The sequence below is a fragment of the Enhydra lutris genome, unplaced genomic scaffold (genome assembly GCF_002288905.1).
Source record: "Enhydra lutris kenyoni isolate GAN:26980312 unplaced genomic scaffold, ASM228890v2 scaffoldscaffold54, whole genome shotgun sequence".
Classification (NCBI taxonomy): domain Eukaryota; kingdom Metazoa; phylum Chordata; class Mammalia; order Carnivora; family Mustelidae; genus Enhydra; species Enhydra lutris.
The window spans coordinates 4,867,739-5,011,917 of NW_019154138.1; positions in this window are offsets into that span (position 1 = coordinate 4,867,739).

Below are 144,179 nucleotides of genomic sequence, written 5' to 3' on the forward strand. Positions count from 1 at the left end.
CCACTTGCATCTCAGGAAATGGAAGGCTGCACCGGGGAGATGGACTGCTACCCCACACTGGGTAGCTTGGACAGGAGTTATCCCTGGTCCTTGCTGGTGACTGTAAAGACAAGCATCTGAAAAGACCTGTCGGGGTATCACGTGTGGGGACGGTAGGAGTACATGTACCACTGGCCCTTCTCCCCTTGGGACAAGACCCCCACATGGGGCAGGTGGCCTCAGAGGCTCCCCCGGATTTATCGGGCAAGTAGCCAGGGTGTCACACTGGTTGGTTTCACTTTTTGTGGCGCCCGAGCTGAGTGAGCTCCGGCGAGGCTCTGTGCCCGGCAATGGAGACTGTGGGCTGCCCGCGTGCCGGGCACAGCAGTGTGCAGAGACCCCGTGGCAGGTCCTGGAACGTTCCTGGGCACGGACATGGGTGTACCAGATTTTGTTTTGTTTTGGCACATGTGAAAGAGTTTCTACAAATCTGATTTCACAGAGCAATAAGTCATCTAAGAGGGTGTTGCCGGCCATTTAAAGTGCACTGCAGAGGTTTCTTAATGTAATAAATACATTGGAAAGGTAGTGTGTAATGGCCCAGAGCCTGAACTATAGCTCCATTTAGCTCTGACTGCCTTGTTTTTACTGCCCCTTAGTGCCTCACTTTTAAAGTGACAGGAAACCAATTTCTGATTGCAAATCAATGGGTTAGGATGTCAACTCTGGACAGTGAATTTAGCTGTAAATCCAAGGAGTCACCCGCGAGGCTAGGAAATGGGGGCTCAGGGGGCGAAGGCGACCGCTTTATACAATGCCAACGGAAATACATTTGTTAATGGGGCACGTTAGAACTCTGTTTCTGGGGGGAGCGCCCAGATATGCCCAGCCTGTCATTCACCTCTCCTTACTGGCCCAGGGGCGGGCAGGGTGGGTTGGCCACAGGCCCCGGAATGTGGCAATGACATTTCCATTTTACCGTGGAGGCTGCAGACCTTCCCCGGGGGCTGATGCACGAGCAGGATCCCTTTCTCCCTGGACTTCCGGTGCTCTCCCTCATCATGTTAACCAAAACTGTATATGTTCCTGTCATGCCAGATACCTTTTGATGAGGCCCCTTTTTTCTTTAAGCTTTTAAGATAATCTTAGAGAAATCATCAAGCTATAAAAAGAAATCAATAAAAACAGAAAAGGTTCCCATCACCCCGAAAAAAATCCATAACTTTTGCATTTTAATAGAGACGCTACAAGACCAGACCCTTCATTTTCTTTCTGATGTGTTCCTTTGATTTCCTTCGTATCTCTCAGGCCTCTTGACTTTCTTGAGAAAGGGATTATTGAATTGTGTGTCTGCCTTAGATGTACTTGATCACTCAAGTATCTGTACTTAAGAATGTTAGAGTCTGTTCAGCTGTTCCCTCTTTGGAGCTCATCGGGGCTTGTCATCTTAATATTAATTGGGTTTTGTGCAGGAATCTCAAGTCCCACATTGAGTGGCTTTCAAGAGAGAAGATTATGCCCAAAGCCAGATACAAAGACAAACATATTTAGCACAACAATTATGATAATTACAGAAACATTCTGTCACAAAATAAGCAAGTCTGATTAAGGGCCCTTCTATATTATCAAATATTAATCTGATGTCTTCGGTCTAACCTGGTTCGAACATAAGAAGCTTCTGATGGTTTTATGTATTAACAGATTTGTAGAAGCCGAACATATACAGCCTAATAGTATGAGACAGCCAAGCCGGGGTAGTAAAAGGATTTTTGCTGAATGTAATCCATTTAAATTGAAAATAGATACAGATAGGATCATAAACCTGAAATCAAAATTAAAACATACCCTGCCAGTGAGACATTTTGTGTAATTCTAACCACATTGTAATCCAGAAACATATTGGGGAAAAGAATTATTAGGGCTCATTTCTGTTTAAAAAAAATGAGTAATCATCACAATAAATGTACAGTCACTTGAAACTTTCCAGACTTTCTTGATACCCACATAAAGTGGCTGGTAATAGAAGCAGTAATATTCTTGCTAAACTAGAGAGTTAATTTTATTTGTAATTTTCAACTGCTTTCAGTGTAATTGCACAATTTCCTCAATTATTAAAGTTCATTCTGCATACTTAAGTTCATTAGCCATTGTCAAATGGGCAAATTACTTTGCAATTTTAATATTTGTTGGACAAAGCTGCATTAATAGATTCACTCTCCAAACACAGTTTCTCAGATCTCGCTACAGTATCCACAGATAATTGTAACCATCCAAATCAGAAGCCAGGGACTGGGTTATTATTATTATTATTTTCTCTCTCTCTCTCTCTCTTTTGCTGAACATCTCTTAAATATTGGTGATTTTCACCATACAGGTGGGCATTTTTTGTTTGTTTACTTTGGGGGGGGCAGCGGGAAGGCTGGTAGTAAGGACAACAGTGTCGGAGTCTTGCATAATACACAGGAAAAAGTACACTGGAGATTTGCCTATGCAATTTGCATAAATATGGTCCAGCCATATGCAGGAGAGGGGCCTATAACAACACAGTGTGAGTCTCTGAATAATCAATAAATCAGACTTTCAATCGGATTCTATTCTATAGCAGTTGAGTCATTATGTCACATACAGTATGATTCTGTATGTTACACTGTATCTGTAATCCACCTGCATTGAGGGATTCTTTCCGTGCTGTCGCTGCTGTAATCAGAGAGGCGTTCTCAGTATCTCCCTCTCCATCTCTCACACTCTCACCCCCTCCCACGCCCCATGAGTTGTTTAGTGCCTGCTTACGTAGACTATCTTTAAATATACATACATGTCCTTGGGACAAAAATGCCACTCTCTATTTGTTTTGCTCCTTGCAGTTATGAAGCACCTTTGTCCCCCATTATCTCTTTTGATTAATGAATACACACTTGCTTCCCCCTATAGATGCACATTGACCACACGATCCCCCTAACGAAGGCAGTCACTGAAATTTATCAGCATTGCTCTATGAAAACAAATGTGCTCCAACTGGCTTGGTCTCTGTGTGTTCTTGGTGCCCAGGGTCTCACTCCAAAACGTCTGGGTGCAGATAGCTCCAGACCCTGCCAGCCTGGTTTATCTCACCAGTAATTAGGCTTGGATTTCTGCTTTATTAACTCAGATACAACAACGCCCTGCCCTTTGTCACCAGGGGAACTAATAGAGGATAGTCACTCTGATTTGGAAACCTTACAAATTAAATGACAAAGTGAGAGGAAGTGGAGTTAAGGTAGCTGGTTTCACACTAAGTTTTTCAAATGGGAGGCAGCGGCCTTTTGCCTTTCTATCCACAGATGCAAAACTACCAAAATAAATAAGCCCAGTTTTCTTGATGGGTTTGTTAAACCTCAGTGATAGGCGAATTCTGGACCCATGTGAGGAGTAATTGATGGTGTCTGTTTAAAACCAGGGGATCTTTTTTCTTCTCTGGAAGTCCTAGGGTTCCCTGCCTTCCTTGAGAATGATTTTCTTCTATTCTGTGTGCCTGTGAATCCGAGTGTTTATTTTCTCAGGACCATTTCAACAGGTCTCTCTTCATCACCTATAGAGCAGATCTGCTTTTACATTTTTTTGAATTCCTGTCCTGCCTTTCTAGGAAAAAAACATCCACACACCTTATGTAAGATTAAAATTACCCAGGGAAACAAAATAACATTGAATGATGGGGGTGGGGGGGGTAGGGTGTGTGGAGAGGCCGTCCGACGAAGCTGATTTCCATCTGTCTGCTGCAGAAGCTGTAGCCATTCGTTTAGCAATATGATTTAACAAGCATTAGCCCTGGGTATGGAGCTGCCGGGTTTTGAGAAGGCTGATGAGATGTGATTATCTCTATGCAGAAATATCAGGGTGGTTAAAAGATAATTTGAAATGAGGTTAAAAATGAAGCGACACTAAGCTTCTCTCACTCGTGTCAAAACAATCACATCTTTTCTTGTCTTTCCTTTTTTTTCCCTTTCACTTTGATGACATTCACTCATATTGGAGGTGGAGACATTCTTCATAGCAAACTGTAATCCTTGACTAATTTTAAATTTAATGTGGCTCTGTTTGAAACACAGCTCTAAATTGGATCCAAAATCAGCTTCTGGATATTATGGATAGAATCTGCAATGTTTGTAATATTTGGTAAGCCTTAAATATTGCTATTAGTCACAAAACTACAGTTTCATATCACTCCATTGACAATATTCACGGGATAAACAGCATACGTCAACATAATAAATGACATTTGGCTAGAAAAATGCCTTTGAACTTCAGCTTTAAAAATGAAAACAGGTTGAAAAAAGACCCAGCATCAAATGTTAAAAGCCATATGTTAGTAAATGAATTTACCTGGTCATAGTATTCGATCACCTTAAACATATTTATTGTTTTGAATGATTAAGTTTCAAGGTCTGGGAACAGTTCTTACTTTAAAGGGATGTATTTCAGTACTGGATATATTTATAAATTACCCAAGAAAAATAAATCCACACAGCCATAGCTCTTGATTTATCAACAAAATAAAACCATAAAGTGGCTTAAGAAAGTTAAACATTATCTCTAAAGGAAATAAAGAGAAATGACTGGGCCACTGGCTGAAAACTTTTTAAAAAGTCCAAGAGAAGATTGGAAAGCCTGTCCATTTTGTGTAAAAGATGACCAGGATGTCCTGCCAATTTCCAAAGTTTAATCAACATTAAGAAAGAGAAGTCAAAAGTAATCGTGCCCAGGGCAGATGGCTGCAGGCGCACTCTGCCGGACACAGTACCACCTGAGTAATAAAATGCTCGGAAATTGGAAAACAGCGATGTTCACATCCACATCCCTGCTTTATCAATCAGTTACCGATCAATTAAAAGTCTCCCCCAACCCCCTTCCTCCCCCAACCCCCTTCCTCCAACATGTCCTCCTAGCCTGCGGTGCTGGCCCTGTTTATTCTGATGCAGGGAGATGACAATTAGTCATATTTATCCTTGCTGGGCCCATCTAATCCCCACTGCTTTTGCTCATGTCAAATCCATTATCCCAAACAAAGCTTCATATGTCTTGCTGGAGATGCACACAGCCTTGCCTTGTTTACTTTAAGAAGATGGATTTTATGGCGATGTGAAATACATACTGAGCCCTAACTAATGGGGCCACTTGGCATGGGGGAGCAAACGCCCTGGCGATTCATTCCACTCTAATCCAAGGTTGTTAACTTTGTCCTGGAAACCCATGGCCTCTGGCTGTGCCTTCGAGACCAACAGCCTTGGGTCTCCAGCACATCTCCTAAATTTTGTCCACAGTGAAATACCTGTGATTGTTGCACTCAAGTGTCTTCAGCAGTGATATAACCCAACCCCCTACCTAGCAACCCCCAGTAGCCACGGACTCTTTCCACCCAAGACCTGAGCTGCTTTCCTGCTCACTGTGGTGCTTTTTTATTTCTGAGACTGGTAAAAGAAATTCCCTCCCTCTCTTATTTATTTAGAAATAAGAATCTGAGGCACTCTGGTTACTTACATTTCTCAGCATTTCTTTGTCTTCCAAACCATTCTAGCTCTTAATATGGAAGTTTTATGGGTTATTTTTATCAGAAAATGCAGAACTTTCGCTCGCTGACCTGAGCAGATTAGGATGGGTTAGAATGTGCTTGGAAACCCCCGATTTCACCCCAAAAGCCAATATATGGCATGTGTTAACATCTAGAGCCTGAAAACACGGCTCGTAAGAGCGGCACAGACTAAAGGAAGTCACTACTTAATTCCACAAACATTTGTTTCGGTCCAGGAATGGCACTAGAAAAACTTGGAGCCGTCGGGCTCCGGGCTCGCACACGAGGGGCCATAACGTGCGGCACAGCGCCATCTGCCGGCGGGTCCGGCTGCCCAAACCGTCGTCCGCAGAGGGGGAGGCTCTGAAATCCACCCGGAGTTGCTTTCCTGACCTTCGTCCCCTGGGGCTTCCTGCTGCTGGGGAGTTCTGACTGTACTAAAAAGGGAAGAGAGAGGGAGACTGTACTGGAGAGAAAAAGCAGTGCTAGAGAAACAGTTTCCAAAGACCTATTTAACATGTAAGCCGAGGAAGATTAATACTTTGGAAAGAGTCTCCAGACATCTTGCCAAGGGTGCAGGCTTTCGGCATTAAAGGTGGAGCTGAGTTTATTTGCATCCAAAGCAAAGAGTTGTTTTTCCTCCTTTCTTTCTGTCTATAAAACATGGTGTCCTAACTGTATTGTGTTCACACCCGGGCTCTGGCTCGGAGCACTTCTGGGTGCAGGTAGAATTTCAGAGAAGCCGGGCGGTTGTGTGTCTGCATGGGTGTGTGGGTGTGTGAGTGGGGGTCGCTGAAGTGCTTTTGGAGACACTGGGGCTCTGTTTGCCCATCCATTCCAGAAATCAGCAGAGGGACGGCTCCTCTCAAGGGCGGAATGCTAGGACTGTGGAAATGTAATCAACACGCTTGTGCATGTTTCTACACTGCCTTGAATGGGATCCCAGACTCCAGGAAACTCATCTCTGATAAATTACAAAAGACCCAGACTAAATGGTCCAGAGAGGTGGTCATTATTCTTAAGGGAGGGACCTTACACCGTAACACAGGATAAAGCGTTATCTGCAATTATTTTTTAAGGCTCTGTTGGAAAGCTTATTTTCATCCCACCTCCTGCTACCAGGCCTTTTGCTAACTACAATTTCCATCCTGGAACACTGACTTCCAGCATCTCCCTCCCTTGCCTCTGCCTTGCTCTATACCCGTCCCTGCACCCTTCCCCATACCCACGGAGGTACTGCTGGGCGCCATCTCCACTTCATACAGGGAAAAAGAGGACGCCCAGAATCATCCTTGGCTTCCACTAAAGGATGATTTGCTCGGGCCCCTGTAGGGGGAATTCTCTGGTTCTCCGTGTGTAGTGGCATGGTAGCACGGGGCGAGGATTCAGTCCAATTGCCTCTGTGCTCTGAAAGGACTAGAGTTGATTTTTCTTCACCCCAATCCCCAGCACAACACTGCCCATGCATGAGACAGCTGCAGGGGGGCAGAGGGACCAAGCTCCCTGCGCCTTCAAGGGATCTAGTCTCAGGGCCATTAGGAAAGGCTGCTGTTTTCTCAGGGGGCTGCCTCTGGAAATGAGAGTTCTATAACACAGCGTTCCTCTAGATGCTGTCAACTGTCCTTTTGTGGACTGGAAATCTGCTGGTATTCTCAGGGAATTGTCTCTCTGTCTCCCCCTCTCCCCCCTGCCCCCCATCCTCCTCCTCTCCTTGCTTCCCTCTCTCCCTCCCTCCCTCCCTCAGGATCACTCACACTCTTTTAGAAACAAATACAAGTCAGATACATTCATTACAGAATTCAAATTTAAGATCCCAAGGATTTTAGAGACTGGGGCTGCCAGATAAAATAACACAATACCCAGCTCAATTTGAATTACAGAAAAACAATGAATAGTTTGAGAAGAGTAGAAGAATGTCCCAAATATTTCTCAGGACATACTTCTATGAAGATATATCTGATATTGAAAAGTATCTAGATGCCTGTGTGTTTCACTTTTGTTTTTCCTAAATCTGGCAGCTGATGAGAGGCCCTTTAGTGCAAGTCTTTAGACAGTAAACTTAGATCAAAAGAAACAAAGTAATATGCCCAGTTCCACAAGCTGGTTAGAGGCAGAACTAGAGTCAGAAATCAGGTCTAGAAAGTCAGTTACCGTCCTCTTCGTCAACTACACCACCCTTTCCTCTCCCAGAATAGTCGACTGGGGGTGTAGATCCCAAGTGAGCTCATGTAATAAAACCAGTCCCTTATATAATCCTTTCATAGAGACTGTGCATGACTCAAAGGACCATAATGTAAAAAAATGCCACTCATTTGGAAATGCCACTAGTTTATAATTTGTGAAGTTTCCTGCCCAAGTGAATCTTGACACGGCCAACGTTTTCTTGCCGGAGAGTCTGGCTCTTTATCTCTGACCTTTGTTCACGATGACCTTGAAGACTCTGTCCTACCAAGTGCTTGCAAAGACAGAAGCACTCACTTACAGGGAAGCAAATAGTACGCTAATTACAGTTGACCCTTAGACAACGTGGGCTTGAAGCGTACAGGTCTGCTTATGTGGGGATGTTTCCCAGCACAGGACTGAAATGTATTTTCTTTTCCTTATGATTTTCTTAGTCATGTTTTCTTTTCGCTCGTTCGCCTTAAGAACACAGTATATAAAACCCGTAACATACAGCATACGGTTTAATTGGCTGTCTATGTTATCCGTAAGGTTTCCGGTTAAAAGTAGTTTATTAGTAGTTAAGTTTGGGGGGGGGAAATCAAAAGTTAAACGCAGGTTTTCCATCATGCAGGGGGTCAGTGCCCCTACCCCCCACATTGTTCAAAGGTCAACTGTATTCCTCTCTCTGCACTTCTGTTAAAACAATAGCTCTAAAGCCATGATTGTGGACAGAGTACTGTTTGAACTAGAAGGCTACACAGAGCCTCTTAAAATGTTCTAATATTTATCATAGATTTTAAATTAGTGATGTATCGAGGCTGTGCTCCAGATTCCTGGCAATACAGTGATTGGGGATCGTGAAAACCCTCGGGGCAGCCAGGCGAGCGGCTTTATTTTGGAAGGCTGGGTGGGAAGTTAGCTTAGCCATGCCCAGTGTTGCCTCTGAGCGCCCCCCTTCCCTTATTTTTGAACTGAGGGCTTAATTCTTTATAATCCCTCAGATCCATTATGGTTCTAAAACACTAGATGTCTGAAAACCAGTGATCCACTCACTCTGTTGATGTTTTTTAAGTCCCAGCTGGCGAGCAGAAGCAGGAATGGTATCTGAGTCTTTGAGAAGTGCCCTGTGCCCTGGCCTGGCGCCCCCCTCCCCAAGCAATCTGGCTAACCCAAACCAAATGACAATAGCTCACACTGAGGAAGGAAAAAGAAAAAAAGGTGTTAATGAAACTAGTTGTAATGCAAAGAAAGGTCAGCTTTAGCTGCCAGCCCTGAAATGAAAGCATGTAATTGCAAACGCAGAAAGGGCTGTAGGTGAGACAGGGGTCTGTGTCCAAGAGGCATCTTCCCAGCCCAGCCCAGTCCCTACCTGAGCAACTGCTCCCAGAGGGGCTCTTACTGGGCCACAGCAGAGAGGAGTAACAGTTTGAAGGATGTGGACCTTTTACAGTTCGATCCAAATACTCAGCGGAACGACGGAGCTCTGTGAGTGCCACACATGCTTATTACGGTTGGCGGGGAGAGCTGGAAGTGAGCACAGCCCCAAAGAAGAAGTGATCTGGCAAAAGATGGCAAAATCCTCTTCGGTCTGGGAACTCTCGTTTCACGCTTGGAGCTTGCGTTTCTCTAAGGCACGTAAAAGAAGACTAAATGAGGCCAGGTGGGGAGAGAAGAGCGAGGTTCTCCCTCCCTCTCTCCCTCCCTTCCTCTTCGGGCTTTTTTTTTTTTTTTTTTTTTAAACTTACAATTGCTTCTGCAGAGAGCCCATTCAGGGAGGCTGAGATGGACCTTGGATCCCGGAGCTGCTGGGGGGCCTCACTCTGCCTTCAACCTGCAGTCTCGAGCCTTCCCTGCCTGCTGGGTCTGACTCCACACAGAGGAGTCCTGACTGCTGGTCACAGTAGTGACAGGGCTGTGATTCCCAAAGATGGATGGGTCAGTTCTTTGGAAAATCGAAAACCCTCAAGTATTCCGTCCATTTCTTGAATGGGGCCAATTCAGGGACCATGCCCGGATATGCGGAAATGCTACATGGATTATTGCCACTGAAATGTTTTCCTGTGGCTCAACGTCATCTTCAGAACATCCTCGGGGCTTTCCCTCTCAAGTACGTGCTACGGTTTTGCAAACTTCTTTTTTTGCAGATGGAGGGTGTGCCTCTGGGACTCCATTAGACAAGTCTAGATTTAACCAGGAACCCAGGCATGACCCTCTGGGAATAACGTTAACTGTGTAATGAGTAAAGAATTTAGTACCTCTGGGAGAAGAAAGAAGGGACTTTAAAAACTTGACCAGGCACTTAGGACCATGTCTCTTCGTAAAGATTAGAGGACACCCACATTTGCTGCTAGTAGTTATCACTACTCTAGTTTTTACTGGCAACAAGTTTGGGTATGCTGCCTTCAGAAACCCTCCTTGAAAAGTATTGTACCCCCCCTGTTATAAATGAGTAAAGGCTGAGGTTGGGAGAGGTTTAGCAACTTAGATAACGTCACAGCTACTACCTAGTAGAGACAGGACTAGAAACTAAGTTTCGTCGACTCCACAAGTCCACGTTTGCAATGACTTCTGATAATAAGAGAGAGCTTTAATTGAGCACCTACTACATTCAGGGCACTGCTATGAGCACTCTCTGCGTATTATCTCAACAAGCCCCCACAGCAACCTTGTGAGGCAGGTGCTACGATTCGGCCCATGTTGTGGATGAGGAATGGGAAGGACGGAGAGTAAGCGAAGGGCTGGAAACTCAGCCAATAGCCTGAGTTCCCTCCTCCTCAGTGGAGGCTGCTGGCCTCGCTTCTAATCAGATTTACGGTAAACCCTTATGCAAAATGTAAAAGATGACATAAAATAAGACAACCCCCAATAACAGACAACAAAACGCAGCCCTCTTCCAAGCCCAAACTGGACGACTGTGTGTATCTTCTTCACTTCGAGGCAGAGGGTCTGTCCTCCTCCTCCTCGTGTGTAAAAGCAACACTTGGTAGACCAAGGGGTTCCCTTAGGTTACCTGGGTTCCTCCTGCTCCCTACGGCCACAGGCAATGGAAATTTGGTTCTTTAAACAACTGCACCATCTCTTTTCCCACGTGTGTGTGCACGCACGCACACACAGACACACACAAAAAACACACTTTCTCCTCCGATCTAAAAAATCCTGAATCCAATTTTGGGACTTTCCTTTGGTTTTTTAGTTCAGCAAGGCACTCCAGCTTAGGATGGAGGTTCTCCGGGCCTCTTGGCTGCTGGGAGGTGGGGTCTCGGCTCCAAGCCCCCTGTGTTAACCCAGAGGCCCGCCGGCCCCCTTACTGCCTGATGAGAGTACAACCCTAAGGAAGCCGGCGGTTTTATTTCCCTCAGTAAATCTATTCTGATTAATGTAAACACTGTATAATACTCCACCTGTAGGTACTGTAATTAAGGCACATCTGAACCACAATCAGCACAGTGACAGGCAGAGGGAAAATTGTTGACCTCCCACAGATTTTTTAAGTCAGCACAGTTACTACTGTGAAAATCACCAAGTCATTAGCAGAGGGGTTTTTAGAAAAATTTTAAATGAAGGAAGTCTACTCACATTACAGCTGTTTGTCTGTTAACCTCCTTGTCCCCTCTCTTTCTGACTTTAGGTGAAATTCCCCTGCACCTCATCGGAGCCTCTGCAGCGGGCGGGGGGGGGGGGTTTCACCCGTTTTGGAAGGAGGGGAAGTTTTCCATCCAGTCGGGAAGAAGCACCCACCTTCTCTGCGGGAGATGGAGGGCTTGGCCCGCACAGAGGGTCCTGGGACGCTGCCACCAAGCACCCTTCCCTCGTGTTTGCAGAACTCTCAGGTGACTGCTGACATGCCTTGCTGGGCTCCCAGGCTGTCTGAGAGCTCACACTTTGGCACAAAATTAATCTTCATGGACGCCCACTTGGGACGTGGAGAGCTGTAAGTCGGGGGGTTCTGCTCACTGTCTTCTAGATGCCAGGCTGTCAGCTGAGGGCCTGAGAGGTACACAGGCCCCCCTCTCTGCCCCGCCTGCCCAGCAACAGTGCTTTCAATCACTCCCAGCTGTGCCTCTCCCACCATGGAATCGGAGGCCCTGCTTGGGATGAGTTAGAGGGGGAGAGGGGCACCCTGACGTCAATTTCCAGTGAGGGACTGAATGCTTCCTACCTCCAAAGTCAAGGCTATCTCTTCCCTCACCGGGCGGGAGGCCACGAGGGCAGTGGTGAAACACATGGACATTTGAGTCCTACCTCACTGGGTTCTGCTTCTTGCTCCATCACTCCCTGACTGAGTCCCTTTGTGCCTCAGTGTCCTTATCTGTAAAATGGGGCTAAGCACAGTACACATCACTTAGGATGATTGTGAAATCCCGGAAGGGATGCCCCACGACATGTGCCCACAATGCACAGCACCTCACAAATCAGGAGTCTATGAACTTTTGTCTGTAAAAGGCCAGATGGAAACTAGTTTAGGCTTGGTGGATTGTCAGGTCTCTGTCACAACTGCTTCAATCTGCTAGTGTAGCCTAGAAGCAGCCACAGGCCATGTGTCAATGAATGAGTGTGGCCCTGTTCCAATAAAACTTTATTTACAAGAACAGGTAATGGGCCAGATATGACCCTTAGATCATAGTATGCTGATCACTGTTAATTTAAAATCTGAATAAATTTCAGCAGCTATTACTATATATAACAGTCCCTCCTAGATCAGTTATTGTACACAAGGATTTGCTGGTGAATTAAGAGGACGCGGTCCAGTCCACCTTAAAACCTATGATTGGTATTAGTGGAAGGGAGTGGAGGCACAAATGCACACACAGTAACTGAGGGCCGACTGTGTCCCAGAAGGAGTCTGTGTAAACTACAAGCTATTACCCAAAGCTTAAAGCAGAACGTGCCATTGAAGTGTTCATATTTATTTTGTAAAACACCATTCCCACCCCATGAAAACAAATCAGAAAAATTTTGCGTTAACCTCAAAATCGATGTCACCTTTGGAGAGGAAGTTTTTCCCCAAGAAAAGTAAAGAAAACTAAAGGTGCACGAATACTATTGCATTGGGCTCTAGACGTTCCGTGTGTGGCTTTAGGTAACCATCAGCAGGGAGAAGCCGGTGGCGGGGTGGGGTGGGGGTGTGTGTGTCAGTCGTTCTGTTTAAACTGCCAGCCAGTTTGCCCAAGTCAATACTCACACAGTCAAAACAGCCAGCTTAATCTATTTTTGGATTGAATAGGCCAGTTAATTTAACCAGGAACTTCAGTGTGGAGAAGTCAAGGTCTCAGCTGCCAAAAGTGTTAAGAAAGAAGTGAGGAGAATCTCTCCACCTCCAAGGTACAAACCCAAAGACATTGTTTAAAAACATCTTTGGTTTAAAAGTGATATCAAAGAGTATTTGAAATATGTGTATATCTGTATCTATCTCTATACCTATTATCTATCTGCCTGCCTACCTACCTCTCCAGGCTGGTCTCTCAGGTCAGTTATATATAGAGAGAGACAGGCAGACGCTTAACATAGTTGCTCATAACTGAAGGGAAGGGAACCTGCGTGGGTGATAGACCAGATGGGCATTTTCCACATTATAGACCATGTACGTGTTCATTCATTCACTTTGTCTATAGACACCCTTGACAATGCACTATATGCGTGGAGGTAGGCACTAGGGAATACAAAAATAAGGGAGTCGTGGAATTTAAGCCCCTACAAGATGCTCACACTACGTGTGATGGAGAAAAGAACACAGCTGACTAGGAGGAGGTCAGGAAAGGATCCACATGCCACTTCCTTCCTCTGAAACACGTGGGTCAAAACTCAGTTTTAGCAAAGGCGAGATTTCTCTTCTGATAGAGGATCCCGTTAGAATGGGAAGAAAGAGCCTGTGTCACATACATGGGTCTGATGGCACTCTCTAGAACGGCTGTATCAACGGACTCTTAGGTCTTGCACTGAAAGAGACTCACCTGGTCCTACAGCCTTTCTCCTCTGTGGGTTATTGCCATTCCCCTCCGCATTCTAGTTTTTGGGATGGGTGCTTCTTGCTTGCCTTGCCTATTCATCTCTTTGTCTGGTTTTCTCACATCTAAGTGATTTGCTTTCTTTCACTCCCTCCTCCCAGCACAATCTTTAGGTCCAATCATTCCCCACTCACTTCTCTTTACCCCCGAAATCTCCTGGAGCGTAACACGTTTCACAAACATAACTTTGGTTTCATGCCCTCTTGAACCTCCCTCCCCTTCTGCTGTTCCACTTTGTCCCAGATCTCAGGATCACATGGTAATTCAGCAAAATTCTACCAAGATGCTGGCTCCCCGGTGTGAAGGGCTTGGGGGTCCTGAGTTCTAAGCCCCGGCCCAAAGTTGGCGCTCATTTTCAAAGGCAAATCACAAGATGCATATCAAAGAATTTACAGAATCCACATTGGGAAACCTGTCAGAAAATTGTTGGGAAAATAAAGTGAATCAATAGAATGTCAAGAGACTCAAATGGAAAAAATATTGAATATTCATTTTCTCAGTTTCACAGGGGTAGGGATTTACGAGGACCAAGGCAGCTAGTGGGATTTTCGGCTTTCCTTGGAATGGTTCAAATAATTTTTGTGCTGTGCAGTGGATTAGTATTCAATTAACTCCTTTAAAATTATAATGCGCAACTTCAACAAACTTGTGAACGAGTCTGTGGCACAATTAGAGCAGTGAATAGTCACCAGGTACAACAAACGAATGCTGTATTGCTATAAACAGAGAATGTCTAAAACAAATTCAGTGATTGTGTTTCCCATTCACATCGCTGTTCCACTTGCCTGTTAACACCACGGAAAAAATTACAGAGGGGTCCTTTTCGCTCATCAATTTATCCAAAATAAATCGATATAGAATCCACGTAGAAACTGTTTCTTTCTGATGTGGTTACATTCCCCCTAAACCCAACATACGAATACACGCATCTCCTAGTGGGAAAACTTCATATGTTACTTGGGCCACAAATGCCAAAATGTTTTAAACATGATCTCTCCATTACTCTCACACAGGCCATTTCAAGGTTGAAGAAAACAAAAGATGATCGTATGAATACTGTGTAGACATCGGTATTCGACTGAAAAATAAAAATCACTTGGAGTTTTCACTTTTCAGACACCCACCGTCACCCAGAGAAACAGCATGAGCAGGAACAGCCATTGTAAGGCCTCGGAATTTCAGAGGAAAGCCACGGGGCCATCTTGGTTTTTGGGTCCTTCTGTTGTTGGTGTGTAAAAAATACGTCAGATTTTACTTATTCTGTTACAGTCCAGACTGCAACTTCCTGTGCGTTTCTTAGTTTCAATAGAATGAATCAAGACAAATCAAATTCATTTTAAGGACTTTGAGCCTTTGATTCAATGCGAAATCAGAGACTAACTCCCCCTGGTTGAGCGATTTGGCACCTTCCGCTGATCTACTCTAAAATAACGATGGAAAATCGATTTTAAATCTGAAGCTTATAATCCTAATACTTTTATTTCCAGGAAAATACTACCTGAGACTGTTTGTGATTTTTAACAATCAATTTTGGCCATAGGATATAATGACATCTCCTGTCCCACGTCTTTATCTACGTCTTTGAAGGTTTCTCCCTGCTTTTTCCAACCCAAAGCTACCTTACCCACTCTCCACACACATCCACACAATTATGAAAGTATCACGTAACGATTTAAATAGATTAACTACTTCTGATAGTTTGTGGAAAAAATGCTACATCTCTTTTCCATGAGACTGTAAAACTTTCTCACCATTCTTAAGTAACAGCAGAAATAATAAAAACTAAAAAAAAAAAAAAAAGCCAATTTAATTTGGTTTTTTAGAATGAGTTCTTCTCTGGCCTTAGAAGATTAGTTTTCAAAGCAATGGTAAAATCATTGATGTACGTCTTTTCAAGTCAAAAGAAAAAAAGACTCCTAAATACCAAACATTTGCTCTTTGGAGCATAGCAAGAAGAAAGAAAGAGGGCCAGACAGCCACATCCTAAGAACAAAGTATTGTCCAGGTAGCTGTTGGCTAAAATGGGATCTCTTTCCAGGTCTTTTTATTAGTTCAAGTTTTTCTTTCCTAAATAAAACTTCATTTTCTTTCACTAATCTTTCTAGTGGGTACCTGCCAGTTCTTTTGCATGACTTGCTACGTGAAAGCTTGTAAAAAGGGAGGAATCTAAAACTGGTGCAATTTTATATTCACAGTCTTTCTGCTATTAAAATGTATTTACCAGAAAGATAGTTCTTTTCTGTATTTAAAGAAACCATCCAACACGTGTGATTTTTGAAGAAAAACACTGCTTTTTTTCCCATTAATATAGAGAGATGATTTAATTATAAAATAATTACAAATTTTCCCCAAATTAGATTATAAATGAATATCAATTAAATCCCACCCTCCTTTTTTTACTTCATAAAAGAATCCAAAATTGGGACGCCTGGGTGGCTCAGTTGGTTAAGCAGCTGCCTTCGGCTCAGGTCATGATCCCAGCATCCTGGGATCGAGTCCCACATTGGGCTCCTTGCTCATCAGGGAGCCTGCTTCTCCCTCTGCCTCTGCCTGCCATTCTGTCTGCCTGTGCTTGCTCTCTCTCCCTCTCTCTCTCTCTCTGACAAATAAATAAATAAATCTTTAAAAAAAAAAAGAATCCAAAATTAATGAAGAAAAATAGAAGCATAAGAATAATTGAGACTATTTGAAAAGAAAAGCAGTAAGGGAGAATCTCTCCTACCACCAATTAGAATATATTATAAAGTTATAATATCAGTATGGTGCTGGTATAGGATTATTGGAAAAATAAAACTCTTCAGAACATTCCCAGTTAATATAAGAATTCAGTGTATGATAAAAGTAACATTTAAATTCAAAATGTGGTATAGTATTCAATAATTTTGTTATTGTGGCAACTGGCTATTCATTTGTGGAGAGGGCAGAAGCAAAGTCCCTGACTCACATGACTATGACTGAAAGAATACGTTTTTTTTTTTAAGATTTTATTTATTTATTTGACAGACAGAGATCACAAGTAGGCAGAGAGGCAGGCAGAGAGAGAGGGAGAAGCAGGCTCCCCACTAAGCAGAGAGCTCGATGCAGGGCTCGATCCCAGGACCCTGAGATCATGACCTGAGCCGAAGGCAGAGGCTTAACCCACTGAGCCACCCAGGTGCCCTGAAAGAATACATTTTAGATGAAAGACATTTGTAAGTGTAAACAAAGGAAATAAGTTTCTCCAAGAATATGGAGGTAGATATTTACATGATATTGAAACTAATAATCATAAAGGAAACTAATAATATTTACTAAATAAATGCAAAAAATGCATGCACATCAAAACATCAAAAATTATGCCTAAGAAGAAAGGCCAACTGAATTACATGTTTAAATAAATATTATAACAAACAGTTAAAATACTCAATATATAAATGGTCTTAATTCAATAAGAAAAAGATAAAGACTTATATGTTAATTAAAAAAAAGGAAAAAGATAAAGACAGACAATTCACCTCAGAAAAAAATGAAATGATGAACAACTTACCTACCCAGGGGCATTCACAAAAAATAATAGTTAATGTTAGCAACTTGCCAAAAAAAAAATGATGTGGGGGAAAATGGGAATTCTTGCATACTGGTGATCAGAATATAAATGGATATGACTTCTTACAGGCAATAGTTTAAATATGGACATGCTTGCTAGTCCAACAATACCATTGCTAGAAACTTATCTGAGGAAATAGTCATGGATATAAGTAAATAAGTAAAATTTAACTATAAGGATGTTTGTTTAACTGTTCTTTGGAATATTAAATACAATAAAAATACTTTTACATATATGAGAATGATGAATTGAGGAATTATTTAAAATGTCCTGCAGGGGGGATCCTGGGTGCCTCAGTCATTAAGTGTCTGCCTTCGGCTCAGGTCATGATCCCAGGGTCCTGGGATCGAACCGCGCATTGGGCTTCCTGTTCAGTGGGAAGCCTGCTTCTCCCTCTCCCACTCTCCCTGCTTGTGTTCCCTCTCTCGCTGTCTCTCTCTCTGTCAAATAAATAAAATAAAGTAAAAAAGTTCCTGTAGAAAGTAATATTTAATAACTTCTCATGATATTTTGCCAACTGAGAAAAAAAAGCTTTCAAAATAGTGTATGTGCTATGACACCATTTTGTTAAAAATTTAAAATAAAATATATGAATATGTAAATTATGAAAGCAACATTAAAATGTTACCATTATTTAAAGATGGTAATTTTATGAATACTTTTACGTTTATTTTTTGCTTCTCTTTCCAACAGTTTCCTTATATGACAAATATTACTCTGTGTGTGTGTGTATGCGTGTGTGTGTGTTTGCGTCCTATTCTGGCCAACACTGGATTCTCTTTATTCCATACCATGTCTACACCTCTGAAACCTGGATTCTCTTTATTCCACACCTTCTCCTTCCAGTACTTGTGGCCCCTCTCCCGAGTTGTAGTTTTTAGAGACATGGAGATTTTTTTTCTTGTTCTCTTTCCGTTTGTTCTTTGTTAATTTTAGAGACCACATAGGAGCTAGATATTTCTCCTCTGCCCTCATTAACAGGAAGTCTTTTAAAAGTTTTTATAACTTTTGGAGTGCTTGGGTGGTGCAGTTGGCACCTCAGGTCCTGATCTCAGGGTAGTGATCTCCAGGTTGTGAGATCGAGCCGCACGTCAGGCTCTGAGCTCAGCACTCTGCGTGGAGTCTGCTTAAGACTCTTTTCTCCCTCTGCCCCTCCTTCCTCTCCAATAAATAAATAAATCTTAAAAAACAAAAACAAAACCTTTTTCATAGCTTTTAAGAAATTGATGAAGTTCTTTGAAATACACTCAGATAATACAGAACTGCTCCGAGCAGAAACTTTCCCCTCTTTTCCATACCAAGTAACATCTTTTAGGGATGACCTAAGTTAACACAGAAGTGTGGTGTGTGCTTATTTTCTGGCCTTTTCTCTGTGCCTTTATAAATATTTTAGCTCTTCAATCCATCATAATTTATTTTGGTATAAATCTTGCAAAGAGAAATATAATTGCTTACTTTTAACTTCATGCGTGCTCAGAACAGAATTTATACCATTTCTCTTCTTTACACTCTTCTAGTGGAAATGAGAGAGGAAAAATCGGGGATGGAAAGGATAAAATAACGTCTTTTTGGGTTTTTTTTCTACATATACTTGAACTTGCTGGAGTGTCCCTTCTTCCTGATGAAGTAACTTCAATTTTTTTTCTTTTTTCTTTTTTTCATAAGATAAGGCTAAGTGTCAGGCACCATATATTCAGATTTTTAGAGTGTCCAGGAGACACTACAAAGGAAAGGTGTAGACTGAATCCAAGAGAGTGTAGGGAGTGATGAGTGTTACAGAGAAATACGTGTTGGCAACTACAGTTCACCCAAGATGGCTTTGAATTTCATGGGTCCACTTACACACACATTTTTTCCAATAAAGACAGTATCGTACTGTAAATGCAGCTTCTCTTTCTCAGCATTTGCTTAATAGCATTTTGTTTTCTCTAGGTTATTTTATTATAAGAATACAACATGTAATATATGTAACACACCAAGTACGTGTTAATTGACTATATTACCGATAAGGCTTCTGGTCAACAGTAGGCTAATAGCAGTTACGTTTTTAGGGAATCAAAAGTTACATGCAGATTTTTGTGTAGGGGCTTGGCATCCCTACCTGCATGTTGTTCAAGGGTCAACTGAAATTTCAATTCATTTTTTTAAAAAAATATTTTATGTACTTATTTGTCAGAGAGAGAGAGAGAGCACAAACAGGAGGAGGGAGGCAGAAAGAGGAGGGAGGCAGAGGGAGAAGCAGACTTCCTGCTGAGCAAGGAGCCCAATGTGGGACTCAATCCCAGTACACTTAATCGACTGAGCCACCCAGGCATCCCAAGGGTCAACCGAAATTCAAAAATTGAGCAAATATTACTTTTATAGTAAGAGGAAATTATTTTTAAAATACATGTTGAAGGTGTACATGTTAAGGTGTAGCTTTTAAAAATATGGAAAGTCCCTAACTCCTAAACTTACAGATAATGTTAGAACAGGTTAGCTGGGGAAAACTTTTGAGTTGAATCTACATGGCCAATGGACTTCAGGTCCGACCCAGGGCAGAGCTCAGTAAGATCAACCATTGCCACTTCCTCAACTTCAAGACTACAGTGCATCCTGATTAAGTAACTTTGCCAGTGGAAGCTTCTATATGCAATAAAAAAAAAAAAAAAACACCTGATAATCAATATTTGAATCCTTGCTATGAGCCAGGCATAGTGCTAGGAACATTTTTTTCTATAATACATTATTTTCTATGATCCCTTTGAAAATGCTACACCTACGTATTATCACAATACCATGTTATAGTTGGGGTCATGGAGGCTCAAAGATGGTAAATAACGTATGTCAGTGAGAACCTCCTTTTGTTGGATATCAAAGGTTGTGTTCTAACCACCACTGTTAGGACAGGTTTCTAACACAATAACTCTCTGCCCACTCTTTGTCTCTGACCTGAAAGGATGTCTGTAGTCTGTTCTGGGAAGGCTGCTTCCCCCTTGAAAGTGCCCTTCCATTCTGATGCCTCATCTTCTGGAGAGAATGTGGTGTAACCACACACAAAAATAGGATGGAGACAGATCTTGATTCAAATCCCACCCCTTCCACCTATGAATCAGGTGAGCCAGGATGAGTTGCTTAACTTTTCAGAAGCCCATTTCTTTATCTATAAAATGGGGACAATGCAACCTACTTCTTAGGTTGTGATGGGGATGAAGTGAGATGCTGCACATACCTGGTGCAAGGTAGAGGCTTAGTCAATGCCCACCCCATCCCTTTCTCTTGAGAAAACTTTGATACATGTGGCTTATGTCACGCTACCAGTCAATATCCTAAGAGAGGTATGAAAATAATGCAGTTCAACTGAACATTCTTTATCCCCTCAATTTGCCTACAGAAGGAAAAGGCAAATTGTGGCAGAGGAGGTGGGAGGTGGGGGACAGCAGACACAAATAAAAAGGAGGTGGGAGGTGGGGGACAGCAGACACAAATAAAAAGAGTTGGTCCCCACAGCTCTTCTAGGTTCTGTCCACCTGCCTCAGTTTGTCTAAGGCCCAAATGTGTACACATCTACTGTCCTTCAGAAGGTTGGCAACCATTCCCTGATTAATTTTCCTAGTAATGCCTTAAGAGTCTGAGTCCTTCATCTAAGAAATAACACTGTATGTAACGTAGGAATGTAATCCCAGAACAAGGTGCAAGCAATTCATGAGAAAATAAAATTATTCCCAAACCCCACTGGTCCAACAACTACACATCTGCATGGTATCCTTCCTTTGAGACAATGGCTCTCTACATAAAGTTCTTCAACGAGTTCCAGAAGGTCCATAAACCTCATGAAATCACCAGCTTCTTCACGATTGTATGCATGTGCCTTTTGCAAGGACAGGGTTGATTTTATGAAATTCTGAAGAAAGTCTATGACCCCAAACACCTATGACTTATTGGTTTAGAAGCTTACAATCCAGGTCAGCCATGTTGACATCAAGAAAGGCACAATTCATAGTAGTGTACTGATATGTAGTTAGGGAGGAAATGGTCACAGATAGAGATACATGTATGATTTGGGGGTGTGAGTGGGACTTGTACATCTGAACAGAAGAATAATTCTTTCCAGAGGAGGGTTCATTTTGACGTTCTAATCTTAAAGAAAATAAAGAGCAGACATCTTGAAAGACTTTTCATCTTGCATTGTAAGCCTTTCCTCCACTTTCTTTGCAACCCCAAACCACCAAACATTTACACCTAAGTGGAGGGAATGACTTACCAGCTAATTGACCCTGTTTCATTGATGCATCTATTTTTCTATTTAACAGTTTTTTTCTCCTACTCTCACTTTTCATTTCTTGCCTGAGTTCACATGGTCCATTCCTTGTCTTTTTTAATAACTGGCCAAATTATTACTATTAGTAATTTGAAGACGGGGAAAAGAAACATAAATAAGGGAAATGAGTTTCCATGGCAACCACAGCCAGGTGAGATCATTTTGAACATCCTTTCTGTGACTGTTTCATTAGCGCTCTCCAGAGAGCCTGAATCCCTGTTAACCCCTTAATGGACTGAGTGTTCTTGAACAGATGCTCTCAGATTGCTCCCTCACTATTGGGGGTGCTGGTTTATCATTTTTAGAGTGTACTTGGATTTTGTAACCAGAAGCAAGTGGTATTGATCTAACTGGTATCGATCTCTCAGTGGATCTGCCTCCTGGTTGGCCTATGATTCTCCAGCACCTTCCCAGGGTTCCGCAGACAAGAACAAATGGCAGTCACTTTTTTTTTTTAAAGGAATGCTAAACTAACAATTTAAAAAGTAGAATCTTCATAATGGCAATGTTTATTGAATCTAAACTCCATTCCTGTTAGAAAGGATGAGGCATGAGAGTAATTATCAGTCAGGAGGGATTGAGTAGTGCTGTAGTAACAAACAGCCCTCGTGATGGTTAATTTTATGTGTCAACTTGGTTGGGTTAAGCTGTTCAGCTGTTTGGTCAAACACCAGTCTAGATGTTGCTGTCAAGGTAATTTTTTTTTTTTTTTTTTTTTTTTTTTTTAGTTATTAACATTAGATCAATAGACTGTGAGCACAGCAAAATACCCTCCATAATGCGGGCAGGCCTATCAGCTGAAGGTCTTAAGAGAAAAGACTGAGGTATCCCAAAAATGAAAGAAGGAATTCTGCCTCCAAAATGCCTTCAGACTCAAGACTACAATACTGACTCCTCCCAGAATTTCCAGCCTATGGGCCTGCCCTACAGATTTCAGACTTGCCAGCCCCCTGTAATCATGAGCCAATTCCTTAAAATAAATCTCTCTCTCATTCTCTCTCTCTCTCTCTCTCAGTAGATGGATAGGTAGATACAGATATGTACATATCCTTTCTCCCTCTCTCCCTCTGCCCCTGGCCCCATTCATGCACGCTCTCTCCACCTCTCTCTAAAACAAATAAAATCTTTTTTTTTTTTTTTTTTTTTTTTTTAAAGAAAGAAAAGAACTGGATCTGAACACACACCACCTGGGATTGATTTCTTGCTCTCCTACTTGTTAGGTGTATGATCTTGCAAAATTACATAACATTCCTGTGCCTCTATTATCTTCCTATGTAAATTTATAAATGATAATGGTACTTGCCTCACAGGCTTGTTATAAGGATTAAGTAGTTGATACAATGTGCATATGGCGTTTCCTGGCACATACAAAGCACGGTATATATGTGTTATTTCTATTATCAAAAATTTCTATAATATTATTTGTTTCTTCACCAGTATATCTCCAGTTCCAAATATACAGCCTGATTATCAATAATTATCAGCAGTAGCTTATCAATAATTATTCACTGATAAAATAAACATGCCTATATAACAAATAAATGAATTTGTGGTTGTGGTAGGTAGCTTCTAATATGACTCCCAGTGATCTCTGCTTCCAGGAATTTTATATCCTTGAGTGTGGCCTGGGCCTAGTGACTGGCTTCTAACAGAATATAGCAAAAGTGATAGGATGGCACTTCTGAGATGAGGTTACAAAAGACTGACTTTCATCTTACTTGTTCTCTCTCTCGCTTTCTCTGCTTGCTGACTCATTCTGATAAAGCAAGCTGCCATGTTGTGAACCACCCTATAGAGGGATCCATGTGACTAGGAACCAAGGGTACTCAGTCCATAAAGAACTGAACCCTTCCAACAACCACTGGGTGACCTTGGAAGTGGATCTTCTCAGGAGCCTTGAGATCACAGCAGCCTTGGCTGATAACTTGACTGAAGCCTTGTGGGAGGTTTTGAGCCAGGGGACCCCAACTAAGGTGCACCTAGATTCCTGACTCATGGAAGCTGTGAGCTAATACATGTTTTGAGGCCATTAAGTTTTGGGCTAATTTGTTACACAGCAAATCATAAATCATAGCAAATCAAGATAGCAGTATATGATAGAATGATTTGGATATTCAGGTAGAGATGTTTTAAACCCAAGCTTCTAATAGAGGATCCATTTCCCTGGGCTCATAGACAATCACTAGCACCTCCAAAATCATCCTTTTCCTTTTGTGTCTGCATTCCTATTTCCTGCCTGACTACTGGAGGTCCATAACAAGGAATTCAAAACCCAACTCTCTTATTTTATGAACTGTGTGGACTTGGCTAAGTGACTACTGCTCTCAGCAACTTTCTTCACTAATAAAATGGAAATAAGGGTAGCTCTCTCACAAAATTACTCTGAGAGTTACAGTGGTCAGAACCCAGATAAAATACCTGGAGAATCTAGAACACAACAGTCATTCAACAAACGTTGCATCTTGAGCCTGACGTCTACTAGTTTAATATTTGCTATGTTTTTGAAACTTCATTTATACCTAACATCCTCTTCACAGTTATTCTTTAGAAATCAATAGAATTCAGGTATCTTCCATATGGAAATGAGTTCTAGTGTGGTTTCTTACCAGAGAACCAAAATAATAATAATAATTATTATTATTATTTTTTTGCTTTGGAGTTGGGCAAGTGGTTTATAGCATTCAAAAGGAAGCATAATTTAATGAGTATGAGGATTTCAAAAAGAAGGAGGAGGACAAGGAGGAGGGGGAGGAGAAGAAGAAGGGGAAGAAGAAGAAGAAAAGCTTCGGTCTACCTACCGGTTCACCAGAAAGCAGGCTTATTGTAAGGTCTGATACACAGCTGCCCTGCCTCCCAACCCCCAACACATGAGTCGTTGGCCATCGTGGAGACACAGAATGAAACAATGCTTTGGGGACAAACCCACTGCGCGCCCATCTAGTGGGGGCTGGAGAGAAGACCACAGTACACACGCTGCTGCCCCAAGAAGACGGCATCAGAGAATGCAGCCGTTCCAACAGCAAAACTCAGGTCATTCAGAAAAGCAAGGAAAGGCAAACGTTTTCATTTACATTCTACCTTCCCTTGACATCAAATACCACAATTAAGAATTTGTTTTTTAATAAACATGGTCTTGAGTTGGTAAGAGCCAAAGCATCGTTCACATATCATTTCCTGCACCCCTCAGCTCATATTAGCAGACTTAGGAAAGCATCAACCACAAACATGTTGCTGATAGAAATTTCCTAATGCAAGCAGTCTTTATAGATTTCTGCTATTTCAGTGTAGGTCTCCGAGGACCATTTGAATCCATATTAATTTCCTTTCTGGCAGTTATGCGGCTGAATATGAACTGCACTATTTCACTTTTAATCTGTCAGTAATTTAGTAATGTGTAAACTAATTATGCACAGATATTAATGTAATCGGTTTGGGGAGCTATAAAATCAATGTGTTTTTACAGACTGCATTAAAGAGAATTGCGGTATTATAATCACATGTCAGTTACAGATAATGTTATGGAATTAAAAAACGGATGTCACCCACGTTTCAGGGAGCACCCACTAACTTCATCAAATAATATGAGCATGGCCTTCACATTTTCTGGCACGGCAGGAAGAAAATGTCACTATCACAGCCGAACAACCTTGCTTTGTGCTGATTCTGAGAACATCATCGCTGTGACCCTCCTCCTCCCTTTCCTCTAGGTTAAATAAAAACTTGCCATTCAGAGCCTCAAAAAGTGGGGCTGCAGATTATCCTTCTGGGAGTCATGCCTGTGTCCCACGATAATGGTCCCCTTAAGTGCAGTCTACGCTACACAATAAGCCAGATCGTTATGCACCTGCAAATAGGTTGGCATGAACCCAATGGTTAAGAGGGGTTACCACAGCTTTTGTTGGATGTTTTCACGAGGCCTGTGACCCCACCCTGTGTGGCTATTTCTACAGGCAGTCCGAGATATGGTCAAATCCTTCCATGAGACTAGAGGCATCTCACTACCTTGACCCATGGTTTTCCACCCCAAAGAGAAGGAAACTCGTATCACTATATGACAGGCCTTGAGATCCTGGAACACTACTTGTTTAATCAAGGGTTTGGACCAGTTCTAGAAATTTACCCTCATATACCTGTATTGAATGGATTCCCCTAACTCCCTGCAAGTTAGTCTCTGACTCTTTGCCCCCCTCTAGAAACTTTGGCCATTCTCTTGTGTAGCTCTAAACATCAGGGGTATCTCTGGCAGAATGTCTGCTATATCCCTACATGACAATACTGGAGAGCCTCAGGCCCAGCCTTATAGTTTAAGGAGGCATCAGTATAGAAGGGAAGGAGGTCTCAGATGGGAGGCAGAGTTCCAACTCTGGAACCAGAGCTTTGGGCTATGCTGAAAGACAGGTCTGGGAAACCATGATTCTAATATTCCCCAGATGTGTGGTTCCCTCATCCTTTTGAGCCTTATTTTCCTTGTCTGCAAAACAGGAATGATAACAGCCCTTCCTCCACAGGGAGTGAAGTGAAGTTTGCACAATGTCTGGATCATAGGAAGTGTTCAGTAGTAACAGTCTTAGTAATGCTAATGAGCAAGCCTGTTGCTTTCCTACTGTAAAATGAAAGTTACCAAGATAATCTCCAAAGTCCCTTCCAGCTTTGGATTCCCAGAGGTGGTTCAACTAGCAGCAGAAATGCCCCATCAACCATTCTATGTGCCAAGAGGATCCTCAGAAGGAAGAAAGTGGGTCAGCCTGAACTGAGGCTCCTCCTCTAATAAAATCTGCCCACCTTCCCCCTTCAGGCTCATCAGTACATCCTTCCCTTCTTCATCGCTAGTCCCTGCCCATTGCTCTACATGGTCCTATGGTCTGGCTTCTATTTGACTACATCCTTGTCTTTGCCCTCGAATATATTCTGCATGACTCACATTCAACAAATGCACTCACTCATTCACTCATTGCTCAATTATCTCTTGACACCTACTGGGGGTGGAGAAAATTCTGCAGGGAATACTGGTATCCATCAAAAATGTCTCCTGCTTTCTTACAAACAATTGCCTGCTGCAAAGATCCAGGTCCACAATAAATATAATTTATTGTATCAACCTTTTCCAAAACCCTCTTTGCATTAACTGGAACCTGGACTCCCTCCAGGATGCCATGCACTCTCATATCCTTGCCAATGGTAGTCATGGATCCCTTCACTGGCCCACATACCACATGACCACATTTATACCACGTGGATGGCATATCTCTTTCAAGTCTACACATTCCACTTTTCCTCATTCAACAGATGTGTGCCAATTCTAAGACTCACATCCACACTGACAATTTTTTTAATCTGATACCAATTTTTTTCTCACCCATTCTCTCTCATCATTCCCCACCATTTCAACACCTATTTGCTGTCTTACTTATGTGATTGGTTTCACCGTGACTCAAATCCAATGAAGGTCAACCATAAGCCACGAGGGCCGACTACTGGCCCAACAGTCATCATTAAATGAGATAATATATGTAAGTTACAAAGAACAGTACCCGACACATAGTGACGTTCAGTGCTTTCAGTTTCCTACCCTCTGCCTCCAGCTTTTTGTCATTCAGCAGAATAGCTACCGTGTTCTCCTGGAACTCATGCACTAACCACTTCTGGCAGATGTTTTGGAGGGAGTGTTTGTTTCCTGTCCTCAACACGGAGGGCTGATCTTCAGAAGGATGGCATTGGTGGTCACTGTCCACGATCAGTAACATCCTGTTATAGAAACGGAACACCGCTCACAAAGTCAAGAAAACAGATTAGAGTTCCATCGTTCGCACATTTAACTTTTCTGAAATCAAGGTGAGGTACCTGGTTGAACATCCAAGAAAAGGAAGGGGGAAGAAAAAAAGAAAAAGAGTATTCAAAACATGTAAAAATATATCTTATATGAGAAATCTTCTTTAGCATATATATTATTTGTATACATGTGACATTACACAGGGCTATGAACACAGAAGCACAAAAGCTGTTCCTTGTGGGTCATTTAGGGGATCTTCTAGGGTAATTTTATCACGCCCTATCACTACTTTACAATATGATTCATGCGAAAGATAACTGTCCCATCATAATTTATTTTATAATGACTTTGGAGCATGTTAGTGAAAGGCAAAGAAGGAGTTCAGGGCAGGCCCCAGTCTACCAAAGGTGGGCATTGCCCATAACCAGCCTTCTCTCATTCCCCAAGGATTCCAGTAAATCAAGGTTCTATTTTTTTTTAAGATTTTATTTATTCATTTGACAGACAGAGATCACAAGTAGGCAGAGAGGCAGGCAGAGAAAGAGGAAGGGAAGCAGCTCCCTGCTGAGCAGAGAGTCCAATTTGGGGCTCAATCCCAGAACCCTGCGATCATGACCTGAGCCGAAGGCAGAGGTTTTAACCCATTGAGCCACCCAGGCGCCCCTAAATCAAGGTTCTTAATTGGTCTCCTCTCTTCCTCCATACCCTGGCTTCCTCAGGGGAAACTGAGGGTCCATCATACCCACTCATATCCACTCAAACTTGAGTCCTTGACCCCCTTCTCTAGTCATCCTCCTGGCTGCCGAAAGGCAGCTGATATCAAAACTCCCTAGTTACTTCTCTTTTTTACAACAATCATGAAGTCTAGTCCTAAAAATAGTTACCAATAATAAATGTACACAGACAGTGGTCGCCATACCCTGCACTAAAGGAAATTAGGGCAATGGCTTTTTCATCCTATTGAGAATACCTCCCAGGATAGCTTTTTCTTTGCCAAGATAGTAAGAAAAATTAGCCCTGGAGAATTCTGTGCTACGATTGTCAGGACACAGATTATTGAGAAAGGAATTAGAATCATCATCTCTGGCGGAGGAAATTTGAGAAGCTGAGGGGATTTGTGGGCAACGAGGACTTTTATGGTCAATGATCTGGGTTGTAGCTTTGGGTCTTAGCCCTGCTCCACTGGTGGAGAATTATGAACCTTAGATTTTTATCAGGAGCAACTCATGCCCTATTGAGAAAGGTACATCTGAGTTTTCCATATTTGAGGAAGACAAGCAATTCAGAGACTTAGAAGGCCATGGCTAAGTGTATCTTGGGCAAACCAGGGATACCACAAGAACTGAATTTGGAGTCAGAAGACCTGGGCTCAAGTACTCTGTGTCACTTTGTAGATACTGATCTGTGCTATCTAATATGGTAGCAACTAGGCACACAGGCCTTTCCAAACTTAAATTTAAGTTAGTTAAAATGAAATTCAATTCGGGGCCCTGGTTGCTCCGTCGGTTAAGCCTCTGACTTCGGCTCAGGTCATGATCCCAGGATCCTGGGACTGAGCCCTCTAATGTACTCTGTATGACTCACATTCAACAAATGCACTTACTCATTCACTCATTGCTCAATTATCTCTTGACACCTACTGGGGGTGGAGAAAACTCTGCAGAGAATATTGGTATCCATCAAAAATGTCTCCTGCTTTCTTATAAATAATTGCCCGCTGCAAGATCCAGGTCCATAATAAATATAATTTATTGTATCAACCTTTTCCAAAACCCTCTTTGCATTAACTGGAACCTGGACTCCCTCCAGGGATACCATGCAGGGAGCATTGGGCTCCCTGCTCTATGGGAAGCCTACTTCTCCCTCTCCCTCTATCTCTCCTGCTCATGCTCTCTCTTTCTTTCTCTCTCAAATAAATAAATAAAATCTTTAAAAAATTAAATACAGTTAAAAATCCAGGTCCTTAGTCATACTAGCCATATTTCAAGTGCTCCAGTGTCCTGTGTGGCTCTGGGGCTACTGCTTACACGGTACAGCTACAGACACAAGGCACATCATCTTCCCAAGCTCAGTTTCTTCTTCTGTTTAACAAAGGAAAAAAAAGTAAGATCTGTTCTGTTTACCTCCCAGGTGTGTTCTAAGGTAATGAACACAAAAGCACCTAAGAAATTATAAACACTTTATAAAAGATGAATGGTCAGGAGCAAAGCAATTAGTTTAGCATCTTCAGCTTTTGAACTTGAGCTAAGTAGAGGAGATCTCCACATCCTTATTTATATCACTTTGTGGATTTTTTTTTTTTTAATGTATGTGTTTATCTAGTTTTGCAAAGTCGCTCCCATCAGAAAAATAGGAACAGGTCAAGCTACGTCTAGATAATCCCAAGTCTTGATGTCTTGGTCTCCAGATTAGTCCTAATGTTTTCATTGGATTTTGAATTACAAACAATTCATAACTTCACAATTCACATGAGGCCTAGGAAGCACATATAGAGACTTCTACGGGACAGGCTAGGGTAGTGGTAGCTTGTCTATGGGTACATCAACAGGGAAGTGGCATTTCTTGACCTCTCCCTAATTACTAACAGAACAGTGGGAACCCTGTTGCATTTGGGATTTATGTTCATTTATCTTATGAATTTCCTCAGAAAACACATGCCTTATTTCTCCATCTTAGCTGCATTTGAAAATATCCATTTGAATTCTGCAGGCAAGAAAGAGATCTTCGTTTTTCGCTTCGTGGCCATTGGAGTCTGGAAGAGTGTAACTAGTCTCAAGAAGTGGGTGAAGGGAGGAAGACGGGGAGGGAAAGATTGATGGGGAGAGAATGGGGGAAATTTTCCCAGAAGCTGAGAGACACCAGGCAAGAACAAGTGAAAGTTTCCTCTAATTTTAAGAGATGGATAAGGATTCTATAGCCAGGGCAAGGCAGGCAGACGGGGAAATTGTCTTGGTTGTATACAGCTGGGTCATCACCCTCTTCATCATCATCATCTTCAAGCCTTGCGTTGATGCTGGATCTGTAGGTTTCAAAGTTCATATAGGTGCGCCTTTGATCATTGGCATAACTCACATGTGAAACAGACAACCATGGTTTTTGCCTGCCTAGAATCCACTCCTCCTGACTTTGGTAATACCACCATAATTTAATCTGGAAAACCATCTCTCTCTCTCGATTTCAGTCTATGTGTCTTAAGTGGGGCTGTTCCTATCCTGGATCCAAGTGTGGGTACACCCCCAGGCCCTGACTCACCAGTATATTACATCCACCACCCACAATGATTAGTCCAGGGACAAGTACCTGACCCATGTCTGCCCAGTGAAACACAATCCTGGGGTGTTGGTTGAGACTATTAGGAAAGAGAAATCTTTGGGGGCCATGAAGCTTGGGGGATGAAGTCTGCAGCTTCTCTGACCTTTGCCTGGTGAGAGCTTCTCTGAGAATAAACTTGACACCAAGGAAAACACAGCCAAGAGCTGGAAAGAGAATAAGACTGGGTCCTAAGGACATAATTGTGATCCTTCGTTTTATGTCTGCCCCGGATCACGCTACCTTGGGACAATTTTGTTTTAGCCAGTTTGAGTTTCTCTTACTGGCAAAGAGGTCTACCTAATGCAGCTGAAGAGATTAAGACTCACTTTTACGCATCAGAAAACCGAGGCTCAGGACAGCATCTACTCAACCATAATCGGGACCGTCTCTTTGTTTCTGAGTATGGAGTTTCTGAAGAATTGTAGAATGCAGTCAGCAGGAAAGATGGGAAGAAAGCATTGGCAGGCTGTAGCCCCAAAGAATGTTTAAGGGTCTCATTAAAACGAAAGCGAAATGAGAAAGAACAGAGCCATGCTTATGGCATTACAAGTCTTTTGGGAGAGTAGAAATGCTGAAGTTTACAAATGCTTAAGAGGCAGCAGATAACTACAGTTTACTAAAGAAACAGTGTTGGAAAATAGAATGGGATTTAGCAATAATGGGATACACATGGTCTGGGAGGAAACCACGGCAAGTACCCACTTTCATTATTTTCTAAGTACAAATAACACGTATATAATATTTCAAAAAAATATAAAAGCATCCCTCCATATCCAAATATGGTGGATATCTCCAAAGACAGCATCCATGCAGTGATAATTCCAGTGGGTGAAATTTGCGTATTAGGGTGACGGTTCTCAAAATGTCATCCCTAGACCAGCAGCATTAACATCTTGGAAAGTCTTGGGCCCTACCCCAGACCTACTGAACCCAAAACTCTGTAGTGGAGCTCACGAGCATGTGATCTAGTAAGCCCTCTAGGTGACTGCGATGCAAGTTGAAGCCTGAGAACCACTGTAATAAGGATACCTGAGCACATACATGTTCATGGGTATGCTTTGTTAACTTTTTTTTCCAATACCTATCTACCTCTTATTCTGAAAGCCTTGCTAGAGTGAAAAGAGCATCTAACCCAGAGAGGGAATATGGATTTGGGTCCCTTTAGGACTTTCTGCTTTGAGGAGTCCTTTAGAGTCAGAAAGCCAATGACCCTCAAGGTGGTTTGGAAATGTGGTCGATTTCCAACTTCTATCTTAGTTATACTCGTGTGGTAAGCTGAATTCTGAAGATAGGCTCTACCCCTCCCAGCCCCACCGAGTTTTCCCACCTCTTGGTTATATAATCAGATGCAACTCTGGATGTCTCCAAAGCCCCAGATCAGTTCATCTTAAGGTGGGGACGTTAACCAGTTGGGCCTGATCCCATCACGGGCGTGCTCTTTCTCTAGCTGGAGCCTGGAAGAAATTTCAGAGAGATTTGAGGTAAAAGAAGGTCTTAACCATGCCACTGAGGTGGAAAGGGCTAAGTGAGAATGAATGTGGGCAGCCTCTAGATGCTGAGAGAGTCCCAAGTCTGACAGCCAACATGAAGTCCTACCACTACAAGAAACTGAATTCTTTCAACAACGTCAAAGAGCTTGGAAGTGGAATTTATCTCCAGGGCCTTGCCAACGAGGACTCAGCTTGGACAAGACCTTGATTTGAACATTTCTTTGCTCCGAATAGAGAACTCAGTCACGCGATGTTAGATTTCTGACCTACAGAACTGTGGACTAATAAACGGGTGTTGTTTTTATCTGCTAAATTTGTGGCAATTCACGCAGCGACAGGAAATGACTCCAACATGAAAGGGAATTGGCAGCTGGAGTATGGGGCTCAAGCATTCCGAATTACCTGGGATCTGATCATTCGGGAATGCGTGAACAAGACAGTTAAAGGGGTAAGAGGGTGGAGAGAGCATCTGGGGAAAAATTCAGCTCAGTGAAGAAGAAAAAGCACATTGGAAGGAAGGAAGAGGAAACCTGGTCGATGTATAATTGGGAGAAACGAAGGAAGCACTGACAACCAAAGTGAGGACAGAGGATTCCATGGAAGGTGATGGAAAACGGAAAAGGTCCGTGCTGCAGAATGGTAAGGAATTGCATGGCGGTGTTATTACACAGAAGCATGTTTACACAGAATTTCACAATTCAAAGGCATTGTAGAGATCAGATTTCTCCTTCTTTTTTTTTTTTTTTTTAGATGAAGATGGAGAGATAGGAAGAATACGTAAACCGACCGAGGTTACGGAGATCATTTCCAAGTCAAGAGCAGAACTCACATCTCCTAATGCCTGTTTTTATTCTGCAGGACTCTGTCTGCACGGGAGTCTGCCCTTCCCCACAGGCAAAGAAGTATCTCTTGTAGCCCCGAAGAAAGAACAGAGCAGAAGCCTGCGCAAAACAGTTAGACGGTTGGTACTCCAGCCTTGTGACATTAATCCAAGGCAAGATATGATGCCTTTTGCTCCCTGGCCATCTACGAACCTGTAACTTTGTCACCAAGCCAAATGCAATTAGCACACAAGGCGTGCTCTTCCGGAGAGCCTCAAACCTGATTAACAGGTTCGAAACCGGGGCCTGGGGAACAAGACAGATGATGTTGGGAAGCCTGTGCCCAGCGACAAAAGGATTAAAGGGGACCAAATGGTGCAGATAGAGAGAGATCCGCGAGGAGCCCAGGCTGAGAATCCCTTCCTAGCACACACACCCGAGATCCAGCCCTGAGAAGCCGCTCCTCATCGATGTGGTTTGGTTTATTAAATAAATGGTGGTTTATTAACCTCCTAACCACCATCCCCCACCCCTCCAAGAAACTAAAGAGAATATTCTGCCCAGTGCAAAAGATCCTTCTGCTCACGTTGGAAGAGAAGTACCCACGGGCTGGTATCGGTTTCCGTGGAAACCAAAAATAAATATTGATACGGCGTTAATGGTCTGTGTCTCACTTAAGCTCCATTAAACTTCGAGCACTTGCAAGAAAACAGCCCATTGATGGCCCAGCTGAGGGAGAAGGAAGAGGCTTTATAAAAAGCAAGTGTGGGAGGCACATGGGGTGCGGGCAGGATTTCTGAGCGCTTCTCAGCCAGGGAGCACTGTATGGAACTCTTCCAGCCAGAAGGACCTACTTCCACGCACTCCACGCAGCTGGCTAGGATGCTCATCCTGCTTGGACAGGGGGTTTTGTGAACCTGTCCTTTTTATAAAGAATCGTTGTGTGTTTTGGAAAGCTTATCTGCAGACAACAACATTTTCCAGGAACCCACATGCCCAAAGTGCAGGGAACAAATGAACTGAGCATCTAAATTAGAATATTTCTTTCTGTGCCATGTTTCCCAAAGCAATTCGAGTGCAGACAACTGAGGTCAGTATTGTTGCCTTTTATATTTATAATCCTGCTTTTAGGAGCAAAGTATTTGATTTATTGCATGAAAGTATTTTATAGCTTTAAGCGCTGCTGCTCCTTGGACTAAGGAACATCACAGCCTGCTTAATTTACACAAGGGATGTTAGGACTATTTAATGGCATGTAAACATTTTATAAGGCAAGTTCAAATTGCAGGCGATATTTAATATACTTTAGCAAAATGGACCACAAATGGATTCGAGTTCTTATTTATGGGCCCGATCTCTCTTATGGCATCAGAAGTGAATCGAGTTTTAAAAGGTGTTAAGAGTTTTCAGTACAGTTCGTGACACTGGGCACAATCGGTAAGTCTGCATAAAACAAGCAGCACGTGAATTAATTCCAGAACCCCGGGCAACTGCGAGCCCCCCAATCAGACTTTATCGTATGGCTTCTGGGGCTCAGGCAATAGAAGCTCCTGGGTCCTCAGCCCCTAGCGGAGCTCAAAGCCCAGTGAGCTGCCAGGAGGGAGGAACACAGGGGAGGAAGAGGGTCCGGAAAGGGTGGTTTCTTGGCATGGAAAAGCACTAGTGGGAAAATCCCTGACTAGCAAAATGCAGATTTAGGGAGTGTCCTTAAGAGAGATTGGAGGGTCCTAGTGGGTCATGAGGGTGCACAATGATACGTGTGATCAACTTCTAAAATCTCTGAGGAGTGGATCTAGGAGTTTTGCTGTTCTAGAATTTCTTCAGGGGACACTCTTCTCCTCCTACCTCTTACCAGGGCCCAGGTGCTAAGGGGCAGCTGACACCACTTGTTCGGCCCTAGTCCGGGGCCATGTGAGGAACTCGGTTTGCTGGCCAACAATTCAGGGAAGGCATGTGACCCAAGCTGGGTCAATCAAAGCCTCCTGCAGACTGGAGCTCTGGCTCTGGGAGAGGAGGCCACTGGTCGCCTGGTGTAAAGAGACCACCACCAACAAAGCCACCTCATGGAAGAACAGTGCCAAGATAGATACCACTGAGGAGGACCCTGTTCCAAACCCGGATTCATTTATGCTGGACCTTAACTTGACTCCCCATCTCAGAGCTAGTAAATTCCATTTTTGACTTTTTAAAATATGTGTTTCGTCAGGATATGTCAGATATCCTACAGTGTTACAACTAGAACGGCCTGCATTTGGGAAAAGGGATGGGAGAACTAGCTTCCACATCCCTTGGGTTTAATCAAATGAGGGCCTTATTCTAGGAGAGGCTACACAGCGCCCTGAATTCCTGAGATGTTTCCAGTGAGGCTCCTTGCAAAAGAAGTCAGCATTGATGTCTCACTTAGGGCAGATAGCTCAGGTTCCATTTCTAGCTCCCTTCTTCCTGGCCTCTTCTGGATTCTCTTCCTGGTTCAGACACTGATGCTCATTGAAGAAAGCCATCGTTAGTCTTCCTGGGCCTTGTCATTTCAACAAGCACAAATCTTATACCAACTAATATCCACTTGCATTTTTTTTTCCCCCAAAACACTTTCACACCCAAATTTCAGGATAGCCCTATAACCTCATTGTCGTTTTACAGACACAGAGAGATGACGCAGGTCTCCCAAAGTCACCACGCTGGCCGATCGTGAAGCTGGTTCCTTGCTCTCCAGCCCTGGCTGAGGATATCCCACCACCTGTTCGTTTCCGTCCTTGCTCTGCCAGTTAATTCCCCTGGCCTCCTCCTTTCTTCCCTGCCCATCATGACAACCTCGAGTGTTAGCTCTCGTTTTCCTTATGTTGCAGCTGTAGAAATCGAAGCAGAGAAGTTAGAGTGAACTGCTCAGGTCTTCAGTGGAAGGATGTGTACCCAGGATTGGCTCAGGACCACAAAAGTCATTCTGCTTACTTTGTCACTGCTGGGGAAGTAGACAGGTTGACAGACAAAGTCCACTCTAATCTTATCTCAGCTGGTCATGAACATACCACAGATTGTTTTAGAGGGTCTCCTCTGTACCACATGGGGAAGATGGGCAAAAAAATCAGGAATCCTGGCATGTCCTGCTAAGTCATGAGGGGAAGTGATGAGGTCCTATAGGAGCCTGTGAGAGAACCAAGAACTTCGCCAAAGACCTGTACAGGCCAAAGGGTACTGGAGAGGAGGCCAGAAAAGGCCAATCAGAGGAGGTGTCACTTAAGGTTAAGACTTAGAGGACTGTGTGAGCTCTAAACCAACAGAAGGGTTCTAAAGGCCCCCAATAGGTGTATTTTCTTTCCCGGCATAGTTTTAAAAATTCCAAAATAACATTTTGCACACAGCTCTTCCCCCATGTGGACTTTCTTCTTATATTTGCTCCCTGGGCTTCAGGAAACACTTTGATGTCTGGCTGCAAAGGGCACTGCCTGGGGAGGGGGTGGGGTCGGGGGCACTGCTCGGGGCCGGACCATATTTCATCCAAAACAGGGATTCAAAATGGGAGACCATTACCAGTCATGTAATTAACGCTGCTGAAGACATACTGCTTATGAAAAGGAAAATGCTAGTACTGATTATGAAATTTATGAGGTGCTTACATCTAGTGTTATTGGAGTGAATTATCTAGTTCCACCGATGCTCTGACCCATTTAAAATGAGAACAGAAGAGGGCAATCTGTTTGCCTCTCAGCACCCTCAGAGAAGGTAAAAGGGGTAATTTATATCTGTGTATCTGGCCGCTTATTCAGCCTCGCATTAGATAATGAGTTTGTATTTATATCTGGAAACCTCGCCTGCTCAGTCAGGAGATGATACGCCACAGGGGAGAAAACAGGATGATTTTCACACACGTCCTTCCTGGTTCTGGGCACCTCCGCCCGGGGAGGAAAATTCATTTTGCTCATGAAAGCCTGTCTGATGTGGGATGCACGGGGCAGGAGTGAGGAGGCCTGTTGAGTTCTCACTCTGTGCCTTCCTTGGTTCCACGATCATACGTTCTCGGTCGGGGGTGGGGGAAGAGACTCGGGTGTTGAGAGGCATGGGCTGGTTGTGACGTTCTTGGTGCCAGGTGTCCTCAGACAGGCATCCTGTGGTCCTGTGGTCCAGGAGTCTTTGACAGCTGTGTAGAAGATTCCCTCCAGGATTTATCGTCGATATGTTATGTGGGGCATTTTTACAGGACTCTGCCATTATAAAGGTCTGTTTCATCACCAAACCCCTCTCTGCATTCCAGATTTAAAACAAAGGATCACAGCTTTGACGCCCAATTCATATTTTTTAAAATATAAGATAAAATTGTACAGAGGACCTAAAAATCAAGTTCTCCCTAAAGAAATTGGTAAAACATTTTCCCAAAGTGTTGACAGCTAAGGGAAAGTTTCCATTTCCGTCTGGGCAAAGAGTCTCATTAGAGACTAGATTCTTACTGAGGATGATGTCTGTGTCCCTCAGGGAGAGACCTCTGGCCATGTCTGGAGACATTTTTGATGCTCACAAGAGGGGGTGCTAATGGCCTCTATCTAGTAGGTAGAGGTCAGGGATGTTGTGAAGTGTGCTACAATGCACAGGCCGGTCCTTGCCCCCACAAAGAATTATCTGGGACAACAGGATAATGGCGCAAAGACTGAGAAGCACTACATTAGAGGTATACAACGTTAAAGAATGTTCCCAATCTTAGCCACTTGGATTCTCCTGGAATGAACATCAGCCAAATGAACATTTTCAAAGAATTCACAATATTCCAGTACAGTATTAAGGGTCATACCTGGCAGAAGGGAGATACAACACCACAGGGACGATGCGGCATTGAAGCAGAGACACATCGCTGGGGGTTTGGAAGGATTTGATTGGGGCTGAGGCGGGAGGGGGGGTACAGATTATGTTTAGAAAAGCCCTGGTGAGTTCTGAGGACCATTTTTAGGGGGTGGCGGGCACAGAGACCAGAATGCAATGACCTGAATGTAGACCAGCACAAAAGGATGAGCATTTTCTCAGGAAGAACTGGGCCTCCCCTCAAAAAATTGCAATTTTTAATCTTTTCATATATAGAGTATTTACGTAATCAATAAATGCATTCTAAAAGTAACTTAACAGTGAACGCATATTGAGTGATCATGTATTAAGGCAGAAGTTGTGGTGAGCTCTTCACAGTCGATCCTAACTACAATGTTCTTTATTGCCGCATCTCATAGGTAAGGAACCTGAGACGGGACCATTGCAGGGAGGACCCAGAATCACCCGGCTGCTGAGTGCTGAACCAGGTTTGTCGTCAGGAAAGAATTAGTCGATAAGAATTCATATTCTTATCGACTGCCTTATGCTACCTTCCTAGGAATACAACTGTTGTGTGTAGAACCAGAGAGAGAAGGGTGAAGGCCCCACATTCTTGTTCATGAAAAGGTACCTTCTAACAGTCTGGGCTGTTACACACATAGGCATGAAGAATCTTGGTAGAGAGAAAAGGAAGAAGCTGATGCAACCCCAATAAGATTTTCCTCACACCCAAGAGACACTCACCTGAGCTGCCAAGAGTTATCCCTGCGCTCATTCCTTGAGTCTCCTAAAGCCTTTCCTAGTAAATCATTAGGATTTTGGTGTCCATATAAGGAGAAAATTTTAATCACATTCACCAAAATGGTACCAGTTACACAGATAGGAAGGCTGGATCATGCTGAGGGTGATTCCAGGGCAAATCCGAACAATAATAATAATTTTTTTTTTTTTTAAAGTATAGTGTGGGGCACCTTGATGGCTCAGTTGGTCAAGTAGCAGACTCTTGATTTTGGCTCAGGGATTTGGTCCTGGGATTGAGCCTCGTATCGGTCGGTTTCTACACTTAGTGGGGAGTCTGCTTGGAGATTCTCTCTCTCCGTCTTCCTCTGCCCCTCCCCTGCTCACATTCTCCTTCGCTCTCTCTCTCAAATAAATAAATCTTTTAAAAAAATGTATATAGTAAAAGCATCAACAATGTCTTAAAGTTGAACAAGATCAAAACTCAAAGTAATCTGGTTGGCCTGCAACTCTAACTGCAACATGGCTTATAGACCAAACATCTAATGGTTTTCCATTTAATCCATCCAACAGTTCAAGTGGGTAGGGTGTATGGCTCTCATTTTGAAGATGAAGTACAGAAATGATGGTAGGTTAAGAGAACTGCTTCCAGCCACAGGCAGGGCCAGACAGGAGTCAGAATGCAAGACTTCTGACCCCAAGTTAATTAGCCTTTCTCTTACAGCACTCCTGACCCTTAGTTAGGTGGACATCTCTTAATTTAATCCATCAAAAGTAACGGGGACATAGTGTCTGGACCTGTGGGATAAGATGTAGAAATATAGACCTGAAAGAAAACATGCCCCATGGTCAGGACCAGAGATCCTGGAGTTTGCTGTACTTGAGTTTGAACTCTGACTCTACCACCTGCTAGCTGTGAGGAGGGGACACCACCCTGAAAGTCCTATCAACTCTCAGAGTCTTTGTCTCCTCATCTGGAAATTCAAGAAAAATAATCATATTGCTCCACAAGGCTGGGGCAAGTGAGGAATTACTTGATGCTGATGTGTGTAAAATTGTACTATGCTTGATTCAGAACAAGAATTCACTCAATGGCCGTTATGATATTATTCATATTATTAATTGCTTACAATAACCATCTTGTCTAGAGGTGAACATTCAAATAAGCCACAGGAGCTGGGTATGAAATCTGAATGTTGCAGCAGGCTCTGTGTGATAGGATGGGGATCAGTAGGGACTATGAGAATACAGAAAGTGCATTCCTCATCTAAAAGCATTAAAGCAGGGGTGCCTGGGTGGCTCAGTGGGTTAAGCCTCTGCCTTCGGCTCAGGTCATAATCTCAGGGTCCTGGGATTGAGCCCTGCACTGGGCTCTCTGCTTAGCGGGGAGCCTGCTTCCTTCTCTCTGTCTCTCTCTCTCTCTCTGCCGGCTTCTCTGCCTACTTGTGATCTCTGTCCTTCAAATAAATGAATAAAATCTTAAAAAAAACATTAAAGCAATAAATAATAATAATAATAATAATAAAGGCTTTTGGACACACACAATATATATGGGTTGTGTGGTTCACAAGTCATCAGTTTATAAAGGCCATTCAAATCCAATCCCCATTATAATTACAGGGACAGAAAGGCCCAGCGAAGGGGAGAGAATTAACGGTGGAGTCATTTCTACCACCTCTTCACATTCTTCTCCTGCCCTCTCATGAAACAGTTATTCCTATTTCCTTCTTTAAAACCAAAGGAGGGGGCACCAGGGTGGCTCAGTTGGTTAAGCGGCTGCTTCGGCTCAGGTCATGATTCCAGGGTCCTGGGATCAGGCTCCGCATCAGGCTCCCTGCTCAGCAGACTTGTGCTCTGCTTACTTGTGCTCTCTCTCTCTCTGCCAAATAAATAAATAAAATAAAATAAAATAAAATAAAACCAAAGGGGGTGGAGAGGACTCCACACAATTAACCCAAGGGGATAAGCAGACTGGTGGGAGCAACCAAGGAAAAATCCTAAAAAAGTAAGTTTTTCATGAAACTTTTTTTCTTCCTTTAGGGGGGAACAGATTTCTGTTCCCTTTGAGTATAAATATCACAAAAGTTTAGAGGACAGGCCCCTCTCCCCCATAACTGCCTGACTGACATTAAAGATGAAGTGGGAATGAAATATACAATTTCAAAATGATAAAAACACATGATTCCACGAGTGCCATATTCAGGGGTTTTCACCTACATCTCAGCAGACTGAGGTATTGATCTGACCATGAAGCTGTGACAATAAAACAATGCTCTATTGACTGCCCCTGCAGGGTCACCTAATATCATTTATTGAAGTAAGTTGAATAGCAGAAGGAAAGCGTTGCCCCTGTAATAAGTGGTAATTGCCAGGAAGTGAGGCATTGCGGTCCTCATTGACCCCCGCATCCTGATATTTTGATGGATTCTATGTAACTCCATTAGGATTGGCACTGTAATATTACACCAGCTCAGCTGTAGAACAACAGACCTCCGTTTGGATCATTGATTTTTGATTATACAGCTCCTCGGCATACCCCACAAGCAATTCCCATTGCTGGGGCCGGGGTGTTGGAGCTGATAGGGGTGACAAATGGAACACTCCATAACTTCCAGTTACTCCCATAGTACTGTGAGAGAGCTGCTTCCTCCAGGAGCCTGGACAAGGAAACAATCAATCACGACATCCACCTAATCAGTGGACAGAGTTAACTTGGCTCCCATATTGTGTCCCCAGGGAGGATGGCACAATTAGGGCACATTTTTTGGATCTTAATGTATGGGTTGAAATCGGCTGAATTTGTAGGTTTGTTTTTTGTTTTTTTTTTAATATCTCCATGATTGTTTCACCTGTGTTCTTGAAAGATCTAGAAGAGATGCTTCCATTTTTCTGTCTGAACATTCATTCCTTCACTCATTCAAACCATGCTACTTAGAGTCCATGAATCAGTGTCGCTTCTGGTTTGTTGTGCTTGGGAGAGGGTATAAGTACTCAGATGGGTTCTCAAAGCCTGTATCCATGACTGTAGAACTCTGGATAGCCCTTTCTGTTGGATGTGATTTTGATCATGTGGCTGCACAAACATTAGATTGTGAGAAAAAATAAAGTTAAAAACCGAAGAGATAATGATAAGAGTCTCCTAGGGAAAAAATTTCAGAACAAAAGAATGAGTTTTCTCATAATGAATGATGTTTGGTACCTATCCTTCATTTGGCGAAAGTCTGAGTACCCCACATGCTCCATTAACTCATACAGAAGTTGAGACTGGGCTCCCTTCTCTGAGTGATGATATTCCATAATACGTCGTGGCTGAGTGTTTCAGAGTCTGCGTTGTCCTCAACTCCCATGATGCATTTCTACTTGTTTCTTCAGAAATGAGGATAATGTTGGGCACATGGTAGGTCTAAGAACCAAAATTTTTTCTTGGACAAAAAGCCAGGGCCTTAGGGGGTTTGACATTTGGCATCAAACATTGGCAAACTCTACAATCTTCTTCTAAGAACAACACTATCTCTAATCTAATTGATTGCAGAAATCTTTTTCTTTTTTAAATTTTGTTTTGTTTCGTTTTTCTACCTAAACAGCGATGCTAGTTATGAAATTAGTGATCCACGAACCCACTTCAGGAAACAGTCAGAAATTATTTAGTCAAATATTGCCCGAGAGGCATCCGGCTTCTCTCAGGGGCTTTTCCTCCTCTATCATCATATTCAACTGTTTATTATTATTTCTTTAATTCAGTCTCCTAGAGAGTAACCCCCTTTCCTTATTTCCCAGGAGCCTGACGGGGTACGTCACGGTTGCCCCTCATGCCACCCAGACTACTGGGTTTTCTAATATGATCCTAAATTATTGCCCCAAATAAATACGTGTTGCCAAATGTCAGGCCCTTTAATGTGATGAAGGAAACCTTGTTCCTATATACTTCCTCCTAAATGCATTTTGCTAGAGGGCATTTAAAAAAACACATTAAATTTTATGATGACTTTAACAAACAAGTCAGTGATCATGATTTCAATATGAGCAGCAAGCAGTTAAGGAGAAAGGTCGGCGAAACCGTGGCATATAGAGTTTCTGCTTGGGGACGGCTGACTCTCTCTCTGCAGCAAATGCGAGTCAGCTGACTCTCTAACGCTATAGTTAAAACATAGATTCTAAATAGTCAGGCTAATGACTCCAAAATTAAAATAGTCCTGGCCCCTGGATGCAGCTAGTAATTAACTTTTAATTTTATACAGAAGCATGTCATGCTTTTGACCCTTGACTTTATTTAGTTCTCTCCTGGCATTTCAAAAGCATGATCTGCTAAATAAGGTTGTTAAAATCAGTATTACAGAGAGAAGCAATTGCACAAATGTGCATATGGAAATTATAGCCAGAGGGTTGCTCCGGAGAGAAGCTGCCTCCATGAACTTAAATTTGTGCTAATTGCTATTGCTATATTATTCAAAATTATAAATTAGACTATTAGCAAATGGAATTATGTAAGACCTATGGGAGCAAAACAATTATTGTCACAGAGCCACGATATGTTACAGCTGAAAGAAGATTTATGGAGTATCTATTAACACTGTTCTCTTACTTTACCATCAGGGAAACTGAGGTCGAGGGAGGGAGCCTGGGTCCCCCAAGGTTAGGTTATGAGAAGGAGTGTGGTCTAGTACACTAGGGGTGGGGACCTGAAGGTGGGCTCTTTTATTGCTGTTGTTTTCCAGTTTTCTAAAAAGCACTCTAGCGCTTAACTTTAATATCTGTGTGCTTGAACGGTGGAGAAGGAGTCAGAGATTGAAGGCAAGTGTTAAGAGTCTGTATATAGGCCAGACTGGGACAGGGGTGTCCCCAGGAGCTCAGCATTTCTCTCTTGTTAAATCAATTTTTATTTTACACATGTATCAGTCAGCTCAGGGTGCTGTAACAAAATTCCACAGGCTGGATTGCTTAAGCAACAGAAATTTATTTTTGCACATTTCTGGAGGATGGAAATCCAAGACCAAGGTGCCATCAGGGTTGGTTTCTGGTGCGATCTCACTCTCTGGCTTGTAGAAGGTAGCCTTCTCACTGTGTCCTCATGTGGCTTTCCTTTGGGAGTGTGCACAGAGAGGCAGAGGGAGGTAGGGATCTGGCCTCCCTTCTTACATGGACACCAGTCCTATCAGAGAAGGGCCCCACCTTTATAACTTCATCTAACCTTGATTACGTCTCTAAATTCCCTGTTTCCAAACACAGTGACATTGGGGATTAGGGCCTTCATTTTGGGGGGACATAGTTCAGTCCATAATAATACGTTCAGCACTGTTTTGAGGAGGAATGAGTGAAGAGGCTGGACATCAGGACCTTTGTGGTTGTGATCAGTGTCTCCTATTGTCCCAAGCTCTGGCTCCGACTTGCATACTTCACTATAGTGGGACACCCAAAATTTCAATTCCTGCCTTGATATCTTTGATTTTCACTGGGCACCAAAGGTCAAAGTTCCCCTGCTCTCATCAGATATGCATGCTACCCAATGAGAAAGGACACCACCATGATGATTGTTCTATCCATCAGACCAGCTGCTCTCCATCTGGTCCTCAACCTACTGGGTTTCATTTCCCTGCTAGCCTGTGAAATTACTCAGACAAGCCAATCACAACCTCCTGCAGGAACCAAGAGACACTTCAACCCCTTGTTACCACAAATCTTGTCTCCCACAACCCCTGATGCTTCATTCTACTTCTCAGTACAACTCTGTGTGGCCCTCCCTGGCATGTGATGTCCTCCTGCCAGGGGCCATGAGTATATACAACTAACAAATGCTATCAATTTCATTTGTGCAGTATTGAGTGTTATGAAAGCAAGGGATCCCTCCTCTACCAATGGCATGGATATGAAGTAATCAGAATACTCACCTAGAAACATAAAAGCCCTTCAGTTAACAGGATCCTGTCCCTTTGGAATGCTCCATTTGCTCTAGCCTGCCCCACCACAGTCCATCCCACCCCATTCCTTGTAAGGGGCTTTCCAACATTTTTCTCTTGATCATACACAGTTTTCTACTTGAGAGTCTAGGTAAACACAATTTTCTCCATCTCTTGACATTTTCAGTGATGTTTCATCTGCCTTTATTGATTGGCACTCTGGGAAGCTTCCTTTAATTGGCTCTGTGTGTGTGTGTGTGTGTGAATTTGTGCCTTAAGAGAAAAGAAGCAGGATATCAAGAAAATAAAGCACATAGCAGCAGCTAGGCTGTTGTAATCCAGCAACTAATACATTGAGGATAAGAGATGCAATTCTGGTCTCTGGAAGGAAATTTTAAATCATGAATATAAAGTTAGCATCCTATAAGATCTGCTTTTTAAAGAAACTTTATTTTATGCTTCTATCTCCAAAAATAACTGTACTTTTTTTTTCTTTTAAATCACATTATCTATTTCCAAATTGTCTACTCCTGTACAGTAATCTCAATTTTAAATAACAAGTTATATGTTTTTTTAAAGATTTTATTTATTTGAGAGAGAGTGAGTGTAAGTGGGGGGAGGAGCAGAGGGGGAAGGAGAGGGACAAGCAGACTCTGAGCTGAACACAGAGCTCTATGCAGGGCTCGATCCCAGGACTCTGAGATCATGACCTGAGCTGAAATAGAGAATTGGTTGCCCAACTGACTGAGCCCCTCAGGCGCCCCTAAAAAACAAGTTTTATTTTAAAGTTTCATGCATAAGCTAACTTAGGAGTGGCCTTAGAAAGCATTTGTCTCACATATCAGCATTAGAAAATTTAAGTTCACACACGAGACCTCTTTAACCAAATTATCTTATAGCTGGAAAAGATTATCTGCCATGAACCATAGTAGAAAATAATACTTTTAGAATATTTTAAATCAGACATAACATTAACACAATGTCACCCAAAATATGGCTCTCTTGCCTGGAGCTCAATTTTCCTACTTGAAAAAATGTGGATTAAGCAATGTCATAGGTCTTTCTCAGCTTGACTAAATGTAAGATTATTGACTATAAAATACATTTTGTAAGATCATAACTTCAAACTCAAGAAGACATAATGAGCATTTCTCTTTCTCCCAATATTTCATAAAATGACAGTAAAACAATCAGTTAAGAAAATACTATTACAAAAAGAATAGAAAGAAGTCCATCAGTAGCTAAGAGATTTTAACACAGGAAACATGAGAGAAAGAGACAAAATGGAGACAGTATTTCAATCAACTATAAATTTAGCATCATACAAATATGATTTGACAAAGAGAAATCAAAGGAAACTAGGTGGGAGAAAATCCTCAAAAAATTATATAGCGCTAAAGGCAGAGATAAATCTTCAACAAGGGTCCTTCCAGTGAAAGAAGACTCGTACTCACAAACATTGTTGTGAAATTTTAGATTAATAAGGGCCCTAACATAAAAGATCCTAAAAATAAAAGAAAAATCCTAAAAGCTTCTGTATATATAGAAGAAAAAAATACTAGATTATCCACAAAGAATCCTATTTTGATGGCATCTAACTTTTTGTAACTGGCGATGGATATGAGAGAACAATGGAGCAATATATTCGAAGTCCAGAGAAAATTATTTTTTAATGAAGAATTTTATATCTAGTCAAGCTATCATCTCAATGAAGTAACAAAACACTATTTTTAAACATTTAGGGAATATTCAGAAAGTTTATAAAAAATGCATCCAAATTAGTCATATTAGCTATGCAGAAGGCCTAGAAATCATTTGTTAAATCAAGTCATTAGGTTCCAAGAAGAAAGTCAGTAGAAAAAGAATGGAGTAGATCTGTGAAATAGAAATAGTAAGAAACTAAGACAAATTATGATACAGTGGAGAGTTAAATACACATTTAATACATTGCTTACATTTGGCCAAGACGAAAAGAGCCTAAGATTTTGTTTAATCCACATTTTTTAGATACGAAATTTGAGGACTGGACAGAAGAGACACCTTTGGGATGTCACACCGTTCTAATGTTTTGTTTTATTTCGAATTTAAAAATATATATATTCTGGGGCACCTGGGTGGCTCAGTGGGTTAAGCCTCTGCTTTCGGCTCAGGTCATGATCTCAGGGTCCTGGGATCAAGCCCCGAATCGGGCTCTCTGCTCAGCAGGGAGCCTGCTTCCCCCTCTCTCTCTGTCTGCCTCTCTGCCTACTTGTGATCTCTCTCTCCCTCTGTCAAATAATTAAATTAAAATATATATATATATATATATATATACTGTTGTACTATGGTTCGGGTCAAATATTCTTTTATTCTTTTCCAACTGTATAACCAAAGGGGTTCCTCGGGTCTAATATGAACTTAAACATAATGTCTAACATGCATTGTGGTGGAGTGCTTTTTAAGGCAACGACCCAAAATAAAAGAAACTCAAAAATCAAATAACAAAGAAACAGAAAACAGCAGCAATCAGCAGCAACAAACAGCAACCAAACAGAATCAAACCAAGAGGCAGGCATGCGGAACTTCCGATGTGGCATGCCCTGTGCAATGGATAAGGAAACCCTTTGATGCCAAGCCCATTCTCTGTTGAGTGGCGAAAAAGGCACAACACTAAACCCCTAGAAAAAGAGATGTAATTCAGGTACCCTCCCTTGTTCCTAAGGGACCAGTAGTGACATAGTTACATCACTGAACCAACCGTTTCCGGCTTGAGAGTCAAGCCGTGGCCAAATCTTGAAAGATTAGTTAATATCCTAATAGTATAACTCAGAGATCTGAGAGAAATTGTCCAAAGTTGCTGGCACAAGGGATACATATTTAAGTATATTATGTGAAATTGCAGGGATAGAACTTTCAAATCCTGGGTAAAAGAGAGGCTAAAGGGGGGGGGGTCCTCGCACAGGAGCTGAAATTGCATTTCTATGGGAAAGACTCATTTGGTGGTTAATACCCAGAGTTGACTCAGCAAGAAAGAATGGTTACAGCATAGACTTCAATTGTGGAGGTGAAAGGAGAACTAATGGAGAAATACTAAAAATTGCTCTTTGAGGAGTAGAGTGGTGGGTGGAGTGGGGGAGGGGCAGGGGACTATTTCTTGTTTCTACGGACTTTCATCTATTATCGTGTGCTCCTGGTGGCATTGCTACTACTCCACATGCATACACACATGTGTGCATTGTGTGCACACTTCCTGCATGCGCACACACACACACACACACACACACACACACACACGTTATCTTTAATGCTAAGGCATAGTGCATAGAATTTCTGGGAATGTTATACAAGAGTTTCTTCATATTCCTAATTTCTCTTGCCAATATTACTCTCCTTTTCTGGGGCAGGTAGGTCACTTGAACTCTAATCTGTAAGATTCTACTTGATTTTCCCCTTTCCTTCCATATAAATTTCATATTCTTCTCTCCCTCCCTCTCAAGTCTTAGAGACTTTCTTCTTGGGTCTGGAAACCACCAAAGTCATTTGCTTCAGGGCCTTTACATTTGCTTTCCCCTGTTCCTCGGGAGACTCTCTCCTCAGGTCTTGCTTTTCATTTTTTATTTTTGTTTTTGTTTTTTAAGGTTTTATTTATTTGAGAATGAGAGGAAGATAGCAAGAGAGAGAGCATGAGCACGGGGCAGAGGCGGAGAGAGGGAGAAGCAGTCTCACCACTGAGCAGGGAGCCTGATGTGGGACTTGATCCCAGGACCTTGGGATCAGGACCTGAGCAGAAGTCTGACACTTAGCTGACTGAGCCACCTGGGTGCCCCTCTCCTGAGGCCTTCTTTAGACATGGCTCTCGGTATCATTCAGGTCTCTGCTCAGTATCACCTCTGCAGGAGGCCTTTCCCTATATTTCTTGTTAGACAGAACTCTTTTTATCACTCTTTAAGAAACTCTTTTGCTGTGAAATGTATCATACTCATATGCAAGAGTGTGTCCACAATGCATATATGCTTTGGATAATAATTACAAAATCAAAATGGAATAAATTCAGTGCATCTCAAATCCAGCTGATGGCTAAGACATTACTGCACTTTGGCAGTCCTGGTGGGTCTCTAACCATTTTTCTTCCCCTGTTTCTTCCTCAGATTTAGCCATACTGTTGGATTTCATGTTAATAATGACCATGCTTTCTTTATAGTTTTTTTCCCCTTTATCACAGCTGTATATGTATTCTTGAACATTTCATTGTTTGATTTTGCCTATTTTTGAACTTGACATAAGGAGAATCATTCTCTAGTGGTGATTTCATTCAATATATCTTTGAGAATCATTGATATTGATGTGTGTAGTGGCACTTTGTTGATTTTCATTATGAGTACTATTCTGTTATCAGACAATACCACACCTTGTTCAATCTGCTATGGGGGAGCATTTGGATTTTTCCACATCTTGATCATCTTGAACAATGATCTTATGAATGTCTTTGTACATGTTCTGGCCTTGGAAAGACTTGCTCCAGGATCGAATGGATAGCATCAGAGGCCCTGTGTGTGATCACTTTTGGTAAATAATTCCAAACTGTTTACCAAAGTGGTTGCAGCAATTCACATGTCCATTGACGGGAGATAAGAATTGTTGCTCCCCCATTGTGGTTGACACATGCCGTTGTCAGACATTTTTGGCAGCGCGATGGGTATGAAACGATATTTCACTGTGGCTTCTCATCTTCTTCCATCCCCATATTCTGCCCTATTTTTCTTCACAGCATTTATCACTCCCTAGAAGTATATTATATATATATTTTTAAAGATTTATTTACTTCTTTATTTGAGCAGGGGAGGGGCACAACGTGGGGGGAGGGCAGGGGGAGAGGGAGAGAAAGAAACTCAAGCAGACTCCTCCATGAGCATGAAGCCGGAGGCAGGGCTCCATCTCAGGACCCTGAGATCACGACCTGAGCTGAAACCAAGAGTCAGTTGCTCTACCCACTGAGCGACCCAGGCACCCCTATATCATATTTCTATAATTTCTGTTTGTTTCCTCCACCAGAATATTAGCTCCATGAGGAAAAGGACCATTTTGTCTTTATATAGCTTTGTTAACTGGTTGAATAAATCAATCAAGTGTTCTTGCCATATAAGCTCTAAGTGGGGTCACTGAAAAATAGAAAAAGTGATGGAAAAAGGAAGAGGGTGAGTTGATCATGGGTAAACAGTGGAAGGTAGCAGAGATGAAGAAATGGAGGCGGGGGAGTGTGCATGGGTTAAAAAAAAAATGCTGTGAAGTTGGAATTAATGGAGCTATGAAGGCAGAGGAGAACATGAATACAATGTCCCTGCTTGGGAGGGGGAGGGGAGGGTGATTAAAAGGCACGAGAATGGAAGATGATGTAAAAAACAATTCCTTGCCCTGGTCACCAGGTGGCAGGATTGACCCAGGACAGTATAGTTGCTATGCTGCTTTCAGGTGTGAGGAAAAGCACCAGTTTCAAATCATTTATGAATGTAAGGTGTAGCCAGAAATGAGTACATTCGTGCCTTGGTACATTAGGTGCTTATAATTTTGGAGACGGTGTTGTCTATGGAATCTCTGTTATGGTGACCTAGACATTGAAATATTAGCTAGTAAAACTGTGGCTATAGATGAGTTTTGTTTGAATTCTTGTCTCCAGCTTAGTTCCCCAAACAAGCAGCGTGCAGTGACTTAATGATTTAATCAACACACATATTTATATCTAATACGAAATATGTTCCTCTTCTTTTCTAACTGTAGACTTCATCTCTCAGATATTAACACATTCCTCTTCAAATCCAGTTTTAAAACGGCAGTCGGTAGGCTTTGAGTCTGAGTTACTTTTGACCGAATTTGATGACGAGTTGATTATTATTTGCATAAGCCACAATCAAATAAATCAGCTACCCACAGTCTGCGGGAGCAACATGTAGGTAATTAACTTTCCAAAAGTTGAGACCAGTGGCGTGACTTGGCTGAAGGGATGAATGAAGGATTCTCTGTGCCAAGTTTAGTACCTAATCAAACTTCACGGGCTTCGGGTGGCGAACAGAACTCCAACCCATCAGCATTCAAGACTATTTGCCTTTGATAAAACACCATTTCCTCTTTCTAATGAAGGAAAAACAAATGATGTTTTAAGATTTTTTTTTGAAGAAAACGAAAGATGTGAAAGGGGCTTTAGATGTTAAATTCTTCTTCCTGAACAACTTAACACATAAATAGGTCCAACAAATACGTAAGAGAAGGAAATGGGGAGGGGATGGCAGTCACAAGAGTTGAGGCAAGGAAAGTTTAAGAGACTGTCTTGGTGAGTTCAAGGAGTTAACAGTAAGGAGCATTTTGTTTCCCTCCCATACACAAAAACAGTAATGCTGAGTTTGACTTTCTCTGGATTGGGTTAGAAAGGCATAGAGGAGGCCGAAGGAATTTGGATTCACCTTATTTCAGAATCCAGCCATTTTGAATCAGTTGGGAGAAGAGGAGCTTCTGCCATCCATGAAGGATTCAGCTCATCTCCCTTGGAGATCAGAGTCTTTGATTTCTGTCCATAGAGAGGAAATGGACCCTTGAAGAAGTTTCATGCTTTCCAGTATCCACTCCTTGTTCTGGGCCCCTGAAGTCCCAGGGTAGCTCTGGAACAGCCTCAAAAGTGTACCCTCTCTCTCTCTTCCTCCTGTGTCTCTTAAAAAACCACAAACGATTTCAGATCCAACCTACATCTTGTTCATCCAGATCACTAATCTCAACAGAGATTTATCAACAGGAGAAATTCTTCATGACTCGAAGTGCTTTCCTAATTCATATGTAGTGCACCTCTGATCCCGAGGGGCTCGAAAAGTGCAGTAATTACCCAGAAATGCGTTGCTCAGAGTGTTTTATTGCAGTTACAAAATGAAATGTATACATAAAAATTAGGAGAACCGTTAGATGCAATGTATTAACTAGGTATTATGGGCATCCTGGCTGTGGCTATGACATCATCCCAAGCCAATCAGAAGTCTCCTAGCAACCGGCTTCTAACCACAATTCATAACCAGGTCATATTTCAGAGCCTGCTTCTTCCACAGAATTTGTTCATAAAACAAAATAAAGGCCTATAATGTACATGGAGCTTATCTGATCTGACTGTTTACATTTCACCTCACTCTCCAGAGCTTTTCTTTCTTCTCCCAAACAGGAAATTCTCTTTGAAGGAAAAGGGAAGATATTATTAAAAATAGGAAATTCTTTTGAAACTATATCCTAGGATAATACTACAATCTGGGCATTTGAGGAACTTATGGGAGAGATTATTTCCAGAGAAAACTGTAACAGTACTGACGCAGAAGAATATGTATTATTACTGTTATTATATGCATTATAGTTCTATTGCTATAATATGCATTATAAAAATAGCTTGTTCCTCATATGATTTTGTAAAATAAAATACCAGTATCTGAATAATTTGTTTTCTGGCCACAGAATGAATTTTTTAAGTTATATCAATGACAAATGTGATCTAAAAAGGTAAGAAAAAAATAATAAATCTACATCTGGGAAAATGGAAATAGTGTGAGTTGTAGACAAAAGAAAATAGTTATTTTTCTCGCAATATTGATTTCCATCATTCATTCATGACATAACCACCCCAAGAACTGCCAAGATCTCAGTGATGCCTTTTCCTCATTATTATCTATTATTTAGAGGCTTTTTGTTTTGTTTTCAAAAAGAACTTCTTTATTTCTTCTGAATTTTTAAAAGCTTTCCATGGAAGTAAATACACATACAGGAAAGTGTACATATTATAACTAGAAAAGCTCTGAATATCTTAAGAGGTTCCAATTTTTCTGTTCTCCCCTAAATTCAAATATCCAAATTTGACTTGAAATAACTAGCTCAGTTTCATTTTAACAAACCCAAAAGAGCATTTCAGTATCAAAAGACTGTGACGTTTTCAAGCATGAATTTCCCCATTCACTTTCACATTGGAAGAGGACTAAGGTAGAAAAAGCTAGTTGCCTAACAAATATCTATTCTTTTCCTTTTCCTTATTAACGGCAACTCGATTTTTCAGCTCACCTCAAAAATACAACTTTCCCAGCCTTCCTTGTAGCTAAGTGTGGCCATGTGACTCAGTTCTGGCCAATGAGCTGTAAGTAGAAGTGTGATAGAAATTTCCAGAAAGGTTGGTTAAAATCAGACTTCATCTCCCAAGAGGAGCCAAAGTAGCCACCCCACAAGCCCTGGATAGCCTGTGCAAATTACATTAGAGAGAAAGAAACTTCTATAATCAAAGATGCTGCTATTTGGGGGTTTTCCTTCCACAGAGAGCCAAACCTGACCCAGAAGTTTCCTGGAGATATCTCCAAGAAGTCATCACCTCTGAGCCAGATGGAAATTTAATAGCCATTTTTTTAAAAAAGATTTTATTTATTTATTTATTTATTTATTTATTTATTTGTCAGAGAGAGAGAGAGAGAGAGAGAGAAAGCACAAGCAGGCAGAGTGATAGGCAGAGGCAGAGAGAGAAGCAGGCTTCCCCCTAAGCAAGGAAGCCTGACACGGGACTCGGTTCCAGGACCCCAGGATCATGACCTGATCAGAAGGCAGACACTTAACCCACTGAGCTGCCCCATACTACTTGTGAGAGGTTATTTTCCATACATTATCTCACTGAATCCTCCCAACAATGCCCCGAGGTAAATATCATTGTTCCATTTTACAGAAGAGGAAACTGAAAGGGTCAGGAAAAGAAAAGAATATCCTCCGAATCATAGGCTACACATGTAGCATGACTGGGTTCAGTCCTGGGTCTTTCTGTGCACTTAACTGCTGTATTATTCAGGCCCTCATCCCACATGAAGCCATGAGGTCCCACTGGGCTTTGAAATTCTTCAGAACAACTGACAGGAAGGGCCAGTCCTCAAGCACTTACTGTGTTGTGTATAAGACTCTGTTTATAACAACCTGGGGATTAACAATGCAGAGAGAAGAGCCTTGGCTGAACTGATAGGCTTAGAGCAGAGTTAATCAGTGGGGAGGAGTGTGGCAGCCTTTGGAATACCCCTCACAGCCCGTTTCTCCTTGGGGGAGAATCAGGAAGCTTCTCATTCTGCATTCAAGTGAACTTCTTTTCTGTGATGTCTTTTACTAATTTTGACCAAGATCAGACCAATAAAGATAAAGGTAAACACTTCATTGGCTTGCCCTAGACGATAAGGGAAAATAAAGGACTCTATTTTCTGACTCTATATAATATTTGATTTTTCAATAGGAAAACAGCAACGGATGACAGCCAAGTAGTACAGGTGGGTTGTTCACAGACATGGCGTTGTGGGGCGCGCAGTAATGTGAGTCTCTTTGACAGGCAGAATATTTTGGGCAAAGTAAAATCTTTCTGTTCATCCATCTGTACCAAACCTGGCTATGCTTTATGGGTTTCTGTTGGTTTATATTGCTTCATGCTTTGCATTAATGAGTCCTCTGCTGAACCAGCTCCCTCCAGCTTGTAACTGTTCCTTTTCCTACTAGCATCTGTGAAAGTACCCCGGGTGCTGCAGAAGGGAAAGACTTCCTTCCAAGTGTCTAACCCAGGGTTGATGGGGGGCAGGGAGGGACATGTAGGCTGACGGACTAAGAAACAGAATGGTTACTCACTCACATGAGAGGCAGAGAGCCTGGGTTTGTTTCCTGACTCCTGGCACATACGGGGTGCAGCACCTTCCTTGAGTCACTGGACCTTAGTGAACCTCTTCTGTAAAATGGATGTGATACTAATAGTTCCCTGAAGAACTGGTGAGAGAATTCAAGAGATGCACAGAACCTGTGCATAGTAACATACACCCAATACATCCCGCCTTCCATTTTATTGGCTCGAGTTCCCGGGAAACCTGCCAGCAGGGGGCACTGTGGAAACACCCACCTTCTCTAGGAAACCTTGAATTCTGATTTTAAGTCAGTTGTTGGAAGTCCTTGACTTACTCTATTTTCTCCTTCTCCTTCTTCTTTCCCTTCTGTTTCTAAAAGACATGGTAGAGAAAGCATTCTGGGCAAATCTTGGGATGAAAATGCAAACGACTCCTCCCCAGCCAGGACAGGTCACCCGGGCAGTGTCCGGAAGGGGCAGGGGCAGCTGCCAGAAGCCGCCAGCCCGCAGCGGGATGCTTTACCCTGAGCTCCAATGCAACCTGGTTTTTCTATTTATATGACTCTCTCTCTCTCTGGCACCGTGAGCAAAGACTGAGTTACTCACGTCTGTAGCTCTACTACCTAGCCTACCACTGCGAACTGAGCAGCTGCTCAGTGAGTATCTGTTAAAGAAATGAATGGGAAAAAATGAGTGAAACAAACTATCCCATTTGTCCAAGAACTCATGTTACCCCTTTTCGATTCTGCCCTCTCCCCTAATCCGCAGGAACTCCATAAGGGAATGGAGATGTTTTCACTAAAACAAAACCAGCATTTCATAAGATGTTTCGGGGCCCTGACTTAGACTATTATGAAACCTTCCTAGTGAAGCAGAGAAGAAAAATTAATTAGCAAGTAAGATGGGGAGGTGTGGGGTAGGGGCGGCTTCTACTGCCTGCTTGTCCCGCTGGGCAAGGGGCTGGGCGGTGGGTAGGGTATGACTGAACTGAACCAGAGGCCTCTCCTGGACGCAGGAAAGGCCTCTTGACTTGTAAGGGTGGGTGCTGTCGTCAGCTTGGAGCTCCTCGTCTCCTGTGTCCCAAAGCAGAAGGAATTTCAGTGTCTTTGTCTTACCCAACCACATTAGAACATACGTAGCCTCCACTGGAATAAAAATCATTATAGATAACCACTGGTCTCAGAGATGATATGCTACCTCGCTTTGTGCTAAAGGGCCAGATGGAGAAAAATGCAAACACAGACCTCCAGTTTCCTTGAAGTTGTGTTAAGATCCTCTTCAGTCTACTCTGCTTGGTGTGTAATAAATGAAAAATGTCCTTAGGAGTAATTTTTTTTTTTTTTTTTTTTAAAGAAGAAGCTGTCCGGGGCTTCTGGAGCCCTTTTTGTCTTCACCACCTCCTCTCTGACTTCCGAGTGGTCTTTACTACTGTGTGCCCCCCAGCCCAGACCACCATGGCATGGGTTGCCATTAATATGTCATTTCCCTTTCCTGTTATCACAATATAAAGGACCTTGGCGTTGACCTTTCTATCAAAACATCCTTTGTTTAGAATGAAAAGCTATTCACTGTTAGAGTCTTATCTATAGGGTTTAGCCAGAGGATCAAATCCAAAGAGCAGAATTCGTTTACTTTGTATTAAATGAGCTCAGTTAAGAAGTCTCAATTTTGGCAGAAAGGTGCATTAATCACAAGGAAAAGAACAGATCTCGCTTTTCACAGCTTCTAGTTTACTTTCAATACAGTCACACAGTGAGGCTTTTGTTCCTGAAAAGTAGCACTGTATTTAAATACAGTAAATATAACAAAATTGCCTTCTTAAAATTACACAAGAGTTCCTCCAGCTCAGGATGCCCATAATGACCTCAGTGTTGCATGAAGAACTTTACGGCTTCAAAAAGGCTCTAAATTAGTTTGGACAGATGGGTTTTATCCCGAGGAAATCAATGAGTTTTTGTGAGTCTGACTTAATTTTTATGCAGCTAGCACTTTGAGATGAAATTAAAATATGTATGAAAAACATATTAAAGTTTCCCTTGGGTCTACGGTTGTTTGTACATTTACAAGGTGTTAAAGAGATGATTTAAAAACTAACCCTGTAAGGGACCAATGCAAGCAGACCATGATTTATGGTCTTCCATGACATTTTTGACACTTGAGGCCTAATGTCTTGTGCGTGTTGAACCGCTAATTATCTTTTAATTCATAAGGGCTTCGTGGTATTTTATAAGTGTAATATAATATATAGGGTTGGATCACATAGAAAAGCTCAGAGAACAACATGCTTTACACGTTTGGTTGAGTGGGTAACACGTGTAAGCAAATTTGGGCCGAACCTGGCTGAAAACACTTCTTCATGATGCTATAAAATTGAATCATTGCTTTTACCTGCCCAGCTCTAGAAAAATCACAGGCTTCTTTATTTATTTATTTTTTATGTGCAGGGTTAAGGCCTTAGTGGATTAGAAATCATATTTCTAATACAAACCAAGTAGTTGCACCATGCCTGGAAGACAGTAGATGCCCAATAAACATTGACTGAATGAATTAATCATTGAATGCTAACTGACCCGGAAGTGTATTTAAAGATTTCTTTATTTGAGAGAGAAAACATGAGTAGGGGGAGGGCAGCGGGAGAGAGACAATCTCCAGCAGACTCCCTGCTGAGCACAGAGCCTGGACCCAGGGCTCGATCTCACGACCCTGAGATCATGACCTGAGCCAAAATCAAGGGCTGGACACTGAGATCATGACCTGAGCCGAAATCCAGAGTTGGGCACTTAACCAGCTGAGCCACCCAGGCTCTTCCCTCCCATCCCCCGGAAGTGTATTTAATACCAGTTTTCCTCTTTCCTTTCAAATCAGATTATTCAACAAGGTTCATTTAGTGACACACTAAATATTTACCGAACACACCCTGTGCACCAGACAGGGTTCTGAGCACTGGGGGAATACAAAAGACTGACGAGAGCGCTTGCAGCCTGGCATCGAGAAACACCATGTCCCAGTAAGGCCACCTGAGAAAAAGGATCAATGAAGGTGAAGTAAAATTGCAACTGAGATTTGAAGGCGGAGAGATGGCATAAGGAATATATCTACTCCTATTTTGTACTGGGGGCAACGGAGCCACAGGGATGTGCTATAGCTTGTCTGAAACTCTGCAGCTGGATGATGACAGCACAAGGTTAGCTGTGGAGAGCTGGATACTGAGACAACAACATGGGAGGAGAAATACTGTAACTGGGACGACCACGAGCACTAATGCTTAAGGGTTATAACTCCTGCCTCATGTACAAAGACGAGTCTCTAAAATCATTGCCTGGTTGTTGGTCCCTGCCCCTGAAATGACTGGGAAATTCACATGTACTCCAGGATTGTAAATTTGCGTCTGCTAGGAATTCTCTAATTAAGCCTCCCCCATCAGGATGGGAGTCATTCGGGGCATGGGCACCATGAAGAAGAGAGGCGGCCCCTCCTAAATACATTTTAGGGTCATCCTCCACCATTCCTGCCTGCTAGCAGCCCTCAGGTAAGGACTGATATCAAACCCATATTACAGATGATGAAACCGAGTCACAGAGTTGAGTGGCTGTATTGGTTACGAAGCCGGTAAGAGGCTGAGGCAGGAAGACTGGCTGCAAGCCCACATTCTTACCACGACATCGTACGTATTTGAAAGTCTTCTGAGCACCGCCTGGGGAGCTTGTGTGGGGGGCCAAGAGCAGTGTGGGGTGCTGGTCTTGGGAAGCAACAGCCTTGTAGGGAAATAAGACAAGCACCTAACTGGGCAGAGCACAGGGTGGGTGGTGTGAGTACCCGGAGATGGGGAACATATCCAGACTGGGGCAAGTGAAAGTCACAGAGGGTATGACTTATGGAGCCATGTGGCAGGAAGGTGTCTGCATGACAATCCCAGGAAATCCTACTGTCAGAGACTGCGATTTTCCTCACACAAGAAAGTCTGGGGGTGCTGCAGGCATGAGGATAAAAGCTAGAAGTGTATTTAGCTGAAGCAGAGAGTGTGGAGAACAATTCAGTGGGAATCGATAATAATACTTACCAATGAGTAATAATCTCTAATAATCTGTGAAGTTATCTAGGAACATCATCTATGCACAATTAAGTGCAAGAGTATCTTACCGGGATGGATTCACAGATACCTTGCCTTGAATGCCTACTTACTTGCAAGGTAGATTTTAATTCTAGAGATAGCAAGAGTGCATGAATAGTATCTTTGGTTACTTGCTTTACAACTTTAGTTGAGACGAAATTGATGTTGAACTAGTTGCAATATTTAAAATGTACAATTTGCTGAGTATCAACGTATGAAGACACCCATGAAATCATCACCACGACCAAGAAAATGAATATTTACATTATCCATCGCATAAACTTTCCTCACGCTCATCTCTCCTTCCCCCTGCCTCCAGGCAGTCACTGATCTGCTTTCCCATCATGTAGATCACTTTGCCTCTTCTAGAGTTTTTAAGATTCACCTATACTGCATGAATCAATAGTTATTATGATGATGATTATTGCTGAATAGTATTACATTATCTGTTCGCCTGTTTGCAAACATCTGCGTTGATCCCAGTTCCTATTACTAGTAAATTGTGGTGAACACTCCTGGGTAAGTCCTTGGGAGGACGGATGCCTTCATGGGTGTGTAGTGGAATCTTACTGTGGTTTTACCTTGAAACTCCTTAAAAACCAATGACTCTGAGCAACTTTTCATGTGCTTATAGGCCATTCTTCTATTTTATTTTATGAAGTGTCTGCTTGAGTTTTTACCATTGTTTAAAAAAAAAATGGGTTGTTTCCCTTCTTATCATTAGTTGGATGAGTTCTTTATATATTCTGGATATAAATCTGTTTGTTGTTCAATACATGTGTTGCAAGCATCTTTTCCGGGTGGTGGCTCGTCTTCTCTTAACAATGGCTTTTGAATAGCGAAAGTTTGCAATTGTAGATCAAATCCATTGTTAAAGAAGTCCGTATTAACTTCTTCTTTTTGGTTAGTGCTTTCTTGTGTACTAGGAAACTCATGTCTTCCCCCAAGGGCTCAAAGATTTTCTCCTGGAAGCTTTACAGTTTTAGGTTTTGCATTTAAGTCTACGATCCACTTTGAGTTCATTTTTAGGTATGGAATATAAGGGTGATGTTCTCCCCCACCCCAGTGGATATTCAGTAGATCTGGCATTATTCAGTGAAAAGACTTTCCCCCTTTTCCATTGAATTGCCCTGGAACTTTTGATGTAAATCGACTGGTCGTATGTGTGTGGGTGTATTTATGAAATCTCTATGCTGTTTTATTGATCTCTATGTCTATCTATTTGTTAATATCAAACTATCTTGATTAGGGCAGATATAAAGTAGGGTAGATTTAAGTCAGATAGGCTAAATCCTCCAAATTATCTTTAGTTATTCTAGGTTCTTTGTATTTTCATATAAATTTTAGGATCAGCTTGCCTGTCAATTTCTAGTTTAAAAAAAAATCCTACTGGAATTTGCTTGGGGTTGTGTTGAATTTATAGATCAACTCAGAGAGAACTGCCATCTTAGTAATAGATGGGATAATCTGTGAACTATTTATGAAGACTCTCAATCAGCAATATTTATGAATAACATTTATAATAATAATTATCATTGAATAATAATCTCTAATAATCTATGAAGTTACCTAGGAACATAATCTATTTATCAAGGTAGGCCTTCCTCCTCGCAGCATTTCTCCTCCAACACTTTACACTTGCTAGTGTAGCGCTCTTGGACACCTTTCATTAGATTTATTCCTAAGTATGCTGTGTCATAGGCAAATGTGAGTAATAGACGACACAGGCTGTCTGGCAGTGGATGACAGAATGAATTAAAGAAAGGTTTAAGGGGCACCTGGATGGCTATCAGTTGAGCATTTGACTCTTGGTTTCAGGTCAGGTCATGGTCTCAGGGTCATGAGATCAAGCCCTATGTCCGGCTCTGTGCTCAGTGCAAAGTCTGCTTAAGATTCTCTCTCTTATGATGGCTCAGTGGGTTAAGCCTTTGCCTTCAGCTCAGGTCATGTTCTTGGGGTCCTAGGATTGAGCCCCACATTGGGCTCTCTGCTCAGCAAAGAGCCTGCTTCCCCCTCCTCTCTCTGCCTGCTTCTCTGCCTACTTGTGATCTCTCTCTCTCTGGAAAAAAAAAAAAAAAGACTCTCTCTCTCCCTCCCTCTGCCCTATCCCTTGCCCCGGCCCGATAAATAAATAAAATCTTAAAAAGTCCATACAATGTCCTCTCTGGGAAAGATTGACAGAGGAAAGGGGGTTTTAGGCTAGAAGAGAAAAGGAAAGAAAGAAAGGGAGGGAGGGAGGGGAGGGGAGGGAAGGGAGGAAGAAAGAAAAAAAGAAAGAAAGGGTTAAGAGGATAGAACAGTAGTCTGGGTGAGAAGTCTAGTTGAAGAAATAAATCAGAAGGACATCCAGTGACAACAGCCACTGACCTTTATGAAGACTGTGGTTGTGGAAGGTGATGGCATATAGGAAATGCCACCTTGGAACCACCAGGAGGGTGGAGAGCTGACAGCATGCAGAACCCTCAAGTGAAAGACAAAGTTCAGGGTATTAAATGTTGCTCACTTCTAAATTCAGCTCCGTGTGGTCCAAACAAGTGGCTTCTGAAATGCCTTGTCCTGCAAGATACCTTCTAAACAAAAGGTGGCCCTCTGCCCCTTAAGGTTACCGATGGCACTACACAGGCAGGGTGGCTGATGCTTGAACGAAGGATCTCAGAGCTCCCGGAAGCTTGGACACCACCCAGGCCATTCTTTTCGACTTCTGTTTGGAAAATGGAAGGCCTCATGTATGTAGAAAATCTAATTTTGCATCTAAGAATCTGTGTATGTACTACATAGATGGTCATACACAGATTCTTAGATTAATATATGCATGAATATGCATATTTAGATGAGCATATTTATTACATGTATACCCTTAGACAATATATGTGTTAATAGGCATACTGACACACATATCCTTAGATGAATTTATACACTAATCTACATATTAGTATACGTACTTTTCAGTGGACATGTCTGTGTATCACTTCAGATCATGATCACGGTGGGCCGAGCCAATTCATGTTTGTGGGGGATGATGGAAATAGGGAGGTAACCCCTAGTGAGGGAAGAGGAATCAACACTTAGTCAGCTCCTACTGTTTGCCAGGCACTGTTCTAACAAGACACATGATTACATGAGAGAGCTCAACTCTGAACAATTACGTGTTTAAAATGACACCAGCCAGATAATAGTATCTATCCCCTCTCAAGAGATGAGGAGGGGCGCCTGGGTGACTCAGTGGGTTAAGCCTCTGCCTTCGGCTCAGGTCATGATCTCAGGGTCCTGGGATGGAGCCCCGCATTGGGCTCTCTGCTCAGTGGGGAGCCTGCTTCCTTTCCTCTCTCTCGGCCTGCTCTTTGCCTACTTGCGATCTCTGTCAAATGAACGGATAAAATCTTTAAAAAAAAAAAAAAAAGAGAGATGAGGAACCAGGCTTGGACAAGTTCAATCATTCCCCACAGGCCCTAGCTGGTGGTAGAGACAGAGACAGGTCCTGTGACAAGGAAATCTATGACACATGTTCTCTGCCTTTGGAACATGAAGGCTGATGAGTACAGCACAGAAAATCACCAAAGCGCTCTCTCTCTCGCTCTCTCACTCTCCCTCTCTCTATATATATTTAATACATAAAATCCAAACGACAAGCTTATTTAGCCAATATCATGCCTACAGAATTTTTATTTTTATCCAACCCCATGGAAAAAGATGCAAATGAGTAGCATACCTGCATTTATATTTGATTACTTTCTAGTTAAAGCAAGTCATTAAACTGTTTACTCACATTTATGAGGGCAGGATTTGAATTTTTATGTTTTCTAGTTAAATGGGGAGCTTTTTCCTACCCCTGCGGGCGCTGCGCCAATGAGACCTGAGACCTTCACATGACTGCGAAGCTGCGGGCACAGAGCCTTATGCATTCATTTCTGGTCGATTTGGACAAACTTCTGCTGGGGTGTGTGCTCCTGACACACATATAGGAAGCGGCCCTCCTTCACTTCTCACCACAGGCAAGCAAAGCTGGCTGACGTGCACGTCGGGGTCCGACTGGTTGTAAAAAGCTGTCAGCAGGGTGAAATTCATTGTCCCCCAAACCACGAAAGTAACAGCAGCCTTGGTAGCTATTGCTTATTGAGTCTCTTTCTGTATTAGGCAACCTGCTAAGCACCTTACAGAGATAATCTGTGTTTTTTTTCCTTAAGGGAGTCCATTTCCTCTACCCAGAACTTTTCCCATCTCCACTCTTTCCCTCAACGCCCCCATTCCTCAGCTGTCTCTTCCGTCAAGAAGACGTCCCTGACCTCGGGCTAGGGTAGATCCTTCCCTTCGGTTTTCCCACAACTACTCGGTTTCCCACTGCAAAACTTTCCAATCCCAACACTCAATTCACTTTATCATAATTCATGCCACCTGTCTTTAACTCCCATGAGGCCATAGGCTCGGGGAGATCAGACGCTAGATCTGGGTTACCAAATAAGTATTTATATCACAGATATCTTATCACCAACGCCTATTTCGTGCCCCGCCCTGGTTACTTGGTACTTGCTTAATATTGGTTAATTGAATACAGTGGAAATGATAATCATCCTCATTTTATGGGTGAAGAGAGCATGGGTCAGCAAGTTAAATCACCTAAGAGCCATTCAGCCACGACATATCAGAGACAGAACTGGAAACAAGCATGTCTTAAAGCCTCTTTACCCACACTGTAGTGCCTCAAGAGATTGTCACCCTCTCCTAGGATATGCTCTGGCTCCAGCCCAAATCTCTTCTTAATTATGAATACATAGGTATTGACAATATTATCCATATTACAATATTACAATAATACAAAGTTATAATACTACATATAAGTTACAAATTATAATATATTTAATATATTTTAATTTTATTAATATATATTAATATATATTAATATATAATATAGTAATATATTTCTATTAATATATTATATCATTTATCATATATTTTATATAAATTATGTTATTTATAATATATAAATGTATAATAAAATATATTATATATATATATTTTTATTTTTCCCCCTGAACTTCTTATTTCTCTTATATTTTTCTAGGCAGGACCCCAAAGACTTACCTTTTCTTATCTTCATTTCACTGGAAAACAAATATTCTGTTATTGTTTCCATCTCTCTTTAAGAATCAGAACATGCTAAGCAGGGAGAGATGCTATCCATATGCCCAGTTTCCTGGTTCAGAGACAAAAATGACTTCCTGAAACTCACCTAGGTCTTAACAGCAAGGGTAAAACCAGGGCCAAATGTCTTGGTGCTTAAATGTTACCATCCTACTTAGTGATCAGCTAGACTGCGCAGAGCTGAAATGAAAGTGTGTGTGTGTGTGTGTGTGTGTGTGTGTGTGTGTGTGTGTGTTACTGCTCCTTGTTCTAAGAAAAGAAGCAGCCATGGCAGGTGATGGAGGAGGGGACAGTGAAGCTGACAGTTTTCCTACAAGTGTCTAGTCCACCAAAGCACGCTCCTTTCCCTGTCGATGGCCCATGCTCATTGCTTTCATCCCTGTGTTTGCTCATTCTATCTTTACCTTCAGGGATGCCTTCCTTTGCTCTCTGCTAGCATCATTTCCAAGCTCTGCTCCCAGTGCCCTCTACCACAGAGTCTGTCCTCCATTGTTCCAGTGAGACAGACTCATTCCTGGACTCTCCCTCCATGTGGTTTGAAGTCCTGTTACCACGTGTCCAGATCTATCAACGGCTCTCACCTGGAAGGCCAGGATGCTTGGGGTTCACCTCTGCATTGTCCACAGTACCTTGCACATCACAGGACCCCCTCCATGAACCGAACACATGTGCCTGTCTGATGCCGTAGAAGACAGCTGCTAGCTCTCCCCACATCTTGCAAGCGGATTTTGAAACAGAATTCCTGACAAATTATGGGAAGACAAAAGGATGTTCTGTGCAAGGTGTTTTCACTCCAGGTGCCGGAATCACCCAACCACGCCTTATCCTGTTACTAAAATAAGCCATCAAAGGGATAACCAAACCATGATGCATGAACTTAAAAGTGGACTGAGAAAAGACATTGCTTTAAGATCTCCTGGTTACTCCTCGGGTGAGGTCTGCATTCATTCATCTGATCTATGATTTGGGGATGTCAATCTGTCACTGAAACTGGGAAGTCAGCATTTTCAGCACAAAGACTGTGGCCTCACTTTTTCTGTATCTACCATAAGGTCTGTGGTAGGGTCTTGTTGTCAAAACCTCTGCTCCAGCAATTCAAAGCAGCAGAAACTCATCGGAGGTTGGGAAAGCAGTCACTATGCAACTCAAAATTGTTGAAGATTCTGAACCAAGGTGAAGTCACCCATGGGAGGTACGAATCCCAACAGGAAAGGAAGTCTGGTTTGACAAGGAGGGCACCTTCTCTTATTAGCCAACAAAATATCTGGGATTTTTTTTTTTTAATTTTATTTATTTATTTAAGAGAAAGAGAGAGAGAAGGAGCACAAGCAGGGGAAGGGCAGAGGGAGAGGGAGAAGCAGACTCCCCGGTGAGTGGAGTTGGACATGGGACTCAATCCCAGGACTCCAGGATCATGACCTGAGCTAAAGGCAGACATTTAACCAACTGAGCCACCAAGGAAAACCCCCAGGTGTTTATTTAATGCTTATTTCTATGGAAATGTTGATAATTTGGTCACTCCTCCCATAAGCCATTCAATCTTCATAAGGTGAGTGACTTTGGGAATACTGAAGCATTGGGCAGGATGGAATTGTAAAGATGGATGAGAACCAAGATCTGTGCACTTTGCAGGGTACCGATCCAAAAGAAGCAGCACGAGTTTGTTTCTACATGGGAAGTCAGCCTTCCCACAATAAACAAAAATTGTTTTCCCAATTCTCTGCTGCCCACAAAACACATGCATTGGTTTGAAGCACAGTAATTCTCATGCCTTCCTGCCAGCCTTGGTGGCACTCGGCCACACGAGCTTTCTTTCAACTGAAACATGAAGATTCCATACTTCTGTGGTGCCTGGTTGGCTCAGTCAGTTAAATGACTGCCTTTGGCTCAGGTCATGATCCCAGGGTCCTAGGACTGAGTCCCAGAATCTGAGCTCCTTGCTCAGCAGGGAGTCTGTTTCTCTCTCTCCCTCTGGCACTCCCCCTGCTTATGGGCTCCCTCTCTCAAATGAACAAATAAAAATCTTAAAAAAAAAAAAAGAAAGAAAGAAAGAAAAAGAAAAGAAAATCCCATGCTTTCTCCCACCCCAGAGCCTTTGCACGTGCCTCTTCCTTTCCCTGGAATGCTCTTCTTAGTTTATTCACTTTCCCAATTTTTTTTAAAAAATATTTTACTTATTTATTTGACAGAGAGAGGGAGATAGATCACAAGTAGGAAGAGAGGCAGACAGAGAGAGAGAGGGAAGCAGGCTCCCTGCTGAGCAGAGATCCCGATGCAGGACTTGATCCCGGGACTCTGAGATCATGATCTGAGCTGACAGCAGAGGCTTAACCAACACTGAGCCACCCAGGTGCCCCACTTTCCCAACTTTTATTCCCCTGGTCAATTCCTCCTTATTTATCAGATTTTCGGCTCTGCTCAAATGGCATGTAGTTTGGTAAGGAAATCTACCCATAACTATCCTCCTCCAATTGCACATTGGCTCAACCTACGAGTTGGACACTCTTGTAGCATCCTCTACTCTTACTTCAGAACAGTAACCACAGTAAGATACAGTTACATATGTATCTATGTGATTATTTGATTAATATCTGCCTCCCCTATAGAGTGAACTCTCTGAGGGCACTCACAAGATACATTTTGCTCAAAATTGCTTTGCCCATGCCTAGCACAGTGCCTGGCACATAGTAGGGTCCAATAAATTACCTGTTGAATAAGCCTTTGAATCACTGCAGAGCACTGTCAGTATGCGAAGGACCTCTTCAAAAATCAACTGGTGAATCCATTCCTAAAACCTTCATACAGAGAGAAGTGGAGCCACTGAACCCCAAACCGCCGGCTCCCGTGCGAATTCACACCCCAACTCTGGATTTCCCCAGAATCCCCAAATCTGGCTTGGTGTGAATTCAGCCTATCTCATTTCCTTCAGTGAGTTTAAACCAGGACGTGCTCTGTGGGTTAATTTCCTCTTTTAAAAGCAGGTAGTATATAACAAAAGCAGGTAGTATAAAACAAGAGCCATGGCTGAATTCTAGAATAGCACACACTCGCCAGCCCCATCCTTGGAAGGCTAGCCACAGACATGGGGAGATTATTAACACAATAAACCATAATTCTGCAAATTTGTACTCAGGGACCTTTTTACTGCCTGGTTGGGGACTATTTAATCTATGGCTTGACTCCTTGGTTACTGGATTACTTGGTTACTAAGTAACCAGGTAATTGACACATGAACCACAAGGATTTACAAAAGATGCTGTATCCAATATTAATTTTTATGAACTTAGTAAAAACTCCAGTTACATATTTAGAGTTTTAAATGAAGTTTATGGCATTTTAATATCCACATTCCATATCATACCTAATTTCCTAACAGGTTTAGGTTTTCTCGTAATACTGGCTCTGAGAAAGCTTTTTGGAATTTTTCCCTTTATTGATCATTTTTTTATAACTCTCTGGTACCACATAACTCATTCTAAAATTAAAACACCTAAAAATATTTCCATGAAGCACATGCATAGTCTCGGCCTTGTTCTCCTGTGAAATTTTCATTTACGATATGGTGAAAGGGGGTTGGCATTGGAGACCCAGAGACCTGGAGACCTGTCTTTGAATTTCTTCTTCACAGTTTGCTATGTGACTTGGCCCTACCATGTAATCTCTGAGCTTCTGTCCCCTTACAAGTGGCAATAATTCTTTAATTTTCAGGGAGGCGTTGTGGATTAAATGAAATAATAAATGAAGGAATTGTATAACCTGTAAAATGTTTTATTAATAATAATACAAATGTTTTATTATTAATAATAGTATAAAAATTTTATTATATAAATGTTTTATTATTATTAATAATATTACCAATGTTTTATTATACAAGGGTTTTACTACTAATAATAATAATGTGGACATGTTCTACTATTCTTATTAAAGCATTCTTACATTTTTGTCTTTGATTCCATAAGTACCATGATTCCAGTAATAGCCTTGTAACTACTTAAATGTAGATGTCAACCTTTTTTTTTTTTTTAAGATTTTATTTATTTATTTGAGAGAAAGCAAGAACGAGAGAGAGAGAGCTTGAGAAGGGGGAGGGTCAGAGGGAGAAGCAGTCTCCCTGCCAACTTGATCCCAGGACTCCAGGTTCATGACCTGAGCCGAAGGCAGTTGCTTAACCAACTGAGCCACCCAGGTGTCCCAGATGCTGACCTTTTAAAATAGAGTTTTGTTCAAGGACCTTCTTTCAAATCCTAATTTGGAAGCCATTAAGAGTGGGAAGTGCCAGTCCTAATGGTTTTTGATTTCACTTTTGTTCGAATTTGGCCTTGGCCTGTGGATTTTAACCATGTCGCAGAGCACCCCCAAACCAGCCAGGCAGGAAAAGTTGTCTTCACTGTCCCAGCGGCAGAGCAGAGGTGCTGGGCAGCCACTCCATTTGCTCCTTTTCCAAAGTTGGCACAGAAACCTCCAGGACACTGGTCCAAGTGCCCACTTCTCTAGAACCTCTGGCTTCCCCTTGCCACTCCGTTAGTTTAAAACTAACACAGGACATCTGTTAGCAGGAATCAGAAAGAAGGAAGCTTGGGGTTTTAAAAGCGTCGGTTCACCCCAAGCTCATGCTTGTATCTACAGATTGGATTTTCATTGGCCCCAGTACCCAACTCCATACATGTTCCTTCCTGGAAGAAGGTGGAAGTTGTGCAATGTGATCTTTTGATATCTACAGTAAAAAATGCCCTTGTAGGGGCGCCTGGGTGGCTCAGTGGGTTAAAGCCTCTGCCTTCAGCTCTGGTCATGATCCCATGGTCCTGGGTTCAAGCCCCGCGTAGGGCTCTCTGCTCTTCGGGGAACCTGCTTCCTCCTCTCTCTCTGCCTGTGTCTCTGCCTACTTGTGATCTCTGCCTGTCAAATAAATAAAAATTAAAATTAAAAAAAATTCCCTTGTAGAGGGCTCTCTGCAGACACAAATCCAACAGTTTTTGAGCGCTCTAAGGCCGACTAGAACCTATTAGACCTCCCCTCTCTTGATTCGCCCGTCTGTTATAAAAAGCAAATGAGAGCTAACATTTGTATGGATTGTACCTTCCCTGTAAGTGATGTATATTTATTTTATTTCTTTCTCTTCTAATACTCCCCGAAAGGGGACACCACTTAGACGGAATACCAAATTCAGAGAGGTGAAGTGGCGGGCCGGGGTTCACACAGCCTGGCGTGGGCAGAACCAGATCTTGATGAGGTTCTCATCCCATCCTTCCTTCTACTCTACCCCCAACGAACTTGGAAGTTATGCTCATTGCCTGTCCTGTTAATTTCAGTTCAGCGTCCCACTCCTTCCAGGCAAACCCTCCCCAGAGCCATAGCCTACAGTCTTTATTAGCATGAAGTCCTACAGAATATTTGGGTTTAGATACATTTTACCCCCCTTTCCAAACCTAATTGAAAATATCCTGCTAAAACTTGGCTGCTGTTTAATTTGCGAGGAGCCCGGGCGATCCTTCCTCTACCTCCCTTCTTAGAGGAAAAAGGAGCTTCACACAACAAAGCATTTTTTTTTTTTTTATCTAAATAAAATAATTTCAACTAAGGGGATGGCACCTGTATTGAGCAAATCCGTGGAAGAGGTCGATATCATCCCCGTTTCACGTTCGCCTATTATTTTAGAAGGCCATACAAGGTCTGAGCAAAACATCCTCTCTGGCAAAGGCTGCCAGAAGAAAGGGGGTTTCAGGTTAGAAGAGAAAAGCAGAGACAGATTCTTCGAGACACATCTTTGTTCAAATACCAACGACACTACAGCACATGAAGTCAGAGCGGTCTGACTTAGCCACATCGACTCTTCGAACCTGATTTTTAAAATTACCCGATGCGCAGTGTGTAGGAAGAATGCCCTTAAACAGAGCTTTTATGCCAGCACATCTCGTTTGCTGCGGGGAGAGACACTCCTCCCGCACCTTCTCCCCCAGCTGCTGTACAGTATTAAGACATTTGAAGAATGTAGTATATTATGGGCATGAAAAGCAGAGAGAAGAGAATGAGGTATCCTGGATTCACCTTGGCACTTTGTGAAGAATAAATGCCTCTTCCTGTACCATGACCCTCCTGAGCCAGGCCCCAACTCCCCCAGAGAAGAACTTCAACTTGGAGTCTCCCGTGAAACAGGTTCCCTGGTCATGGGAGAGAAGTGAGGTGTCCCAGAAAGAGCCCTTTGAAATTCAGGGTCCCATGTGAGGCTCTGTGCAGGATTCCCACACAATGAGCTGACCTTGCTCTCAGGGGGTACTCGGGCCCACCCCAGGTGTTCTCCCCCACCGCCCCTCCAACAGTCTGAATAACAGATGAGCTAAATAATAGGTAACACCTGTAGGAGGTTTTATAGTTTACAAAGTGTTTTTACATAGTCATTACAAGGCAGGGCCTCTCCAACGGAGAGGCCAGTCCCCTGATGATTTCTGGGGGCACCCACTGTATTTTAAAAAGTATACATTCTAAAATAGATTTTATCATCTTGTTTTCCATGTTTGCACAAAAAAATTAGGGTCTTTAGCAAACACACACACACACACACACAGAACCCCATCTATCCCATCCTGTCTGACTATACTACTAAGAAGGTCATTACAGAATATTAAAAATACTCATTCCAGCTCAGTGGGTTAAAGCCTCTGCCTTCGGCTCAGGTCATGATCTCAGGTTCCTGGGATCGAGCCCCACATCAGGCTCTCTGCTCGGCGGGGAGCCTGCTTCCCCCTCTCTCTCTGCCTGCCTCTCTGCCTACTTGTGATCTCTCTCTGCCAAATAAATAAATAAATAAATAATCTTAAAAAAAAAATACTCATTCCCAAGGCTTTACAGGCAGTCTGGTTCCATGACAGGGCACGAGGGTACAGTTGTAAATGGACTTCCTTCTGGTCTCTGAGCGTCTATCTCTGTGACTGTGGATAATACATTTGAGTATCTTCAGGAATGCAAGGCCAGGTACCGCCCAAGGGGTCTCTTGTTCCCACTGTGACACGCCATTTCCAAGACGGCCATCTACCTGCACACCGGGGAGAACTTCCTGCTCTGCAGAGCTTTGCAGAGCCTGCTTAGGGACATACTCATGATCTAACATGCTTACATAGCCAGGCTCATGCCTAGAAAGGAAGAAAGAGTCTTTAAGCAGAAGTATGATATGAACGACTCAAGAAGCTCTTGGATGGCGTGACAGCCATGAGCAGCGGAAAGACCCGATCTCTTGAGTTGAATGTCCTTTCAGAGAGAGTCTGATACTCTGCCCTTTGCACAATGTCTTATATGATCAGGTCATAGGGATGTAAGCTGAGAAATCTAGTGGTGCCCTCAACTTTCACCTTCTGAGAAAATCACCCTTTGGATTTAATCACACTATTGTTGATAGGGGCATCAAGTAATCCAGGTAGAGATCAGAGACAGTTTTCCCTCTCCCAGATAGACACAACTTAATAAAACACTCTACTGCATGGCTAAGATCAGTTCTTTTTAAGAGAGTTGAGAATCCTGGAGTTCCCTATGGAATTCAGACCTTTGGTTGCTTTATCAGTTACTATACTTTGGCTGTGAGTCAAAGAAATCTTTTCTCAAACTACCTTAAACAGAGAGGAAGTTCGTTATCTCAGTTCATAGACAGTCCAGAGGTAAAGTGAGCCAAGCACAATTAGGGCTCTTGCTCTGTTCTTCCGCTGTTTTCTGGGCATTGCCTTCTTCTGTGTGCCAGCTTTGAGCTGGGACTGAATTCAGCCGGGTCATTGGCATTTCTGTGCATTTTTCAAGCAGAGGTGCTCGCTGTCTTTGTTCTGGACTATGTTTATCAAAAAAAAAAAAAAAAAGTGTGTCTAGTGAATAGTTTTTGAAGAGGGATAGTATCTCCCTCTGGAGCAGAGGGCAGGCAGGCATGCTAACCATCCATTATAAAAGATACAGGTTGACTAAGCTCAGAATTCCTGGTGTAACCTTTTCTGCACGGCCCGGAAGGAATCTGGGCTGGGGACCAGATTCAGTTATGCTCATGCTCAGGCGGTTCTCTGTGCCCTAATAAAGTCTTCTGTCTCTGACCCAGGCAGGGGTCTCGTGTCATCTTTCAGCATCTGTGAAACCGTGGGAGTCTCATTTTTCAGCTTGCCGATGGGGTAAAACACCGGCTCCTTCCTCACACACGTGTGATCCCAAGTGGATCTGGGCAAGGGCATAATATGACTACCATTAGCACTGGGGCAATAGGCTTTCCTGTTTAGGGTCTATAAGAAAGAGAGAAAAATCTTTCCCTTAATTAGAGAATATTAACCCTAGCCTTCATTCTGATGGGGTCTGTCTAGCTCACAAGCCTGTCACAGGAACAAAACAGTCATAGGGAGAGAGGCAAGACGTAAGCCTGGGATCTGGAACCTATCATTGGCAAAGTCAGCTGCTCTTGAGAAACAGGGCCAGTGTAGGGACTAAAGAAAACCTGGATTCCAATAGGATATGGGAAGAAGTCACGGACACCGGCAACCCAATGTCTTCTCTCTACGGAGCAGCTGTGACCGAGGTACCCATTCGCTATGTACTTCTGCATTCCCATGGACCAGGGCTTTAGGAATTCTCTCCTACCAGCATCACATGGGACTCTGCCAATTGTACTTTCTAGCTGCTCGTATTTCAAGCCACTAGCTATGAGTTTAGACGTTAAGGGATCTGGTTCAGATCATAAATGTTATACAAATCAACCAGTATGGATTAAATGCTGCCACAGTCTATAACTGCCGAACGAGGGTCATGATTTCAGGCTGGTTAACAGATTCTAATACACTGAATCGTTTCATGAAATCTTAGTCCAAAGGCATTCATCATAAGTGTGAAATTGCATATGGTCTTGTGGAAAAGCAGCAGGTCACAGACAAGGTTGCTTGTCTGCTCACAGAGCAAGGTTGGAATGAAAAATGAAGACTGACTCAGGTGGCCGTGCTTCTGGGGGACAGTGCTACACCGGCCTTTGATGGGACCCAGTTATTTATTTATTTTTTTAAAGTTTTTATTTATTTATTTGACAGAGATCACAAGTAGGCAGAGAGGCAGGCAGAGAGAGAGAGAGGAGGAAGCAGGCTCCCCGTGGGAGCAGAAAGTCTAATGTGGGGCTCGATCCCAGGACCCTGGAATCATGACCTGAGCCGAAGGCAGAGGCTTTAACCCACTGAACCACCCAGGTGCCTTGGGACCCAGTTATTTCACAGGAGTTAAGTACACACAGGAATGGGGGTCGTGCTGGTGAATATTGAATGGATTTACCCATATTGAGGGTCACCGAACTTTGGGCCGATACCTCTTCTCTTATCCCCAATGACTAGGATGTACTTTTGTGAGGCTGCTTGTAATGTGTCCCCACATTGGCTTTTTGGAAAGAAAAATAATTCTATAAGCCCATGTCCTCCTGCAAAGATTGGCCAGTTGACTTTTAAAAAAGCGTTCTTTCTGCCCCTGGACTGAACTGGAGTTTGAAGATGAAACTCAACTCCCAGAAAGATCCCGGCTACGTCACCTCCTCTCTGGAGAACCTTGGGGATGTTATTTTATTTCTTTGAGCTTATTCTGTCATCATCCCTAAGAAGATCATGTCATATACGTCACAGGTTGCTCTGAGTATTAAATAAGATCGTGTTTATGAAAGAAAAGTCTCTTAAAATCACGTTTGGCATTTGGAGACCTCATAAATGTTAGTTACTTTTGAATTAAACTGAGAAAGTATATTCATAGGCAAGACAGTTTTGTCATCAAACTCAGTACTCATTTTTTTCCTAATTTAGATCCTATAAAATGGATATTCCTATCCCTTTCTTCAGCAAAACTGCCTCTTCAAATTCTTTTGTAGCCCTGAAAATGACTTTATCTGTTTTCCTTTGTATCTGGAGGTCACTTCATAACACTAATAACTGGGGGCACCTGGGTGGGTCAGTGGGTTAAGCCTCTGCCTTCGGCTCAGGTCATGATCCCAGAGTCCTGGGATCGAGCCCCACATCGGGCTCTCTGCTCAGCAGGGAGCCTGCTTCCCTCTCTCTCTCTCTCTGCCTGCCTCTCTGCCTACTTGTGATCTCTGTCTCTCTGTCAAATAAATAAATAAAATATTTAAAGAAAAACACTGATAACCTTATACAGGTACCATGTATAGTTGGCGGAATAAGGGAACCCCAAAGATATCTACTTCCTAATCCCTGCAACTGTGATTATGTTTCTTTTTTCCTTTTTTTTTTTCTTTTAAAGATTTTATTTATTTATTTAACAGACAGAGATCACAAGTAGGCAGAGAGGCAGGCAGAGAGAGGGGAGGGGAAGCAGGCTCCCTGCCAAGCAGAGAGCCAGATACGGGGCTCGATCCCAGGACCCTGAGATCATGACCTTAGCCGAAGGCAGAGGCTTAACCGTCTGAGCCACCCAGGCAGATGTGATCAAGGACCTTGAGATGAGAGAGTATTCTGGACTGTCCACATGGGCCCAATCTGATCACGTAGGTCTTTAAAATCAGATATCCTCTCCCAACCATGGTCAGAGGGAGACACAACCATGAAAACATGGTCAGAGAGAGGCCACATGGCTGCTCTGGAGATGGAGGACGGGGGCAAGAGGCAAGGGATCCAGGCAGCCTCTAGAAGCCCAAGAAGACAAGGGAGCTCCTTCTCCCCTCATACTGACAGACAGGCACGTAGCCCCACCCACAGCTTAATCCTAACCCAGGATCACGCTTCGACTCCACAGAATTGTAAGATAATACTTGTGTGGTTTTAAGCCACTGAGTTTGTGGTCATTTGTTACAGCAGCAGAAGGAAACTAATAGACTGTGAAATCAGCCTTGTTCTAAATACTTAACACATTTTATCTCTCGCAATTTCATAAAGACTCCCTAAGGTAAATCCTATAGAAAATTCATACTTAGAGAGATTAGGAAAGTTGTTCAAGATATCACAGCTGAAATAATAGCTGGCCCTTCTCTCCAGCGCCTGCCTATTTTATTTTACATGGCTGCTCCAAGTCGCCTTCTCGCCCTTATTATCCAATCCCTCGTAAAACTCAAAAGTTAAAGTAATTCATTACATAATTGAAAACTTTAAATAAACGAAATCATGACATTGCCTCTGGACCGCTGTTTACATGAGCCATGAAGATAACTTAATGGCTTTGCCTAGTGTCCATCGTTTCTTGCTTCTTTGAAGAGATCTACAGCAACTGTAGTGGAATTTCTCGAGTTACTGTTGGCCACCTACCTTACCGGGAAACTAGAATGGAGAAGCTCTCACCTCACAGGGCACTGCTACAACACAACTCAGAGCTGTGATTATGACCACCTGTCTCAAGATTTGCAAGGGAGGTTTCTGGGTATATCTACTTTCAGCTATTAGAACTCATGGGAACATTTGGCAAAATTCCACCAAGTTCCTGAAGCTTCTGGGCATCCTTTTTGTTTTTGCCTTTTATTCCCGGCAACTCCATTACCCTGGAAGGCTCCCAGCCTCCTCCCCAACCAGCCAAAGAGAACGTCTCCTCCTGTCTCATGCCTCATCTTTACTAGGGAGCAATTACTCGTGCCTTAATCCTTTCAGTTGGAAATAACATGTTCTTGCCTCTGCTCACTGGCTTTCTTTCCTTTCCTTTCCTTTCTTTCCTCCTTCCTTCCTTTCCTTCCTCCCTTCTTTTTCTTTTCTTTCCCTTTCCTTTTCCCTTTCCTTTCCTGTCTTTTTTCCTTTCCTCTCCTTTCCTTTCATTTCCTTCTTTCTTTCCTTCCTTTTCTTTCTCTTTCTTTCTTTCTATCTTTCTATCTTTCTATTTTCCACCTTTCCTTTCTTTTTTCCTATTTTCATTTCCTTTTCCCTTTCTTTCATTTCCTTTCCCCTTTCTTTCTTCCTTTCCTTTCTTTCTCCCTTCCTTTTCTTCCTTCCTCTTTTCTTCTTTTTCTTTTCTTTTTTTTTCTTTCATCTTCCTTTCCTTGCCTTTATTTCCCTTAATTTCCTTTCTTCTTTCTTTCTTTCTCCAAGTTAAAACTCAATTTTTTTCTTAATCTTTCAAGGCTCCCACCTGCTTCCCTCCCCTTACCCCCCACCAAACTAGACAAACTTTCTAAAAGCAAGGGTGATGTTGTGCTGGGCAGATAGTAGAAGATCACCAGCCCATTAATTATTTTAGGTAGGAACAGGCCCTGTAGATTAATCATCACACAATTACAGGACATTGAAAGTGATCCCAGAGATAGCCTAATTCCAGATCCCTGCTTTTGACTTGAAGCTTTCCAGGCAGAACACCAGATGTGAGGTTTTTTTTTGGGGGGGGGTCTCCCCCTTCCCACCTCAGGGCCCCATGTGGTTCTAAAATCCCAGTAGCCATGTGATCAGGCTTGCCACACTCCATGCCTTCATCACTCTTGCCTTTCTGACATCCTCCCTCTCCATCTGCTGGTTCTTCCAGAATTTACAGCTTTTTCGGGAGCACCTGCCCAATTACTCAGGCAAGGCCCTGCGTAGGATTTGCCGTATCCTGAGTGAGTTGAGAGTTCCAAAATGTTTGTTTTATAAAACGGAGACTCCATTCTACTTCATATCGACTTCCTCGCCCATCAATCACGTTTTCTGGTAACAGCATCATGGGAGGAATGTGATTTGGTCATACCCAGAGGTGATTAAGTGTCTGAACCTCTAGACTTCATTGGGGGGATTTTGTTATGGCAAATGCTTCCTTAATGACTAACTCATTTTTTTTTTTTTTTTAACCACTTAAGCCACGGTTTAGCTGCCAGTGAGCAAAGGCCTTGCCTACGTGGGCTACTGGGCTGAGACGAAACATGGAAAACATGGGAAAGAAGAGTGAAAGTGAAGAGGAGGGAGGGAGATATATGTGGAGAGTGAGGTGGGGGAGACTAGCTGGGGGATGAGGGCACAAAACATGGGAAAGGGAAAAATTAAGCGGTTAGAGGAGAGCGAGGAAAAAAGGAACAGAGGGGAATAGGGAGGAATCTGAATGTGATGAGGAAGGAGGAGAGAGAGCTGTGAACAGAGGGTGAATTGGAGACAGGAAAATTAATGGAGATGAAGGTGAAGAAAGGCACAGAGAGTCTAACCCATCCTTCCTGCTAAAGCCTACCCTCCCCGGACACTCAAACCTTCCAGAAGCCATTGTCCCAGGGCACCTGGGTGGCTCAGTTGGTTAAGCGCCTGCCTATAGCTCAAGTCTGGGTCCCAGGGTCCTAGAATCAAGCCCCACATCAGGCTTCTTGCTCAGCGGGGATTCTGCCTTTCCCTTTCCTTCTGCTCCTCCCCCCTCCCACTTGCACGCTCCCTCTTGCTCTCTCTCTCTGCCTGTCAAATAAATAGAATCTTTTTTTTTTTTTTTTTTTTAAGAAGAAGCCATTACCCCAACTCCAGAGTCCTGGAGAAGGAAGACAGTGTCAGGGAGAACACTGGGAGACCTTTCCAAGCAAGTCACTTGATCTATTATACCACATCCTTAATGAAAGGTGGTGCCTTGTGACCATCTACAATGACAATGTTTTATTTTTTTTTTAAGATTTTATTTATTTATTTGACAGAGAGAGAGAGGTCACAAGTAGGCAGAGAGGCAGGCAGAGAGAGAGGGGGAAGCAGGCTCCCCACTGAGCAGAGAGCCTGATGCGGGGCTCTATCCCAGGACCCTGAGATCATGACCCGAGCCGAAGGCAGAGGCTTAACCCACTGAGCCGTCCAGGTGCCCTACAATGACAATGTTTTAAACAAGCAGTCTAACATTAAAAAAAGCCAAAAAGCAATTTAAGGAACACAAAGCCTCTTGAAAAGATAAAGAGAATTGCATTGTAGGATATTCATCGGAACAATCACCCTAAACCCCCTCTTCATCCTCTCGCCACCAAATCCCACTTAGCCTCGAAGATCTCCTGGTCTTTTTCTTCTGTCTCCTCCAAGTGAGTCTCATTCTCTGTCTGCCTCTCTGTGCTCTCCACACCTGCTTCCTGACACAACCTGGCCCACAGGAGGTATTCGGTAATAGCTGCTAAGTGGAAAAAATAATAATAATAACCATAAGAATAATAGCTAGCATGCATTGGCCTCCATCTTGTATTACGTAGGCCAATTAGCATCTTGGACCTTCTTTTTTATTTTAAGATTTTATTTATGTATTTGACAGATAGAGATCACAAGTAGGCAGAAAGGCAGGCAGAGAGAGAGAGAGAGAGAGAGGAGAAAGCAGGCTCCCTGCCAAGCAGAGAGCCTGATGCAGAACTCGATCCCAGGATGCTGGGATCATGACCTGAGCCGAAGGCAGAGGCTTTAACCCACTGAGCCACCCAGACGCCTGCGCCCTATCTTGGACCTTCTTTAAACTATCCCCTGCCCTCCTTATCCAGGTCCAGATGAACACATGAAAACACTAGAATCTAACAGGTGAATGTTGACACACATCCCAAAGGCTGAGAAGCAGGGAAGTGGGGAGGTCTGGGAGTAAATGGAGGGATAAGACAGGACAGTTCAGAGGGTCTAACCGGGACTTCTACTCTATGGAAGCTACAACGGGAGAGGCAAGTTGACCCTCAAAAAACAACGCAAAGGCACCAAGGTCTTTGAGCATTCAGACTTCAGATGCACCCATCCTAAAACAAAGATAAAACCAAATAAAACAAAACCCCTAAAATGTGGAGGCTTTTTTCTAAATAAACTTCCTTCCCTGGGAGGTTTCCTACTCTGGAGCCCTGACTGCAGAAGCCACAGGCCTCAGGAGGAGTCAAGGGGGCTGGTTGGGCATGGGGCGGTGGGAATGGGGAAGGAGCGAGGGATTTCAGCGGACGGGAGAGTGCAGACCATCTTGCCCCGCTCCGTGAAACATGCCCAAGTCTCGCTTGAGAAATGACGCACTCGGCTGCCCAGTATTGAAACCACGTCCCCAGACAGACAGGATGCCCAGATGGCTGCTTGGGAGAAAACCCTTATGTTGGCTGTATACACCAGCAGTCAGTGGAGGGACCCTCAGACGCAAGAGAAGCAGAGGAGCCCCGCCCTCTGCACAGAGTCATTATTCCCGATCCTCCCCCCGCCACCCCCAGGCATTCCTATTGTTCTCTTTGGGGAAAATAGGAGTTGGGAGACCCAGAAAATGTGCCATCTTCCCCATAGAAGACCAGATTACAGTCTTCATCTTCAAAGAAAAAGTTGTCCTTGGAGTCTGAGGGAGCAGTATGGCCAGACGCTGGGTCCCTCGGATGAGGGTGAGCCTACAGAGTGGGCACAGCACATGGCTGAGGTCGGGGGACTCAGAGGCATGTTGGTGTGAGTGCCTGTGCACAGGGCAGGGGGTCTAGCTCTTCGAACCTTAATTCCTGCATCTGAGAAATGGGTTATCATCCAGCTTCTTGGGCTGTTATAAATAAGATAACTCACATAAAAAGTTTAACCCACAGACAGAGCTCATACTTGCAAGCTATTATTGTTATGGTCATTATTTATTCACTTAGCAAATATTAATAAGCACCTGTGAGGGATCAGGCGGTATCACTACTATTAGTATCAGAAAAGAGAGCCACAGCTCACTGTCAGTCCTGTGGATCGAGATATATATTTTATAAGCTTTCTAAACCCTCCTAACAAGCACAGCTCCTCTTTTTCTCTGTTTCTTTCTTCTTTTCTCTTTCTCTGTTCCCTTGTGCCTGTCTCTGCCCCCTGCCACCTTACCCCTACTCTAGCTCTCCTCCCTTCCCCCTCCCCCAATATTTTTCTACTTTTCATCAGATCCCTCCCTAAATCCGCATGTCTCTAATAGAGGCCAAACCTAAAGGCCACCAGGCAGTGATTTCTACCCAACAGCAGGCATCCAGTGAGCACCTACTGTGTGCAGGCCCGAGTGCTGTGGGTGGGGTCAGGACCCTTGGGCTAGCTGAGGAGACAGATTTTGATCCCAGGGTGAGAAGTGGTGACAGGGAGCCTTGTAGTAACAGGGGGAGCGAGGACTGGTCTACAAGAACTAGTGACAACTGGTCAGTTCCTCACAGAACATTGGAACTAGAAGCTTCCACAGAGAACTTCCAGTATTTCCCTACGTGGGTCCTGCAGACTGTTAATAAGGAATCTGCAAAACAATTGTCAAACACAACTAAGAAACCTTGAGCTAAGAAAAGTGAAAAGTTATTTGCTGAAGGACTTCTCGGTCTTTAAATGGCTAAACTTCAGGAATGTCCAGGAGGTCCCAAAATGCAGTGTTTTCCCCAAACTATTTATCTACACAATTCTAGCCTCAGATAAACTGCCTCAGATAAGTGTTCCACGGAACACACTCTGGGAACTGATGATCTGGCCAAACCTGCTCACTGTACAGGCAGAGAAAAAGGCCGAGGAAGGGGAAGTGACTTCCTCAAGTTCACCCACCACTTCCTTAGCTGTACCTCCCAAGCAATTCCAATTGTTCAAGCAGATATAGATGAAGGGCTTGTCTTTGGACTGAAATAGAATTTTTCCCTTTGGCCCTCATTCAGCCTCCTCCACTTCTGGCCCCCACTTCCCCCCCAGGTTGCATGACTGAAATGAATTTACTCGGGATGCTAATAGCAGAACAGAAGGGAACGAAGCCTGCGGGAGAGCACGGGCACCCGACACGCAGTCCATTCCCCACTCACCACTAGGGATTCAATATCATCTTTCCACATGGCAGCTGAACCTGACTTCTTGCAAAGATGGGCTCTGCCGCTGCTGGTCTGTCCACAGCCCCAGCTGGCAATCCCCAGGGTGTTTTGCAGTCCTCTACACCGAGGTGTGGAAGGTGCCAGAGATCAGGGGGCAGGTGAGAAAATACGGGAGCCAGGAGGAAGGGTTCATGCCTCAGAACAGGAAATAGGTCCAACCCAGAGATGAGGCCAATCCTCACTTTACATGTGTCGCTTCTATACCGTTGGCTGAAAACAGGAGAGAGACATCCCATCTACGTTATAGTAAGAACTCCCAAATAGGGGTGCCTGGGTAGCTCAGTGGGTTAAAGCCTCTGCCTTTGGCTCAGGTCATGATCCCAGCATACTGGGATACTGCGATCGAGCCCTGCATCGGGCTCTCTGCTCAGCTGGGAGCCTGCTCTGCCCCCCACCCCCCTCCACCCCGCCTGCCTCTCTGCCTCCTTGTGATCTCTCTCTATCAAATAAATAAATAAAACTCCCCAAATAAGAGATTTACAAGTGAATGAGTGCACGCGCACTTGTGTGTGTGTGTGTGTGTGTGTGTGTGTGTATGGCATGTTCATCTTAATACCCCCCTCCCCGCGCCCCGCCCTGCCAAACGTCAAACCAGAGGGGAGCACAGTCTGCTTGTACTGAGGGCTTCTCAACTTGAACCTGTTACTTTAAAACCACACCGACCCCACACTGTAGGAAACAGGCTCATACACACGCACTAATTTATGTCCTTTCTGGAGATGTCTACGTAAACCATTCAAGCCAACGATTCCACTTGTAGGAACTTACCCTTCAGACACACTTACAGACAGGAACAGAGATACCCGCATCAGGATGTTCGTTGTTACCGCCGCGGGCAATAAGCCCAAGACCGAACGTGGCCTCCATGTCCATTGGAATAAACACTTTATCACCTTACAAAGATGAGGAAGCCATTTGACCGGGTTTGGGAAGCTCTCCAAGACAGACTGTGAAGCGATGAGGGAAGTACGGAACAATGTGTCTAGTTTGCTTCAATTTACACACGCACACACACACACACGCACACACACACATGCACACGTTTGCTTGTAGATGTAAAGGAAACCCTTGGGAGGCTGCAAAGAAAACTTGTGATAGTGGGAGATGGTGTGGTGGTGGGAGATAAAGGGTCTGGGGAGGGAAGGGCGCGGGCTGGCCCGTCGCTGGATACCCTGTAGTAGAGTCAGCATACATTGTAAAGGGGTCCTTCCAGTACTTACTAGAGGGGCCAGAATTTCGATACTGGGGGTTCTCCTTGTCTTCCCCAGTCCTGGAAACTGTCAAAACTCTTGTTAAAATCATGGCAGACAGGGGGGCGAGGCCAAGGCCGCACTCTTGATTGTGTGGGGCGCGGGGGGCAGTGTGCCCAGCAGGTCCCAGTTACTCCGGCTGTCCTGCCCGCTTCCGCACGCTCCACTAAGCATGGCGACAACTTGGCCCCGAATAATAGCCACCGATTTGAGAAGTCACGGGGTGGGGGTAGTGTGGGGAGAGGAAGAGAAAGTAAGCTTTGGAGAGCTGTTTTCTTCCTACACTGTAAAAACTCAAATGCCAGGGGGTGGCGGGGGGGCGGGCAGGGAAACGAATCACCACCTTTGTCTTCAATCTTCAGTGCAGCAAGTCAAGGTTTTCCAGCCTGCACACACTGCTGATGCCTTTTAAGCCTTCCCATTCTGGCGCTGAGTGCACATAACGTGCAAATGAAAAGAATTGGGAGGTTTAATTTAGAATTCGGACAAAGGGCCCAGACACATGTGTCTCCCCGAGAATGTTGGGGTGGGGGTGGGGTGGGCAGTGACAGCATGTGTCAGTGGCCCCTGCATCCAGGCCGCTTTTGGACTTTGATTGGGGGACTCGTTCTGATTTTAACAAGTTTGCCAAGAAGACCTTCAGCTGGGTTGCATATGAGGCCCTGCTATTTTTAATATAAATGTAATGTTTTTAAATCCATCGACGGTGTCCTAAACCAGATTTGGTCGTAAGCAGCTGTGCTAAAATTGTAAAATCTCACCCTTGTGTCTGGTTTCACATCTGGTAACTCACAGCTAACAGTTACAACTCTCCAATAGTAATTAAATGTTTTCTTTAAAAGAAAAAACACCCACCCATCATATATGGCAGAATGCATTATTAAGGAGTATTTTGATTCACAACAACCGCCAAAAGGAAGGGTCCAGCGAGAATTTTATAGGTAGTTGGGTACTTTTAGGTACTGTTTCTAAAGGTGTTGATCAAAATAAGTACATGTTACAAAAAGCAAAGGCAGTTTGCAACGGGGTGGGTATTGAGTAACATTAAGGGACCATAATTGCTAGTGAGGAGAATGCGTCCCCTTTGATGTCAACCGTAGCTTTTCTCTTTTGTTTCAGAAAGGAAGAAACTTCAAAAGCCGTAATTTCAGGACAATAAAGTACTCACATTAATATAGGTACCAACTTTAACTGTTCTTGAGCTCAGGAAAAAAAAAATAGGTTCAGGGTGAGGATGTGGTCGGATGAAGGAGAAAGATTTCCAGTGCTTTTCAATTTCTTCCCTGACACCATTTTAAATGTGAACAAATGATACCACATACATGGAGGATGGCTGATGAAGCCTTCAGACGCACTTGCGATGTCACGAGGTAAAAACAGTTCATTCCCTACATTTTGAAAGATATAGCTTTATTTTCTCATGCTATTTTAAATCTATAGATACATCATCTTGAATTCTGAATTCTCCTAGTAGCTTAAAGATTCTGGGACTGCTAGCAGGCCAAAGAAGGATGCTCCAGAAATCAGCCACTTTTTCTTTTTCTGAAAGCACTTTGGGAAGGTGTGATTTCAATAAGATGTAAAATACACATGTGACTTTCCTAATGCTTTTGGTTTTCAGGTGAACTTTTCATGTCATAAACTCTTTTACTGGAGTTTAATGAACAGGAAGGAAAAAAAAATACACACATTGGGATTGTATAGGGCTTGAAATATTTGAAGATCACTTTCCTTCACATTTTCAGTATAGAAATCAATGTTTTTTACTGGATTTTTCTGAGTTGTGCAGACACCATCCCTGTCTAGTTTTAGAATTGAAGGATTTCTTTTTTAAGAAATAATAACGGCTAAGAGGAGCAGGGGAGGTGGAACAGGAAAAGTTCTGAAAGAGAGTAAGCTTGGGGACCAAGCCTACCTAATATGTGACAGAGAATGGCTTAAGTCCTTGGCACTTGCACGGAAAAATTCAAGACCATGCAAGCTCTTTAGAGCAAACTGGTTTCTCATTAGAAGCCCTGAAAACACTCCCTGTACCCGTGTTCGCTATGATTCCTTAGGGGGAAGTAAGAAGTCCCATATAAGCACTGTTGTGATCCCAGCAACCTAAGAAGACAGTAAGCCAGAATCAGTTTGGTGAGCACAGATCTCAGAAGTCTGACTTCCAGCATGAATGACCGGGGGTACATTAATGACTTCCAAATAAAATTAGCAGGGCTGGACCGTCTGAAAAGCAGGTGCCATCTGTATCACCCAGGACTTGGGAAACCCTATTCACGGTGAGAAGCAAGGTACCCGTCAGCAAGGCAGACTTTCCTGGGTCCCATTGCTGCTTCTTCCCACAAAAGTCGGGGCGGGGGACTGTATAGCCTCCAGGAGCTCTTAGGTGTTGAGGCCAAGCAGAAGGGGGAAGAGAAAGACTAAAACAATGAAATCCACAGCTTTGAGCATCACAGTCACACTTGCTCCAGAGAGGACTTACTGGGAGAGTCGAGACACTGCATTGCAGATCTGCTTCCCTCGTTATAAACTTAAAATGAGATTGGCTGACGCGGAGCTGCCAAGTCCACACTCAGGATATTTTTGCCCTGACATATGAACCACTGCGGTCTCCATAAAGGGGACCTTTTCAGGTGTGACACAGATGCAAGAGCCTGAAAGGTGATGAGAGACAAGGTATGGGTCCTTATCCAAGCCACTCAGATAATCAAGCAGCCCAGCACATCACCTAGCTTGGGAGTGGCTGAAAATGAAAGCCCCTTGGGGGTGGGCGGGATACAGAACACAGTCAAGGCATTGTCAAGAGAGCTGGCCTGTGGTATGAGACCTATTATAGCCCATTGTGTCCATACCTTCTTCTCTTCCCGGGCCTCTATCACTCATCTAGAACGGTAGGTCTTACCCGGACATCCTCTGGACCCACAAGTCTCAGTACAAAATGGTGTGAAAAGCTCAAGAATCCAGCCAATGGTCAGCGACCAAAACAACTCCCTATCCATTCTGGGCCACTGAAATACCATAGACCCATCTGTCCTTGGAAAAAGGAAACATACCCAGAACCAGGATGGGCCGCTTGTGGTGTCTGGTTTATAATTCTTTCTGGGCTTTTCTGCCCACACCTCAGTTCCAAGAAAGAGCAAGAAAAGGAGAGTTGCTCTCCCATTGAGAGAAATGACCCCATCCTTACCCCCTCCCCCCACAGATCCTTAACTCTGGCTCCATTCAGAACCAGCTGTCCTTTGAACCCTGCGATGCAAAGACAATTGCCATGGCGTGGTCATTTAATTCTCTCTCTCTTTCTGATGGCAAACATGAGCTTCTGGCTACAACAGGGCCACCTGCAATGTGTTAGTCATTAAAAAGGTCACCGTTACTAAACATTTTAAACTGTGAATAGCTTCAGATTAAATTAGGTGTAAAAAAAGTCATTTCCTCTCTGTGATAAACTCAAACACCTGCAGTAGGGCTCACGTTTACCAGGGACATAAAGGACCTCTCCCACTCACAGACCATTAGGGGGGGATGAAAACAGAAAGCGCCATTCTGCCAGCTCTCTCTGTCTGTCCCCTGTAATAGGATTCTCTACGTTTGGTGATTGTGTGCCCGGCTCCTTGAGACACGTGATGACTGCACGGACGGGAAAGAAACCCTGCATTCTCATTGGCCTCTTGGTACCTTCTTTAGTACATCGATGTAAATTTCCTTACACCCCCCCCCCCCTTTTTTTTTTTTCTCTCCCACGTTTTCATCTCATCTTAAGCCATTAGAACAGTCAGCATCCCATCCCCCTGTTGCCATTCCCCGGAGCTGGCTGCTGTTGGCAGTCTGGCTGAAACGAGGTAAAGCAGAGTGAGTGCGGATGGTGTGCAGAGAGCTGGGACCACGAGCCAGGCACGGTGCTAGGTGCTGGCATACACCTTCCGGACTGCCCCTCCCCACCAGCAACCTCAGAAAGCTGGTATCCCCCCACCTCAAAGATGAACGCACTCTGCGCTTTGAGGGGTCTAGTCGCTGCTTATGGGAGGCTCATCGCTTCAGGAAGTGTCCTCTCCCTGTCGTTACCTGGCCGAGCCCACTGTAGCGTCTCACCGCAGCCTTAGCCTCCCCACTGCGCACTAGGCTCCCACGCTTGCCTCTCCATGATTCATTTCCCACACAACAATCAAGGGATGAGCTCGAAGGTTTAAGTTGGTTTGCATCACACCCTGCCATCTTCCCACCTACCACTTTCCCATCACACCCTGTAGATTCTCACTGCAGTGAAAATAAAATCTAGACTCTTCTATTTGAGGTTTCCTCTGACCTCCTCACACCATAGCCTACCCCTTTCCCCTACCCGGGCCTTTCTCATCGTCTGATCTGGACTGTCCCTCCAGGCCTCTCTAGCACATCCCCCTCTGTGTTGTCTTTATAGTTCTCATCACTGTCTGAGGGTCCTTGCTTCTTGTCCATCTTCCGCTAGACGATAATTTCAACAGGTGGAAATGTTGCCATGTGCTCTGCTGTATCCACAGTGTGCATACAGTACATTGCCTAAGGTTGGTGCTTAGTGAACGAAGGGAGAGATGAACCCATGCATCGTGGAGTTGAACTTCCACGTAGATGGCTCCGAAGCCGGTCTTCTTTCTGGTGCGTCACAGTGATTACGGGGAAGCTGGACACTGATGTCTGGGACAAGAGTGGAAACCACTGTTGGCCCCAAAGACTGTTTTCTAAGGCTGACCTGTACTTCACCTCGACACAATATATATATTTTTAAACCTATAATACTATTTGTCTTCAGGTTTAAAATAACTCTAAACATTGCAATGGGTACTCTGGCGGGTCAAGCTTGGGGCTAGCTATCACCATACTTAATTCTTCTATGCAGAATATCTGTTGCAATTTTTATGCCCTTCCTTGTGTCATTTGAATGAAGGTTTCTCTCTCCAAATAGACGATAAGTTCCTTTGAAGGCATCACAATTTAGCACAGTGTTTTGTATCTAGGTAGCATTAGTCAGTCTTTGTCCAGTAAAACTAAATAATTTACTGTATAATCCCTTTGATCTAGAGAGACTGTTTGTTTTGTTTTGTTCTGTTTTAATTGCCCCAACATCTTTTTTTCTTTGTTTCTTTACAGTTCTCAGTTCTCCACCTATATCTGCTGGAGGGCCAGAATGGACATTCAATAAATGTTTGTTGCAACTGAAATAAGGGCCCATCCTGCAATATAAACTGTAAAAAAAAAAAAAAAAAAAAAAAACACACACACACACACACACAAAAAAACAAAAACAAAAAAAAAAAAAAAACAAATAAAAAAAAAAAAAAAACTTGCGTATTCAAGTAGGGTGGCACTGAGTTCTGCATTTCATGACAATCATCAGATGTAGACATTACTGTGCCCAGTTAAAAAAACACATACGCCCATGAAAATAATTGGGAATTGCTAAGAAGAACTGAGGGTAAGGATGAAATAATTCTAGTGACATTTAAATTTAAAATTTTTTCCCCCTCTAACAGCTTGGTATAAATTTTATTTTATTGAAAATTTATTTTATTGAAACAACCCAATTTCCATGAACTGAAAAATAGCTGTTCCACACAAGCAAAAGCTAAAGGAGTTCTTTACCGCTAACCTGGCCTTACAAGAAATGTTAATGGGACTCCTTCAAACTGAAAAGAAAGGGAGTTAATGAGTAACAAGAACACATATGAAAGAATATTGCCCACTAGAAAGCTAAATATTTAGTAAAGATAGTGGATGAATAACTTATAAAGCCAGCATGAAGATTAAAAGACAAAAGTAGTAAAAACTATGATGACAATAATTAATTAAAGGGCACACAGGACAAAAAGATGTAAAACGTGGCATAAAAAACACAAAACACAGGAGGGAGTAATATTGCTAAGCTTTACAATGGGATTAAACTTAAGTTATTAACTTAAACTGTTACAGATATAGATTGTTATATGCAAGCCTTATCGTAGCCACAAAGCAAAAAACCACAGTAAATACACAAAAAGAGAAAGAGAAAGGAATATAAGCATACCACTAAAGAAAGCCATCAAACACCGGGCATAAGAGCAAGAGAAGCAAGGAAGAGAAGGAACTACAAAAACAGCTAGAAAACAATGAACAAAATGGCAATGAGCACATGCCTATTGACACTTACTTTAAATGTAAATGAACTAAAGTCTCCAATCAAAAGACAGAGTGGCTGAATGGGTTAAACAAGACCTATCTATATGCAGGCTACAAGAGACTAACCTCAGAAGTAAGGACACGCACAGCCTGAAAGTGAAAGGATGAAAAAAGATATTCCATGCAAATGAAAACAACAACAACAAAAGAGGTAGAATAACTATAATTATATCAGACAAAATAGGCTTTAAAACACAAACAGCAATAAATGACAAAGAAGGGTGTTACATAATGATAAATAAATATCAATGATAAATGATAAATAGGCACATCCAACAAAAAGATATAACATTTACAAATATATAAAGTCAACGTAGGAGAATCTAAATTTAAAAAGTAAATATCAACATACCTAAAAGGAAAGATCGATAAGTAGGAACCTTTAATATCCCACCTACCTCAATGCAGGCAGAAAATAAATAAGGGAAAACTGGCCTCATATGACATGTTGGACCAGATGGACTTAAAGTCCATCCAAAAGCAACAGCATACATTCTTCTGAAGTGCACATGGAACATTTTCCAAGATAGATCATATGTCAGGGCACAAAACAAGTCATAATAAATTTTAAAGGATTAAAAATCATATCAAGCATCTTTTCTGGCCACAATGATATGAAACCAGAAATTAATTACATGAAGAAAACTATAAAACCCACAAATATGTGAAGATTAAACATGCTACTAAACAACCAATGGGTCAAATAAAAAAATCAAAAGAGAAATCAGAAAATATCTTGAGACAAGTGAAGATGAAAATGTAACATACCAAAATTTGTGTGATGCAGCAAAAGCATCTCTAAGAGGAAAGTTCGTAGTGAGAAATGACTATCTTGTGAAACAAAAGGCTGAAGTAAATAACCTAACTTTACATTTTAAGGAACTAGAAAAAGAAGAAATGAAGCCCAAAGTTTAGTAGAAGGAAGGAAATAACAAAGATTAGGGCAAAAATAAATGAAATAGGCACTTAAAAGACAATAGAAAGGCTCAATGAAATTAAGAGCTGATTCTTTGAAAAGATAGACAAAACTGAAAAATCTTCTGCTTGACTCACACACACACACAAAGAGGACTCAAATAAAATCAGAAATGAAAGAAGAGATGTTACAACTAATGCTGCAGAAATACAAAGAATTATAAGACACTACCATGAACAATGACAGGACGACAAATTGGAGAATCTAGAAAAAATGGATAAATTCCTAGAAACACACAACCTACCAAGACTGAAACATACTGAAATAGAAAAACTGAACAAACAGATTACTAGGAAGGAGATTGAATTAGTCATTGAAAACCTCCCAACAAACTAAAGCCCAGGACCAGACAGCTTCATTGGTAAATTCTACCACATTTTCAAAGGATTAATACCAATCATTCTGAAACTTTTACAAAAAATAGAAGACAAGGGAACTCTTTCAAATTCATTTACAAACCTAGAAGTACCAGACAAGGATGGCACAAATAAATTACAGGTCAGTATCCCTGAAGAACACAGATGCAAAATCCTCAACAAAATATTAACAAGCCAATTTCAACAATATGTTAAAAATATCATATATCATCATCAAGATTTATTCCAGAGATGCAAGGACAATTCAATATCCATAAACCAGTCAATGTGATACACGATTAACAACATAAATGATAAAAATCACATGATCATCCTAATAAAAACAGAAAAAGCATTTGACAAAATTTAACATCAATTTATCAGAAAAACTCTCAACAAATTAGGTATAGAGGGAGTGTACCTTGGAATGATAAATCCATATATGGCAAGCCTACAGTTAACATTATACTCAATGGTAAAAAGTTGAAAGCTTTTCCTCTGAGATCAGGAACAAGACAAGGATGTCCACTCTAGCCATTTTTATTCAACATTTTTTTAAAGATTTTTTTTAAAGATTTTATTTGTTTATTTGAGAGAGAGAGAGAGAGAGAAAGAGCCAGCAGAAGGAAGAGCGAAGGGCAGGGAAAAGGAGAAGCAGGCTCCACGCTGAGCATGGAGCCTGACACGGGGGTGTATCCCAGAACCCCAGGATCATGACCTTAACTGAAGGCAACCGACTGAGGCAATGAGGCACCCCTTATTCAAAATTTTTTATTCAATAATTTTTATTCAATAATTTCACTATTGAAAGCCCTACCTAGAGCAATTAGGTAATGTTAATGATAATAATTAATAATAATAATAATAATAGGCATCTAAATTGGAAGGAAGCAGTAAAATTTTCACTAGTTGCAAATGACATGATATCATATATAGAAAATCCTAAAGACTCCACCAAAAAACTGTAAGAATTAATAAGAATTCAATAAAGTTCCAGGATACAGAATCAATATATGAAAACCTATTATTATTTCTATATGTTAATAATGAATGATCAGAAAGAAATTAAGAAAACAATCCCATTTATAATTGCATCAAAAATAATATAATATCTAGGGATAAATTTAACCATGGAAGTGATAAACTTGTAGAATGAAAATCAGAAGACCAATAAAGACTAAGTAACTTATAAAATAAATTGAAGAAGACATAAATAAATGGAAATTTATTGGATTACAATGCATTAGAAGAACTAACATTTTAAAATATCCATACTAAAAAAATAAAATAAAATAAGATAAAATGTCCATACTACCCAAAGCAATATATAACTTCAGTGCAATCCTTACCAAAATTCCAATGGCATTTTTTCACATGAATGGAACAAATAATCTTAAAATTTGAATGGAACCATAAAAGACCCTGAATAGCCAAAATAATCCTAAGAAAGACTGAAAGCATCATTTCCCTGATTTCAAACTATATTATAAAACTATAGTAATTAAACAGTGTAGTATTGGCTTAAAAACAGACACTTAGATCAATGGAATAAAATAGGGAAATTGACCCCCTTATCGACTAATTTACAAGAAAGGAGCAAAGAGTATACAGTGGGGGAAGGATGGTCTCTTCAACAAACCGTGTTGGGAAAACAGGACAGCCACAGGCAAATGAATGAAACTGGAACACTATTTTACACTATATACAAATTTAACCCCAAATGGATTAATGGCTTGAACATAAGACCTGAAATTACAACACTCCTAAGAGAAAACACAAGCAGTAAGCTCCTTGACATGGGTCTTGGCAACGATTTTTATAGTATGACACCAAAAGTGAATACAACAAAAGCCAAAATAAGGAAGTGGGACTAAGTCAAGCTTAAAAAATCTACGCCTGATTAAGGAAACCATTGACAAAATGAAAAAACAATCTACAAAAGGGGAAAAAATATTTGTGAATTATATATCCAATGCGGGGCTAATATCCAAAATAGATAAAGAACTCATAAAACTCAGTAGGAAAAAATTTTGATTTAAAAATGGGCAGAAAATTTGAATTTTTCCAAAGAAGATACACTGATGACCAACAAGTACATGAAAAGATGCTCTACATCATTAATCATCAAGGAAATGAATATCAAAACCACAGTGAAATATCTCCTCCCACCTGTTAGAATGGCTATTCGAAGACTAGAAATATCAAGTTCTGATGAAGAAGTGGAGAAAAGGGAACGCTGTGCATCGCTGGTGGGAATGTCAATTGGTACAGCTACTATGAAATTCAGTATGGGGATACTCTAAAAATCAGAAGTAGAACAACACATGATCCAGCAATTCTACTTCTGGGTATTTATCCGAAGAAAACAAAAACCACCAACTCAAAAGGACATATGCGACCCCCATATTCACTGCAGCATTATTTATGATAGCCAAGATAGAGGAAAAACCTAAGCGTCCATAGGTGAATGAACAGAGAAAGAAATTGTGGGGTGTGTGTGTGTGTGTGTGTGTGTGTGTGTGATGAAATACTATTCAGCCTTAAAAAAAAAAAAAAAGAATCTTGCCATTTGTGACATGATTGAACCTTGAGGAAATTATCAGTAAAATAAGCCAGACAGAAAGACAAATACTATATGATCTGTCATAAGTGGAATAGGAAAATAAGCAAGTAAATGAACAAACCAAGGTCACGGGTACAGAAAGCAGACCTGTGGTTGCCAGAGGCAGGGGGCTGGGGGGTGGGACAAATGAGTGAAGTTTTATAAATATGTATTTTACTTATTTATTTGAGATAGAGAGAGAGCAGGAGGGGCAAAAGGAGAGGGAGAAGCAGATGGCCCGCTGAGCAGGGAGCCCGACACGGGGCTCGAGCTCTAGACCTTGGGACCATGACCTGAGCCAAAGGCAACACTCAACCAACTGAGCCACCCAGGTGCCTGTGAACTTTTTTTTAAAGTTTCGTTTACATAAATGGAACGTAAAAATAGCGGAATAAACTGTGGAACATCCCTATTATGGAATATCATTCAGTTTGAATGAGTTAGCTCTTTACATTTTAACCTAAAAGGATTTTTGTGGTATATTGTCAAATCAAAAAAAATAAATAAATAAAATAAGCTATCTAGAATACAGTGTGACATATAGGAGCCTACTTGTATTTAAAAAAAAAAAAATGTGTCGATAAGCATGTGTTTATTTGTATGGGCATGGAGAAACGTGTGGAAGGATACACACCAAGCTGTTAAAATCTGTCTTCACAGTGCGCTGGGGACAGAGAAGTTGTGGCAGAAGGTAGTCATCGACTTTTCCTTTATACCTCTCTATACTGCTTCACTCTTTACAACGAGAGTATTGCTTTTGAATAAAAATATGTTGGAAAATAAAGATTAAAACAAAATGCCATGTTTCCCCTAGAATAGGGCATACATCTCAGCTAGATAATAATCTTCAAAGTGTTCGGTGACTAATCAGTTAACTTTCTTCTCTTGCTCTGTGTCCCCTGGCGAGCTCATCTCTTGCTCACAAACCCAGTTATCAAGAATAAATGGCAGGCTGCTGGGTATTGACCCTAAGGAAACAGTCCGAAGAGAGAGCTCAGAGAAAGCTTCCTCCTTGGGGTTATTTATCACGTTGCTGTTTCGTAAGATTGTAATATTGGATACAACATAAATGCCCTACAACAGGGAAAAAGCTAACTAAATTATGATACGTTCACTTGGAAATATTAAGAATGACTAAAACAGAGGCATCTACCACTTTATAGCACCCTGGAAAATGCTCCTATTATAACATTAATTGAGTAGCACAGTGCACAAAAGTAACCTCCATAGGACAATTACATGAAAATGATCAGAAAAAGACAAGACAGGAAGAGATGCAACTAACAGACTAAAGTGACTTAGCATCATTCTTACAGGCAACCCCCCTCCCCCAAAGCTCATGTGCACAGGTTATTACAGGAATGTTAAATAATCACTCTGGGAGAATCACCCCTCATTGTATAAATCACCAGGGAACGTCAGTCCCAGAGTTATACGTCTAGCTTAAAATCATTTAAGAAGATGACACTTTGGCCAATATTTTCAAATAGCCTGAGAACATCCCCATTATTTTTTTTTTTTTTTGTTCCTTCTCCCAGTTGCACTGCAAGAGAGAGGGGCATGAGTTTCCTGGGAGATAAGAAAGAAAACGAGATGCTTTGTTTTGTAAACTTGGTCAGTGTCTCATGAGATCTCAGGGGGAATTATTTTTATTAGTCCTGAACACCATGAGGAAATGTTAATTCTAGTTCAATTTGTTGAAAATCCCAAGGGGAAAACCATGTGAGGGCCACAGAATAAAATCTGGTCTGTAGAAAATGGTGGATGGAGCACTGGACTGGGAGTCACATGGACATGTATTCATTCATTCATTCATTCATTCATTCATGTCTGTTGTGTGTAATAGACTTCAGAATGTAAATCTCTTAAAGCAATCTGGTCCCAGCTGTCAGGCAGCTATGGTGAATGTCCAAGGACATAACCAAGTAATTATAGTACCATGTATTAGGAACAGTGATAAAAAAGGATATTATGGAGTATGAAGGAAAAAATTTCTGGTTCCTCTTGAGATAGTAGGTTCAACTCCAAGACAGAGGTAATCCTTGAATAACAGGGCCCTGGAATGCTGGCTGCTGGGCCACCAGAGAGAGTAGTGATTAAGTAAGGACACGATTACGGAGGCAGACTCCAGGCCCAGGTCCATCAGGAAGTGTGTGACATTGGGCCCATTACTTAACCTCTAGAGAGCGATTTCCTCATGTGTCAAAAGAGCTAACAGTCCACACCGCCCAAGACAAGGGGTGGAATTCCAGAAGAAGCTGCCCACGCAGACTTCAGCAGAGAGCCTGGCACATGATTCCAGCTAAATCATGGTAACTGTATCCCTATGAACTAACAGCTCCTCGGCCACAGTTACTGTGACCAGAGCGAGGCAGATGGGAGGACACTGTCGTGGAACATAAATCACGGGCTGCTTCAGGCGCTGGATTTTGATCTGCGGGATGTGGAGCGACATTCTCAAGCTTTCCAACCTGTTACTATTAATCATTTCCCTGGGAAGCGTTTCCGGAGTCCGTCTCTGGGGTGGATTCTGTCGGTGGGCGGTGGGTGAGCGAACAGAAGGGGTCTTCCTCACGTGGGAGTGACTCTGCCCTCCCCGGGTGTGGTGCACATTTAGAGGGAGACTGTGGGACTTCTCGTCCGCTCCCCTGGGGCCCTCGGGGGAGGGCTGCTTGACAGCATTGTGGCCTGGCCCGTCAGCGAAACTAACCACTCATTTCTCAACTGACGTCCCGTGTCACTCCACGCATCCCAGCCAGGCTGTGGGGAAGACACCTGCAGAGCGCCAAGAGGGCCCGGCCTCAGCAGCTGGGCAGGGGAGGATGGAACAAAGAGGGGCCTGCTGAAACCAGGTGTCTCAGACACAAAACCAAGATGTCTCCTCTGCTTTCCGGATAAAGGACGTCGCTTTAACTGCACTATGTGATCTCGGATGGGACTGGATTCCAAGGCAGCTGCTGAATTCCTGCAGTCGCCCCAGCATTTAAGTGGGTCAACAGGGCCACCCACGTTCAGAACAGATAGAAACCACCCCCCTCATGGAGTTCTAAATTTCTTGTTGAATTATTGCTTTGCTCGCATACCATTTTTGTGTCTGTTTCGTAGGTGAAATCATGGAGAGACAGAGAGATGAGGGGCAAGTAGGCAAGCTAGCAGGAGGCGAGTCAGAGTTAAAATCCTGGCAATGGGAATTCGGAGCCTGAAGACTTCCTTTCTGGGCATGCTGCCTCCCAGCGAAAATGCTAGAACAAAGAATGAGCATGCAGAACCACCACAATAGAGAGGTTTCCTGGAGGTGTTTTGTTTAAATGCTTGTCAGCCTTAGCTACCTAGCATGAACTAATTTCACTGGATCGGGTCCTTACCAAGCCCAGGAGAATTAGGACAGGTGGGTGGGGAGGGTTTTGTTGTCTTTCTCTTGAGAGAAAGAGGTTCTGGGGAGGGGGAGGTCTAGGATTCCTGAGAGTGAATGAGAGCCCAGAGAATCAAGACAAAGGCCCTTGCAGTGGAATTATGGGCCAAGTGGGCGGGGCAGGGAGCAGGGTGAGAAAGGATTTAAAAGGTGTTAACACGGATCCGCCACAATGTGGTCAGGGCTGGCCCTGCTCATTCAGACAGTTTGTCCTCAACTCTCCCTGTTCAGAGGGGCTATCTCATCTCATTGACTTGGGCATTCTCAAGTTCTGTGGTTCAGCAGGTGCCCGAGAGCTCGGATGGACTATCAAAGCCAATGCCATCCCCAGGAGTACCGGGTCCAGGTCAGCCCAAGCCAACAGGGATTAACTGGTCACCGAAGTGGCAGTGCCTGTCCTGGGGACATAGGGGGTGTAAAGGCATAATCTGGGAGGTGCTGGATGACCTGTTGGAATGAGTTACTCAAGTGCCCAAGGAATCATGGCCCCTGGAATCACAGACATCCAGTTCCTCTTGATGGGCCACTGTGGTTTTGGAAAGATAACCCTCGGGTGAGATGAAGAGGGGCCTGGAAAGACAGGAAGAAAAAAGTGGGTGAAGAAGAATGAATGGGGGAGGGGAGACTAGCAAAGGAAGAGAAGCCAGGAAGCCCATGAGTAATAGGAGGGAGGAAGCTGGGGATGAAGAGCCAACCCAAGAAAATCCCCTGTGGCTGAGAAACTCAGAAGAACGGGACCAAATGCCTCACGGTTAGCTCCATGTTTGGACTGGGTTGCACTGTGGAGGTGACCTTCTCCTCCAGTATTTCCCTTTTTTTTTTCTTTTTTTGGTAAAATGTGACACATTCAACTGGCATTGGGTAAGTGATATTTGGGGGAAATCCAGAAAAATGGAACTGAGTTGCTTGCTGGGGTTTGCAAGAAGCAAAGATAAGGGAAAAAAAAAAAAGAAGCAAAGATAAGGGACAGCTGCAAGAGGGGAGACATGAGAGAGACTGACATCAAGTGTCCAGTAATTCCCCTTATCTGCGGTTTCAATTATCCGCGGTCAGGAAGCTCATGATCCTCCTTCTGACATAAAATCAGAAGGTCAAGAGACTGTCCATCTCACATCATCACAAGAAGAAAGAGTACAAGACAATGAGATATTTTGAGAGAAAGACCACAATCACATGCCTTTTTATTACAGCATATTGTTATGGTTATTTTGTTTTATTAACAGTTACTCTTAATATTTTATTGTTCTTAGTTTATAAATTAAACTTAATTATAGGTAAGTATATGTAGGAGAAAATGCAGGATATATAGAGCTAAGTACTACTACGGTTACAGACATCCACTGGGAGGTCTTGGAATCCCTACAGATAAGCTGAGACTACGGTCTGGCAAAACTCAGAGTCAGGCCTGGCTGGGCCAGTTCCCAAGCCCAGCTCTGTGGAGCAGGGGAACCGCTCCAGTGGAATCCCCTGGAAGGTTTGCTGGACTCCATCTCCAGGCTTTGATCCAGCAGGTCTGGGGTGCTGGGACTTGAAAATGCTTCCTTCCTGATGCCCAAGGTGAGCTGATGCAGCAGGTGGAATTATCTTCCAGATTGTGAAGCCATGCCGAGTTCCTTACTAACCACGGGGGAGGAAATAACACGATTTTCTCTGAATCTCAAAGGAAAGAGTGATTTCTAGGTTATAAAAAGTAATATACAAAGAGCCACCAGCAAGTTCCTACAAAAGTATTTTGGAAGTTCAAAGAAGGGGAGAAGGCCCCCAAGCCCTTTGCAGGGAGGGCTCCGTCAGTACTACCAGGCTCCCCGTGGGGTTAAGGAGGGTGACAACTTATTGCAAAGGAATCTAATTAGGGGTCAGGAAGCCCAAGTCTGAATTCCTAGCCAAGGCTCTTACCATCTGGAGGGACTTGCGGGGGCAACTCATTAACCTCTCTAACCCCATTTTCTCTACCTTACCCTGGGGAATTTGTCCCTGATTATTGCTGCTGTCACCGTGCTCGCTCCCTGGTCTGCATATGGAGGCAAGATTTCCTTCCCTCAATCCTAGCACACCTGAGATAAACAGAACACATAGGCACCACTTGATGGAAAACCTGACTGTCTTAGTTCTGGTTCCCTGGAGATGGAGTCTGACATGGAGATTTGCATATGGGAAGTTGACCAGGAGCCCCCTCAGGAACGACACCTGAAAGGGAGTGAGAGACACAGAGCTGGCCAGAGGGAGATTCTGCCCTGTAAGTCTCACCTGTGGGGAGCTCCAGCACCAGCATGGATCCTGCCAGTTCTCCCGGCTAGAACAAAGGGGCTGGGTCTCGGTACCCTCAAATCTGCCCTACGCTGCTCTGCTTCTGGAAAGAGGGTTTAACCTTGGACAAGATGGCTGTCTTCAGAGAAGGGCAAAGCCTCAGCGGCAAGACCTCAGTAGGCAACAGTCCTGGCTGCTGGGGGAACAAGGGGCTTGGTCCCAAAGGGGGAGCCAAGACCAGCTACACACTTTGTAGGGTACCTTGTTCACAATTACTGAGAATTTCAAGATGGCCGCATAGTGCCCTAGGCACAGGGCCCTTCTAAGCACCAGGCTCTGCTCCACTATACAGGTTGCCTATCCATGAAGCCAGACTTGGTGGTGGACCCAGGAAGCTGGTCTTGGTGGTTGGTTGGGTAGCAAACACAGGGTCCAGCTGCTGTTGGGAGAAGAAAAGAAAGGCAGAGAGAGACCCCAAGCTAGCTAATCAGCTTTCAAGATACGCCTCATCTTTACTTTGACGTCACTGAAATGGTGCCTCCAACATAGCTCTTGTGGCAAAGGCTTGTCCCAAAAGCTTCCCTGGGACCCTGCAGACTCCTCAGTGCAGACATACGGGACCATGACGTAGTCATTGGCCTGATTTCCGGGCTGTTGGGTTTTGATCCCCAGCATTAAGACCTTCCTCTCACCTGGATGAAAGGCAGTGGGGACACCCATCCCTGTCTGGGGAAACCTCACCTACCCAACTGGCAGGGACCGAATCATCTTTCTGCCCACAGGGATCAGCTGCTATTCTTCAAGGAGCACCCAGCAGAGGGCCTGGGGGGCAGGGAGGGATCTCTTCTTTACAGTAGCTCCTTGCTCTCCCTCTGCACCAACATGGCCAGCATGCCCAGGCTAGGCTGCCTTGGGCCTCAGTTGCTTGCCTGTTTCTTGGCCCCAGAGTCAAGCAAGTCCTTTTCAATTAGTGAAAATAAATGTTATGTTTGGTTATTTTTTCATTAGCCAAAGCCCTAGGTTTCTGGACCCTGTCTTCCAGTTCTTTCAAATTAAATTTGAACCAAAGGGTAATCCCCTCTGCACAATTTATCAGTTTCGTTTTCTCTCCCTTTTCCAACTGTGTTCTTACCCCACTTCAGGGGCCCCCAGAGCCCATTAAACTTGCTCAATGAGATGCTGTGTTCGTTACTCACCCCACACAGGCCTTCCCTGCCAGCCCTCAGCCCGTGTTTGCTTTCCTCACTCCATCCCTCTTTATTCTTGTTTTAGAATGTTGGAGAGTTGGTTGGCTTTCTTTCTTTCTTTCTTTCTTTCTTTCTTTCTTTCTTTCTTTCTCTCTCTCTTTCTTTCTTTCTTTCTCTTTCTTTCTTTCTTTCTTTTTTAAAATTTTCTCTTTACCTATTCAATGATTTGAACTGTTTTATGTTTCACATTAGGCGATGGATAGAGGCAAACTTCACTGGGTATCTGTCCTTCTCTGACTCCGGAACGTATCTCGGTTGGCTGGGTGTGGGAGGCAAGGCTGGGATTCCACTCTTTTTTTCAACCTTCACCCCAATGCTCCAAAAGAAAAAGGAGGGAAATGGGGTTGCACTTTGAGTTCAAGCCACAAAAAATCAGATGTAATTATCTATCTATCTATCTATCTGTCTATCTATGGTCTATAAGTAATGATAATTGATTATAGAAACTTACAAAATATCCACCCAGGCAATAACCTTCTAAGTGATATGTGTGTATATATACTTGTATATGTATATATGTATATGATATCTATGTATTACGTATTTATACACTGGGTGATTAGGGTAACAACACACATATACATTGTATATAATCACTTAGGAGATATTTCAATGAATATATTCATTTATATATTCATTTACTCTTTACAAAAACCTTATGAGGTAGATATTTTAATTCATACTTACAGGAAGTGATTGTGCATGTATTTTGTAATATATATACACACATAACACATAAAATAACTTTGAAGATATTTATATATGTATATATGTATTTTTAATTAAATCTTTACTAAAACCCCATATTTCAGATGAGAGAGTGAGGCAGAGAGTGAGGTTCCATAACTTGCCAACGTCACTCAGCTGGTAAGAGGCAGAGTGGGATCTGGACCAGGGAGTCTCACCCTGGAGTCGGGACCTCGGACCACCTCTAATGTACACCCAAAGTGAAGGTCTGTAGGGACTCTGATCAGTCTAAGCCAGACAGCATCTCTGGGCAGGAAGACAAGATTGTACTTTTGTAAATGTCAACTCAGTTTGGGGCCCTGTGTCCTACCTGCGGGAGAACCAGGAGGAAACAGCTCTGAAAGCCAGAAGTTGAGTGTGTGTCCAGTTGTCTCTAGGAGAGGTGCTGCCTCAGAGGGCACGGACATTGAGAGTCTGTTCCTTTGCTTCTCCATCACAGGGACCCCAACATGGTATGCCTTTGGCTTGATATGTGTTTGCTCCGTAAGTGAGTGAATGGGCTACCGGCAAATGTTCTTTTCCCTCTTTCACACAGGAGATGCATGCATGTGTGATGTGTATGCATGGGTGCACACTCCCGTAAATAAATACACACACACACACACACACACACACATACACACACACACATCTATGCTACTCTTTGACATATATCATGCATATGTCTTATTCTGACCATCTCAGCAAGTCCCCTAAGCAGATAGTATTATTGTTATCATAATTTTAGAGTTAAGGAAACTCTGGGTATGTAAGTGAATAAACGTCCGCGTTACGTAGCTAATTAAGGTATGCACACACACACACACACACACACACCCCACATACACACCCCTGTGTGTCTACATGCTCTCTATAGGTTAAAATAAGAGATTATTTAGGTAGACCGCGCACCTTTTTTTCACTGTCTAGAATGTGTACACAGTAAATGCACGTATCCTCGCGTGTCTGATACCCACATCCTCCCCACCTAGATGAAAGCAGAGAACATCTTGGCACCACAGAAGCTTCTTGCCTACCCCTCTCCTTATCCCCAAAGGCAACTACTCTTCTCACCTCCCTCCCTATAGACTCATTTTGCCGGTTTTGTTCCCCACATTTTATATGAGTAGAACCATACCATAGATACTCTGTTTTGGTTTGGCTCGTTTTGTTCTGCGTTGCATCTGGAGGTTCACAGAGTAGCTGCTCAGCATTAGCCTTACTGTGGAGCATTCCATTATTTGAACAGACCACGTCTGCATCACTCACCTGCGGATGAGATACATGTTTCTAGTTTGGGGCTTTTATGCCTACTGTTGCTAGGAAGACTTTTATACACATCCATTGGCGAGTACATACCCTCAATTCTATTGGCAACATAGCTAGGAGTGGACCTGCTAAGTCAAAGGTGAAGCCTATGTCTGGCTAGAGTACATATTGCTACAGTCTTTCAAAGTCAAAGTCAAAATCACGGGCCCGGTCAGCACCGAATGAGACTCCAGCGTCTCCTTTCATACCGCAGCCATGTAGGCATTTTGGGGGATTTAAATATTAAGACACGCGTGTGCAGTGTGACATCCACGAGAGCAAGACCACAGCCCTTTCCAACGGAGCATGCGAAAGCCCAGGCCGGCAGCTCTGGCTTGGAGTTCAGTGGTGATTTCCCCCAGCTCCCTCCCACTACTCTGACTTGCAGATAGCTAGGCAAGCCCAGAGGAGATGGAGAACAATTGCAGGCTTCATCCATGTCAGGAGAGTGAAACCCATTATTATGAAAAATGTTAACCTTTCCTCTTCTGGGCAGAAATAGCTCTTGCTGTCAGGGGATGCCTTGTTTAGAGAACTCTGTGGTTTCAAAGGAATGCTTCAAGTTCCAAAGAGCAAAAACAATCAAACAACAAAAAAATTTCAGCTGCTCCAAAGAGCCATTGTTATATCATTTGACCGGCTGTGGTGTCACCTAAATCTTCAAGAGAAGACTACTCATCGCGCCAGAAGTGTCCCATACCAATGACAGGTGTCTCTCTTCCTCGGTTTTCCACACACTGGAAGAAATGATTTAAAGGCAGTTGCGACTGCATTGCCTCGCACCCCTCACTATAACTCATAGTTAGGAACATGACGGATTTGCTTTTTCCTCACAGCTTTCCAAGAAACTCCACTTTGACTCAAGGACAGAGAATAGGTTAGCCGAGTAAGTTTCTTGGGGCAGGTGAGATGTTTGATTTTTGGCAAAGAAATTCAGGCCGGGGCTATACATTTTAGCCAATTCAGAGCCTCATTCTAGCAAGTAGATTTGAAACTTCAATAAGGATGTTCATAACTGATTACCCTCTGTGCCAGTCGTTAGTGCTATCTGCTAAAGCCTTGTATCCTGCTCCCTCCTGAGCATGTGTAGAATTATGCTTTTGGCCCCTGGAGTTTGGATGGGGCCATATGACTAATTCTGGCCAAGCAGTTGTGAGTGGAAGTGGCATGAGCCACATCTGGACTGGAACTTTATTTTTTTTTTAAGATTTTATTTATTTATTTGACAGAGAGAGATGGAGCGAGCACAAGCAAGGGGAGCAGCAGGCTCCCTAATGAGCAGGGAGCCCGATGTGGGGCTTGATCCCAGGACCCTGGGATCATGACCTGAGCCAAAGGCAGAGTCTTAACTGACTGAGCCACTCAGGTACCCCTGGACTAGCACTCTAATCTGTGGTCTCAGACCCTTTGGAGCTCACTCAGCCTCTTGAGATGGAAGCTTCTCTGACCACATGGAAAAAAGACTTTGTTGTTTGCTGTCCCTGAGATGTTTGTGTTACTTGTCACTGCAGCATAGACTAGCCCCAGCTGATACGCTGGGAATCTCATTCAGTTTACGCCCTTGCTCAAATGTGTGCCGGCTCTCTTCATTTCAATCCTTAAGGAACTGAGGACTTGAAAATAGGGCTGAGTCGAAACAAGAGAGGCTCTAATAGAGAATGAAAGCTATGTCATTCTGAATGCTGTACTTAGTGCGGCATCCACGAATTAATATTTAAACAATGAGTATTATACATGTGTTACACAAGTGATCCTGTCAGTAACTGGTAAGGACACGGGGCGAGGAAGTAAAGGAGATCAAAGGAAGTGGCTTCATCTGAAGGTGCTCTCAGGGAGATGCCGATGTGGAGGCTTCCTGCAGAGTTGACAAGCAGAAGTGGGCAGCATTTAGAAAGCAGAAGATCAACTGTTCAGGCCGCGTCTCAAAGATGATTTCCGTTCCCTCGCTCACTTTGAGGGGGACGCAGACGGGGAGAAGGATAAGGAAAGAATGAGTATCCCCCAAACAATCATTTCTATATCAGGAAGCCTAGGTTCACACAGCTGTGAGCACAGAGAAAAGGGAGAAACAAGCCATATAATAGGCATGTTTTATTTCAAATTACTTTGCCAGCCAAACAGGTAGGATCTCCAGGATTCCCACTAGGGGCAGAAACTGCTTCTATCTTGTTCATTCCTACAATCTGGGAGTTTAATGTAATCCGTGGCATATAGGATGAGCTTGCCATGGGTTCTAACATTAATAGACACACTAAGGAATAAATGGGTGAGCAGGGAATAAAGAAGGGCATTGAAATACCCTCTACTGTATGCCTTTCTTTCTTGTTGCAAACCTTTGCAACAAGAACCTTTTTTGCAACAAGAACCTTTGCAAAATCTCCATGACCGTCCTCTCTACGGGTCGGCACTCAACAGTGCAGCTTGGCTGCACTCGTGAGTTGGTGACAGGCCTGCCACCTCAGCACACAGTCACTGAACATTAGAACATCAGTTTGCAACTTAAGGAACAAAGTACAGCAGACACAGGGGCCACCCGATCTGCCAGATCTGCTGCCTTCTTCCCAAGTACGCTCAACATCAGAGGAGAGAGCATCGGCCCAGGAGTCAGGAAACCAGGGTTCTCTAGTCCCAAGGAGCTGAACACCTTAGCCCGTGTAAGTAATGCTCCCTCCTTCCTCTTGTACTTGCCTTTCCCTTCAAGCACCTTCAGGAGAAGCCCTGTTCCTCTGATCTCCTTTGACTTCTTCACTTCTCCTTGCAAGCAACTTAAAAAGGCCGGCATGGGGATTTCTTTGGATAAGCCAATTTCTTAAAATCTCTTGGAGATAGAGCCCCCAACTCCTTCGGAGTATTTTTAAAATCAAAAGCAATATTTTTTTGGCCCTTGTCAAGCTCTGCACTCAAGCACTTCGGAGTTTACAGGAGAGAAAAACCACAGACAGAGCTAAGTGGGCCCCCATTTTGCCCAGGAATACCCAAGGCGCACAGTAGATGTGGCATGTGATAAATCCTTACCCAGAACTGAACAAATCCTAAAGGTTGCTATAAGCATTCGTTATCAGGGAAGATGGGGGAAGACTTGTGATAGAAGATGAAATTTTGTTCTGGATCCCAACTTTGCATGGCCCTCGATGACCACGAACCCCTAAATCTTTCCTTCCAAGTTCTGGGGTTGCTGTGCTGCCCAGGCAATCTCCAATCATTCTGTCATCCTAGATGTCTCACTCAGGGAAATCTAGGGTTAACCACACGGAGAGACTAGACATCAATCCCAGAATTCCAATTCCCCGCTCGAGGCTCAAGACGGGAAAGTTGGGCATGGTGCCCACCCCACAGCCTGGAGCAGAAGTGCAGAGCATCCAAGATATGCAGTGTGAGGTCATGCCCCAGCGACATCCGAAATGGACCCTTTTGGAATTTTTCATGAAATTCATGACCAACTGTCATCAACCACAAAGGGAGAAGAGCCTGAAATCCTAGGGTCCGCATATGGGTCTTTTCCGGGTAACTCATTGAGAATATCCTCTTTACCTTTTCTTACTTGGTTTCGCCGTCCTCAATTCCAATATTGGTATTTTGCAGCTGTTTTTACTATAACAATGACTACAGTTCAATTATGTTCTTGCATATGTCAGGTATAGTATGGTCTAATTTAATCTTCATTACACATCGCCATATTGCAATTATACATGCTATCTGAGTGTTAACACATATTTAAACCTGCTATTCCTTTGTCACTGATTTACAAAGGAGGTACCTGAAAAGAAGCAGATGTCATAATTACACGCTTATTCAGCTCATTTTAAACTAAGTCTCAAAGTAAATTGCATATGAGCCAAGCATGTCTTGAAATTAATGTAGTGATAGGACACTAAGGCCACGATTCATTATGGTTTGTCAATGTGCTGTACTTCTGGAATGTGCGATAAAATTATATTAATACTCTGTGCTAATGAGATTAATGAGTATGAACATGCAGGAGAAGAAGAGGGTCCTTTGTTCAACTATTGAAAAAATAACATATAGGTAATTAAAAAGAATTAATCAAATCATGTACAGCCTCATTTATATTAAATTAATTTGTCTGGTTTCATTTCTAATAATTAATCACTTTTTGCAAATTACAAAGCACTTCAGGCGGATGGAAGCACTACTGTAGGAGTTGTGATTCAGAATATTTAGAACGATCAAGGTGGTCCCTGTGGGTTCATATTAATTAAGGTTTAACAGTTTGGAAAATTGTAGCAATATTTTATGATTCATGTAATTAAACTCTGTAACAAAATGTCACAACTGCTAGTTACTTCTGCGCCTGTGATTTATATCTTCCTCCTTTTGGAGAGGAAGCAGCAGAAATGAAGTCTTCTGAAACGTGCCGACACAGTCGATGGGAAAACAAGCTGGTGGGTTCAGGGCAAGCTGAAGCATTCTGTCTGGGGTACCAAGCACCCTTCCGCTCCCAAATTCCACCAGGGGGTAATGCAAATTAGGCTGAGTCATGTGATCTGACATATGGTCAAAATCTCCAGGGTCTCCTCGGGCATGTTTGCTTGGATTAAAAGCAAAAAGGCAAGAGCTGTGAGCCTCCTTCCCACACTGAAGGGGGTGCATGACAAACTCCCCTCGATGGAGGCTCCTGGGCGCCCAGCACCCACATTTCCGGAAAGAAAGGCAGCTGTTAGCTTGGGCATAAAATGCCCAGGATACTACCTAGAAACCATTTGCTCTAGTCCCCGGTGTCCTGGAGTAAGGATGGAGTAAGAAGCTCTCTCCTGAGAGCTGTGGTCTAGGACAGCTTTGTGTGTGATTCTGGCCACGGGTGGCTCTCTTCGCTGGCTGCTGGGGGAGTTGGAGAGAGGGCCCATGAGGATGTCTGGTCAAGGCGGTGGGTCTCATTCTGCACCGTGCATCGAAAGCACCTGGGGCTTTTTTTTCCCCCTAAAATTGATATGTTGGCTTTTCCCCCTTTGTCTCCTTGAGCACTCCCTGTACTCCTCTTCCTGGGCTATGCCTGTGGATATGGACTCCTGATGATCCTGTCCCTGACCTCCTGGGTTCTGCCCTGCCCCAAGGGAGGCTGGTACTGGAGATGAAAAGGCAGGAGGGGAAAGAAGTCGGGTGGTTCTTTCCCACGTCTTCCTGCCTCTGTGCTGTCTCTCCTCCAGGGTGAGTGTGGGTGACCACAGCCCCTGCAGCCAGTTCTCCAGGGCCCCAGCTCTCCCTGGCCCCACTGACACTACTCACCCTTCTTCCTTCAGTTGAGCGGTGCTAATGGCTTCTCACCGCTGCTAGCTTCTGAGGACCTCCCCAACTCTTCCTCCATAGACAGACACTTCATTCAGTTTCTTCCTTAAATATCTAATAATGAATTCCTGCCTGGGCCTCTTCCCAGAGATTTGGATTCAGCTGGTCTGGGGTAAGGCCCCCAGGAACTATATCTTTGTTAATCACTCTTGATGATTCCATTGTATAAGGTGGGGAACGCCTGCATTAGAGAGATTCTGGAAAGCGTTGGTATCTCCAGAAATAGTGCCAACAGAATACTTACTGCTGGCCAGGTTCTAAGGGCTTTACTTATATCTAGTTCATTCTCCTGATGACTCTGAGAACCAGATGATATTATTGTCCCCATTTTACAGATAAAATGGTTGAGGGCAGAGAGAGGGTAAGTAATTTGCCAAGGTCAAACATCTAGTAAGTAGTGAGGCTAGGATTTAATCCAGAATTTGGGCTCTCTGCCACTACTTTATGCTGTACTAATATGAATTTTGCCAATTTATATTCTTTTATAAAAAGATTTTACTTATTTATTTGAGGGAAAGAGAGAGCATGAGCAAGCATGAGTGGGAGGAGGGTCAGAGGGAAAGAACCAGACGCCTGCTAAGCAGGGAACTCGATCCCAGGACCCTGAGTTCACTACCTGAGCTGAAGTCAGACACTCAACCAACTGAGTCACCCAGGCTCCCCTGCCAATTTATTCTAAGCAATGATTTGGAAATGAGAATAACCTGCTTGTTTATTCACACTTACATTCAATAATGTTTTCATGCATTCACTCTGAAACATTTCAATGAGCAACTACTTATGTCCCAGATATCGAAGATCCTCTACTCTACCTATCAAGGCTAGGGGAAAAAAGAGACAGACTTATAAACAGATAAATAAACCAATGTGTAAACAGATAAAACTGAAACATCACATGATGGATTGGACATATGTGTGAGGGAGCCCTGGAGAGTAAAAACTGTGTTGCAGCTGGGACATGAAAAAGCTTCCCAGCCAAGAAGACCACAGATCAAATAGGGTCATTGTCAACAAATGTCACATGGGGAAAGATCCACAAGGACAGGATGGATTCCGTGGCAGAGGCTGGATCTAAAGAGTCAGAAGGGTCATTTATCCCAAAAGCTCGGATTCTGAATTCTGTCCTGTAAGCACAGAAGAACTGGAATTGGTATTAAGTGAGGGAAATGGCATGTTCATACTTGGCTTCACCGAGATCACTCCGCCGACACCACGGAACATGAACTTCAATGAGCCACACCCAGACCTCGCGAATCCTTTAGGAGACGGTGGAAATTCAGGTAAGCGATGATGGACTCAAAACGCCAGCCATCACAGTGGCTGTTCCTAAGGCATTTTTAATTCATTGATTTTTCTCTGGTCCAGTGCACAGTCTGGCTATTAAACATAATGTGTGTGGTCTGGTAATGATGCCGATCTGCCCGGTTCTGCCAGGCCCTTCGGGAAGCTCTGGTCCCTCTCAGCCCACACTCAAATTGGATTAACTTGGAAAGGAGAAAAACCATGCCTTTTTCTGCCTGTGAGTGAGCACTAGGAATTTTGGGACTCCCGTGGGAAAGGGACACACACTCCTGATCAGCAGTCGCAGTGTTACATGTCTGTAAATGGCACTAATTGGGCACAGTTTATTTTGTTTTGTTTTCTTTAGAGAGTGTATGACCCCATTGTTGTACTCAAGTAGGAAAGCCATCCCGGGTTCCTTTGCAGGTAACAAGTTTGGTTCTGACCGCATTATGGTGGAGGCAATACTAATGGGATGGGGAGCAAAGCCCACTCAACAGACAAATGATGATAAAGTGAAATCTTTAAGTAATCATCAGAAAAATGAGGCAGGGCCCTGTGAGCTGTCTCTCCAAAGTGACAAGGCTAAAGAAGCTGCCAGGCCACCAGCCTGAGGCCCCGAAGCCCATTTATGATTTAATTCCCATTTTGACATCAATCCACACATATTAATAACCTTAGCCAGAGAAAGGAACGTCCTGAGTGTGCTTTTATAGTGACATGCCTGCATCCAGGAAGCAAATTTTTGATTGTCAATTAAACCCCAAACAAACTCAACTGTTTCCACTCATCCCACCCTACAAAGCTGCATCATATTTCAAACGGCACTGTGGGGCCCACTGACATAAGTTTAGTTTGGCATATTCCCTTGGAAACTGACACCAATTTCATTAACCGAAATCTGGTCTTATGAAATTATAAGATCTGTTAGTTGGAAGCAGCAGCGGGGGTGGGGAGTGGTTTACAGATCTCAGAGTCTGACCCCCTACCTGAAGAATATCCCCTTCTACTCTACTCTACCTGACAAGGGTGGTCCACTTCAGTAACTCTAGAACTGAGGAGCCCTGACACCCCAGAGAAGCTGTGTGATTCTCAAAGAATCTGCGGGTTTTAGGTCAGAGATCTAATTCTATCCCAGACAAGGCTATCTATCCTTCTGTCTATCCATCCATCCAATGTCTGTATATTATACCACATAGTATGTTATATATACAAGTATATATGAATATACAAATATAATATATAAAATATTTGTATAATACGCAATGCATATTATAAAGAATACATTCTATATTGAATATAAAATGCATGATCACATAATAAATACATTCAATAATAAAAATTAAAATATACAAATATACCATGATATATTTATTGTATTATTATATATTTACATAATATATATGATATGTAATATAATCATAATATGTGAGATATATATATATATATATATATATATATATATATATATTTGTATTTATTTATTTATTTATTTATTTCTCAACCAAAGCAACTCTGCCTTCCGGGGAATATTTGGCAGACTAGAGATATTTTGGCTGCCATACTGGGGATGTTCCTGGCATCGAGAGGGTAGAAATCAGGAGGCTAAACATCCTAAAAAGCACAGGATAGTTTCCCACAAAGTCCCCATACTCTGACCCAAAAGGTTAATAGCGGTGATGTTGAGAAACCATGGTCTTCACATACAGAGAAAACATGGAATACAAACACATATACATACTTAGCTCAGAGTCAGGCACATTTCCCTTTACCGTGATCATTAGAAAACTTATGGTTCCCTTGAGCCAAAATCTGTTTCCCGTTTAGTCATATATATGCCCCTTGGAAAGATATAGAATAAGCCAATTCCACTTCTAAAGACAATCCTTCAAATACATAAAATAAATACGTAAAGACATCTTCCAAAGTTATAATCTCCCCAAACCCAGCACCCCAGTTCCTTCTCATGCTCTCCTGTATCTCAGGATTCCCGATACACTCATAATTTTGGTGGAAAACCACCAAACAAAAGCCACTTAGAAAGATTAAGGGGAAAATTTGTGGGGAGGGGTAGTAGGATGACAGGGAATTTGCTGGAAAGACATCGGTTTATCTCAGAATCCAAGAGAACTCCAAGAGTACCTGATGTTTGGGAGGGAGAACATTATTATATTCTAGATGAGGGGCTAGGTTTGTCTTTATTAATCATCAGATCCTCAAGCACCAACATAGTGGCTGGAAAATTGTAGGCACTGAATAATTATGTGTTGGATGGATGAATGGAAGGAAGGAAGGAAAAGGAAAGGAAAGGAAGGGAAGGAAAAGGAAAGGAAGGGAAGGGACGGGAAGGGAGGAAGGAAGGAAAGGAAGGAAGGGCAGACATAGGGGGAGGAAGAAAGGGGCCATGAGAAGGGAATTCTCACTAAAAAAGGGAATTAAGAGCAATAGCCAACCTCCAGGAATGTTCTTTGTCCCTTTTAGGAGTCACTTCTCTATGAAAAAAACAAGGAAACTGTCAGCAAAAATAAGCATCAGCACATGTGTGAAGCACTGACTCCTACCCTTTAAAGACCTCCTAGCTTTGATTCTTCGGCTTCAGTTTGTGATGTTAAATTTCTTACTGCCTCTTTAAGCTTACAACATGGTTTGGGGCTTTGCAACATGCAAGTCTGTTATTAGAGATTCTGTTGAATTATTCAGGGCTAAAGCAAGATGCGAAGACACCTTTTTTGAGATAGAAAATTGGAAAACACTCTCTAAGATGCCTTACAGCCAAAAAAAAAAAAAAAAAAGCCACAAATTCTTCTGCAGCTGTTGTATGTACTATAAAATTGATAATGATAAGATTTTTTTTTTACCTGCATAAGAATAACGTGTCCTTCCCAGGGTGTTCTTTTGTCTCCAGTGACAGTATTAGCTTTTGACAGCCACTGTCCCACAAGAGATGCACCTGATCTGAAACCCAAGGGGTTAATTCTGTCCCTTGAAGCTTCTGAAACACAAATGGGCTAATGTGCCATCAATATCAGAAATCAACATTAAGTGGAAAGATTTCCCTCTCTTTGACTTTCATTATAGGCCCCGGAATATTGAAAACCCGCAGTGACTCAGGGGATTGTGTCAAAACACACTTGATACACATCAAAAAGAATTGCCTCAGCAAGGCTGAGAGAATCAATCGTCTCTCCTTCCAAAATGCTGACCCAAATGCTGAGGCCTCCTGCAAAGTGCAGCGAAGTTTCCTAGAAAGCTTCTGAATACAGCCCAGGTGTGGCACAATGTAACAATTCTCTGCAAAAAAAAAAAAAAAAAAAAAAAAAAAAGGCCATCTGGTCAATGTTCTGCAGCCTAGGCCTGTTCCACATATCAATAAACCAAAAAGGAAGATAGGAAAATGAGGTCAAGCAGACAGAAGAGAGCCAGGAATACCTAAGGGCTATCGACGACCATGGTATGGCCTGTGGATGATACAAGTACAGGAATCCCGAGCATTTAAGCCAAGGCCCTGGCTTCTAAATGCCGTTACAGTTTCGTGTGGAGAAGGAATCAAAGTGAGTGCGTCTCTGGAATGTTATCAGTGTAAATGACCTTCAATCAAAAGTAGGCAGAGTGACCCTCTCCTTTGTTGCTGAGGAACCCTCCAGCGGACTAAACTCCTTCAAGGAACTTTCTCTGTAGCTTTTCGTCCCACAGCCCGCCCCTCATTTTACTCCACAATTCCCCAACCATAGGTGAATCTTAAGTTCGGAGAATGCAGTATCATGCCAACAGCTCATCAGCTGACTGACGCCCACCAGCAGTGTGGCCGTTCATGCATTTCCCACTGGCTAAGCTGGAATAGGGGGCTCGACTAAAGGCTTCAACAGATGATTGAGCTCTTTCTTGAGAGCTGTTAGAAATGGTACTTCTGAAGCTGTCCCTTAAAGCTAATCTGTTGCTGTGGTCATGATGACCTCGTTCGCTCCAAAGCATGTATATACACCCAAATATGTTCACATGCACATTATTTTTCATGTACTAATGTCCCCAAATGAGTAACATATCTGGAAGAGACACAGTCAGGGCAGTAACCTTACTGTGGACAATTCAGACTGAGTCCATGACTAAGTCTTGAGCAGCAAGAGGAAAGAAAGTTTTTATAAAGGGAAGTTTCTAGAACTGAGTCAAGATCTGCCCCTTCAACTTACATCTAAACTTACTGCACTGGTTTCCCAGAGTTGGTAAACAACTCAGTCTTCATAAATTTTTTTTAAAGATTTTATTTATTTGAGAGAGACAACACAAGCACAGGGGAAGGGCCCAGGGAGAGAGAATCTCGGTCTCCCTACTGAGCTTGGAGCCCGATGTAGGGATTAATCTCAAGACCCTGAGATCATGACCTGAGCTGAAACCAAGAGCTGGATGCTTAACTGACTGAGTCACCCAGGCACCCCAATCATAAATCATTTTTAAAACAATGCTGTATCTGGACTGTCAGCAAAGTGCCTCCTTTAATGGTGGGGAACATTGTTAAGTACTGAGGTACAGAGTGAGGTGTTGCCCCAAATTATCTTAGAGTGGTTATGTTTATTTCCTTTTTTAGACTCTGCAAGTAATTCTTGAGCACTAAATGTTAATCCATAGCTCTGCTATATTACAAATCATTTGGTCCATTACTATGTCCTTGGGTTGCATGTAAGAGAAAGGTCTACAGTATTAGCTTTAAAAAATAAGAAGTTTCAATGTTTAGGCAACAAGAAGTTCAGAGGTAGGTAGTCTAGAGCTGGTACCAAGAATCAGCAATGTCATCAGGCTCCTTGCACCTTCTTGCTCCCATTTTTAGCACACAGCTCTTAGCCTCATGCTCCCAAGAGAGCTGCTGTGCTTCCAGGAATCATAATAGCATTCCAGGTGGAAAGAAAATGGAAGGGCTTTGAGTCAGAGGCAGAGAGGCTTGCCTTTTCATTTGGGAAGGGATGCTAGTTCAAAGAACTTCTACCTGTGTCACATGGCCACCAACCTCTAGCTATAAGAGAATTAGGAGAAGTGATTTTTTAAGAAATCTGGGACATCGCCACTCTGAACAAAATTGTCTAATAGTGAGAAAGAAATGGAGGTGAATATTGGGTAACTAGCATGAGCTACAGTATTTTAATCATCTGCTTCCTCATTACTATTTCCTAATAGAAGCTTCTAATAGAAGCTCTTTCGGCACCTGTGCCTATCACAGTGTATGACATAAATTGTACTGAGAGAAAGAAGAAAGCAAGGAAAAGAGATAGAAAGAAGAAGAAGGAACGGAAGAGGAAGGAGAAGAGGAGGGAAGTTAGGGGAAGGAGAGTAAAGAAAGAATAAAAGTTAATGCAGAAGGGGAATGAAAGATTAAATCAAGTGGGCAAACCATAGGCCAAATCCTGCCCATCACCTGATTTTTAAATAAAGTTTTATCGCAACCCAGCCATGTCCGTTCACTTAGGTGAGGCTTAGGCCTGTTTTCCGCCTAACAAGACAGTGAGTAGTTGCAACAGAGACTTGTGGCCCATGAAACCTAAAATATTTACCATACGGCCCTTTATAGAAAAAGTCTACAGACCCTTGGGCTCAGTGACTAATGATTTCTTAGTTCCTCAGGAGATAGGTCTTACAAAATGTTATTTAAAAATAAAGAAATAACACAGCAGCGTGGGTACGGAAGGAGCAGTCCACTTGAACTCCTCCCTCTGAGCACCTTCCCACTCTCCAACTGTACTCTCCTTCCCACTGGATGGAGGGGTCCATCTGACTGACCACCTCTGTCTCCAGGCCTCACTGTACCCTCTAAGCAGGCTAAGTGACTTAGTGGCAGGCAGAAGGTCTTAAATGCAGACCTTTTGCTTTCTGGATTTTCGGATGTCGATGTCCATCTATCATGCTCTAAGAAACCTGCTACCCCTTTACACCCCTGCTCAGAAAATCAGATGGCCAACCATGGCTAGGCCTATCATGGTACTGGGTTAATAACTGAGTAAAGAAACAGGCCTTATAAGATAAGTCTGGAGGGCAGGAAATATACACGGACATGTACATGGAAATGTGCAGGGAGGCACTGGCTAGGGCTCTGCATTTCCTGCTTAGCCTTCCCAGGGAGGGTGAAACGGGAGTCTGAACACAGCTGGTTCTTCTACCCTGTGCTTTCTGGTCCCTTTTCTGGGAGGCCTGGAAGTCCTGCTGTTTACAGCCGCCAGGGAACTTCTGGAGGGGTGGGGGTGTCACTAGGGCCCAGTCTTCCTTCTCCCCAGTGAGCTGGGAAGAGGAGAGGTGCACTGCACAGGGGCCAGCCCCCAACTCCCCCCAACCCCCGCCACCACCGGGAGCTTTTTAATAACCTTCTCCCTCCTGCCAGGGCTTAGAGGACAGTCACTCTTCCCCGGGTGGGAATGCTCCCACACACTCAGTCCCAACCTCAGCCCCTTCTCTTCCCTTGTGTGTCCTCAAAACCAAGGCCTTATATTTATTTCCCTTCCCAGTTGCTTTAAATATGGACAGTTTTTAATTTAGAAATGGATGCTAAGAAGAAACATGGGCATCACCCCCAAGCAAACCTGAAAGTCTGACTTCCCCATATTCCATGTCGACAAACCCCCAACACCCCTCCCCAAAAGGGCAAAGGCCACCCCGAGCAAAATGCCAAACCAGCTTTTACAAATAAACTTGTGGCCAAACTGCAGCCATAAAACTTTGAAAACTACTCTGATTGAGACATTTGGACTAATTACCAGGGAGCAGAGGCTCTGGGTCCTTCCCTAATGCTGTTTATTACATTCCCTCGTTACGGGGACTCCCTGGGGTTGGTTTCTGAAATAAAGATTTAATTTGCGGGTAAATCAGAACAACAAAAAATGTAGCTCATTGTAAACAATAGTATCCCCAGCCCAGCTGAGCCCATCAATATAAAAACAGAAGTCCTCCTCATCCTCTCCATTCTGTAAACATGTTAAATGCTATTTATTGTGACTACATGTGTGTGGCCCGGCATGAGTGAAATTGGGAGCATTTTCGTGACTGAGAGACATAAACATCAAATACTGCTCCCATCATTCTTCCAGTTTTCAAGTTATAAAATCTAAATATTAATTTTAATAGAAAGGTTAGGAAATTGGAAACTGCAGTACCCACTGAAATCATTGGAATAACACACAGCCCACAGAGGGAGCACCAGCATTCCAAGGAGATTAAGGAGGCAGGTGGGGTCCAGACGTGGTCCATGAAATATGACATGTGTCATAAACAGAGGCTTAGGCCCATGGCTCCCTACCAACCCCAAGTCCTGCCCAGTCAACGTTGTGTGTGTGTGTGTGTGTGTGTGTGTGTGTTTTAACTCAAGACAGTATGTACACAGATACAAAGAGCAAGAGAGGAGACACAGTTATTCTGCTGCCCAGAAGAGAGTCAATTTGGCCATCTTTGACCTGGAGTCTGGGAAAGGGACAGTTTGATTGTCATTAGCCCCATACCCATTATCCCCAGACCCCATGATGAGTTAAGAAAGTCCTACTGGAAGAACATGACGATCTTTGGACCACTCAAAGGGCACACAGTCCTAACTATGGATGAAATCGGGAAGCACACATCACAGGCTCCTCACTTCCAGAAACCAAGTCATAGAATCCTCTCCGATTAGGAGTAAGGACTTCTTCCTCCCCTTGTCCTCTCACCTCTGGTGGCATAGGGCCGGGCTTTGGCAGAAACCATGCACTTGAGGGTCATTGCCATGGTGGAGCAAAGAGGCTGGCACTGGGTTGGAGTCAGAAGTCATAGGTTCTAACCTTCACCATGGAGCCAATGCTGACTAGACCTTCAGCTAGTTGGTTTACAACTTGTTACACATTCCTCAACTGCCTTCTCTGCCTCCTTCACTGGCAGGGCCTAGACTTAAAGACCATGCAGTACCCTGATCGCATGTTAGGACAATGGCTCGCAACTGGTGCTAATCCTATTCCCTGACCCCCACCCCAACAGGGGACATTTGCCAATGTCTAGGGACATTTTTGGTGTGGCTACTTTGGGCAGGCTACTGGCATTTAATGGATAGAAGCCAGGGATGCCACTAGACATCCTCCAGTGTACAGAACAGGCCCTCGTAATAAACTCATTCATCCCAGAATGTCAACAGTACCAACACCAGTTGGTTTTGTATCCACTACTCTTGAACTAAAGTCACTTCCTCAAAACTGGATAGTTTGGGAAAAGTATAAACCTTTTAAGACTTCATATTTGTAGTCAAAGAAAACATAAGGCAGACTGGTTTGAACACTAGCCTGTGAAAAACAGAACTAAGAATCTGTTTTTTTAGATTTTACAGATGTCCCAAGTTCTCCCAAAGAAATGGCCCAGACCCAGGGTCTGCCCAGAGCAGGGACTTTACTTGTGTTGGCTGAACTGAACATCATCTTGTTACTGTGGCCAGACCAAGCACCTTGCCTGCTAGGAAAGGCCTGTTCATTTTCTGTGTAGAAAAAAACAAAGGTGGGCAGAAGGCAAGGGCAGGGGGACCTGCCACAGAGTTGGTGCTTGGTAAATATTTCCTGAGGGAATGAACGGATGGATAGAAAACCCAAAAAAAATCTCATCTAGTCAAGACACTTGTCTTCTCTCTGAGCTTCCTTCTCCCCACCTATAATGTGAGGATGATGCTAACACCTGTTCCATAGATTTCATGGGCTTCTTATGAATAACAAATTATATCATTCCTGGAGCACCACCTGGAGGAATGGGTTTAGAAACTACTGATCCCGGAAATAAAATAGATTCCACCCAGCTGCTGTCTCCCCATGGTCAACCCCGAACCAACTGACATATTCATTAAGTCAGGAAGCAACAGCTCCCCCTACTTCAGTAGAATCTCTATCCCAAGTGACCATAGGAGTCACTGACATTGGGGAGGGGAGGTGGGATGGGGTTTCATGAGCATGTCATCTACAAGATGGATGACAAAAGTTCTGAGATATCTCAAGCTGCTTCTAGCCAAATGAGTTTTCTCCTGATAAATTTCAAAAAGAAAAGGAAGATGAGTGGCCTTGTACACAATGCCCCACATGTTTAGAATGGGTTCATGTAAATCTCACATGCTCCCAGGTGACTGGGACCCTCACTAGCTCTCACTCCTTCTCACCCCAACACCACCACTACCACTCCTGGCATATTTCTAAAGATTTCCATGAAAGCACAGTTCCCTGAGATAATTCTTGTTTTACTAACATAAATTCTATGGTCACACAAATCTGGGAAAATGCTACATTAAATGAAGTTAGACAGATTTTTTTTTTTTTAACTTATAAGGATTTTTCACAGCCTTGGGTGTATGTTGGGAATTTCCATTGGCTATAGTGTGTATTTCCAAATCCACTTGAAGATCGAATCTTTTCTTCTCACTTTACCTAGAGAATATTGTTTCAAAAACTAGCTTGAGAAACTGGGCAATCATTCCATTTTGACAAGTGACTGCCCTACCTTGCTTTTAGAAGGATCGGTCCCTATACTTAAGAGAAGTATCCCTCATGCATAGTCTACTTTTAATCCCAGAACTAGGTTCTCAGGCCTAATGTCTCAGTTTCTAGATGTTAATTTGAAAAGTTCAACCCCTCCTGGGAAATCTACCACAGATGAAGCTAGATGGACACCCTTTACTGACCACATATTGCCTCCCTCAAAAGCATGCACCCTTAAGCGACTTGTAATTTATATATATGCCAAGCTGGCAGCTAACCCAACAAGAGAGCAGCTATGAGAGCACTCAACTTGAGGGCCACTGCCTGAGAAGGGCCCAGCAGCTCAGAGAAGAGAAAGAGCTAGAACTGGGATATCAGGGAAGGAAGCTGGAAGGAAGTAGAAACTAAAGTGGACCTTGACCACCCTGGAGAAGCAGAAGGACCTGGCCTCAAAGTTTCAAGCACAAAAAGAGAAAAAGCTGCATTAGCAGTACCTAAGGTCCGTTTCCCTGAAAGGAGAGCATGAGATACAGATCAGGATGCATTATGGAATTGTCCCCCGCTTCAAGGCAAGGGAGAAGGACTTTTCAGCCTCACACCAGACAATCATCGGTTATGGATGCCCCTTGGCCTCAGGGGATAATCTCATGAGCGAGGCAGAGCTCAGCTGCAGGGGATGGGGGCACTGGCTTGGTAAAGGGAATTTGGATGGGGACCCCCCGCAACACACACCAGCATCTATTATGAACAGCAAAGACAAAAATGGAGAAGTAAACATAAGATTTTCATGGAACAAAAAAAAAAAAAAAAAGATTTTCATGGAACAATCAGAACACGGTCGGAGGACGGAGGATAGGGAAAGATGTGAAATGTAGTATCACATCAGACATGTCTAGGTTGAAGGGAAGGATACAGAAACCTTTTTTGGGAGGCAACATACACCCTCAGGTAGATTTTCCCCCTTTCAGATATAATATATTTTGAATGTGACCTATTCGGTGATTTGATTGCTTTTTCTCTGGAACTGATTTTATTGTTGCCATCCATCTATATTCTACCACGACCACTCACAGAACCTTTCTAGAGTGCTGAGGCTTCAAATAAAAAGCTACATAGAAAATTTGCTTTTTTCTTTCTTCCATGATCATGGCGTTTGGTATGATTTTCCTCTAAAACTCTTATTTTAGATAAACTAAACAGTAGTCCTCAGGGATACAGAGAATAAGACAGATATGGGATATGATAATGTCTAATATTTGCAGGCTGCAAGAGGAAATGAGTCATTTGAATAACATAAGCAATGATAACTCAGCTGAATATGACTAAGATGTTAAAAATAAGGTGTGTTTACAAGTGAATAAACTTCCTGATCATACTGCTAGTCTCCAGAGAGATGGTAAGGGAACAGACAAATGTCCTTGGCATTCCATAAACTTCATCTTATTTTCCACCGGCCTAGTGTGGTCATGTGGGTTGCTCATGGTGTTTGCTCATTGCCTATTGATACAAAATTGAATGACATGCCCACTAGAGAGGAATCCTCTTGACAGTCTACATGACGGCCCCATCTTTGGGGTTCTTTGCTTTTATTTTCCTAATGATTTGTGGAGTAAAGCATTGGAGCTATCTTTTCTTGAGGAACAAAACTCCGTATACATTCATTACTATTTAATTCTCCTTTTCTGGTCCCTCCTTCAGTTACCTTATTGAATCTCAGGACCTTAATGGTAATTCCTTTCTCACCAGATCCTTGATGAACCTATAGAACTATTTTGACCTTGGCTGTGAATGTCTTACAATGGTTATACATTTCTCCTACTCAGAAGACACCGATAACTTGTCAAGGGTTTTCTTTTCTTGAGTCCCACTGCTATAGATTACATGAGTAAAGACATGGGAAGAAATATACTTGGCAAGAGACTTCTCTCCATTCAGTACTTAGTCTACTGTCTATCTACTGTTTACTGTCTACTGTCCTTCAGCATGCATTCTTGAGAGGCTGGCAAAAATGAAAAACTGCTTTTCCAAAACCACCCTGCAGTCAGAGCACTCACTGTGATTTGAGTTCTGCAGATGAGATGGGCCCTCTGAGATATGGAAAGGAACAAGTAGACAACGCCATCTTTCCTTGGCAAGGCTGGTGGACAAGCAACCTACAATAGACATGAGTCTTGGCAATTGCCCTATTTGTTTTCTTTGCCTGGGAAGTGTATTTGTGGGTGTGAGACAGCTGTGGAGAAGAGGGGAGAGAAGCTGTTCTCTGTCAGTTGATCCTGAAGTAAAAACTCAACTTCATTTTCTCTATGTACACTATAGTTCAATAGAAGTTAAAGTTAGAAAAAAAAATCTGATATCAATCGCCTGACTTCAGATCCACCTAATTAATTTTGAAGTACCTAAGCCCCTTTATTAAATACCTCTCTGCTTGTAATAGCTCAAGGGCTTTCAATTTCCTGCACAAATCCTTCCCCACTGTAATGGCTTTCTTCTTCATTTGAAGACCAGACACAAGGGGACAGATCTCAGTTTGGTTAAGGAAGTTGTCCAACAAGGGATGGACCATGCTGATGGCTAGTAAGCTTGCTATTATAAAAGGTAGTTTAAGAAGAGACTGGACAAGCCGTATGAAAGGGTTGGTACGAGGGGAATTTGACTACTAGGCTCTATAATTATTAATGTCCTGTCCAACTCTGAGATTCTCTGATTTGCAAAGGGACAACTGATTCCCTTTGAAACTGGCCTCTGTGAGACTGTTGCAAGAGATAGTCAGCCCCTCAAAAGAACGTCCTTGATACAACAAACATAGCAACAAACAAAATAGCACACATGTTTAGGCTCTATGAGTCTTTTGCTGGCTCCGAGTTTGAGCAGAATGTGGGAGAAGGCAAGAACAGCACCACCATCACCAATAATAAGGCTTGCCAATCAATAGATAGAATCTGGAATCAACTCTCAAAAACCAAAGGCAACACAATGGGATTGAAGAACCAAAGTAACCCAAGTATAGGAAGATTTTCTATTCTGACTTTTGCTGCTTTTCACTGGTTCAAAAATTCCAAGAACTATTCCAACTAGAAAACTGCTGTCTCTTTATTTCCATGAATATTTTTAGTTGAAAAAACTGGACTTGTGGATTTCCTTCATCAGCTTTTATGAATGACTGTCCTTTGATCTCCATTCATAGATGATAACTTCTGGAGACTACCTGAATATAATAGGGGAAGGAAAACTAGGAAGGATATGTTGACCAGCCAGGAGTCATAGGTAAAAAGAAGATAGGATACTCTGTGATGGGAACAGTTCATGTATCCCATTTGCTCAGAAGATCATAGTGCTAGGCACCAAAAGAAGGAAGAGAACTCCAGTACACAGAGCCACAGTTGATAAAAATCTGCTAGGCTATGGGCCCAGAAATCTACTGTCCAGCTCTAGAACCAGGAAAGAATTCAACACACACTCATATGAGAAGAAAGCAGAACCAAGGAGAAAGTCCATACACTTTGCTTGTTGTCATATTCTGGATCCAAGCAGATTTCTTCTCAGTTGAAAAAGCAACACACACACACACACACACACACACACACACACACACGTACATATATATATATACTGCATTTGCTATATGACAGGTATGCACTAAGTGCTTTCCATGTATTATCTCATTTAATACTGAAAAGAGCTTCATTACATGTATAAATATTCCTGTCATACAAATGATGAATCTTAAACTAGAAGGGTATAACTAACTAGACCACAGATACACAGAGAATCACTGAGAGAGCTAGGATTCAGACACAGATCATCAAATACCTGAGCCTTTACTTTTGAGAACTCTGTTCTACTGCCTCATTTGTGATTGAGTCCATAAGAAAATTAAAACCTGTGAAATAGTAAAGCGGAAATACAGCTCTGCTATTCTGAAGATCTAAAGGAAAAACAGAATTTTGAAAGTCATTTGTTATAAAAACCCTATACTTTTTAAATCCATTTTTTATTTAGAAGGAAACCATAAGACATAGCTTCTTTGAAGCTGTAGTGGAAAGTCATAAAGACCAGAGTAGATGAGGATGAAAGGAAAAATGAAAAATAAAGCATCAAAAGTTCTCATAAGGGGCAGTGAAGGCAGAACTGGGATAGTATGAAATATGTCAGCAAGAGGAGGATGGCATTGAGAAGATCTCCTAAAAATGCAAAAGAAAATAACACAAGGGTAAAAACGGTATTCAAGATAATAGCCATGGAGGATAAAGAATAGAAATACAAATTTTAAAATGTTAAAAATACAAATCTTCTAAAGGAAAAAATCAAAACAATTGGAGCTGTAGCAAATACTCATAGACATCAAGCCGATCTGATCTGATAAAACATATGCATATCAGAAGGGCTCTCCACAGTCCCAGCAAAAATCAATGAAAAAGGCCGACACTAAATCTCACCTTGGAAACATTTCAAAATTCTAAGTACAAAGAAAGATACTGTAAGTATCCAAGCAGAAAGTCATGATTTCTTCAAAGAAAACAAATCAGGCTGCTCTTAAACTAGTCTCTGAAATTTTGGAAGGCCGAAGACAGTATTACCAAATCTGCAGACTTCAGGAGAAAAATGTGATAATAACCTACTATTTTTCTACCCATGTAAGTTGTCTTGCCTAGTGGAAGACGAGAGAAATGTGTTCTCAGATATGGGAGAGTTCAGAAGACAAACCTCTTATGTGCTTTTCCTAAACAGATTGGGTGTATACCAGAGGAGGCCAAGGAACACATCAAAATGAAGATGGACAAAATCTCAATGACATAGAAAGGGACCAGAATACTTCTCAGTGGGAGAGCAACATGCATAATATCCAAACATCTATAGGTCTGCAAATAATCATGACCTCTACACACCAGACTTGGCTGGTTACATTACACTAATGAGCTCCCAAGAACATGGGGGTCTCAGTACCTCCTCTCACAGTGCCATATGGATAAAACCTAAAATGACATTTTAAAATAGATTTATTTTAATTCACATACCATACAATTCACCCACTTAAAATGTGTGCTTCAATGGTTTTTAGTATATTTATAGGTACAGGCAACCATCCTCACAATTTTCAGAAATGTTCATCTCCCTAAAAAGACACTCTATACATTTTAGCTATCAATCCTATATTCCAACCCCACCGTCAGCCTTAGACAACCCCTAATCTCCTTTCTGTCTCTCTAGATTTCCCTATTCTGGATTTTCATATGAATGGAATCATATACTATATGGCCTTTTATGCTTGGCTTCTTTCACTTAGCATAATGTTTTCAAGGTCCGTCATGTCGTAGCATGTGTCAGCATTTCATTGCTTTTGTGGCTGAGTAATTGTAATGTCTATTGTGTAGACATTCCACATCTGTTTATCCACTCACCAGCTGGTGGACAGTTGGGCTGTTTCCACCTAAAATGAAACTAGTTCTTGAGCAAGTGTTACCATTTACCATGGAGAAAACTCTACTTGAATTCAACAAATCCCTCTGATAGGCACTCTGTCAGTCAAGGTTAATTATATATGTAAATTAAATACCTCAAAAATAGAAAAAGATACCAAAAGAAAAGAAAAGAAAAGAAAAGAAAGAAAGAAAGAAAAAGAAAGAAAGAAAGAAAGGAAGTAAAGGAATCCACTGTGGTCATTCTGGGATTAAAAGTGAACTATCTTTCCCATTTTACCTATTTTCAACATTAAAAAAAGGAAATACTCTACATTACAGTTTATGTTGTGAGTAAAAGACACATTGTCATAGATACATTCAGTCTTGTAATACTTGCTTTGAAAACACAAGCTTTTTCCAAGGTGACTGATCTATCAGGGAACAATTTGAACATCATGTAAACTTTGCTCATGCACCATTTCTTACACAAAACAATGGTAGGTGAACACAGAACACTGTACCCCACCACTGGGAGCCTTCTAGGTATATACAAACACACATACGCGCACACATCAGACATCTACCTGCTACCTTGGTTCACTCTGTGTTAGGAGCCACACCCATCCATATTCGGCAACTGAAATTTCTGTCCAATTTCAGGTGACCCTGCTTCTACGAACTGACAGAAACTCACAATCTACAATCCTTCCATCATTCATTTCTACAAGCCAACTCCAGGTCTCTTTCAAGGTAAGGTGCCATACTTACAGGTTTTTTTATGCATTTCTTAATATTTAACATGGGTAACACTGTGCTAGTATTTTTTTTTAATTAATTCTTACAGTTTTTACTTCTTCATAAAACGTATTATTGATTTTTTTTTTGAGTCTTACATCCCAACCCCCATTTTTCCCATAAGCCCTGTGGTTTTTGTTGCCTTTTTTTTTTTTTTTTTCAGTGTGGTGATTCTTAGGAAGCCTATGTGGAATCCTAGCACCACTGACTATTCATACAATATCTCTGAGAGGAGACATAAGCAACCTGTACCTCAGAGAGGCAACTGGCAGTCACCAATGTGAGGCCCGAAACTTTGCTTTTCACTGTATTTTCTATAAAGATTTTATTTATTTATTTACTTGACAGAGAGAGTGACATCACAAGTAGGCAGGGAGAGAGGCAGAGAGAGAGGAGGAAGCAGGCTCCCCGCTGAGCAGAGAGCCCGATGTGGGGCTCAATCCCAGGACCCTGAGATCATGACCCGAGCTGAAGGCAGACGCTTACCCCACTGAGCCACCCAGGCACCCCTTCCCTGTATTTTCTTGTGTGATGTGTTTTCAAAGAGAAATCACTTTGAGAAAGAATGTCAACATCAACCAAGCCTTGTGACCAAAGAACCCAGATTTGAAACTTCCTGTTAGCCCGGAAACATAATTCCAAGGAACCTGCGGAATATGGCTGCACAGGGAACTGAGAGAGGTACGCCATTCTCAGTTACTACAGGAATGCACATGGTTCTTCGTCAAGAGTCCTGCCAGCAAGTAAGATCAGACACAGGTCTCACTCCAGAGGATACTTGGCACAGAGAAAATGCTTGATAAAAGTTGAAGGCGTGAACAAAAAAATAGGACATGTGACCCGATGGGAGGGTGGATGATATTTGGGGAAGAAAGCTCTTTATGAAGATCCCTGGTGGTTTGAATCCAAAGCTTGGGTGAACACTGGCACTTGCGTCCTGAACAAGCCAAGGGTCTAGGTGAGGACCCAGCTGGAGTCACCTGGAAAGTCTGGCTGCCTCCTCTCTCACGGTGTACCCAGGCCTTCTAATTATTGTTGCTATCTCCCGTGCTGTAAAATATTTTATCGTTGCACCACTTTGCAGCATTTTGTCTAAAGCTCTTAACTGTCATAAATGCATCCAACTGTCTGCCAATGTGGAATAATAAATAATTATTATGGGAGTGACTGATTTACTTTGAAAAAACACGAAAGGCTCTAAACTGGAGTTTCCTGCCCCACATAATGTGCGTGAAAGAAATGAGCATCAGTAATCACTGTCAACAGTCTCTTGTAACTAAGAATTGAACCATTTATCTGTCCAGCATGTGTAAATTATCATCATCGTCTCTTCCACGGGAAGGCCTAACGGCAATTTATGTTATAAAAATAATAAGATATGAGGGTTTAATAGAAATCGCTTCTTGTTGCTCTACCTGGGAACACCAGGCTCCGGGGCCAGCAAGCGTCTCGGGCCCTACAAATTCAGGCATACCATCCAACTGTTTATAGCTGACTTCCTGATTTGTATATATATTTTTACCTCCTGTCCCCAAACTGAGAGCAAAGAACTTGCCTGTTATATTTATGAGCTGACCTTTCCCTATCCCCTTCAAGGATACTTCCTCTTGTGACCAACAAAGATAATGGCAGGGAGCAAATGAGTTCTAAGAGCTGAATAATTGTAAATGTTCTGACATCCTCTGAAAATATTATCAGGGCTCTAAGTTGCTATGTATCCATCATGTCTTGCCTAGGAGACTTTTTGTTTTTTTGTATTTTTTTTCCCCCCAACAATGCTGATTTTAACTTTAACAGTCCTTGGAATGTGCCAGCTTCCTTAGTTATCTTGACCTTGAGGATGTGTAGACTTCTTTGGATACCCCAAAGAAACGGCTTTGGGTAGGAGACATTTATATTTTTGCAAGTGTGTAAGTATGCTAAGTGAATGATTTTTTTTTAATATCTTATTTATCTATTTGTTTATTTATTTATTTATTAGAGAGAAGGAGAGAGTGAGTAAGAGAGCACAAGCAGGGAGAGTGGCAGAGGGAGAGGGAGAAGCACGCTGCCCGCCAAGCAGGGAGCCCAACATGGGGTTCAATTCCACAGTCCTGAGATCATGACCTGAGCCAAAGGCAGACACCCAACCAACTGAGCCACTCAGGTACCCCCGAATTATTCTTTTTATTTTTAGTGTGAATCTTCAAGGATTAACACCCAGAAGCCACAGGGTCCATTCTTTTTTTTTTTTTTTTTAATATTTTATTTGACATAGGTCACAAGTAGGCAGAGAGGCAGGCAAAGGGGGTTGGGGGGAAGCAGGCTCTCTGCCAAGCAGAGAGCCCAATGCGGGGCTTGATCCCAGGACCCTGGGACCATGACCTGAGCCGAAGGCAGAGGCTTTAACCCACTGAGCCACCCAGGCGCCCCCACAGGGTCCATTCTATGGAGAGGAGAAAACATACTGTTTATTGCTTAATGGAAGAGATTTTTCACTTTCTATCTTAGTTGGCTTCCCCAGGTAAGCTCAGCCATGTCAGTTAGAGTCCAAGATGGTGGCCGTGTATTGAAGCTGGAGGATATAATTTGGGAACTGGGAAAGATGGTTTGCTTACTGGAAGAATGAAAAGCCATGCTCAAACCATTCTGCTCCTTGTCAGTTCTGAGCTGTTCGGTGTTCAAACCAAAAAAAAAAAAAAAAAAAAAAAAAAAAATCCCTTATCTCAGGAAATTCAAAGATGTCTAAGACATGGTTCCCACCCATAAGAAACTCAATTGAGTGGTGACCTGGGAACGTATACAGATTACTCTTTCTTCTGGTGCAGTAATTCAACTTTTAAGACTTTTCCCACTATAGTTAAATTGGCACATATATCCCAAGAGTGTTTGCAAAGATAATCTTAATGGCATTGTTTATTGGCCATATGGTGGAAACGACCTAATAGTCCTTTATCACAAATTGGCAAATGTACCATACATCATACACTTAGAATACTACGCCGTACTTCAAAGAAGGAAGTTATCTGTAGATCTAGGTGCACAATTCCCTCCCTCCCAAAAAGGTTCTCAGCAAGGCCTTTCCTGACCACTCGGTTTAAGGTTGCAACCCCATTTCTCAGTATTTCCTGTCTTCCTATCACAATAACGCTCAGTACCATCTAGCACAATACATATGATGCTAACATAATATCTTAAATATATGTAAATGTGTACAAAGATAGAAACATATACAGTCGATCCTTGAACAGTGTGGAGGTTAGGATATACCAAACACTCACACAGTCAAAAATCTGTGTATAGGGGCACCTGGGTGGCTCAGTGGGTTAAGCCTCTGCCTTTGGGCAGACCTTATTTATAATAAGGTCATGATCTCAGGGTCCTGGGATAGAGCCCCACATCGGGCTCTCTGCTTGGCAGGGAGCCTGCTTCTCCCCCCCACCCCCGCCTGCCTCTCTGCCTACTTGTGATCTCTCTCTGTCAAATAAATAAATAAAATCTTAAAAAAAAATCTGTGTATAACTTTTGACTCTCCCAAGCCTTAACTATAGGACTCATAGCCCACTGTTGACTAGAAGCCTTACTGATAACACAAACAGACACTAACATGTATTTTGTATGTGGTACATATTGTATACGCTATTCTTACAATAAAGTAGGCAGAGGAAAGACAGTGTCAGCAAAAAACAATCCCAGGGAAGAGAAAACACATCGACAGCCCTGTGCTGTGTTTATGGAAAACAGCAAGGTGAGAAAATGTGCGGCCCATCCTCCCTTGTGTACAAGTCCTGCAGACGCACATGCTCTACTGAGGGCCTCTGGAGGGAGGGTCGAGACTGGGAAGAGTGGTCTCCTCTAGGGACAAGTACTATGGGATGTATGGGATGTGGGTTTAAGAGTGAGAGGGACACCTAGGTTTTAGTGCATATCCTTTCAGAAACTCTGACTTTTTTTTTTTTTTACTATGTGCATATTTGCTTTTTAAGATGAGTTTTTAGAACCATCACTAGAGTTGAGGTCTGGCTGGTTGTGTGCTGAGCATATACGACGGTGATACCTAGACTAATCATTTACAGTTTCAAATACAGATGCCTACAGGGGCCCAGGTGGTGATAACTGGGGTGGAAGGAGTCAGGGATAAGAAAAATACCTGGGAATACTGATCACATGCCTGAAATTATATGCTTTCTTCCATTTTCCTTGAAATACACAACATTCTTTGTCTATCTTTCACTTTCCACATTTTTGGAGACACTGTCATAAATATTTCTTTGCCCTAAAAAAACCAGAAGTGCACATGCCATGGTAAATAGGTCTTGACTCTGGCCTTTACGATGGCGTACCAAGAGCACCTGGCAGTTTACGAGCGGATGGCCTCTCTTCACCTCTCATTTGTGACCAGGCAGGATTTCTGACTCTGTGTTGCCAGATCTTCTGAATTTTTAAGAGAAACGAGAAATTCAAAGTGTGCATTTAAAATCTGCCACAAAATCAAGAGGGGTTTACCACAGAATTGCAGGTGTAATTCAACCCTCAAAAATCAATCACAGCAATTCATCACACTGTACGGTCGTATCAATAGATGCAGAAAAAGCATTTGGCAAAGTTTGGCATCCATTTATAACAAGAACTCAGAGAAAACTAGGAATAGAAGGGAACATAATAAAGAGTATCTATGAGGAAGCTATAAGCCAACATCATATTGAATGTTTTCTCCTTAAGAGATCAGGAACTAGTCAAGGATATCCACTGTTACGCTCCTACTCAATATTGTACCAGAAGCCCTAGCAAACTCAATAAGTGTATAGAAAGAAATAAAAGGTGCTCAGATTTGAAAGAAAAACAAAACTACCCCTATTCACAAACACTATGATTTCCTACGTGGAAAAAGCACAGGGAAACTACAGAAAAGCTCCTAGAACCAAGTGAGTTTAGCAAGGATGGAGAATAAAAGGTCAATATACAGAAATCAATTGTATTCCTTATGTGCTAGCAATGAACAAACTACTGAAAGTAAAATATTTTCGAACAGTACCATTTACAATAGCTCCCCAAAATGAAGTTATAGACATAAATCTGACAAAATATGTGCAGGATCTGTATGCTAAAACTACATAATGCTGATACATAAGAACAAAAAAGGCCTAAATAAAGAGAAGGACGTATTGTGCCCATAGAGCAAGAGTCAATATAGTTAACATGTCAAGTGTCCCCAGATTGACTCATAGATTTGATCTGATCCCAATCAAAATTCCAGCAAGATTCCTTGTGAGGTACACTAAACGAATGTGCAAATTTATATGGAAAGATCAAGGAACTAGAACAGACAAAGCAATTTTGAAAAAGAACAAAGTTGGAGGACTCACACTACTCAATTTTAACTTTACCATCAAACAATGGGAGTCAAGACAGGGTGGCTTTGGTGAACACTGAGAGTCACAGGCCAATGGAATAGAACTTGAAAATTCAGGAATTTTCTGGTGCACACAAACATCAACTGACTTTTAAATTTTTGACAACGGCTCAATGGAGAAAAGATAGCCTTCTCAGCGAATGGTGCTCTAAAAAAGCTGGATATCCATATGCAAAACAAACAAACAAAGAAACAAAAAACCCACAAACACCTTGACCCACACCTCACCCTAGATAAAATTAATTTGAATTATCTCACAGACCCAAGCACAAAACATGATACTGTAAAACCCTTATAAGGAAACATAGAACTAAATCTTCATGCTTTGGTTTAGTCAAGGACATCTTAAATTTGGCCTCAAAAGCACAACACACACACACAAAAACGACAAACAGAAAAATGACGGGGACTTTGGCAAAAATGAAACACTTCTCTTTACCCATTTTTCCATGAAAAACACAATTAAGAGAGCAAACAGATAAGCCACAGCCTGGGAGAAATTATTTGTAAATCACATATGCAACGAAAGACCTGTATCTAAAATACATTTAGAAAAAAAAAAAAACCTCATAAACACAATAAGTAAATAAACAACCCAATTAAAAACAAAACAAAACAAAACCAGGCAAGATATCAGAACAGACACTTCTCCCAGTATCTAAAGAAAGATACTCAATGTCATTAGTTATTAGGGAAATGCAAATTAAAAAAACAATAAGATATCACTACACATATATTAGAATGATTCAAATTAAAAAAAAAAAAAAACCACTGCTGACAGTACCAGTGTCCGTGAGGATGCCGAGAGCCAGGAATTCCCATGAACGGCTGGAGGGAGTGCAAAATGGCACCGTCGCTCTGGGAAACACTCCGGCAGTTCCTGAAAAAGCTAAAAACACACTTACTGTATGACCCAGCAATCCTACTTCTAGGTATTTATAGCAAAGAACTGAAAACACATTCATCTGAAAAACTGAACACAGCCTAGAGCAGCCTTATTCATCATTGCCCCAAAAGAGCTTAAGTATCCTTCAGTGGACGAATGGACAAACGGAGGTGCAGCTATACAATGAATGATATTCAGAAATTAAAAGGAGCAAATTGGTGACATACACGGCATAGATGAATCTCGAATGCATTATGCTAAGTAAAATAACTCAGTCTCGAAGGAGACGTAACGGTATGGTTTTACTTCTATGACATCCTAGAAAAGGCGACACAGTGGGAACAGACAGCAGAGCTGGCTATGAGAGGTTGGAGGGAGGGCAGAGCTGGGTTATAAGGGAGAAGCATGAAGGAATCCTCTGAAATGTTGGACTGGTTCTAGATCCTGTGTGCAGTGGGTACAAGAATGCACGCACATGTCAAAACTCATGCCAAAAAGAGTGCACACCCAAAAAAGTGAGTTGTACTGTAGGTGAATTTACAGTATTAACAAATTACTTTTTAAAAGCAGAAGAAGAAAAAAAAAAGCTGGGTCAAATTAAACAAATTAAACAAAGAAAAATGGATACTTTAGAGGCCAAATGAAACCCATCTGTAGGCCCAGTCCCAGCCATGAAACTCCCAATTCACATTCTCTGACTTGGGCAAAGAGTCTATGCAAGACAGGTTGTACTTAAGACTTGATTTGACCCAATTTCTTAACATGAAGCCCAGAGAGGGAGAGGTAACTTCCAAAGCCACACAGCTAACCCAAGCAGGGCTAGTCCTGAGGTCAAGTTGCCTCACTCCTACTCCTGTATGGTGCATCTTTTGAGAACAGTTGTAGAGAGTTGAGCCTGCATGACATCCTGAAGTATAACATAACTCCCAAACACTGATTTTTTTTTTTATTTGAGGAAGAATAGCAGGGGCAAGAAACGAACGTCATGGGGGGAAAAGGGCAAACTCCTTAAGGTTCAGCATTTGTAAGAAGTATATTAAAAATTATGACCTCAACAAATGACTCCAGTGAAAGTCTGCAGCCAAGAGACCTAGAACTATTTAACTGTTGAAATAATTCTGTCAAAAAAATTAGCAGTATTACAGGGAAGGCTTTGGGCCCTGACGGGTCCCCAGCAGAGACATGTCCGTGCTGGGCTGCTATCGATTCTGAAACAATCTTGTACATGATAAATGAGAATGTGCTTAGGAGAGGATTCAGTCACGAGAGCCCCCAGATCAATCAGCTTGTCAACTGGCAGAAGAAATTCAATTTTTATTCTTAGTAAACTCTTATTTGGTGGCAGACCATTGTTTCTGTGGAAATTGCTTCACAAAGGCCGAGGGGCAGGCATGAGAACATGGGAAAAGATCATTTTTTCAAAGCAGGTTAAAAGTGAAGATTTGGGCTTGATGACCGGGACTGAGGAAATGTGATTATAGGGCAGTAGTTTCTACAGCCTGCCTTCTTTGCCCAAAAGGATTAGCTAGGGCCAATTCTCTGTGTCCTGGACACAATGGATTTTCTTCTCCATCATCTGGCCCCACCATCTTGGAAGAAAATTCCCTTAAGAATGGGGACCCTAGGCTTTGCAAACAAAACTCAGTGACCCCATGACAGAATGGGGATTCTAGGGACACCTTCCATTCCCTTAGTTTAAACCCTGTGAAACTGCCACTTTAGTAAGTTTAAAGGAGAAAAAAAAAAAAAAAGTCAAACTCAGCAATTTTATATGGTATATGGTTGACTCAAATAATTCTTCTCTCCTCTGTCTTCTTACTTTGCCATGATATTAGGAATTTCTAGGTAGTTTTTCTTCTTTTAGCCTTTTGAAGTGACCTAAGAAATTAGCTTTCGGCCTGGGACTAGGGTCTACGGTTCTTAACTTCCAGACCAAAGTCCTTTACACTAATCTTTGATGCCTCCCTCCAGAGAGACAGATGTTCTTCCATTTGGCTGTCAGACCTCAAGTCAATATCTACACTGTGTATACGTATGCGCAAATGCATATCTACGTACACAGAGCAGGCATATGGCGCACCCACACTGTGCCAGGCCGTGGGCAGTGTTCTCTTGGTGTTCTGACAGTCTGGTTGGCGACACAGACATTAAACCAATGGAAGAGTCACCAAGTAATTAGCAGCATACACAGCACTACAAAGTCCACGCTCAAGAATACTGTGCAAGCAGCACATCGCAAAGGACCTAACGTAACATGAGGGATAAACAAAAGCATCCCTGAGGATGGTGCTCCAAAATTTAGACCTGAGGGATACAGGGGAGCAAGAAGGGCAAAGGTGCAGTGAGGAAGGAGTCCAGTGGTGTCTAGAGAGATCGTTCCAGAGAAAACTGCATGTGCAAAGGTACTGAGGCAGGAGCTGACCCAGCTATTGGGAGATATAAAAGAAGGTTCATATGCTTCGAAAGGAGAAAACAAGAGGGGAAGTATTATAAGATAAGGGTGGTGATGAGGGCAGCCCTGGATCCTAGAGGATCCTGAAGACCTGAGATACCCATCCATCCCTTTTCTGTAATCCTTGGGCAAGGAGTTCCCTGAGCTTTCTATCTCATTCAGGCATACAAAACTAGAAGAGCAGGGGGTCAGGGAGGGTGAAGAATCTGCTATTTTTCAGGCCTCCTTAAGAGAAAATTGAGCCCAGATATTCTAACAAGAATGTCTCTGGGAGCACCTGTCTGCCTTCAGGTTGGGTCATGATCCTGGGGTCCTAGGATAGAGCCCTGTGTCAGGCTCCCTGCTCAGTGGGGAGTCTGCTTGTCCCTGTCCTTATGCTGCTTCTCCTGCTCATGCTCTCTCTCTCTAGTAATAAAACTCTGTAATAAAAAAAGATGAATGTTTCTGAAGTTTTCTTGCTTCAAAACAATTAAAACTTGGGGTGCTTGGGTGGCTCAGTGGGTTAAAGCCTCTGCCTTCAGCTCAGGTCATAATCCCGGAGTCCTGGGATCAAGTCCCGCATTGGGCTCTCTGCTCAGCGGGGAGCCTGCTTCCCCCCTCTCTCTCTGCCTGCCTCTCTGCCTGCTTGTTATCTCTGTCAAATAAATAAAAACAAAACAAAACAAAACAAACAAACAAACAAAAAACAATTAAAACTCAACCATCCAGAGCCAGCTGCTCCATAGGCTGGCAGGCCTCAGGCTGTTCCCACATTCTGCCCCCACTTCCACCCACTGTGGTCACTGCTCCTTCCTAAGTGCTCATAATGACACAGTGGCCCCAGCAGGTACTTCCAAACTCTTGCCAGGAACTCATTCACTCCATTCAAGTAAGGATTCCAGGTCCACTCAACCCACCTGTCCAAGAAGACGTAGGTAGCGTTGAAGAACTTGACCGAATATTTTCTCCACCAATCCCACACAGAGACAGTGTGCTGAGGAAATGCATGCCTGATTCTTGAGCCAACAAAGGGGTTAAATCTTCCTTCCAATCATCAAGAAACCTGGTGTCAATGACCAAGAACACAGGCTTATACAGTATTCATTACACTTGGGGAAAATAAATGGAACGCTACCATTACTGAATTTGCCGAAATTAGACACTGACACAAACAACCTTCACTTATGTGACTTCCTTGAGACCCATTAAGTGAAAAGGCACAGAAATTTCATCAAAGAACATGCAACTGACTTGGACAAGATGAAGGCCCCTGAATTGAAGCATGATGGAAGTATCTTTCTGATAAGAGTTAAGATTCAGGCTGGCTTTTCCAACACTTTTGTAATCTCTTCCTCTAGCCAACAGTACAGTACCTCCCTCTTTTGAGCTTCTCTTACTCTTTCCATAAGTTATACTAGAATGTCTTCTTCTCCTCCTCCTCCTCCCTCTCCCCTCCCCCTCTCCCTTCCCTTCTTCCTCCTCCTCTTCTTCTTCTAACTTCCCACTCTTCCTAATAAAGTGATATCTCATATCTTCCCACCCCCAAAGGAATGAACCATGGCAATACGGTTTGGGTTTATTTGAAGAAATGGCAATGAAGAGATAACTTGCTTACTGGATAATTTGATAAAAGCTAACCTCATTTCTAATTTTTAAAACGACCTATTTTTAGGGAGTTTTTAAGGCTAAAACATCCAGAGAATGAACTTAACCATGCAAAGAGACTCCTCAATATTACCCTTAGCCCTGAGCCTCATCCTTCAAAGTGTCTCAAATCTGGCCTCCTCTGGCCAAAATACCACTGAGGCCAAGGAATTGGACCTGTGCTGAGTTCTGTGTCTTCTCTGGACCACACTGCATTGAGCCAAGACCCTGATAGCCCCTAATCAGTCATGCCTAAGTCTGCTTCCTGGGCTCTGTTGTTCCAACGGTGGGTGGGGTGGCCCCACTGGTGTGCACACACCTAGGCCTGAAGGGGTGGCTCCTTAGAGAGGAGGAGGAAGAGATTAGGAATACAGGCCAGACTGTCCACACTCAAAAGCTAGAGGCTCCGTCTATGTAGGAGGAAGCTGGAGAAGGAAAAGAAGGTAGATTGTGTACCACAGGTTGGAGCTAGAAGTTCATTCTCAGGGAACTGCCACACTCTGTTGTGTGACTTTGAGAAATTGTGCTTTATGTCTGTCAAGGACAGAACATATTAAACAGTTTGTTAGCAGGGCATCTTGATGGTTCAGTTGGTTAATCATCTGCCTTCGGCTCAGGTCATGATCCTGGGGTCCTGAAATCAAGCCCCATGTTGGGCTCCCTGCTTCTCCCACTCCCTCTACCCCTTCTTGTGTGCTCACTCCCTCTCATTCACTCTATCCCACAAATAAATAAACAAAATCTTTTTTAAAAGTTTGTTAGCTTGATTTGTAATTTTAAATATTGAAACATATGGTATATATGCCTCTTTTGCCTCCTTCCCCCAAGTCCCAACAACCGTTACAAGGGAGCCAATGGGCTTTGTATTAGTTATATTGTCCTTAGTCTCCTGTTTAAGATAACACTGGTAGTCCCCAAATAAGACTGATGGAAATGTGGAAATGTTTTTCTGTCTGGCCTCAGAAAGTTGTATTTAAAATTCCAGGTATTGGGGCACATGGGTGGCTCATTGGGTTAAGCCTCTGCCTTCAGCTCAGGTCATGGTCTCAGAGTCCTGGGATCGAGCCCAACATTGGGCTCTCTGCTTGGCAGGGAGCCTGCTTCTCCCTCCCTCTCTGCCTGCCTCTCTGTCTACTTGTGATCTCTCTCTCTGTTAAATAAATAAATAAAATCTTTAAAAAAAATTCCATGTATCATGACATTTGAATAAGTCATTCAAGGATAGAGTTTGCATGATACATATAGCATATAAATTGTGTATGTGTGTGCATGTGTGTTGAGTATAAAAGGAAAAAGTCTGTTTTCCCTCTCTTCTCTACTCCTAGAACCTTCACAATACTTCTGGTCACCAAACAAGTTGATTTCTTTCCACACCAACTGTTCTCTGACACCAGCTGGGTGTCCTACAATTCAATCCAGTTCTAACACTAGCCACCAGAAGTTAACACAGACCCACTGGCTAAGAGCTCAGTCCCACAAAACTGGCCCCTCCTCAGATAACAATCACAAGTCCCAGGCTGTCCTTCCAACCAAACAGCTATATGTAATGTATACAAAACCCCCTCACTGGGTTTGATAGTTGGCTAGAATGTCTCACAGAACTCAGGAAAACACATTATTATAAAGGATATGATAAAGGCTTTATATGTCCATATATGTCCATATATATATGTCCATATATGTCTGTATATATATGGACAGCCAGATGAAGAGGTACATAGAGCAATTTCCAGAAGGTGCTGAGTGTACAAGCTACAATCTCCAGGAAGTTAGGGTGTATCACCCCCCTGGCATACGCAAGTGTTCACCAATTGGAAGTTCTTCAAACTATGTAGCTCAGGGATTTTTGTGGAGGCTTCATGACATAGTCCTGATCATTAATTCAATCTCCAGCCCCTCTCCTTCCCAGAGGATAGCAGGTGGGGCTGAAATTTCCAAGCTTCCAATCGTGCTTTTGTCTGAGGACCAGCCTCCATCCTGCAGCTATCCAGGACCCCAAGAGTCACCTCATCAAAACAAAAAACAAAAATTGTCCTATCACCCAAGAAATTACAAGGAATTTCAGAGCTCTGTGTTAGGAAACAAAGTCAAAGAACAAATATTGGAAGAAAAGATGCTCCTAGTACCTTTACTGCATAGGAAAGTTCAAAGGTGTTAAGAGCTCTGCCCAAGAGTTGGGGATGAACACTGGAGTATAGATCTCTTACTATGTCACGAGATCACAATGGATAAATACCGAAGTGGTCTTTGAAAACCCATCTACATTCCAAATTGGTTGCTTCGGAAAAGAGATGACCTTGTGATCGCTTGAGGTATGTGAGTTCAGAGTGTTACAGCTGAGGAGAAGCACATACTATACCTCACCAGCAAAATGCTCTATATGGAGATGATTAGAGATGGCTCCAGTAATTGTGTATATTTGGGTTTTATTAAACACCTTGTAGAATGAAAGGGCATGTGTAGGATGATACTGGCCATATACTGAACCAGAACCACCTGGAGATAAGCAGGAAACGTCTAACTCCAGAAGTGCCCGGAAGGCTGGAAAGACTTTGCCTTTTAAGCCTCAGAGCCTTGCCTCACACAGAGTTTGGCTCCCCTGCTCAAAATCTCCTGGAGCGGTCCCCATTCATCCTCTTCCTTGAAACAAGGATGGGCAGTGGAGAATGGATGACACAGAGATCAAAGACTATAGGAAACCTTGAACAAACCAAGGACTTTGAGAAAATAGTGCATTCTGCTTCTCTGGCTCTGTAGGAAATAGGAAGAGTATTTCATTTTAAGCCTGGGTTTTAACATGAAAAATGACCCATATTCTTTATCCATTAAACTACTAGTACATCCCAGCATTGTGGGTCTTAATAACATTTCCTTAAATAACTGTGAAGGCCTATTGGTTTTATTTCTTCCTGAAAAAAAAAAAAATTGAAACGAGGAAGATATAACATATTGGACTCAGGGATCAAGCTAATTAAAATTGTAAATGCCAATAATGATATCTGACATTTCTTTTCAACAATAACCAATTATTGTAAGCACTCCCCCAATAGCTATTAAATATAGCGCTACAAACCTCATTTTTTCACGTTTGGAATACCCAACACAGATCATTTGTCCTAGCCCCTTCCATTAGTCTATGTATAAATATATATTCAGGGAGTGGTATGGCTTATGTTTTGTCTAATTTGGATATCACATTCCATGCTGAAAGCAATATTAAGTTACATTTAGGGAAACAGGAATATTATACGTTAAAAACCAGAATAAAGCCACACATCTGGTATATTTTAGTTGTGGGATATGTAATATCTCTATCCTTCCCAAATTCTGTCTACTGGAAACCAAAATGAACAACTTGAGGAAGTGTTTCCTTTCTGTTGTAACTTGAGACCTAAACAGAGAGCTTGGTGAACAGATTGAAAATGGATGTGAAAATCATTAGCTATTAGAACAAGAAGATTAGAGATTACAGCCTAGGGAAGAAATGATTCCATTTCTGAAGGGTCAGGGAGAACATCTTGGGATACGTGGAGCCTGGAGGGAGTTTCCTGAAATATCCCAGAGGAGCCAGTGGTGAGCATGGACACTAGAAGATGAACAGACCCAAAGAAGAGGCCAGAGTGTAGACTGCAGCAGCTGTGTTTTAGAAGTGGGGGGCCATGGGGGACAGGCTTCTTTCTGGTCCTCACCGTTTATTCCAGACTCTCGCAGTCTTGTTGAGTGAGACAAACAGTCACAAAGTAGAGGATGGTTCCTCTGGTTGAAGGAAGTGTGCAACTGTCTACCGGATTATGTGAAAACCCCCAAATAAATTAGGTTTTTATTCAACAGAATGGGAATATTTCAATATTGGTCACTGAGTGGTACTCAGGGAGTAGAAAGAGACAAGGGAACAACATTTGATGAGTCCAGATTTATCTCTAATCTTGAGATCTCTCATTTATTTGTGAAGAAAACCTTGTGAGAAAACAAGCATGGTCAGTTTCATCTCAGAGATGAGGGAATTGAGGCTTAGAGGTCTATGAAATCTTCCCAAGAAAATATAGTTAGTAAATGGCAGAGATGGGTTTGATTCAGGTCCCCCCCACCCCTGCCCTGAGACTTGTTTTCTATCCCCCTCCCCCTTGATGACAATTCTGCAGTGACACACTCCTTTCTGTGCCTTAAATGTGGCCAAGGACCTTCCTTCTGCAGAGGCTTTTCACCTGGTGTTACCTCTGCCTGGAAAGAGGGCTCCTTTTCATGGGTCTGCTTCCACAGCAAAGTCCTCTTCTGTCCATCCTTGTTCAAGAAATCTCCCTACCCACTCTGCCCAGAGCCCAGCCACTCTGCACCACCTTTCTGGTCTACCTCCCTTTCCAGCACTTCTCTCTCTTCTCTTTTTTATGCTGGTGCTCTCTGGCAAATTTTCCATCAACTTGACTAGAATGTCAGCTCCTTGAGCACACATCAGTATCCCCAAGGTCTGGCACAGTGTGTGGTACACAACAGGTACTCTCATTCGACATCTACTGAATAAATTAGTGAATGAATGAATGAGAGGGGTTTCCAATTCAGGTTTATCTAAATCTGAAACGTGAGTTTAATCTACCCCACAAGGCTGGCTATTTTGACAAAGCACAGAGGCCTTGAAGTAAATGATATACTTGGAATAATGACTATTACAGTGTTCTGGAAGGTTGATGAGGGTGGTTAGTACTTTTTCCTTGCCCAGAATTTCTGTGAGGGACAAGTGACCACAAAAGTCCTCTCTAAAACTCATGGGAAATTGAGATAATGAAAAAAATTTCACTTGGAGTCAAAAATCCTTCAGGAAAGGAGGAAAAGGAAATTTTAAAAAGGAGTAAGAACACACACACAAAAAGTCTCTCTTTGTCTCCATTTAGTTCAGCCAAATAATAGCGAATAATATTTGTTTCATTTTGTTGGACAGCTGTGATGAGCCAGGCATGATCCTAAACCCGTTGTGTGTGCATTATTTCATTTACATGATCATCACAACACCACAATGGAATTGCTGCTATAAGAAACTGAAGCTCATGGGGCGCCTGGGTGGCTCAGTGGGTTAAAGCCTCTGCCTTCGGCTCAGGTCATGATCCTAGGGTCCTGGGATCGAGCCCCGCATCGGGCTCTCTGCTCAGCAGGGAGCCTGCTTCTCCCTCTCTCTGTGCCTGCCTCTCTGCCTACTTGTGATCTCTGTCTGTTAAATAAATAAATTAAATCTTTAAAAAAAAAAAAAAGAAAAAAAAAACTGAAGCTCAAAGACATTAAACAGTTTGCCCAAGGTCACATAGTTTCTAATACAGGTATGCTGTCTCCAGTGCCTATGACAGCCTAAAGTATTGGAAATACCTCAAATCCATTCTGGTGAGGAGAAGGAGAAGTAGGAGAAGGAGATACTCCAAGGAGGAGACTAACATGGACAATGTCCCGGGCTAACTAAGATCCTTACAGCACAAGTATGGCTGACCCCAGACAAATTTCTTACGTGTGTCCCGAACCCATAGTGTGAAAGCTGTCTACACAGTCCAAAATGAGGACAGAAGCAACTGTTACCTGCCTAGCTCATTCTTAACTTATTGCTTCCCAAAGAGAGGATCCCAACAAAGTTTTGTGGAAATCTTGGCCACGAACCAGTAATTTTGGTTTTGGCCATTAAAACGAATTCCACAGTGTCTCCTAAAAAAAGAAGAGACAGTCCCCCAATTTAATGAATCTCCAGATCTCTAGGCTCTCTGAACAATCAAATCTGTGTTTACTGTCTTTCCATGGTTTAGCTTGCTGCAGACGATTTTCCCAGAAGCCCAAGGTCCACGGTGCTATGGCCAATCCTTGTGTAATCCCTGTGCCTTCTAGCAGTATCCCCCCAAAAATGCATATTCATCTTATTCATCCTCCACTTCATACCCCTGTGGCCCTACCAGGTGCAGGAACATAACTCATAAGAAATATTAACATTAGCTGTTTATCATGGAGCTTGCAAAACAGAAAAGCAATAAAAGTGCAGGCATACTCACTCAATTACCATTGAAATAGATATCACAAAAATTATTCAGTGTCAGAAATCTAATTTTGTATGATATTTCTATATATTTCCACTGCTAATTTTTCTTCCCTCCAGTATTAGTGAATTAATATGCTTCAAATGCCCCTCTAGCTACCCTGGAAAAAAAAATACTACTTATTTAGTTGAGCTACCCAAATCCATTAGACAAATTTCCTTTACAGCAAAGCATTGATGAATGAAATGTCTCATGCTAATGTAAGAATAATCAATTTAGAATGCTTATGACAATTAACAAAGCTGAAGATACGCCTTGAAGGCTCCATGCTTTGTCAGCCCTGATTTGGATTAAACTTGCGCTAATGGGATCATTTTTCTTCCAAAAGGTATTCTTTTTAGGCAGACCTATCAATTAATATGAATTATGCACGTATAAAAGTACTAATGTCATTAATTAGACAAATTAATTTTTATGATGCAGTGGATAGACTAACACTAGATTATATGTGATAACTTCCCCACGGCACCCGCCGATTTGAAATAAATGAATAGTTTATATTTGTGTGCTTTCCAAAGACTCAATCGGGATTAATCAGGCTGGTCTGTAGGCGGGAGATGGTTGAGATGCCACATATTCTTGATGGTCTTCTTAGCCAGAGGGGTCACTTCTGAGACAGCAGAGCCCAGATTTTAATAGTGAGAAACTTTAGAATAATGTTACATGGGGTCATTTGGAAATTAGTAAACTGTAACCATTTATTCTGGCAAGGGTTTTTTGATTTTCTCCCCCAAATTTACATGCCGCTGCCCAAGTGGGCTAAAAAGCAAATAAAGCTTGGGAGATAAAGAGTGGAGAAAAGGGCATCTTCCTATTGTCGAATTGGCAGACATAGCTTATTAATGTTGGTCAGATTTGACTGGTACAATATTTACCTTCTAACTGTGACTCTAAGTTAAGTATTAGCTTTGTTCATCCTCAAATCCATGCAAACTTTGATATCCCTGGCCCAGTATATAATCTAAAGTGTATGATAATGAGGATATGGGAGGTCCAATATTTGTGAGATCAGCATCTCCTTGCTTTTGTGCCTTGCAATAAAGCTTATGACTACAATGAAATGACCGCCACTAGGAAAGTAAATCCAAAAATTATTTTACTCATGGTAAGCCTTTTTATTCTTTTAGTTCTTGTTTTGCAAGAACTTGAAACATGGGTTTGTTTTTAAGTTTTGTAACTAGGATGATTGATGACTTTGATGATGCATCCTAAAGTCACACTGGTACTTTCCATCATGCAAGGCTGGCGGGAATTAGAGCAAGCTGTTGTGACTGGGGCAATCGCTCAAAGTTCAGTTCAAGAAGTCAAAAGTGATCTCTCCCTCCTGGTTCACGTAGTTATTGTCTAGACCATGGCAAATGCTTAATAAATGCAGGTTGAAAAAAATTAAGTAAAAGTATTTCTTTAGCTAAGGTCTTTTTTGGCGGGGGGAGGGAAGGGGGACAAAAGGGAGGCAGAGAGAGAATCTTAAACAGGCTTCACACCCAATGCAGAGCCTGATGTAGGGCTCAATCTCATCCCCCCGAGCCAAAATCAAGAATCAGATGCTTAACCGACTGAGCCACCCAGGCCCCCTTAGCTAAGATCTTAACATGGGTTCTAAAAACACAAGGCCATCATAGAAACGCAAAGGACATTTGCTCTGTATGCCCAAGGTTCTTTGTTACACGAATGATGGTATGGCATGATCATTAAAAACAAGCCCTTTGAAGACCAAGGGTCTTGGGTTCAAATCATGGGTCTGCCATATCCTGACTGAGCAATCCTAGGGGTTTGATGCTGTCTCACTGCATAGTTGTAAACCTTTAATGATGTGTGATCAGTGATTACACATGGCATCTGTCCCATGAAGAGGAATTGGTGTCTTTACTACTCAGAGCAAGGCATTAAAGGTAATGGGAAGTCTTAGAGAAATGTGGCCACTCTCCATAACCAAATACTTCCTTGGGCAAATATGCCATTGAGTAGTAGGATGGATTCAAGCTCTACTAAAAAGGTAAGGGATGGCATCCTATCCTCTCATTCAATTCTGATCACACGTCCATCTTCTGGTAAGAAGTAGATGAGAGAAGAAAAAATGATTAAGATAACAGAACTTGGGTCAGACTGCCTGGGTTCAAATCTCACTTCCACCATGTACCAGCAGTGTAATCTTGGGCAACTTGGCTGTACTTCTCAACATTTCTTTTCATTGCCTATAAAACAATGATGGTAGGGTTGATTTTTAACAAATAGGATCAAATGAGTTAAAACTTCCAAAGTACTTAAAATAAGGACTGGAACATGTATGCAAGTAATCAATAAATAAAGGGAAACTTATCTTGGCATCTACTGTGTTCTAGATGTCTTACACACACTGTCCAATTTAAGCTTCACTATATCCTCTGGAGGTAATATACATAATTTCATTTAACAGATGAGCAGATTGAGGCCCAGAGCATTTATCTTGGTCAGTGTGAACCAACTGGTAAGTAGAAGAGGAAAGATTTGAACCGAGGGTTATCTGAGAATTTATTATATAGGAGGGAGAAGTGCTGGGAGAGTCAAGTCTAGGATTTAGGAGGGGAAAACCTTTTCCTATGGTAAATCCTACAACTCATGGAAAAGGGGGAGCATGCAGGTCATGAAGGTAAATATTGGGTAGACAAGATAATAGTAATAGCTCCCCTGGTGATGAGTGAGGCACACACCTGTGGGATAGATATTATTAATCTCTTCATTTTATAGATGTGTTAAATAATTTATATTAGATTATAGCCCTGACACCAATACTGATCCATCTTATTCCTTAGTCTATATTATTAACCCCTACACCATAAGACCTAATGATTTATAAGTAAATAATGATATACCAATTGGGGACTCCAGATATCAAGGCCCTACCTTCCAGGCATATGTCTTATCTCCCTACTCTTCTCTGATAGTTAACTGTGGCCACAGGGACTCTATGATTACCCCCCACCCACTAGTTTCTGGAGGAGGAGGAGAACAGCAGTTTGTAGAAGTGAAGTGTACACATACAGAAGGAACCAACCAGGGCTAAGCCAGCAAAATAATGGTAGACTCTGCCCACAAAGGGTCTTACTTCATAAAATCTATCAAAAAGATTAGCTTCCAGAGGTGAAAGGCAATAATCCAAATCATATTTGCAAACTTCTTCAAGGTCTGTGATATTGGATACATTTTTTTATGGGATTAAGTTCCTAGAGCAGGTGCTTTTATTTTTCTGTCTAGTCTTGGTTTCAGTTTAGGGATGTTCATGGTCCTGAGGCAAGCCAAGGATACTAAATTCCTGGATTTTGGTTGGAATTGGGAGCCAGAGGGATAAAGCACACTTGATTCCATTGGAGGCTACCACTTTGAGAAGGCCTACCAGAGAATGAAGCACATGGGAGAGTAGAACTTAAAGCTGGGGCAAGAGAGAAGGAATGCTCACGACATCATCTGAACTCTGGGATATATTCTTATCTGAGCCACATGACCCTAGACTTTCCAACTATGTGAACGACTGCATTACCATTTTTGTTTATACTAGTTTAATTCAGGTTTCTATAACTTGCATTTGAAAGGAATCAGAATAATACAGAAATAATACATCAGAAACGAACATTAACAGTTTCTAAGAGCAAATTTTGAGATTCACTTGAAAATCACTAATTCCCTAAACTATTCCTAGAGGCACATTCTCCGAATGAAGCTATCTTAGTGAATTTGTGGTAGTAGTTCATTCTTGGCTAAAAAAATCACTTTAGACATAATAACATGAGGAGTCTTTTAGTAAGATTTGTTGATGTTTCCTTTGGTTGTTTTTGCAAAGGAGGACACAGAACTTTTGGGGCCAAATGTAGAGAAGGGTTTCCTGGGAGAGTGAAATCACCACTGATCTAGATGGCTCGGTCACCAGGGACTAAATATTCACAGGAAATGGCTACTTAGGAACCAGGATCCACTTGTGTCTACATTTCTTCCTCCCTCAATATGTATAAGTGTTCAATTTCACAACAGTCTTCATTTTATAATTAGTCTGAATATGAAAAGTTTCCTGTGATCCTGAGAAGTGAGCAGATGAACATGTTCCATTGACTGCTTAAGGGAATCATCAATAAGATCAACAAAGTTCCTTTCAGTCATTCATTTCATCCTGTGAACAAGTATTGAGTGATTCTCTTGTTTCCTTCCTGCCTCTCCACAACATCCTGACAGCATCATCCCTTGACTTTAAAACAAGGGGACAGCTCTAAAGCCATAGAGATTTGGGTCAGCAAGACCCTTTGGGTAAAATGCTCCACCAAGAGTCTTTTTTTTTTTTTTTTTTTTTTACTCTTTCCATTTTTGACCAGTTTTATTTTCCTAAAACTTCAAAATAGAGTCATGGTGAAGACTGTGGTCTTTGGAGCCTAATGACCTGAGCAATACCCTTGCTTGATCATTTCTTAGATGCAGGCAAGTTTACCTTCATGTTATCTGTGCAGTAGATATAGTGATGAGAGCCAACAAGCTCATTTGACCAGCTATGGAGCATGAACTGTCTACTAACAAACCAGGCAGTCTCTTAAGTTGCCTTGAGACACAAAGTGCAAAACAGACAAAATTCCTTACTCTCATGAAATTGATATTCTAGTCCATCTTGGTACCATCTTGGAGGGATTCTATGAGCTGGTGCTTGTAAAATGATTAGCACTTTGCCTGACACATACTGAAAGCTCAAGAAATGTCAGCTTTTGTTGATGTTATTATTGACAGCTATGGCTATAGTTGGTTATGTCCTCCTAACTGCTGTTGTGAGGATTGATTTCTCCCACCTGGCCCTGACTACTGCTAAGAACTCAAATTCCCAAATCCCAGACTGCATCTTGTCAGAAGAGGCTCCAAAACTAAATGCTAGTTATTTTTGTCAGAATCTCTCCAAGCTCCTAGAAGACTTGGTGACTCCTTTGCTCCCCAGTCCATCCCCAACTCATGACAGCGAAAGTTTCTTTTCCCAAAAGCATCCCGTATTTTTTTTTCAGTGCTCCAAGATTCATTGTTTAGGCACCACACCCAGTGCTCCATGCAATACGTGCCCTCCTTAATACCCACCAACAGGCTCACCCAATCGCCAACCCCTCCAAAACCCTCAGTTTGTTTCTCTGAGTCCACAGTCTCTCCTTTGTCTCCTCCTCTGAGTTACCCCAATTCACTTTGCATCCCCCATTTTAGTGTGTGTGCTTTGTGTGGAAGGAACAGCACACTGTGGGATGAATGTAAAGGGAAGGGAAGAATGACAATAATTCAGCAGTGCA